This window comes from Alligator mississippiensis, chromosome 10 (genome assembly GCF_030867095.1).
Source record: "Alligator mississippiensis isolate rAllMis1 chromosome 10, rAllMis1, whole genome shotgun sequence".
Classification (NCBI taxonomy): domain Eukaryota; kingdom Metazoa; phylum Chordata; order Crocodylia; family Alligatoridae; genus Alligator; species Alligator mississippiensis.
In genome coordinates, this window is record NC_081833.1 from 72,028,001 (window position 1) to 72,172,179 (window position 144,179).

General features: G+C 43.2%; 2 protein-coding genes and 1 long non-coding RNA gene across 8 annotated transcripts; 1 reads left to right on the top strand and 2 right to left on the bottom strand.

The window, feature by feature from the left end:
• Positions 1-6,600: 6,600 nt before the first annotated feature.
• Positions 6,601-10,972, bottom strand: HSBP1 (heat shock factor binding protein 1). Its single transcript, XM_006268560.4, has 4 exons — positions 10,865-10,972; positions 9,654-9,720; positions 9,352-9,471; positions 6,601-8,020 (listed from the first exon to the last, which is right to left on the bottom strand). Exons 1-3 carry the CDS (start codon positions 10,907-10,909, stop codon positions 9,353-9,355), a joined length of 231 nt encoding a protein of 76 aa, XP_006268622.1. The 5' UTR covers positions 10,910-10,972; the 3' UTR covers positions 6,601-8,020; position 9,352.
• Positions 10,680-115,967, top strand: LOC106740243 (uncharacterized). Of its 4 annotated transcripts, none has more exons than XR_002090511.2 (8): positions 10,680-10,851; positions 14,051-14,130; positions 30,379-30,555; positions 76,519-76,597; positions 82,319-82,413; positions 83,122-83,200; positions 103,778-103,904; positions 112,774-115,967. It is a non-coding gene; the product is annotated as an uncharacterized LOC106740243 (long non-coding RNA). The 4 variants fall into 4 exon arrangements; XR_009455308.1 differs by lacking the exon at positions 103,778-103,904 and having other exon boundaries at positions 112,774-112,990; positions 114,185-115,967; XR_009455307.1 differs by lacking the exon at positions 103,778-103,904.
• KCNG4 (potassium voltage-gated channel modifier subfamily G member 4) lies at positions 60,953-83,125 on the bottom strand. 3 transcript variants are annotated; one of them, XM_019488230.2, is made up of 3 exons: positions 82,514-83,125; positions 80,903-81,699; positions 60,954-63,721 (listed from the first exon to the last, which is right to left on the bottom strand). In XM_019488230.2, exons 2-3 carry the CDS (start codon positions 81,647-81,649, stop codon positions 62,936-62,938), a joined length of 1,533 nt encoding a protein of 510 aa, XP_019343775.1. In that variant the 5' UTR covers positions 81,650-81,699; positions 82,514-83,125; the 3' UTR covers positions 60,954-62,935. The 3 variants fall into 3 exon arrangements, 2 of the variants coding, with proteins under 2 accessions (XP_059569886.1, XP_019343775.1); XR_009455306.1 differs by lacking the exon at positions 82,514-83,125 and adding an exon at positions 65,604-71,094 and having other exon boundaries at positions 63,636-63,721; positions 80,903-80,985; XM_059713903.1 differs by lacking the exon at positions 82,514-83,125 and having other exon boundaries at positions 60,953-63,721; positions 80,903-82,322.
• Positions 115,968-144,179: the final 28,212 nt, after the last annotated feature.

The window sequence follows — 144,179 nt, forward strand, 5'->3', positions numbered from 1 at the left end:
CAGATCAAGCTGCTGCTAGCCCAGCATCCTCTCTCTGATATTTGCTAGTAGTGGAGGGTTAGAGGAAAAATCTGGGAAGCAGAGCCTGTGTTGAGTGACCCATCCTGCCTTACTCACCTACCAGTAGTCCTCAGTTTTGGGACGCTCTGAGCCTGAGGCTCCATCCCTTTTGTAATGCTGCATAGACCCTGATAAATGTATGGAAGACAGATCTGTTGAATCCTTTTTTGAATCCACTTGTACTAGTGGCCTCCTGTGCCGAGGAGTTTTACACAACACATGATTAACACGTGAAAAAGTACTTTTTTCTGTTTCACTTAAAACCCGCTGTTTGATCTTGTATTACGAGACAAAGGGAATCACTTGTTCCACAAAATTTGTGATTTTATAAACCTCTGTCACTCCCCTCCTCAGTCATCTCTCTTCCAAGATGAGGACTCCTAGCCTTTTCAGTCTTGGTCTGTTCATTTTTTAGTTCTGCCATATCCTTTTTGAGATCCAGAACTGCGCATGGTATTCAAGATATGGACACATTATGGATTTACACAATAGCATAATAATGGTTTCCATTCCTGTTTAGTTTCCATTCCTTTCCTAACGATTCCTAACACTCTGTTTGCCTTTTTGACCACAGCTGCACACTGAGTTAGTTGATGTTTCTAGAGACCGATCTCCACTGACTCCAAGATCTTTTCCCCCCCGAGTGGTAACAGTTAATTCAGAGCCCATTACTATATATGTATCATTAGGGTTATTTCTTCCCATTTGCATTATTTTGGACTTACCAATGTTGAATTTGACCCACCATGTTATTGCCCACCTACTCCGGTTTGTGAGACCTTTCTGTAACTCTTTACCATCAGCTTTGGACCGAACCATGCAGAATGATTTTCTGTCATCTGTAGACTTTACCACAATGCTCTTTCCTCCCTTTTCCATGTGCAACATACTTGGCGGAGGCAACTTACTTTGGCAGCACTTATTTTTAAAACTGAAAGCTCAAACATTTATGAAAACTGAAGCTTAAATTTGCACCTGGGTAAATTGTGCTGTGAGCTATTCAGGGAAGAGCCAAGAACACCTCTGAATGTTAACATTGATAATGAAAACCCCATTGAGCAAAACACTGGAAAAATAATACAAAAAGTCAAATGACGGCAAATGTCTGATTGTGGGTGTCCCGTCAGGGGGAGGAGACTAACTTTGCCCGTTGTCTATTATTCCAGACTGCATTTTTAAAGAGGATCTTTACTGCGTGAGAGACAAAAACGAGACAGATCCTATCAGTGTTCAGGCAGCTTTTGTCTCATGCACATAACCAGCGATCTAGAAATAGCTGTGTTCACCTCAAGTCTTAAATATGACCTTAGTTAAAAAGCTCATGCAAGGGTAAAAGAACAGGAGGTATGAAACAGGAGCTAGGAGGACCTGTGAAGCAGTGGAAGTTTTAAAGTCGCATGCATGGTCCCCCTGAAGCCTGCATTACCTCTTACACCAGGAAAGGAGGAAGTACAATGCTATCCATCTATTCTTGTTTGGGGTAGCATAGTAGGCTTGGAGTCGGGAAGTTGGGTTCTGATCCTGACACCTGTGCCGTGCTCGGCAAGGCTTTTCATCTCCTTGTTTCTCTGCTTCCCCTCCCACTCTTAAACCTTCTTGCTTGTTTAGACCGAGAGCTCTTCTGAGCGAGTCTTGTGCCACACCATGTTTCTGCACGACTTATATTGGTGGGACTGTGATCCCGGCTGAGGTTTCCACCCACTGTTGTAATAATAGATAGCTGATGGTGAAGGGTTATGGAAAGATCTCACAAAACCTAGTGAGTGGGCAATAAAATGGCAGGCAAAACTTGATGTTGACAAGTACAGAATGCAGATGGGAAGAAATAACCCTAAATGCACATGTATAGCTCTGCTCTGCTGCAATAAATTAGTCTCTTGATGCTACTAATGGCAGTGTCTCGTCAGTGCTCTATTTTGAATAGACGGTGTGTCAGAGGCATGATGGTTATGTCTCCACATGTGGGTTTTCCAAGCTGGGCTTTCCCTGGTTGGACATGGGCCAGTATTTTTATGTCTGGTAGTCTGGGCTTGGTTCAGGTTGTTCTGCACTATCTGTTACTCTTTCCTTTTTCAAAGGACACAAAACCAGTCTACCAATGTGTGAATTAAAACACTGGCTTTCCAGGTGCTAATTGTTGTGCCGTGCCATTTTTAATTCCCTGGGAGACTGGTGATATTGCTATGCTTAAGACTCTGGGGTTGTAGAGGAGTTTAACGCTGTGATTTCCTCCAGCCTGATGCTGATACAACGTGAGAAGATCGCTTCAGTGTGCTTAAAGTGAGATGCACATTAAAAATGACAGAGATTTATTAGCGCCAGAATCTGTCCCATGGAAAACTTGTGTATTTGCAGAAGTTGGGGAGAGGGAGATGAGCTGGACAGAAGTGATTTTAGTCAGAACAAGAAGCTGGAAATGTAATATTTTGCATGAAACAGCTGTTTGGGAAGGAAGTGCCATTTAAAAGACTTGCAAGCAGAATCTTTTGAATCCTTTTGGCCAAAGAACCAGGCAATGCTGGGGCTGGGCCTTGCCTGACAACCAGTCAGGCTATCTACACGTGTACCACCCCACTCCTGCTCCACCATGGTGACCTCTCAGTTTGCTACAGCCTTAGCAGTCACCGAACAAGCCAGCTGCCTGTGGAGCCTGGCAGCCCCAGCTGTCTGCCTGGCAAGCTGCCATGGAGCCGGAGTGTCTGGGGAGGTGGGAAGGCGAGCTGGCAGGAAGCAGGGCAGGTTTCAATCCAAATTCAGCCTGGTCCTAATTCACAGTCCCAGGGAAAGCTTTAAGACCAGGGCAATAACATTTTCTGATGGGGAATTTGGTCCGCTGAAGAATCCCTAACCAGTTCTAAAGCGGCATCCAGCCTTGCTACCGACAAAGGGCACGGTAGTGCATTCGGTTACACAGGAGCCACGTGTTGCAGCTGGGGCCTTGCAGACTAGAGAGCACCTGACCCTAAACAAGCATGGTGGGAGCTGCTCTCAGGTATAATTTGCTACCCAATTAGGGTACGGAGAAGGTGGGCACACCTACACTTGAGATTAATTTTGAATGAATGAACTGACACACATAGCAGAAAGTATTACTCCTGGGTGCTGTGTCTTCACGTGTGCCCGAGACTGCAGCACGTTGAGCTGGGGCGGAGCAGCCCCAGCTGGCAGGGGGTCTGGAGGGTCAGCCTGCCAGCCTGGACTGCTCTGACCTGGTTTCCTGTGGCCCAATAGGGCTGCACATGTAGAGGTTGAGACTTTACTGTAGAGCGAATTAGGCAGCTTCACAGCAAATGTCTCGTGTAGATGCATCTGCGTGCAAGTGGGGGACGGGAAGCCAACTGCACGCTGTGCCTGAGAGGCAGGGAAGGGGCACTGAACCGAACCATGGGAAAAGCAGACTTTCATAAGAAGCTTGCTACTGACACTCCGGGAGACGCTGGGCACCTTTTTGTTTCTGTGTCCTAGCACAGGGGATTTCAGTTTCCTCTAGCAAAATGGCTTAATATACACAATACACATTACTCCATGTGCAGAAGTGAAAAGGAGAAAATACTTTGTCGAACCTGTTACATACTCCAAGTCAGGATGCCTGCGTAACTGTTTCTTCGGTTTCTGTTTCCATGCTTCGTTTTCCTAATCATCTGATTTCATTAACTCTCTACACCAGAGGAACAAATAATAACAAGAAAATGTCAAGTCCTATTAAAGTACAGCGGGGCTTATGCGATGTGCTTATCCCATTCATTTTCTTAATTGCAAACGCAGAACCAAACCAACCTGGTATAATTATTACATTTCAAAGCAGCATGTGGCCCATTCAAACCCTAATGTCTGAACTTTTACATTAAAAGGCAACCAATTAATCTGAACACAGATTTTAATGGAAAGTGTGTGTCCACTAGGAGGCAGTGTCTGCTAGGAAATTCGTTTCTTTTCAAGATGTGTAATGAGAACTTGGGATGCAGTTTAGTGCTATTTTGAGAACTGACTTGTTTGCAAATAATTTCATGGTGAAATATTAAAGTACTCATTTCAGACATTTTGTTCCTGAATTAAATGATTTCCAAATGAAGTATAACCAAAATGAAACCACAAGGGGAAGGATGCAGACTCGAGGCTGGGTTAAGTCCCTACTTTGTCCCAGAATTCTGCGTGCCATTTAGTAAGTCACTTCACTGCTCTGGGTCAGCTCTCATATGTAAGAAAGGGACTTGTATCTCCATGTCTTGGTGAAGAAGAACCTGGAGCTACCTGGAAAATAACCATTTTGCAAAAGATTCCACAATATTCCTAGTTATTATCTCTACTCCCAGAGTACTGGTGGTGAAGGTACTCATCTGAAACCTGGTTCAAGAAAGACATAGCACTATTTCCCCCATCCAGAGTCAGTCTGACTCTATATCCATACTGAGGATATACAATCTGTATATCCTCATGTGGGCTTTAAGAGCCAGTTCACCTTACCAGAACATTCACTGAGCCAAACTGTGATTTATTTGGCAAAAGCTTTCTAAAGCAGACTCTGTATCTCCTGTATTGTACTGAGAAACAAGAGAGTGGCCTATGAATCAATTAGCTAGATAAAGCTGGTCTTCCAGTCAAACAGGAAGTGAAATCAGTGATCTGCACCCTCCACCTCCAACCACTTGCAATCATGGGTAAAGAGGAAGTGTGTGTGTGAGAGTCACTGGGTTATATATTTGTGTGTATATTTATATCTATCTATCGATATAGAAATATACACACACTCATACATATAGATAATCTACACACACACACATATGAGGGGCAATGGTTTCAAATGAGAGAGGGGGGTTAAAAACCACTGTTTCCACTTTTAAAGTTTGCTTGCAATCCTTTCATATATTCTTGCAGCCCACAGGTTGAGAAATGCTGATTTAAAGGAATTGCAAATCATATAAACTAATCAGAATGCAACACATACCACAATTTATTGGTGTACCCAGGTGCATTGCACTACTGTTGTACTGTGCAGAATCTTCCCTGTACTTTGTATCAGTCATAAATTGGTCTAGTGAAAAAAAGGTCATTTGCTTGGTGTGCTTCACATGTCTCCACCTTTGTCTGCTGCTCTTCTTTTTAGCATGACCATCCTATTCCAAATTCCTTCATTTTTGAAAGACTGCAACTAGGAAAGCACAGGGTATATACTATGGGCATACACGGAAACCAGGCATGGCCTGTGGTAAAGCAGAGCTTCACTTGTGAAAGAAAGACACGGGATGTAAGTGTACCAAGAGAAAAAATCAAACTAGATTGTGGCAACTGGAGGCATTGTCATAAAATAGTAAGTAGGTACACAAATGAGAGAGAGTTGACAATATACTTCCATTCATGCTGGATTCAGACTATAATTTCAAAATGTAGCCCCAGGGCTAGAAACAGCACTGTCTTCAAGACAGTAGGCAACCATCGACCCTCTGGATCATGGTGTACATGTAAGAGGTCTAATCAGATGCCTGATGAATCTGTTCGTGGCTGACAAAACCAACCAGAGTGTGACATAGCCTGTTACAAGTTTCATGGATGCATATGTTGTCTGAGTTGGAGCAATTTTACAGCATGCTGCTTCCTTCTTTCTCACTTTGCTTCCATCTTTGGGATCAAAGCCACTTCATGTTGAGCAGCACCCAATACTAAATGTTCCCTCCAGGTCTAACAGGATTCTGCGCACTCCTCCCACTTTTGTACCTTGGTGTTGAACAACTTCATATAAATTTTTGCACAATGTGGTACCACCATAGAGGGCAACCCTGCTTTTTAGAGCCATCTCAAATCTTGCTGTACAAAATATTCTTGGGGATACAGTCTTCTTATTCTCCTGACATGGCTGATCCATTGCAACTTCCTCCTCTTAATAGGGGTTTCTAAATGCATCAGTCCCGTATGCTCCAATACCTCCATGTTTGATACTCTGTCTTCAAGATAAATGTTATAAGAAACATAAATGATGAATTGCCTGAACTTCTCTAATGAGTAATATTAATCCAGTTAATGCTCACAGTGAATCCTAATTTGTTTTCCCCTTTAAAGTGTAATAGTCTTGGTAACTTATATTTGTGACTAGACCTGTTGAAAAGTACTGCCTTTAGTCAGTTCATACACAGTCAAAACCATGACAGCTAAAAGGGTGGGGGGGAGAGAGGAGAGAATAACGTAACTTAATTATACCACATAAAAGGTTACCCTGTATATTGTAAAATGTTGCAGTGTATAGGTGTAGTAAAACTTCATTTCAGCACTCTAATTCTTTAGCCAAAAGCAGTATGTGCAATTGTTTTGAGAACTAGAAAACAACGCACAGAGAGTCTCCATATTGTAATGTTCAGTGGATAGCTAAATCCTGTTCAATCATTATGGATGCACAGTCAGATAACTTATATTATATCAACTGCAGGTGAAGTGTTACACCAAGGCCTTTCAATGATGTATTCAACTGCTGAAGTTCAAGTTTTTGGATAGACTAGTAAAATGCATGCACTACTGTCCATGCTTTAAACATAATTTCACTATTATATGTTACCATTTAACAGTTTATTAGGTATTTTAATGACAGTACAACAAATCTAAGGCTGGTGGTACAGCATACATCTCCTACAAATCACAACTTTCCCTATTACTATGAGCTTATAGTACAGTTTTTCCTGCTTTGAAAAATCACATCTTGTGTTGCCTTCATAATTCCACTCTAGTTCTCAGACCCTCTGATGCATTTTCAGTGTTATGCCAAAGTTATGCTCAAACAAACTGCATTGGCACTTTAACAGCCACACCAATCTTCCAAACACTGGTCATTTTTTTCCGTTCCAGTGAAACGGATGCAAAGACTATTCAGAAAATATTTATGAAAACAAAAACTCTAATTTAACCTGTTAAATTTTAACTGCTAGATACAAATTGGACAAGATTAAAAGGAGTAATAAAAGTTTAATATGAGATTAATAATTGTTTTGGTTTCTGGATCAGGGTATTATGAAGAGTCCTAGAGTTTTGTTGCTCACACAATAACCAGGACTTTACAACTCTCTGATAACTGGATTCCTTCCTTCCTTTGCATACAAGGATATTCTGGTGTTTCTTAAATCAGCAGAGTTTCATTCAGAGAACCAGTGATCTAACCTCAAAGACCTGGCACTTTTCTCAGATAGTGGCTTATCATTATGTTCATAACACTACTGTTCAGATATAACACTGTTAATGGACCTGCGCTATCAGAGTTTCAGTGTAGTATCTTACAATACTCTTAGGAAACCTTAACCAAGAATTAATAGCACCTCAGCTTTTTAATTCTACAACCTATTTGAATGGCAGTCATTGCTCAATTTTGCAGGCATGTTTTAGAGAATTAAAATACTGACTCAATAGGTAAAGTAATACGAGAGTATGAGCAAGCTGCGATTCTTTTTCTGGAGTCTCAAGTTTCCAGAAGCATCATCTTGGATATATTAAAAACATTAATAAACAATCTTGTACTGGTTCAGTAATTTATGCTATCTAAATAGTACTACAACTAAATCTATATTTCAATCTTGTGCTTCATTCCACAAAGTTACATATGACAAGTTAATTTTTCAATTTCAATAGAAATCACTAGATCTTTCGCCATCAAAATGAAGTGTTTATAAAAGGTATAGTCAACAGAGAAAAATAAATGACTTCACAAAAATCCACTCACATTCAGTAGTTTTAGTTCAGATCCATCAGATTTGTGTTTTAATAACACAGTTGATCCTTTATAACAAGAATTCAAAAAGTGAAACTACAGTACACAAATCAAAATATAAACTAACCTAAGCCTAGGTATACAATATACATTAGGAATGCAAGCTCTATAACCATATAAAAATGCTTTTAGACACAGTAGTTGCAAAAAGCTGTTCTGTAATCCCATGGGCTTGTAAAAAATGTATCCCAGCATTCATCCTAATTTATTGGCAACCTGTTGAGGAAGATAAAAGATTATTGCAAATAAGAATTTGATTAGACAAGTACAGTCAACAGAAATATTGCACAAAGCTAGTAGAACACAAAGAAGGTAAGCTGGCAGCCAGTCTCCACCCCCCCCCCCCCCCATTTAAATGAAGAGAGATTGGCAAGTGTGAAACTTCCACGTTTATGCAATTGCAAGGTCCCAGTAGGAATTTAAGCATGATTGAATATGAAGAATAAAGCTAAACTTTGGTGCAATTAAGATCATACTAATCTAAACTGCAAGACCTTAATTTTACTAACAAGAATGCCAAGAATATAAAGTTAAACACCTGAATAGAAGTTTGCAGGATCAAAACCCTCATCCGCCCACATATTTCACTGTCATATTTGGAGAAGATGAACATGTAAGAATTCAAAGTAAAATCTTCCCTTCCAGCAGACAAGACAGTACAATGTGGATTGGGAGTGTGGGCTGAGGGCTGATGATACAGTGAAAAAGATATTTTGTTCTGTCCCCAATTTTAAGGTTCTTCTAAAACTGCTTAAAACCAGTTTCCTTAAAACCACTGCTCTATGGGGAACACTGGGACTTTCCTATATTCAAGGCCAACAACAATTATAAAAAAATAAAAAAAATAAAATCACCTTGTGTCAATTTTTCACTGAACTAAGTGAAATCTCACAAGCAAAACTGACCTCACTAATCCAGCATAGGCACACCCTGTGTATAGGACTTGCATCACTTCACTATGATCTGCAAACTTGGACTAGTCCAAAGATTTTTCTTAATGGAGTCTCATGCCAGAACCCATACCTTATAAAGCTGATGAAAGTATGCTTATAAAGCTGACGAAGCAGCTGGTTGTTGCCCAGTTTCTATTTTTGGGCAACAAACAGTGACACTGCTAGGAAGACTGGCAGAAATGAGTCAGTGAAATTAAATGCAACAACAGCGCAACTCCAATTAGTCAGAATAAACATTAATTGTACAAGTGATGTCAGGCTGCGTGAGCAGAGGCTGTGCACACCAGTCTGCACTCTTCCTACGTCGTATTTTTCTCAGTTTCCAGTTTTTAATACTCCATGCCTCTAGTCATTGAAGCAGCCGTCCTGCCTGAACAAGTTGGTAGGAGCTTCCTAAAGATCACAAACAAATATCCTAGCATTCACTGCACAAGATACAAATTCCTGTTACAGCATTTCATAATTGCTCTATTTGAATTTCAGTCTGCCTCACAAATGAGCATGAAAAATTGGCCCCTTTAAAGTCAATGCCAGTTCTGCTGTTTACATCATTAGGGAGAAGAGTTCACTTGGGAAGCGAATCAAGTCACTCACTTTAGCTCTTATTAGGAGCAGGCGTCTTGTTCTCTCCTTCTAGTTCTTCCACTCCTGCCTGCGTCATGAGGTCGGCTATGTTTTTCTCCAGGTCATCAATGCGACAGCTCATGTCATCAAGTTAACTCAAGTTAAAGAAAATGAACTGTACATGATTTACACTCTTATTTCCTTGCATATAACTTCACTCGGGACGGCTAACGGTAACAACCCGAGCTGCAAAGATAAGCGTTTGATGGACATAAAAGTTTGCAAATATCTTTGACGCGCACCCAGAGAGGCACGAGTACGAAAAAGGATATTTCTTCCAATGATCTGGTCAGACATGGTCTGAAATTTGTCTTGCATCTGTTGAAGCAATGTCTGTACCTAAAACACAGGGAAAGGCTTAAGTTTAAAGCATCGCTTTCAAACTTTTCATCCGAATATCCCCTCTTTCTACTTCTTTAGCCTAGTGCAGTAACTCTGAACCAGGTGCCTTGATATCCTTCCAAGGGTGCTGCCAGCATGTCGCCTGACGTTACCACAGTTACGTGAGCCAACATTTGACGAAACCAGAGTTTTCACGTAGGGATCCACAGCGTTAAAACGTTCGGCCCCGTCACGTCCTGCAGAGCGCTCTGTCACAGGAGCCCAGGCGCGCACTGGTTACTCGGCAGAGGCGCGCCGGGCCGGGGCTATTTGACCCCGGCGGACATGCGCTGGGCCGGGGCACCCAACGATCTCGCGAGGTGTCCCCTCCAGCCTCAAATGTCCGAGAACCTGAAACTTGCTATTATCCACCCATAGTCAAAAACCGCGTGAAAAGTTAAAAGCAAGCAATTCCCAGGGGGTGCCTCGAGCCTAAAAAGGCTGAGAACGGCTGGCCGGGCAGCTCCGCAACCCTGCTTGAAGCCGTGGGGCAGCCCCATCCTCCCCACCGCTACGCCAACAGGGGGACGTCGAGACACAAGAGCATGAGGGAGCTCGAGCTCTATGACGGCGGCGCTCAGCCGCAAGTCCAGCCGGCGGGGACAAGCATCCAGCTTGCGGGGATACCGCCGGGTTGGAAAATGCAGGCTGTGCAGCCGCATCCAGCCCTGTCCAGATGTCGCTGGGCTTTTGGGGGGCCCAGCTTCCTGTGACGCGACACTGGGAACACTCGAACTCAGTGCCCAGCTCCTCCCCTGTGCTGTGGTACCTGCCTCCCCACCTCCCTGCCAGTAGGGGGCAGCAGCAGGCACTCTGTGCCCTAACAGCCCGCACTGCGCATGTGCACCGCTGCCCCTGACGTCACCCCCCAGGCCCTTGCACCTTGGCAGCCCGCAATGCGCACGCGCACCCCTGCTCCTGACGTCACCCCTCCAGGCCCTTGTGCCCTGGCAGCCCGCATTGCGCATGCGCACCGCTGCTCCTGATGCCATCCCCCAGACCACGCCCCCAACGGCCGCCCGGCCCCGCCCCTAACGGTCGTCCCTTTGGCTCTTGCTCCAGAGGCGACGCCCACGGCCGCGGCCCCAGGTAAGTGCCTCACCACGGCGGTCAGGTCCTGCACGGTCTTGGGGTCGGTCTCAGCCATGGCGTCGGTTCCGTCAATGCGCGCCGCGTCCCGCTCCCGTCTCCAAGGCGCGGGCACTTCCGGGCCGCGCCCAAATCTCGCGAGAGGAGAGCCCTCCCTTGCCCGTCCTGGCCCGGCGCGAGGGGCATTGTGGGGAATGTAGTCCTCGCTGTTCAGAGAGTACAAAAGACAGTGATGCCTACCGTATTGTCTAGTAGAAACACGCATATTTCCTCCCTGCCAATCAGCCCTCCTTCCAAAAACATAAGAATTAAATGTGGGGGTGGCCTATGAAGCCAGCAAGGGGTTTGTTTGTTTGTTTGTTTGTTTTTAATGTTTACCCATCTGAGCAGCAGCAGCCCTGGAATTGCTCTTCAGGCAGCTGATGGAGTCATGGCACTGTTGAGTTCACACCCATAGTTCGCCACTGCGTGGGTCTGCGCTCCACGTACTCCCGTGTTCCCTTACTTCTGACCTCTGTATTTTAAATTCCCTAAAACAGGCCTGCAAAATTGAGCAACGACTGCCATTTGAATAGGTTGTAGAAATCTCGCCTTTTTAAGGGTCCGGAAGTACCACGAATGAAGCTCAGGTATCTGGGGTGCAGACGTATTCATCTAGAGAAAACCGTAATCTGAACTCGTGGTAGAGGTGGGATATCTTTTATTAGACCAAGTAGATATTTGCCACAACAAAAAATGTCTTTAATTGCAAGCTTGCAATCGAAAGCTTGCAATTAAAGTTGGGTTTTTTTGGTTGCAAAACTCTAATTGGTCTAATAAAAGACGTGAGCTCTACCATGAGTTCTGGTTACTAATGAAGCTCAGCTTTCTTAGGGGGATCATGCCATCTATTTCACAGGGAGCGCATCTACACAAGATGCGAGGGCGACCTAGTGTTGGCGGGCACGAAACCCTGACTCTGATGCTATTTTGCAGCAGCAACAAGCAACAAGTAGTTCATTGGTACTGCTCAGTAGGGTCGGAAACAACCCATGCGCTGCCGGGACTACAAAATAATGGTGGTTACTGCGCAGCCGCCAAATGACCGTGCAGTAACTGTGCAGTTGGACCCACTGTCTGGCTCTTTTAAAGCTCAGAGATCCACCCATGGAGACCTGGCTTTATCTAGGGCTTTAGTTATGCAGGAAAGGGAGGCTGAGTGGGTTGAAGATTAGCCTCTGTGCACCCATAACCCTGGGCAGTTTGTGTGTGTTTTTTTTTCTTCAGGATGCCTTTCAAAAATAGGGTGTAAGCTATATTGGGGGTTTTATATACAGGAAAATGGGGTGGTTCTGAAGCCAGAGGTGCTGTTGCAGCTGGAAGCAGGATCTGAAATGCAAAGGCATCCATAGTGTTTCTGTTCAGACAATAAGCCCTGTTTTGGGTAGTAGGAGGCAGAGTATTAATTATAACTAGTGAGGAGTGGCAAAATCTCATAGGAAGAAGTGAAGATGTTAAATCTTTATTAATTTATTTTTGCAAAGCATTAAGCTTAGCCATAATCCTGCTGCTTGTTGTGCTGTTTCAAACAAAAGCTGTGCCCATAGGGAGATGTCATAGTTTCTTTCATGCATTTAAGAAAGACTTTCACGAATTGGAGAGAGCATAAATATTTTCCAGACTCCAAACGGTTTGAGCTGAAGTAATCCTCCACCTTTTTTGTTTTGTTTTGGTTTTTTTTTTGGGGGGGGGGTTATTTAATTTTGGAGGTGACCACAAATGAGCAGTTAAGCCTGATTTGCAAGCATTTACAGGTAGTCTGGATTCTGAGGAGGGCTAGCTGTAGGGACAGCGGCGTTATGGATTTGCAGTGGAAGTCAGAAATGTTATGTAAGGGACTGATGACTAACTGAAAGCATATTTGGGGATTTATGGCAGATTGTGTGTAGGAAAGAAACTAGGAGAAAATGTGAGCAGTTTGAGCAGATGCAATTCGTGCCAGACACATCTTCATTCCGTGATCTTTGGGCATAAGGATAGGTGCTGCCAAGCTGCATGGGATAAGATTTCACAAAGGAAGAAGATGCAGGAGAAGCTTTCCTTGGCACAGGCCCGCTGGCCGCAGATACCTTAGCTCATTGATAGTTTTCTTTTGTAAAACAGCCAGCATTTTTGTGGCTTGGTGATTGTGAAGAGAGATTCTAGTTAACTGTGGCCAGCAAATGTGTGGTGAGCCTGCAAGTGCAGGACGTTTCTCATTATCTTCACGTGATCTTCAAAAGGCACCTTCCAGGCAACTGCAGGCTGCTGTGCTGTATTAATAGCATCTTTCCGACTTAAGCCATCATGAAATGAAGACAGGGGGATTTCCATTAGGGAGGTGACCATCACAACAGTGTTAAAGTAATACAAGATTCATTATCTATGAGTGGGTTGTTTCCGAAATTAATTACAGTTTCTTGGTCTGAGGAATGGAGAAAAAATAATTTTTTTTAAATTTTTTTTTATTTAAAGGACGTGTTTACCAAACTGGGGTTGTGATTGTCATTTGAATTGCATAGTCTATCGCTAACACTCCTTATCCATCCCTTTCTACCAAGGTCTCTAAGCATCTGTGTAGATGCGCTGCATATAACTATTTCTCCGTCTGCCAGCTCTTTCTTCTGTGCAGACATGATTTTGTCCTTCTGCTGTATGTCCTTGTGGCAAAGCTTGGTTGCTGTTTGTTTCCTATCGATCTCTTTAATGCTGTTTAGGCAATTGCTTACTTAATTGACTCCGATTACTGCTCAGCCTAATGCCTTTTGTTTTTACCTGTATGTGTCCCAAGTGATGCCAAACCGAAAGACAATAAGATTGGTTTGTGTGCAGGCACACCAGTGAATCCAGAGACTGTCCAAGGGTTTGGGGTGTGAATTTGAGAGCATGCACCAACTGCAGATGCTTCCTCAGCCTGATGATAGGCATTTAAACCCAGGAGCTTGCTACGGAGAATTTTTCCAACTATTTGAGTTGGTCTAATAAAAGATATGAGTTACCCAAAGCACCTTGTTTGCCTGTACCAACTGTTTCTTGCCTGAACCTCTTAAAGGCAGAGTTCTCTACAGCTCTTTCCCCAGACAAACACAATACTAACAATAAAGCAACATTAACATAATACAGAATGGCAAATACTTTATAACCAATCTATGAACTCAATTTGTTAATATTGTTCCGTTAGCTTCTCCGCTGTTGAGCCTCACAATGTCTCATGGATTGATGAGTCCACCCCGAGTCATCAGCAGCACTTGCCAGGCTGTGGTAAGTCCGTTCATCCCAATTATGCCAGGTCTTGAGGTTCAGCTCTCTCACCTACTATTGTTGCCCTGTGGTCAACTCAGCAGGGAGTTGGAAAAGGCATTTGTGGTCCTTCACAGTACATTTCCATGTGTCTGAAATGACGGGCTCACCCTGCAGGTCTGCTTGTTGTCATTTCGGAGGCAGCCTTCCCAGGGCAGAGCATCTGAGGATGCAGTAACTTTGCAAGCAGAGATGGCCATTCTTTAAATGGCAGCAGCTCCTGGGACACCAAATCATCACACCTTTTTGGTTTGCCTCCTGTCTCTAATACTTCTGCAATTCCCCACTGATTCTGACCTCCATTTCTAACAGCCCAGGCCTGCTTGCTTCCAGTTCTCTGTTGAACAAATGTCAACTAGTAACAACTCGATCTTCGTCTGCAGGGTTCTGTAATTTAACAGTGATTAATTTAACTGCAGCCTTTTTCAATAAGTGCTTCATTATCTTGACAGCGTTTTCCACCAGCCTGTTGGATTCCAGATAATGGGTCCGTGTTTACATGTTAAGCTGCACTCCGTCGCAAATGGCTTAAACTCCAGTGCAAGCCGTTGTCAGACATTCGCGTCAGACAAACCATGACTAGCAAAAATGGATTTGATATGCCCAATCAGCAGTTCAGCTGCAGTAGTTCCAGTCAGGCCATCTCAGAGAAATGAGAATAATCAGCTAGGACAAGCATAGATTTTTTTTTTTTTGCAGCCATTGTAAATAAATCTATGTCTGCTTTACTCAAGACAGCTGATTTTTGTTCCTATGTGATGCTTGGCTTGGCTTGTACGTTTTGGCATATGTGAAAAGCTTTACCAGCTTCCTCCATTGTCCCGGCTCATTCAAGGCTGGCATAAAATGTCTCCAGACCTCCTAGACTTTTTTTTTCCAGTTGGAAGTCAGACCAGATAATGATTCCAAATAGCCTTAAGGTTTTTAAGTCAGTACAGGTATCTTGCAGAGTGGGCACGTCCACATGTTCATTAATGCACTGTAATTATGGCACATTAAGTTTAGTACCTGTAATAACAGGTATTAATAATAGTTTAGTACCTGTAATAACAAGTACTAACTTAATGCACCATAATCGGTGCTACTGCACATTAGCACAAATGACTGCTTTTTTGTGATGCTCAATGCTCATTGGACTAATTTACTACGCATTAGCATGTTTTTTGTCAGCCACACTGTTACTCAGTAGAATTAGTCCAATGGGCATTAAGCATCTCATGTGGACACGCCTGGTGATTCTCAAACTTTTTAGACCCAAGACACCCCTCATTAGACTCAAGGCTCACCTCCATGGCTTTTGGAATTTAGTGGCACCCCATTTAGAAAACAAATGTATTTTTTGCAGCATTTACCTCCTTGCAGTGGGGCTGCTGGAACAGCCAGGCAGGGAGAGCCTGAGCCTGCCTTATCTGCATCTTTCCTCATGCTTAGAGCCTGCCTCTATCTGCTCATCTCTGCAATTCCTGTGGCACCCTTCAGAGGATCTTGCCGTACCCCAGGGTGCCCCATCACCCTGGTTGAGAATCACTCATCTAGAAAGTACTCTTTCATTCACATGATGCTTAGAGTTCTTAATATGGTGAGGTGGCCTTTATCCTTACCACTTACTTATGTGTTGTATCTAACCAGCGGCAAACTTTTAAAATGAACTTATTTTCTTTCACTGTATTCATTATTTTTCCCTTTGTAAGACAGGACGGAGGCAAAATGGAGTGTGAGAGGAGAGTTGGAGTTAATGATCCTTTCATGATCATGTCCACAGATGATCAGAACGAAGGGCCAGCAGCTGGTTGCATTCTCTCTGCCTTGTTCATGGCAAAGTGTTTAGACACCTGAAGCCCTTCAGAACCAGGGTCAGCAACTTATGGGCCAGAGCCTCTCTACCCTGCCCACAAACCCAGGGCTTTTGCCAGCAGGAGGCTTCAGCAGTGTTTTGGGCTTTGCTTGCACCACAGCTGCACAGTGTCAGCAGCCAGGTTGGAAGGGCTGGCCCACCTCGGAATGAGCTGTGTAATTTTGGCCTACCACTCCTGATGCACTGCCAACCCCTGCTTTAGAGTGTGCAAAGGAACTCTTGAGTTTCTTAACATCAAGGGACCTTACAAAGCCTGCCTGAAAAATAGCTAATAACATCCCTTTAAAATACAGTGCAGAATGACCAGACTATATGACTATATATGTCAGAGTCATGGTCAGATGATGCACTGAAGCGGACCTACTTGCAGTTTTCCAAAGTGCTTCAAGTGACCCTTGCTATTACAGAAGCAGTTTTTGCCCGTGGGCTAATCTCAGATGTGGATTTGGCAGGAAGAATTGCAACAGGGTGCTTCTTACATATGTAAGAGTGGCAGGACAGCGCATGTACTGTGCAGCAGCGTTTTGGTTAACCGAGCCTCCGTCATCCAAGATATCTTGTTACGTGAAATAAGAGCGTGTCACCTAATGTATGTTAATTATAGTGAATATATCCCCAGTTATCTGAAACCTAGAATATCAGATTTTATCCAGTGTCCTTTGTAGCATTCAGAACATCCCAACACATGAATATTAACCATCATCTGTGACAGTTGCCATCATCTTATTGTGTACAGTTTTGAAAGTTTAAGATACCGTTTCATATTTAAGATCACAAATACCATTTTTTTCCCCCTAGGTTCTCTGTTATTGAAACCCACAAATTCAATTGAAACCTGGAAAATGAAATTTTAATAAGTCAATTACAACTGGGATAGCTAACGGCTGAAATGATTGGGAACATATGAAAGTGGAACAAACAGAACACATCCATAAGGCTGACAGGGGAAACATTCCTAGGAGGTTTTCAAATATACATGAGATTGGGACATGTTAAACAAGGAACTGTAATTAGAAAACAACCGTCAAGGGGAAAATGAACTCCAGGGTTTCATGAATCATGTGAATAATGTTTAACTGAAACCATGTTAAACATTATAGGAAAAGGAAAATTAAGACTTGAATAAATTGGAAATGGATTTGTACCAGAATAGGAACAATTGGTAGTGGTTAATTGGTTATGTTTTCAAAAACTAAAGCTGAGCTCCAGCGACTGCATGTCAAACAGAAAGTTAAGTGAAATCCAGCTTTCTCCCTTGGTAACTCTTGCCCTGTCACATGTCCAGTATTAGATGCCTGTGTTTTCACTTGAATTTATCAAGGCTTTTAGCACTTACAAAGCCCACACTAACCCAGTGAGAGCACAACACAGGCAAGGGGTAGGCTATGGCTTTTACAAATCCAACGTAAACCTCGACTGGGGGAATCGTCTCATACCAGATCCCAAGGACCTCATTCTTTTCGGGCCGTGTGAAATGGGGGCTGGGGGAAAATGGCTGAGGCTGCGCTCCTGGTGGTAAAGAAACTTCTCCGTCACTCGTAGGAGCTGGGTCAGCAGGGGTAGGAAGGTATCAGGATAAGATGAATCCTGGAGACACGAGTAACACCAGCACATTCAGTGTTTTTCCCTTGGACATCCCTTCTTGCTGTTGACTGATTGCATCTTCTACTTCTTCATTTACTTAGAGCATTAGGTTTAGTCTGAATACTAGGTCTGCGGGCACTGATGTTGAGCCATTCTTCTTACTGACAGGGAAAGGATTTTTGCAAAGATGTGAGCCTTGCTTTTTAGAATTCATGGTACGGTAGGAAGGAGTTCTGCTGTTGGGCGTCACCAAGAAAGCTATGCTGATCACAAACCTTTGGTTGAGTTGGGAGAAAAAGAAGAAGGCCACTGCAGCCTTTAGCTCTGCTCTTCCTAAATCTATAATATTTTCTACCTATATGCCCACACTTATTCTACTGTACAGTAATTTTGTCAGCTGCGCAATAGGTATAGTGACCACCTGATGACACTATTAGTAACAGCTTTGTTGTTAAAGCAGTTGCCACAGCCCCGGACGTGTAGAAGTCTGTGACCCTGGGTAATCAGCATACTTTTAAACAGTCTACAAAAGGATATAGAATAGGAATTTTCTTCAATTTTATTTTTTTAAAATGGTTTTAAAAGTTTGAAAACAAGAAAAACAAATTTCTAACGAAGTGTTTTGTATCACCTGAAACTTTTCTTCTTTTAAATTTACTCCCCCCTGCCTCCCTCCACCCCCCCCCCCCCGCAAGATGGAAAGGCTTTTGATTTTTTTTTAAAAGATTATTTTCCAGACCTGCTGCAGATTCATAAATCAGTTATACACACAGCTCTGAGTGTGAAAAATTCTTGGCATTTTAGATTTCAGTGGGGCTTTTGTGGCACTTTATGCTTTGTGGGGCTGTGTCCTGACACTCATCACATCTGAGATAAGTACTGAGTACATGTTTAGACTGTACAGAAGTGAAAATGTTTTGCAGTATTTTTGAAATCTTTGAACAAGATTTGCATTATTTAAGCTGTTCTTACAAAGGGCACTTCAGTGAATGGCTAATGTGATGAAGTAACATGGCAGTGAGATAGATGACTTCTTTTATGTAATAAAATCATGCAAGTACCGTATCAATATAAACAATAGGAATTACTCAGTGTAGTCCAGGTCCTACAACTTGACCTGAAGGCAGTACTCTGCAGTAGATGAGATGCTATATCCTTCTCCTTATTCATTATTCAACGCACAGGCTGCTTTAAATTGCCATCCATCTTCTGGTATGGTAAATGCTTGGGAGGTATTGATCAAACACTGAAGGGTTGACCGGCATAAAACGTACTTGCTAGCGATCTGTTAAACGCAGTAATTTCTTCTCAGGGTTCATTAAGAGAAATGCCTGAACAATCAGGAAAAAAAAAGTCTTGTTTGCAGTTGTTTAAAACTCTTTTAAAAGTAAATATTTGACACTGTAACTCACATCAGGACAGGACTGCAAAGAAAAAGAAAAGGAGCAATTTTTTTCTCTCCGTGCAAAAGAAAATTCATGAAAAATGGTAGGAGGATAGTTCTTTTTGTGAACCCCTAGGAGTCAGGAAAAGCAAGAGGCTTATATTGTGGAGCTAGTTACACTGTTATGTAGAGAGAACAATCCTAACCCTGTGCTGAACAATAGGTTTGGTCCCCTGCATCTGCATGGATGAGGGCCACAGCCAACCTAATAGCCAAAAGACTTCTCCACATTGTGGCGTGTACTCTTTTGTCAGCTTCTGCACCATGCAAAGGGCCCAAAGAGGACGATTTTTGACTGTAAATAGCCAAGACTTCCCCTTACAAGGAGGAACTTCCCTGGCATAGCGCTGCTTGAACTGGCTAGTGCCTGGCTCCCTTGCAGTTAAGGAGGAAGGACAGAGAAAGGAAGCGGGGCCTTCCACTTTGCTGCACCACTGGTGTCAATTAAACAAGTGTTGCCAGGTATATGATAATTATTTGCACAATAATTTCAACTTGGATGATGTATGATCAATAACAGTAAAAGTGTTCAAAATGTGCCATAATTTTGGAGGCAGCTCACTGATGCAACATATGCAGAACCCAAGTCACTCTCAGAGAGTCTTAACCAACTTTTGTGTTTGCTATCAGTACTTTCTCATGCTTGCCTCGAAATAAAGACACACTTCAACTTTGATCTCACTCGCTCTCTGGCAACTCATAGTGGGCAATATCAAGTAAATAAGAAGAAAACGTATTTGCAGATTTATCTGCATAATTTTTCTGTGTACAGTAATTTTTCAGCAAGTACAATAGTTTTGAGCTTCCAATGCGATAATTTCTGATTTAAGACCTGGCAACACTGGTTAGAACAGCCCAGACCTCTCCGGCTTGTTCCAGAAGTAAGTGGCCCTCGCCAGCGCTCCACTGCTTCTCTAGAATTTGCACGCATAAGAGACTCAAGCAGAGAGGTAGCAAAGCACTGCTGATTGCCTTCGTTTGCTTCCCCCAGAAACAGATGTGCTCAGGAATGGTGACATAACCTTCTCCATGCCAGGCTCAGCAAACCAATGGCTCAGTTGATATCCATGAGAATCGTGAGTACTCAGTCCCGCACGGAGTGAGATCTATATCACAGGAGCTCTGTTCATGGCTCACGAAGAATGCCTCAGACTAAAACGTTTTGGTCTTTATGGATCCCACCTGCATTTGACATTTTATTGACAGAAATGTGGAGACCTACGTTATGGAACAGAGGCTACGATCCCTATTAATTATTATAAGCCTTCCAGAGGGCATCTCATTAAAGCTCCAAGAAAAAGCAGTCACCCCATAGTCACATGTTGTCGTTTTGTGGTGCTAATTAAATGGAGATGATTGGGTTTCAGCTCATCTAATTAATAGGGAGTTTGAGATGAACGCTCCTGTAGCAAAGGGAGTTTTACAGATCAGAGGGAGAAAGGAGGATTCGCTTCCTCTGTAGCCTCTGTGATGTCAGCGAGATGGTGAGAACCTCGGATCAGGCTCTTTAAAGCCGGTCAGCAACTGCATTGGGTCTCCTTGAGAATAATCTTCTTCCATATAGTGTGGACTGCTACATATGCCAACACAGTAAATGAGAACCTGCAGGATGGACCTTGCTTTTCAATGGCCTCATTCACACCAGTGCTGAGCACTCTCAGGTCATACAGTTGCTGCTGTGCGTTGCAAGGGGTGCAGCAAAGAGTGCAGTGTTCGCCCTTTAGCAAAACTGGGCTAATTGCTCTCATCCTGGTGACACAATCACATTTGGACTGGAAGAAATGAACAGATTGTCCTGGGAGTGAACATATCCCATAGTTTGTTTTTTTTAATCACAACAAGATGCGGCTACTTGTGGAAAACGCAACATGGGATCAAAATTTCCAGTTTGCTCAGTACTTTCCTAACGAGCTCCTACATTAAGGAGACATGAGGGAATGTTGTGAAGCCAGGAGGGTAGGGACCAAGCCCACATCAAAGGAGCAAAATCTGACCAACACATTGATTGTTTTTCAGTTGTATTTCATGAATCTTAGATTTGCCAAAAGCCACAAGCAAACGTCAGTGGAATAAGTTGAGACACTGCAACTGAACTTTGAAAAGCTAACTCCCCAGAGTGACCTAGAGCTAGGTTTCTAAAGATGCGCAAATGTAGGATTCCCCAAAGTACGCAGGAGCCCAGCTCCCATTGAAACACGTAGGAGTTGGTGCTTCTATACATCCCACTAGCTGCCCATCTGCATTTTAGGTGCCTAAACAGCTATAGTATAGGACCAGCCCTCAAAGATTTTTTGCTTGAAATCAAGGGAGTGAGATGCTTAAGTACCTTGAAGGATCTTGGCCATAGAATCTGATATTCAGTGGGAATTATAAGCAGTTATAACCTGCTTAGGTGCTTTGGGAAATCCCGTTAGGTATCTACATCTGGTTTACATCTTGAAGTGCCAGCAGAACCTTTGAAAATTGGGCCCTCCTTGCCTAAATCACTTTTGAACATGGGAATTTTGCTCTGAGTGTACAGTATTCCTTGCTTGCATCTCTGAGCTAATTAGATGATGACAGCTGGGATAAATGCATATCTAAGTGTATAGAAGTACGTGCTGGGGTGCTCCTGTTGTTAAGCAGCAGCAGGTGCATCTGGTTTACTTGAGGTTATTAATTGCAAGTATATTAACAGGAAAAGTCAGGCTTTACTGTTTTTTTGCAGTGTGTGCATTTTGAACCTAATTAGTTGAGTCAGGGAGTCATCTGAACAGTTCAAGACAGGGAGCAACACAATAAAGTTACTTGATGGTTTAACAGGTAAACTGATAAGCCCATGTCTTCACAGTTTTATCTCATTAATTAAGGCAGCCTTCCTCTCAGCCTAAAAGATTGTCAGTTAAGAGTTTGATCCTGCTAAGCACCTTTGACTTCCACTGGGAATCATATGCCCCTGGCAGCTTGAGGAATCTCTTAGCATATTTCAGGATTGAGCTGTCTGTGTTTTAAAGTTCTGCGCTCGTGTTATATAATATAGGGGGGAAAGAAAAGACTGAATCTACCAGCATTTCCTGGGAGGACTCTGTGGGCGCATCTACACCTCGTAACAATGCACTACGGCAGTGTAGCACCACAGGCATCTACACGTGACCAGCAGCTACTTCACCGTAGCGATGTGCTCCCCCATTATCGCACGGTGCTATGGCCATGTGCCATGTGTATTGCGCAGTACGGGTTGTTACCGCACCGTGATTTAGTACTTCCTTTTGGTGTAGTAACAACGTCACCATACTGACACGTGTAGATGCACCCACTAGATTATAAAGTCTGCCCAATGCTAATTAAATATTGAGAAATTTCTGGTTTACATCCCAAAGGTACACCAGCTGATGCACTCGAGATGAGATTCCAGCTAGAAAAAGGAGAAGATAATATTTAATCCCAGTCTGAAAATAAAGGGAGGACCAGGCTACTATTGCAGCCTTTTTTAATGATACAGGTTATGTTGGCTTTGGCGTGTGCCAGTTAAAAATGACTTTTAGGTGTTTTGCTAAAAAGCACATCCTAAGCTAGACTCCAATGGGCTTCAAGGTGATTTCTATTTAATGCGTAGTGCAGGGGTGGGCAAAATGCGGCCCGCGGGCCAGATGCGGCCCACCAGGTCATTCTATCTGGCCCGCAGGGCCCCTAAAAAATTTAGAAAATTAATATTTATCTGCCCCTAGCTGCCTGTCATGCAGGTCTCAATGGCTTGCCAAAACTCAGTAAGTAGCCCTCTGCCCAAAATAATTGCCTACCTCTGTAGTGCCATGTATGAGATCTGAATGATGACCCACAGCTTTTCAGAGCAGCCTTTTTCTTGCTACACTTTATTGTGAAAATCATTGCTAAAGGTTTTTAGCATAGATGAGGCTCAGAACATGCCTCCAGCATGCAGTGCTTTAAATCATTACTAGCTGCCAGTGGTTGGTGCTAACAACATTTTTGTGGTGGAGCTAAACTGATAGGAGTTTGGGGGTTTAAGCAGAGAAGAGACATGTTGGCCAATCATCTCCTCCAGCCAGTCATTAATCCCTAAGAATAGCCTTGTACCAAGGTCATTACTGCTTAATTTAAATATTTCTGACTGCTCATTTTTTATTGTTGGCTTTCTCATTCTCCACCTTACTTCCGCTATCTCTTACAGCTATATATATAGATATAGATATCTATCTATCTATCTAGATAGATAGATCGCTGTCCAGAAAACTGTGCTGCTTCTGCCTTGACCAAATATGAGCTCTGCCATTTCATTTTCAAGCCATTGTTCAATCCTGCAATTGGAAATATAAAAATGGCAAGGTCATTTCAGCTGATATACCGTGGCCTTTCATATAAAAATTACCAGTAATGTGAAAAAAGCATTCCTCACTCATTCTCTGCACATATCAGATGTACTTGTGCTGAATATTTAAGTTGATGTTAGGGTTAAAAAAAAAACTACCCTAGTGGTTTAAATTCCCTGGAGTCGAATGAATTTTCCTTGATGATCTCCTAGAAGGTTCATTGGTATTTCCATTGCTCCTAACAGACAAAGCTGGATGTATTTAATTATAAGAAATACTTTCTCTGTGTATGGAGGAGAATATCTAATTACTTTCAGTTCCTGCTCTGCCATGATTCTTTGTCTGCCATTATTAAATTAAAAGAACTTTTACAAATAAATTAGGAATGGTGGAATACAACTTTGCATCCCAGGTCAAGATTAAAGGGAAAAAAACCCCCACTTCTTGTATTTTGCTACGTATCCTCCACTAAACTCTTTAAAACCGGGATAGAAGCATTCTTTTTAAGTCAAGACAGATGGGAGCTAGAAAATAAATGAATGAGTGTGGAATCCAGGAAGAGAAAGCAGAGAGGGCAATGGGAATGGCAATATTTCTGTGTCTAGGGCTAATTATAAAAGCTTTGCAGAAAATCTGGAAATGTGGTATTAGATATAAATGCTTAGAACTGGTCTATCCTTGCTCCTAATAAAGTCCTTTGTAAAGTTTCAGTTTCCTTAATATCAGCAGAGTTAATTCGATGCTAAATTCCCTTGTAAAATCCCACCTCCAGAATCGGTTGGCATTTAATTAATACAGCATTTGTTGCTTTTTCAGTCATGATAAGAACGAATGGCTCTTATCTGCAATACTCCAGTCAAATATGGGTTGGCACATATAGCCTGCCTAATTCTTTGTGCAGATTACTTCTTCATTTCCTGTTCCAAATGGTTGAGGTGTTGGTTTTCATCCCACCGGTGTCTGCATTTCATAGTAAATGATCTCTCTGTTTAAAATAAGATGTGCAACTCTGTCCTCTTTGTTTTACAGTGCTGAGCTGTGTAGTCTTCATTCTGTACTGTTCTCTACACTTCTGTATCCTAGCAAAACGTATTGTAAGAGTCTGTGGAGTATTATGTATCTTAGGAGAAGGGCTACTGAGAAGTAACCACAACAAAATAATTCCTCCTTATTCATTGTCCATTTGCTAACTAGAGAGATTAGCATGTCAGCGTATTGCATAAACAATAAATAACATTCTACATCACAAGATCGGGACAGCTGGTTCTCCAGATTTTGCACAGAATTAGTTTACAACCTGCGTGCTTGGCCTCCCACATTTCTGTGATAAATTATTTGTTCTTTATTTCCCTGGCCAAAAGACTGGATGCTTATGCCATATCAAGAGAAATTCATACAATATGTGTGATGCACAGAAGCTCATGAGAGTCTTTAAAGAACCACAGAAAATAGTGGCTTTGATAATGGACCCTTCTTTTCTCTGTTTGCGACTTGTTTCCCCAGGAGAGGAATTAAATGAAGTGAGGGAACAGATCCTTTTATTCAAGTAATACTGTACCTTTGCATTTCAGGACAGGTGGGATTAGTTGAAGACGAAGATGAGCAGAGCTCATTGTACACAGAATACAAAGAGGAGAAAACAGTTGCTCATTATAGGCTTGATCCAAAGTCCATCCAGTCTTTCTATAGACTTCAGTGACCTTTAGATTAGCAAATAGGAGTCTAGTTTAGCAAAATATTAGGCATGTGCTTAAACCCACTGCTCTTCAGCAAAGCACTTAAGTGTATTCTTATCTTAAGTACATGCATGTGGCTGAAAGTTTGGCTTTGCCAAATGGGAATGATCTACTGAATTGGGCCTGCCAGTATCCCTTTTTTCTTATGGATCAGATTCCATCATGATTGCAGAGTTGCCAACTCTCCTGAGTTTTTTGAGACGCTCTAGACCAGGGGTGGGCAAAATACAGCCCAGATGCTGGATCCGGCCCTCCAGGCCATTCTATCTGGCCTGTGGGGCCCCTAAATTTTTTAAAAAAATAATATGTATTTGCTCCTGGATGCCTTTTGAAGATGACAGAAACCAGGGGCAATAGGACCCAGGGGAAGCTGTCAGCAGGACCCAGTAGCAAGGCCTCTCCAGCCCTGCCTCCCCAACCAGAAGCCCCTGCCTAGGAGAGGCTTCTGGCCTGGGACCATGCGGCTGTTCCTACTTCCCTGCGCCAGAGGGGTAAATGCGGCCCTTGACAGCTTGCCAAAACTTGGTAAGTGGCCCTCCGCCAAAAAAAATTGCCCGCCTCTGCTCTAGACCCCACTTGCAAATTCCAGTCCTGCCTGGGGGAATCGTCTCTCTGATTGGCTGTGTCCCACTCCTACAGTAGAGCAGCCAATCAGGACTCATAGGGAACCAGTTCAGAACAGCTCTTCTTCCTTTTTCCCCTTCTGTCCTGACTCATGCCTCTTGAAACCTTGCAGTTGACTGCTTTGCAGCTGATATTATTCATTACCTAGTTGGCAGCTTAAGCAGATAAAATGACTTTACATTTTCACCATACAGATTATAGGATGGGTGCAATGGAGATCTTCACTCTGGCTATAGGCACTCCATAAAACCCTTTAGCCAGGCAGCTTTAAATTGAAGCCACTTAATCAAATACCCATGTCCACCCCAGCCTCCTTCAAAAATTTCAGTTTCTTCAAGTTGTAAATGTGGCATTGAAAACATGTGCTGTATGCACAGCTTTTATTCTGCTCCACAGCGAACACTCTGGTACTAATAAGAAACTCAGTTTACGCATTGTTCATCTTGGAATTAAATATGTGTAAAAAAAAAAAAAAGAAAAGACAGCTTGGATTTTACTCCTTCTGTGAGGATAGTTTGAACAATCTTATATAGAGTAAACAGAGCAATCACGTATCACAGAGAAGTAAGTGAAAACAGGGCCCTGCATCCTGAACATTAGTGCTTGTCACTAAAGATGCTTTCAAAAAAAACCTCTGAGTAAATTATAGGAAGCAGATAGCATACAACTCTTTTTTCATAAGCTTGGTTGGCCAGGCAAAGCAGAAGGGATGGCTAATAAAATTGTGTGTGCATGGGGGAGTACATCAGGATATTATTTTTCAGAAAGACTTGATATTTTGCCAGTGGAACAGTAAGCATAATAATTACTCAGAAGATGTTGATAGTCCCTTCTCCCGCACTTCAACCTACTCCATGGAATCACATGGCTTTTCCTAAAGTAAGGGCTGTGAGGGGCTGGCCAGGCTGATGCCAGCAGTGATTGGATATATAAGATATTTTGGTCTTTAACAACAGATATCAGAGTGACGGGGTAAGGTGAGTGTGGGTGTGTTTTCATTTTCCTGAAGGCAGTTTTCAAAAGTTTGAAAGAGTCTAGGATAACCTGACCATCTCAACTATGCTTCTCTTTCCAAGACTCACACAGATTGCTACAGTTAGTCCCAGCCATGAGTCATCACATGTTAAACAATTTTTCCTAATTTATAATTTGTACTTGGCTGACTTTAATGTAGTGCAGGCAGGTATTAAAGAAGTAATAGTTGGAAACTAAAGAGCTCCTTAGTGCCTAATACTTCCTTCCTGTTAAAGTACTAATACACTCTTATCAGGTAACCCCTCAATTTCCTCTTGTTAAACTAATCAGATATTCACTCTCAGGCAGGGGTGGGCAAAATATGCCCCGAGGACCGAATCCAGCCTGCAAGGCTATTCTATTTGGCCTGCGGGGCCTCTAAAACATTTAGAAAATTAATATTGATCTGTCCTTGGTTCTTGTAAAAAAATGACAGGACCCAGGGGCAGTAGGACCCAGGGGAAGCCCAACAGCAGGGCTTCCCCCCCCCCGTGCTGCCTAGTGTGCGAGCTCTGGGCGGGCAGCAGCAGCAAACACTGCCCGGTACAGCAAGCCGGGGGGCTGCAGCTGCTGCCGCTGTGTACAACCCCGATGGGTGAGCCCAGAGCCGGTGCAGGGCCCAGGCTGGCAGTGGGGGTGGGTTACAAGCTGGTGCTGTGTGTGGCGGGGAGGAAAAGCAGCCCCATGCCCACCCTGTGGCTGGCGTCCCACGCTGCAGCCACTCACAGCCTGCCTGGGTCTGCCAGTGCCTGCTCAGGACAGCCCCTTGCGGGCTGCAAGTGGCCGCAGCAGGGAGCACCAGCCACGGGGCGGGCAAGGGACCACTTTTCTTTGCACTCAGCACCAGCTCATTACCTGCCAGTGAGTGTGGGGTTGGGGCTGCAATGCCGCCCCCCGCCTGTACCTTGGGGCTGGGGGGCACTGAGAGTGAGCAGGAGTGTGGGGCCCACACTGGGGCCCAGGGCCAGCACCAGATGGGCCCAGAGCAGGGTGGTAGGGGTATGGGGTTCTGGCCGGCAAGGGCTCTATGGAGCCAGGCCAGCTCCCCCCTCTCCCTGCTGGTACAGTGCAGCCCAGCTTCACAGACCCCTACCAGCCTGCACTGGCCCTGGGACATTGGTCCCAAGATGGTGAGCAGAGGGCGGGGTACCTGCCAAGGGATGGGGCTACCCATGTGGCCCTCGACAGCTTGCTAAAACTAGGTAAGCGGCCCTCCGCCCAAAGTAATTGCCCGCCTCTGCTGTAAGGTATTGTGCCTCCAGTCATTACTGTGGTGCTTTTCTACATCTGTTCCAAGTTTTTCTGAAATCCTTTTTAAAAATATGGACTCCAGAACTACGCACAGTACTCCAACATTAGTCTTACCAGGGCATTACGTAAAAGTAAAATCACTCCTTTCCGCTACTTTCCGTTCGGATGCTTCTATATCCCCGGATTACAGTAGCTCTTTCAGCTGCCACATTGCTCTGAAAGTTTGCCATCTTTGGTGTTCATTTCACTCTATAAACATGCCACCACGCTTTCATTCATGCACTGCAATGTTTCAGATGCAACTAACTCACATGACACTTCCTCCAAGTCTTTCCTCACAGTGTGCTAACATTTCTGGTGGTGTAAATCAGGTACCTTCCCTGGATCAATGCTGCTAGAGTGACCTACACCAGCTATCCCAGTGGTTGCATCTACATGTTCACTTTACTGCTGAGTAGACTAATTAGCTCTGCAGTAAAGCATCACAGTCTACACATTTACTGTGCCCTAATACCAGCACATTACTTAATTCTGCCATAAATAGTACTGTTGGGGACAGTACAATCTTATGGCGGGGTCATTACATGCAGTTAAACACACACGTAGACAAGGACTGCAAGTTTAAATTGCTCCCAGTCATCCCAGCCAGCCAAGAGCCAGACTCCTGTCAGACCTTCATGCCCCTACCAGCCCTTCTGCTGCCCAGTGTTGCCACCCAGAGCCTGGGGCTGATCCCCCATGGTCCCTGCCAGGCTGGGCTGCTGCAGCCTGGCTCAAGGTGCTGCTGTCCTGGGCGCATGTGTAGACTGCACCCAGAAGTAGTTGACTCTGTGAAACTGCTCTGAAGTTTATTGCTTCACTTTAATTTCACGTGTAGATGCACTCAGTATGTCTTTAGATCTCCATTCCACTTCAGCTAAACAGTCCCTATGGAGAGCTGAGTTATTCACTCTGGGCCCTGCATTTTGCTGCCTTCACAACACAGGACTGTGCATTTTTTAAAGGGCTATTTCTTTTTATTGTTCTGTGATAAAGAACTAGTATTCATGGATTTTTGGTCCATTTTTTCCATTACATCCCTAATATCAGCAGCTAATATTGATGGGAACTAGTTCTTTGTGCTGCCACAAACTACAGTAGGACACATAGAGTATATGATAAATGAGAGCTATATCTGTCTGTGCAGGGGAGAAAATATCTGTTCTCGTGTCTCAGGAACACTGCCTATCTTTAGGCAGGATTGATGGTGCATAATTATTTTCAATCTTTTAATGTAGCAGTTCTGAGATGCAAACCTCTTTTTAGGCCAGTGAGAGCCTGACATTTAAATATGATTATTTACTTGTATTGAACAGTGTCTAACAATATCTGCTATCAAAATAGGCAGGGTTGTGCAACATGAGCATTACAGTCAGGTACCTGAACACCTGCAATGTGCAGAAAGAGCTTATATCTATGTTGGGTGGAAGTCAGTCGAGGTCATCCCAGGTCATGGCTGACATACATGACCAGCACTGACCTCCTTGGTGTGGCAGGAAGTCATCCAAGGAGCAAGCAATAAAGCTTATATATATAGACCAATACAACTGGAAGAAATTGCATTGTATCATTACTACTAACAGATTGTATTTGTATGCATTTTTATTATTACCATGTGGCAGGAATGAAGTTAAGGTTATATAATTTATATGTACTTTAGCTTTCTTATTTCTCACCCTTGTGGTTGTGTTTATTTGTTTGTTTTGCATCTTAATGTACACTAGAGCTGGCAAATGCCATTTAAAAATATAATATGCCAAGTATTTGTCAGGCAATGTTTGTTCAATATATTATTACAGAAGATTGTTTCCATTATTCAACCAGCCATCATGTAAACTTCATTTAAAACTTGTGATTATTCCCCTGTACTCTTCATAATCAAATGCAGTAGAAATTTGATTATACTGACTTGGAATTATTAATATACCCTGAATAATTTAGTTATCACCACTGTTCAGATCTGTGCTACTAGTATGTAGGGAGCACAAATGGTGATAGATATAGAACACCTGTAATTGCTATTGCAAATTACTAAATTGAACCTATCAGAAAAAAATGGTTAGGACCTTGGCTTGTTAATTAATTTCCGAACACCACTCATATTGCCGGTAGCACAGGAATATATGACAGATAAGGAATAGGGTCTGTACAGAGGAGGTACGCCTACCGGGTGCACACTTAGGAACATTGTGCTAAAAATGTTTTAAAAATTATGGTGGTAGCAAGAGTCGTATGATTTATCTATTGCATTTTGCGAATGCAACTTTTTGGCTTCAAGTGGCAAGGGACTTGCACAGAGATTCTGTCCCAGCAGATCTACGCGTTGGTGCTGAGTTAGACTTGCTTGTTTTGCAGGTTGTAATGCAAGGTGAAGAGTGTTCTCTGCAAGTGGCTCCTTTCATTTAGAAGATGGACCGTGAGAGCCAAGGTTTGACCCCTACTGCCACAGCCGGCACAGCTGAGTCAGTGCCAGAGAGGAAGTGAGCTGCACCAGGAAACGTTCCCTGGGACTTGGAGGAAGCAGGGACCAAAGTGAGACTCTGTTAAATTCCTCTTCTTCCCCTGGGGTAATGTCTCTGTGTGCTGCCCTGACCCTGGGCTGTTAATAAAATGCTAAATATTACTAAATCACACAATGCTCAAAATCCCAATCTGTGTTTTGAGATGCAGATGGGTTAGAAATGGATCTTAAATATCAGGAAAGGACTTGCTCACATGGGCAAGAGTTTAGTTGTTATTATCCCCTTTGATTTGTAAGTTGTCCTCGATTGCATTTATTGGCATTTGGGGTTCATGGAGAGGTAATCACCACCGTGTTTCTGCAGTATTTCATTTAATGGACGTGGTGTCCGGCTACATATCACTGATGAGCCAATAACTGATGATGAAACTACTGGGAAGCTTTCTGAAAGGTTTATTTGCCCATGAAAGGTGCCAGCTCCTTGCCCGTGTCAAGAGAAGCTTTTGCAAGGACTCACCTCTCACAAAGGGACACTTTCTTTTCAACACTCTCCTTGTTCTGGGAGGAAGAACTAGCTGCTTCCGCCTGTCCCCCAGATCAGCCAACTCCCAAGCTCTGTCTGGTTAACTCCTGTGACACTTGGCAGGGAGAGCAGGGATGTAGTAGCCATAGCCCTTCTTGCTACGTTCCCTTCTCTGCCTCCATCCCTCCCGCTTCTTCAAAGACTGGAATATTGCACGACTGGTCTTCACTCTCCTGGCCTGAAGCCACAGCCAGCATTTCTGCCCCCGTCTCTCCTCTCATGACTGAGTAAGAGCTGGGGACATTCCAGCCCCTGGTAGTTGCCAATCAAGACACATCAGAAATATTCTGTTGTTGCCATGAGTAAAACTGAATCAAGGTGGTGTCACTCAGGGCCCAGGCATGCTTGTGCCTGCCGCAGAAAGCCTTCCCCTTTGCACAGTGCTCCCTTAGACTACTTCCAAGGCCTTTTCACGCTGTTCAGATGCGCTCATTAATTGCTTGCTACTGGGAGGACGGAAGATCACAAAGCCCAAGTTAATTCCACTTTCAAACATGGATAAGAGCATCCAGTGTTGTGGGGATGGCATACGAGCAGTGTCCCGATCTCCCTATAGCATGCTTGCCTGCCAAAGGAGAGAATCAATCAGCATGTTGCCACCAGTATTGATATAGTATGACAGAGCTTGACTAGAAAAATGAAGAGGAAATTAAGTTTAACACAGCGATAATGTAATGATCAATGCTGCATGCTACAGTTTAAAAACGCCCTTTGTATGCACTTGAAAGGAAGACATTTAATCAGTGCTGGGTGCAGGTATTGACATATATAAGCTTCAATTGGAATGCCGAAGGCAAAGCCAAGGCACTCGCATTCAGCAATTAACCTCCATGCATTACCAGCAAGCAGGCAAAGAAAAGATTAGAAAGTGCCAAGGTAAAAATTAACCCTGTGATTTCTGAGCTGCACCGTGGTAGATGATCTGGGGTCTCAGCTCATGCAGTTGGTCCATAATACTTAGTCGCCAGTGCAGTCAATCACATGAATCATCCTAGAAAAGTCAGTGGGACTGCTCACATGCTTAAAGCTAAATGTCCTTTCAGTGCTTTATGGTCTTAACCTTTTTAGACTCAAGGCAGCCATTATTAGACTCAAGAAAATTGAGTGTGTCTCAGAAAATGCCAGCTCTTCATTTTTAATTGTTTTTTTTGACTACAGAAAAATAATAGAAATTTTTTTTTCTGTTGCAAAGAACTCAGAAAGCCTACCGCAGGTCAGAACGTTTCTATGGATTTCTATTTGAAACCTCTGGGTTTATCTTGTGAATTGTGTTTGCACACCTAGCAGTGCTGACATTATGTGGCACCCCATGGCATCCTTGAAAGGCTCTCAAGGCACCCCATGGTGCTGCAGCACCCTGGTCGAGAATCACTGTCTGAGACTATCATGGCTTTTGGCCTTGAGACTTTTCCCTTATATGTAGCTTTTAAGAAGTCAGAAATATCATCAAAAAATAGTCATGAAATCACTAGGGACTGATATAATTTGAGGACGCCTTACAGATAGGATTGTGTGGCTGACATCCTGATAGTACTTTAAAATAACGGATTAGTTTACAATACCATAATTTAAATCTCCACAATGACCAGAGCACCACCTCATCCTGCTTGTAGCAGGGTTCCCACAAAAATCTGGTGAACTTTTTACTAACTTCTTTTCATTATATCCAGGAGTATTTCATAGCTGTGTAATACAATACAAGATTTTGATCTCTTACCTCCTACAGAAATTCTTCTCTCCTATAGCGAACTCTTATCTCTTAGGATTTACAGCTAGTGGTTCCCATGTCTTTCACTTTTTTATTTCATAGGTGAGAGAGTTCATTTTCTCCTGTGTCTGCCTGAACCCACTCCCCTCCTTTGTTTAACCCCCAGAATCTAAATTCATTAGAATTTTATCTATTTTTTATAACAAATTTTATTTCCAACTGTAGAAGGAATTTAAAGATTTGGCCACTACATGTCAGGGGGATTGGAAATGCTTGCATACCAATTTAACAAGGGAAAAACAAACCCTGTGTTATTTATCCTCCAATCACAACTGAAAGCAGTGCAATTTGAATTTTATATGCAATGCATGGAACAGTATCAGTCTACCAAGCAAATAATGTTTGAAAAGAAAATCAGATGAATTTCTAAAATTTACACTACTCCATGAGCAGAAAAGTAAGTGGCATTCATCACACAAGTTATTTGCTGTGAATTACTTGTTTGCTTCTAATCCTGATGGTATTTGTCAACTTCTAGGAAGATTTCAGCAGCAAAGCATACAAAATAACATACCTCAGGAAATCTGTCATCTCAAGGAGTTTTATTAGTTAAACATAGCCTATTCGTGCAGTTTCTCAACATTTCCCTCACATCCTTTAATAAGAATGACAAATTATATTGCCACTTTGGCTGTTTTGAGAGACATTGTGATATCTGCTTTGCAGACACGTTGCATTTTAATGGATATAGCATTAAAACTAAAAGCAGATTGCATTTCCCCCTTGCCGTAAAGCTCTATGTTTGTCTGGAAAGCCGCTCTACCCAAAAGTGGTCACAACTTATTCACTAATTCATTCTTTAAGACCATCATTCACCTGTCCCTTACCACTCCAAATTGTTGTCCGAAGTGTTGTTATTTTGTTTTTATGCATTGCAATCAGGCAGTCGTCATAGCAGTAGTTAACATTTATATAGAGGTTTTCATCCAGAGATCTCATAGTGCTTTGTATCTTAAATATCATTATCCCATATTGCCAATGGAGAAGGAGAGACAGAGAGAGAGACATGCACAAAGTGACTTGCTAAAGATGAAACAGAAAGTCACTTGCAAAACCAGAAACAGAACCCAGGTATCCTGATTCCCAATCCAGTGCCCTGTCCGCTGGGAACATGCTGCATTGGAGGACTGGGCATTGCTGGGAAGAAAGGGAAAATAGAAATGAATGAAGTGCTCAGTTCCAGCTCAATCCATTTTTAACTTTGTTCAGCATGGTTGTATTCATTCACAAGTTCTTTTAAATGTCCCCACATCCCTCCGTTATTTAGGTATCAGGGGGTGCCTCTACACAAGACACTACATCCATAGTGATGAGCTACGGTGACATAGCGTCAGCTCCGCTGTCATTTAGGACTCGGTACCGCGAGTCCTAAATGACAGCAAGTACTAAATGACTGTAACAGTAACAACTGCGCAGTTGGGCGCATGAGTAGATGCACCCAGGTTATGATAAACGAGAACATAAGGTCTGTCATTTTTTAAGTCAGACCATAGGTCCGACTTGCCCAGTATCCTGTGCCACGCAGCAGCAGAGACGGATGCTGGAAGGGAGAGTGATCAGGGCATGACCAGGGCTTTTCCTGTGGCTCTCCCACTTGCAGCCTCCAGCACATAAGATTTAGGAAGTTCTGGTTCAGCAGCTATTGATACACACCAGGTGTGGCCCGTTATGGGACCTACAGTACCACAGGGCCGGTGAGGCTGGTGATCCAAAATCAGGTGTTTCGGCAGTGGGTGAAGGTTGAGAGCAGACAGGTGGCAGGGCCTGGGGCAAATGTAAGAGAAGCCACCAGCAAGCATCACCCCTTTGCTTCAGGCTCAGGGAAAGGAATAACAATGTCCTGACTGGTATAGTTCCCTTTGACCGTGCTCTTCAAGGATTTGCTGTCTCCGGCTCAATGGATTTGGGGGCTGATCTACTTTCTTACACTTACTGATGGTCCCCTTGAACAAAGCAGAGATGTGTTGGGTGTGGGCCGTGTGAAAGGACTTCCTTGATAGCTGCTTGTTCTGCACCACATTGCTCTTCTTCTCTTAAGTGTCCTGGATTAAATTCTACTCTTCTTACACGATTGCTACCCCCACTGTCTTCAGTGAGATTAATAACGAACCTGAAGGCAAACCTCAGGCACTTGTTCTGTATGTATTTCACTGTGATGTTCTTCACACCATCGTTGCTGCTATGGGATCAGTCATTTCTGGATGGGAGCTTTGAAGTGCACAGAAAAGAATAGTTTTGAGGACAGTGATCATTTTAAACATGGAAAGTGATTGTTGTTTGAGTTCAAACTCCCTTGAACAGCTGTGGGAACATTTCAAGCATGTTATGGGGATTTAGGCATTCAGAGTAAAAGTCAGCCTTGTTCAGAGGTCCAGCACCAGGATATTTTTTTCCATTCCTCTCTCTCAGGTTCTGTTTTCACCCCACTGGGAGTAAGTCACTGCCTCACAGCACAGGACTGAAGAGTGCTTTAGGACTGATAACCCACAAAATGACTATTGATAATACTTGGAGGGCTTTTCCACTTTTGCCGTACACTTATGCATGCATACACTGCATCAGGGCAGTACAGATGTATCTAAAGACAGGTCTTTATTTTGTAAAGAAAGTTTCTCTTACAGCTGTATTCAACAGTCATATTCACTGCTCTTGACCATGACTGAATGACATTCTCTTCAGTTTCCCCCCCTACCTGATAACTAATAGAAGTCCTGCAGAGCGGCTCTCTCAATCTCGAGGCTCTAAAATTAGCAAGGGATAATGAAGCTACAGCAGGAGACATATCTTAATACAAACTAAGTCATCAGAGAATTAGTCCAGTGTCTACAGTAGGAGGCTGTATGAGGAGACCTCTTTAAGCATCTTTTAAATTCTTTTATCATATCTATCTGGGAAAACTTGTGCTTCTGAATTTCATGGCTGAGGCCTATGGATTACATTTAAAAATGGCATGTCCCAGAGAATACCCTGGCTAACGTCAGACCCTCTTCTGCTGGGAGCCACAGCTTCAATGAGATCAGATAGAGGAAATGAAGTACACGTGTTTCTGCTACTACAAAGGCCGTCAGAAAGGCAGAGTATGAATATCCCAAGAGCAAAATCAAGAAAAAAGCCTAGGCAGTCCATGCTAACACTCAGTGATACATACTGGGAGATGGCAGCAGTAGTTGAGCTAGTTCGAGCTTTGAGGTCCTTTCCATATACTGCTCTGTGATAATGTGCCAGTGGTAAAATGAACATGTCTCTGATCACGCCTGGCTTGATTAAAATAAGTTCGGCTGCATGAATACATATAGGACTTGCCAGGTTCTTCTCTGAGGGACTCGCTCTGCCTGCCAGAAGAACAGGCAGCAGAGCTATTACCATTCAAACGGCAATAAGATGTGTGATTTAGGTTTTTCAGGTCTCTGCCTTTTATGCTCTAATAATAGAAATCATTAGGAATCCATTGAAACGTTCCATTTATTACAGTAAATTTAGGTGGCTGGTGACATTAAGTGCTGTTATGGGTCCCGGCCATGATTACCACCAAGCAGAGTCCTGTTCTGGCTGAATGAATATGCATTAATTCAAGTGGTTGAAGTATTTATCTGTCAGGGATGCAGAATAAGGCCCAGGCAGCTGCTGCAGGAGAGACCCTCTCAGCTCAAGCCTCCTGTGCCATTATTTGAATTAAAGGTATCATTGTCTAGAAAAGTCTATGTTATGGGGGCGGAGAGGGGGATGGGGGGAGTCTGGGAACAAGCTGGTAATAGCTTTGATGAGCTTCCAAAACCTTTAGGATTGTGTTAGGATTGCCAGAATCTGGAGAGAGGCTCATCCCAAGCCCTTCAGCGTTGTCCCAGTATTAATACGGATCCCTCCCATATTCTTCCTGGGATGAGGTAGAGCCATCTAGGCACAGGTGGGGGGCACACATTATGGTAGTCTCATGTTCCTTGGTCCCATGTGGGTCTTATTCCTATTTATTTCCTGGAATAAAGCTGCTATCGGCATAAGTAAGGCAGGCATGATTTCCCTGTATCAGTTGCCAACGTGCTCAAGGCTTCGATGTCTGATAGAGACTGGGCCTTTTGCCTTCGTGACAGCCGTTGGTGACAGAAGTGTTGACATTACAACCTGCAAGGACACACTGGGGGCTTGATTGGCAGTAATGCCCAGACTGCTCAGTGGAGAAACAAAAGGCGTGGGAGCTAAGGGGCTTATGTCACTTTTTGCAAGCCAAGGGCTGCTCTAAAGTCACTCTCCCTCCCGGGGTTGTTCCCACAGCACCATCATATTGGTGCCTCCCCCCACACCCTGCCTAACTTCTATAACTGGGGATGCAGGGAGGATGGGATGAAGTCATTACGTCAGCTTTATGTCCAGCAGGAAATCCCTCTATACCTGGTGGCCTGGTTCTGGTTTTAAAGTGCTCGCTCCCAAGACACTATGTCCCTGGACTCTGAATGAGTGTGGACTCATAGGTGGTGTTCATCACTTGGAAGGACACAGCTGCTACACTGTGAAAGAGGTGGTATAGGATGTGCAAAGTGAATAGAGTAAGGTGTTTCTCAATGTGAGTACAGGAATTGACCTGAGCACTGGTAGGATGGATTATAAAAGGTAGTTTTATAACTGGCATTTATTTCACCCATCTCACTGGATGCACATTGGCTCGAATTGTTCACTTTGCTCCGCTCATACAGGCATGTTCTTGTTGTATCCTTCCCAACCAAAGGAATGTAGCTGGCTGAAAGTCATATTTTTAACATCATCTTTAAAGAGCAGGAAAGAGTCATGGATTCGAGCACTGAAGTAAATGGTTGTGAAGCAGATAAACCATGGGTGTGCATTACCACTCATGGCTGGCTGCACGAAGTGATTTGCAATGGTTCCTTTCGTACATGTGTTTTTAGGAGACATCAACAATGTCATTCAAATCAGGCCTGCCATTAATGTTTAATAACTACATATGCAGAAGAGCAAGAGAAAAATCATTGGAGTATTCTTCGGGGCAAAACAACACAGGCACAACTTATGACTCCTTTTAAAGAGTGTCTGTCAAACTGGCTGCAATTTATGCCCTGCTGAGATATAGTGTATTTTCTAAGGAATGCATTAATTATCTTACATTCCACCACCATTTATTATCCTTCCTCAGATTCTAAGGCTATCAAAAATAAAATAGAAACCTCCCATCTCGAGACAATTGAAGCAAAGGGAGAAAGAATTGTCTGGATTTTCAAACAGAATTGATTCAGTGCTGTTTGTCTTGCTGACATTTTGTGCATTTAAAACTTATTGCTATTGATGCAGCTATCCACACAATCAGTCTTGATCTTCCATTGGTATTAGTGTTATCCTTGTTTCTAGGAAAGCAGGATGTTGAAGGTGTAACTCTGAACTTGCACATGTCCAGTTGTGGGGCATGCAGTTTGACAAAGAGCAATAGGATGTGTAAAAATTCTGACTTCAGGAAACTTGAACTGGTATGCAATTTGTCCCTTTAATGTAAAAAACTCATTCATAACCTCCTCTGTACCTCATCTCTAATTCTTTATTTCTGATATCAGTAATTTTCCACAATGAAAGTGAAGAGGTCATATGGGAACAAAAGCAGATTTTGTTCTTCAAAATGAAGGGTATTTACAGATTCACAGAAGTTTAGGGCTGGAAGGGACCCCTTGAGATCATGGGGTCCAGTCCTCCTGCTCTGGACAGGAAAGACTGGGGGGGGGTCAAATAACCCCAGCACGGTGTGTGTCCAGTCTCCTTTTGAAGGTCTCCAGGGTAGGTGCCTGCACCGCCCCCACTGGGAGTCTATTCCAGAGTCCGGTCACATGAACCTTGAAGACGTTTTTCCTTATATCCAGTCTGAAACCTTCTAGGGGTTTATGACCCTTGCTCCTGGTTTTCTCCTGGAACGCTTTGGTGAATTGTTGTTGGCCTAGCCCTTGATGCTGTCCCCTGATATGTGCCAGCTGCCACCAAATCCCCACAAAGTCTTCTCTTTTCTAGGCTGAGGAGTCCCATATCTGTCAGCCTTTCCTCGTATGGCTTGCTCTTCAGGCCTCTAATCATATGAGTGGCTCTTCTCTGGACTCTCTCAAGCTTCTCCACATCCTTCTCGAAGTGCGGCGCCCAGAACTGGATGCAGGACTCCAGATGTGGCCTCACCAAGGCCAAGTAGAGAGGGAGAATAACTTCACTAGTTTTGCTTGAGATGCATCGGTTGATGCATGCCAGCATATTGTTTGCTCTGAGATTGCTGTTTGAGAGAGATGTTCAGTGATGAAAACTCTTGTGAAGGTCTGGGAGGATAATTTTGCCTTTAGGGTCCTTTCTTTGGTGAATTAGCACTGAAAGCCTTCCAAGAAGAATTGTATCATCAATAGAAATTTGAATCTGGGGCTGGATACATCATGCTTTCCCTTCCAGGAACTTTTCTTCATCTCTGCCTGGACAAAATCTTCCAAATGCTGAGGAAAATAGGCAACTGCAACCATCAAGTGCCTTATTTCATTTTCTTATCTGAATTATGTATTTTTTCCTATGCCTTTTCTGACTCGGTGAGGCACTACTCTGACCTGGTACCCCAAATCGGGGTCCTTTGGTTCCTTATCTACATGCCACTGAAGGAGAACAGTTAGTTTTCCCTCTGAGAATACGGCACAGTGAACCTGATTTTAAAAATGTGCATGCCTTAAATGTGCCAAAACTGAAGAGTAGTTTGTTCAACACAGCCAAAAGAGAGAGAAAATTTTACATGGTGATAAATTATAACTTTTTGGGTCTTGCTGGGGGGAGTAGAAGAACTATGCATCAGATTTAGAGTTTAGCCTTGACAAGCTCAGAGATTTCCTCCCTCGACCCCTGGGTTTGAACCGATGGATTGTCTCTGCATCTAGCTCTGATACTCTCTAGAGTATCTTTGTCCTGTCTCTCCTTTCTCCAATTCTGCATGCTTCCCTTACAGCTGCCTCCCTGCCCTCATGGGTCATGTGAATAGGTTTCTCTTCACATTTAGTTGCTTCCAGAGCAGTTTCCAAAGCCCTAATTTACACTAAGATGCACTACTTTACATCACCGTTTTTTCCATTGGGACCCAGCGCAGAATGCCATGCTGTTCAGTGGGAGTGAGGGAGGAGAGCCTGGCATCTCTCATGCCCTCCAGTGAAAGCCATCCATTCAACCTTCTCTCTCACGCTCTGTGCCAGTCACCTTTCTGAACTATAATTGTTTTAATTACTTCCAAGTGCTGTCTTGGGTTGTCTGCTGGCCCTTCTGAGTCCTCTGTACACAGCTTGAATTGTGGGTTACTCTGGAGCTTAATAGTTCTCTCCTCCACTGTCCCCACTGGCCTGTACAAGCAAACTATACCACCAGCTAACAACCAAATGATCATGTGCTATAACACCACTAGTTTCTCTGTCATATAGTTTAAATTACATCCATCACCGTGCCATGTGCAATTCAAGCATGTCTCAGTACTCTCCTTGACTCCCACTTCCTTTAGACAGGCCAGAAAATCAGGCTAAATCACGACATAAATTCACCTTGTAGGGTCCTCATGCACAAATTGTACAGATTGCACTTCCATTACATAAAGCGAAGCCATTTATATCCATGGACAGCAGAAGACATGCCTGAGTGCACACTGCTTGGCTTGATATATATGATGCCTTGGAAAGAACTGCCTTCGGACGATGCATCGCCTGGCCCTGTAGCATGACCCAGGGTGGCGCGCCTCTCACTCATCTTCCCCTCTGAAGAACATCACTTTTAAACCCCGAAAGACTTGTTTGCCTGGGTAAGAAATGACACCGGTTTGTTCTAATGAAACAGAGGGAGGCATCATGAGGATACTGAAGCAGCTGCCAAGAAGTGAAGGTGAGGCTTGGCTGTCATTAGCATTAATCATTTTAAACCAAGCAGAATCATATTTTTTAAGGAAACAAGTTGTTTGCCCCTGATCACTGTTATTTTCTAATCAAATTGTGAAGCCACCTGAACATTTTTCTTGGAGACATTAGGGAAGCACCTTGGTGCTGCAAATTCCCTTGTTGCTGAAGTCCATATCCTGCAGTGTTTACACCAAGTCAAACTGCAATTGCGTGAGAAGCAGCGGTAAATAACGGTAGGCTCTCTCATACCTATTTAACAGGTGGGATTACTGAGGCACAGAACAGCCTAATATTTGTCTGAAGTCACAAAGACTGAGCCAGAAACAGAACTGTCGCTTTTTAACCCCCAAGGCTGTACTGCAGCCATTGCACCTTGTAAATCTGTTTTAGTACAATGCCAGTCACACCCACCTGATTACACTAGGATTTTACATGGCCTTTGAACTTGTCTCTTCTGAAAAACCTCTTCTTGTGCTCCAGTTTATGAATCTGCAGTCTCCTTTTTTGTGTAGCTTGGGGTTCAGCTCGTTCCCCATCATCACTCTTTTTGGTTCAAGCCAGGTGTTCCCAATGGGCAAATGCCCCACAGCCTTAGGATTTGAATGACAGCTAAATTTTCAGAAGTGCTCAGCACCCAACATTTTCCATGGTTTTAGGTGCTCTGGAAAATCTAGCAAGTGAGATGGATTGTCATATGTTCTGAATAATTTCAAATGAAGTCAGTACCAAGTGCCACTGAAAATCACACCATTGCTCTCATCAGGTGCATTTACACAGGCATTTAATGTGAAGCAATAAACTCCAGAGTGGTTTAAGCTGGAGTAAATAACTCCTGGGCACAGCACGGGCACAACTCGTGGACAGGACAGCAGCTATTTGATTCATAGATTCATAGATTCATAGATGTTAGGGCCGGAAGGGACCTCAATAGATCATCGAGTCCGACCCCCTGCACAGGCAGGAAAGAGTGCTGGGTCTAGATGACCCCAGCTAGATACTCATCTAACCTCCTCTTGAAGACCCCCAGGGTAGGGGAGAGCACCACCTCCCTTGGGAGCCCGTTCCAGACCCTGGCCACTCGAACTGTGAAGAAGTTCTTCCTAATGTCCAATCTAAATCTGCTCTCTGCTAGCTTGTGACCATTATTTCTTGTAACCCCCGGGGGCGCCTTGGTGAATAAAACCTCACCAATTCCCTTCTGTGCCCCCGTGATGAACTTATAGGCAGCCACAAGGTCGCCTCTCAACCTTCTCTTGCGGAGGCTGAAAAGTTGAGTTGGGGTGGAGCAGTTTACACCAGGGCTGAGGGCACGGGGGGGAGCAGGGGTCAGTCCCGAGCTCTGTAGTGGCATCAGGCAGTGGAGGGGCTGGCTGGGACACAAAGAGCTCCTATAGATATGTGGAGGGCCTGCTCTGACATGCTGGAAATCCATGTCTCTAATTAAAGCACCTGGTGCCATGTCCCAAAACACATGTAAAAATTCCCAAAGGTGCTAAAAGTGCAGAACCCTGTGGCTAGGCACCAGGCAGGAGTCGGGCTCCCTGCTGGCTGGGCTGACCAGGCACAATTTATGCCCACGGTCAGCATCTACATGCATGTTTAATCACAGTAAATTACCCTGGCGTGAGTAGTACAGCCTCTAACAGTACTGTCTTACTGCAGTGTTAATTAGTTCACTGCAGCCTAGTAGTGTTGCACATGTAGACAGTCATGCTTTACTCTGCGGCTAATTAATCTATTCTGCAGTTAAGTGCACCTGTAGACGGCCACCTTGTTCATAAATGATGCTTTGTAAAAAAAGCATTGAGATCTACAGACAAAAAGTAACATTCATGCTAACAGGTTATTTCATGTGAATCATGGGAACATAGGACTAGAATGGACCCCAGGAGGTAACTAACCTAACTCTTTGCTCAAGGTAGAATGTCATATTACCGCTGTTACTCCAAGACTTTGTGACAAAGAGCATTCTGAACAGATGAACATTTGTCTTTATTACATACTCCAACAACAAAACGGGCCAGATTATTTCCAGGATGTTTGGAGCTGCTAAGAACTCTGCCAGTCAAAGAGCAACCAGTAGCTATTTGTCTGTTTAAAGCGCTGATAAATAAGGACCATCAGGCTGTACTCAAAGAAAGCTAGGTTGAATAATTCACTGAGTTGGTTTTCTAACATGGAAGTTATGGTTGTTTGTGAGACTATAAATGGTCCCAATCTTTTCAGGCTGTAATTTTTGCAGGAGGGTAAAGAAGATATAGTGCCTTTTTAAGCAGTGACATTAAATCAGAGCTGGGTCCAGTTGGAATGCCAAGTCCTTTTATAACCCAACGGGGCTTTGATATTTGGATTTTCTTTTCATTTTATAATTCATTCTGTAATTCAGTTTATATTAATTCATCCCGCATCCCAACTGAGACAGATGAAGGGTCAGACATACCACAGAGGTTTTAAAGATTTAAGGCCACAAGGAAAATCCACAATCTAAATAATTGATTATATGTCTGCATATTCCTTGCAGGTTTTTTTTCCTTCATGCATACCAAGAGGCTGAAATATATGAACAATGTACATACTAAAATGGTCCATGCCTCAGGTGCCTGCCTTCAAGAGATTGATCTCTGTTTTCAAAATATAAATTAAGGAGTAGAAAGTGACTTTTAATGTTTAGTTTAGATATAGGGGAAAATAATATAAAAGCCCCAACTTTCCTATACTGCTTTCATTTCTAGCCATTTCAGCAAAACTTTAATATTTGTTGGCATCACTTTAGCACTTGACATATATAAATATTATGAACAAAACATTCTGCAACATAATTTAAAAGCTGTGACATTTATCTTTGAAGTTTGCAACTGCTTTAGACAAGTGAATTGTGAGGCAGAGTTAATGAAAAACCATGTGTCAGTTCCAGACACGAATCATGAATGATCTGCTTATGTCAGCCCAAATGACTGTTCATTGGGATTTTAAATAACCAAGGAGGCATTTGGGATTACACAAAGGTTGTGGACTCAAAAGCAGCTGCTGAGGTTTGAGACTTTACATCTCGTATTACTGTTGGTTTATTGATTTCAGAGTGGTACTCTGGGGGCACGGCTGGGCCTGCTGGAAAGGAGCAAGTGCTCTTGTTTTATCTTTATCCTTCCTTAGCTCTTCAGTTCATGCACAGAGAGAGCATCTTTAAGGCTAATTTTAGGAATTATTAGCCAGATCCTCAGATGGTATCCTCAGTTCCACTGACTTTAGTGAAGTTGTGTTAGTTTATGCTAATGGATGATACAACATGTATTCCCTTATGTCTGGACACCCTCCAGTTTGGCCTTCTAGCTTGCACCTTCAAATAAAAATGCAGACATAATTGCGGGGTCGGTGGGAAGGTGGCAGTTTGTGTGAACTTCAGTCAGGATTCCTGACTATCTGACTTTGAGACATCCTAGGTGTGGTGGGGCTGTAAAGTGCATTAAGTAAGTACTTTCAGGTTTAAAATCAGAACAAAATTGAAAATCATGCACTGCAGAACTGATTTTTAAATACTGATTTTAGAGGAGCTCATGCATATTAATGGCTGCCTTCTGAACTGAATAATTGTCAGCAGGGCTTTCCCCAGGCTAAAGAAATCCCTGCCTTTTTTATTTACACTGGTAGGAATCTAAATCTCCCGAGGAGATTTAGTAATGTCTTTCTGGACACCTAGTAATTAGAGTTAGTAATGTCCTGCTGGAAGTCTTCATTATGACTTGTTCCAGTGGGACTGTTTCAGCTTAGCGGCAGTGTGCACTCCCCGATTTGGAAGCATTCGTTCCTTACCCTTTGCCAGTGCCAGCTGCTGTGTGACAAGTGCCATTGCAATAATGTCCATCAATGTCACTGAAGGGAAACATTTGCCAGGTATGGCTGCCAACCTGACCATCCTTCTGTGGATCAAAGGTGGCCAGTCCCTGCTCCTCCCTCTTTGAATGGAGCATTAAGAAGCCACAGAGGGGTTGTGTACAGATAACTACCAGTGAAGAAGTTTACTATTAAATATGGTAGTAGTAATAACAGCTAAGAGGAGTAACTCCATCAGTCCTAATAATACCATGAGCTTTGAATTCCCAGTTTTTCTCCTTCTACCTCATTGATGCAATATTGATGGATCCTTGGTCCAGTATTAAAGGACTCAGAGGGATGGGCTTATGGGAAAAGAATCAGACCCTGGGTGAATATGTGTTAAAAGTAATCAGGTTAATTATTGGTTGACAACATGTGTTCACTTCCATCCTTTAGCCTATTGTGTCCAAAGGTCACAGCAGCCCACATCATAACTGAAGGTACAACTTGTGCATTGTTTATACAATGTCACATAGTGCGTAGAGGGGCTTGGTGACCTGACCCAAAGCCCACTGAAATCAGTGCAAGTATTTCCACCGACACATTGAGTTGGGGCTGCAGTTTCATATTTATTTTGTGAGGCCTGAGGTAAGGCTAAGGGATTGTACAGACATTCAGTTTCTCTTGGTGAGTATTGCTGCTCTCCCAGGAGAAAACGCGAGTGTACAGACGTTCAGGCATTTTTCTCCCAGTGTAAAAATGGCTGCTCTGGAAACAACCAGGGTTAAATCACTTCCAGGAGAATTTCTCCTGGGAAAGCAAATGTCTGTACATGCTGGCAACACAGGCTGGCCATGGGCAGTCTGGGTTAGCCACTTAGGGCTGCCCTATGCACTGCTGCCATCTGTTGCCAGGTAGATTAATAGAGCCTTGCGAGCATATTGAGACGTGTGCCCAGAGCTCCCCCACTGCAAGCTGTCTACTCTTCAAGGCCCCAGCATTCAAATGTCTGTATACATGGATCTGGGTAGGTTTTTCTACCATGGGAACAAACTTGAGAGAATTCTTCCAGATAATTTGAATGTGTGTACACAGCCTAAAACAGACTGAGAACTCTAGATCTTAAAAGTAAAACACAGAGGAGGGGGGAAGACAAAAAGATGCTGCGGTTGCATTTAGTTTTAAGGTTCTCCAACCGTCCACATAAAGGTATGTTAGATGCTAGATGGTCAGAAAACTTGCATTGATGATAGATCCTTCCACCAGTCAGGCCAAAGAAATAAGGTAAACATGCACACAATATTGCTAGACGCGCTAGAAATTGGTCTCCTATGGCACTCTCCTCTTGTAAACGCAGCAAGCGAATCCAAGTAGTTTGCTCAGGGCAGATTCAGGGAATTGCAATTCTTTGGAAGCTGAACTGAGAGAAATGCAAAGTCAGAAGAATAGAAAAGCTCTTAATGTAATGTTAGAAGAAGCCCAGTACAGTCTAAAGATTTGGACAGGGATTTCAGGAGACACTTGGTGTGGAAACCAATCTTTATCTACACTGGCAGGCTAAAACAAGAGGATGTAGCCAGGTATGTCCATTTAAGTTGGGAGGTATCATAGAGTTATGAACCTTTTGCAACACCAAGCCAGATTCTCTGTGAGATAAACTGATGTTGCTCTGCTGAATTAGGTAGAGCTGTACTGATTTACATCAGCTGAAGAGCTACACGTTTGTGTGCATCGAGATTGGTACAGTATGTAAAAAGAGAATTCAAACCAGGATGCCAAATTCTGCTCCAGCCTAACTAAAGAGAAGAGCACTGTGCAAATCTAAGGCCCCCAGCCTGAAATACCCACTGCATGAATAGGCAGCCATGCCTATGTGAGGTCCCTGCTGCAGTCAGTGTTGCTCTACACTGAGCCTGCCAGGGCAGAATCTGGCCGGCAATATTAAGAGTTCAGGCAGGAGAGTTGCCTGTGCTGGCTCTAAAATTGTTAGAAATAGAGTGGCCCCCACAGAAATGCCTGTGAGCCTCTAAAGAAAAGCACGGAGTGATGCATAGATAGCGAGGTAACTAATTTTAGCAGCTGTATCTGTTTAATTGAGACGCTTACCAGAGCATGACTGCAGGACTGAATAGGAGCCTGGAGGAAAGTGGGTGATCGCTCAGCTATGAATTGCAAATGTTTCAAAGCTTAATTCTCATTTGGGTAAGTTCTGCCTGGTACCACAAGGGCTTTGTGCTGCTGCCATACCACACAGACCTTCCAGCACTGGGGACCAAGTTTTCTACTGGTGCAAGAGAATATATCCTGCAGTCAGGGCCTGGGAGGTCCAGTGAATTATTACTGAAAGGAAATATATAAGGGACTATAAAATATCTTACATTTTCAGGACAGTACATCATAACTTAAAATGCAAAGATAAACATTTCCAAAGCTGTTCAGGAGCTCTGGACACCCATGTTCAAAGGACAAATTTAGACATAATTTTTGTGAGCGTCTAAAATACTCGAGTCTGCAAGTCCCACTGTCAGTCAACTGGAGTTGGATACCTATGGACCTCCTTTGGCATGGCTGAAAAATCCACTTTGGAATCCAACCCCCTTAATTATCTTTGAAAACCTCAGCCCCATTTTTGTGCAGTGTACATGTATGCCATGCTTTGTCTCTCTTACTAAAAGATATCCTTCCTCCTGACATCTTAGCTTTCCTCTCTTTAGTACAACCCTGAGTGAACCGATGCTTCTAATACTGAACTTGCAGAGAGGCACAGATAACAGAGTGAAAGACAGATCTGATTTAGAATTACATTAGGTGGCTGTCTCTGAATTCATCATCTTTCTTATATAAAAAATTAACATTCTCTAATTATTGCAGTAAATGTACATTTATCTAAATCACTTTTCTCTGTAATAAGGTGACATTGCTGTCCAGCTGAGAACTGAATATAACCTCTATCAATGAGTGTGTCTTTGTTATATATATATCAGTGTATGTCTTCAGTGAAATATATATTCATATGCACATATGGTACATGAAATGCTGCATATTGCTTCCATGTTTAGTAGCAGGGTGTTGAAAGCAGAGATGTGAACATACATCTGAGTTAGGGGAAATTTATAGCTTGTCGTCAAAGCACAATAAAGTATAATGCAAGTCAGCATTGCTTATAACACAGAACTATCTGGTTTTCAGGTGGCCACCCAAAAATTGAACCTGCATTCATTTAAGTTAGCAGCATTAGCAGTTATACTGAAGTGACAGTTTCCTTTTGTTCAGCTATTGAACTGACCAAAATGTGTCTCGCTGACCTGATTTTTTTTTCTTTAGAAAGTAGATCCTAAAGCTGACAAGCCAGAGACAAGAGCTCAGAACACACAGGTTTTGTATTCCTTACCCAGTTTTTAAATAAAAGTGGAGTCTATGCCAAGACCTTTTTTTTTTTAAACCACTCTGAGCATGTATCTTATCAGCAATACTATTGCACCTCTTTAAACTTTGCAACAGTCTGCTGTCTGAGGCATGTCCAGTCGCATCTTCCATTTCCGCCCGGTGCACCAAAGTGGTGCCTGATTATACAAACACTCATAATTAATGGTGCTAGGCTGTCAAAAAGTGAACAAAGTAAACCAGCATGAGTCTAATGCTTCCTGATTCATGAACATCTATAATGCACAGTTGTTGAAAAGGACTGTTCTGTTGGGAGTAGCGAACAGACCATTTTGCGGTGAAGAAAAACGCTTCTTCGTATCAGGCCGCTTCCGAAATGCTGAAAATTGTAACTTCTTCTTGAATGAGCAGCAGAGAATTTCGTTCTGCTTTTGTGGAGCTTAGCTTGTGTTTCACCTTCCAGTCTTCTGATATACTGAGCCGATGACTGGTCTAATAACGACATGATATTAGTTAATCCTTGTGGACCATGTAGTGATAATTCAGTTTAAGAAATAATTCAAGATTTAATGAGGATCAGCCAAAAACCAATGTTAAACTTCCTTGTGGTTATAGCAATAAATTAAATGTGGGTATTTTCTCTCCTATTTTTTTTTTTTTTTTTTGTAATTGGCCCTCTTATCACATCGCTCAGCATTATTTCTGGCATCCAAAGACATGCCAGGTGATTTTTGATGGCTTGCATGTTGGATTCATACTGTAGTCTCTTTATGCAGAGGGATGCTAAGAGGAGGAGGAAAATCCTACCACTCACAAAGAATCCAGCAAAAGAAACAGGCTGGTCCTTCCAGGTGTTATTTCTATCTAAAGACAGATTCAGCTTCACATAAGCCAGCTTGCAAGCTGATAAAATCACTCTTCAGTGTTTTAACTGGTGATAAAGACTCTCCAAGTGAACTACTAAATTGGTCTCTAGTCTACATCAATAACACTTAAAAAGAAAGAAAGAAATAGGCCGAGTTCTGAATTCTTACTGAAAGCCAGCTGAAACATGAAAACCCCGTGTTTAACTTCGAAAGCGGCTTCATCTTGGATTATTTGAAATATTTACTGAGGGACATATATTTGAAGGGGTTTTCTTTCTCAGCACCTTCTCCTCTCCCCCCACCCCATTTTCCTGCTGTTTTGGGACATGGAAAGGATTAAAGATTCAGAGGAAGGACCAGGGAAGAAATCTGGCTCTGTTAATCAATCTCATTGGTAATGAGGGCCAGCTGGTGACCACAATAAATTAATAAGAGCAGAGTAGCTTTGCTTTGTGGGAAGCTCAGAGATTTAGGAGTAAGAGTTGTGGGTTAGGTGTGTTGTCAGTGTGGTTATTGTATAAGAAAGGAAAAGTTTCTTTTCAGGAGGGAGCTCAACCTGAAGAAGAGTTAGGGAGGGCTGTCCCTCTCTGCCTATAGATTCATAGATTATATAGGATTATAACTACTTGTTCCTGCATGAGGAGTGTAAGATCTTTGCAGATCTAGTCCTGCTGCAGCATGCAGGCAATGGGGATGCTAGTTTAGCTCCGTTTTGAAGCATGGTGACTACTCGTTCTGAGCTAAATGTGCCAAGTCACAGCTAGGATTGCTGCTGTAGCAGCGTATTCAACTCCAATGCAGCCCTGTGCTTAGAGAGCCCCCAGTGACTCCTTGGTTTAGTTTTAGTTTTTTTCCTAACATCTATAGCTTGCTTTATGCTCCTGCTGTGGTGGCAAAACAGGCTGAACGATGAGGGTGAATTTCCAAGTCCCCATCTCCTTGCCAACTCATCTTTTGCTGATGCTTTCATAATTTTCTGTTCCAAAGCAGTACAACTGCTTAAAAGAAGGGGCATCTTTTGGCATCCGCAGCATGGTGAATGATGCCTGTGCTTTAAGAAGGAAAGCAACAGTTTATTGATCTTAAATGTGTGCTATACATTACACAAATCCCTATTGCAATTTTATTGTAAGCTCATTCTCTTCCTTCCCTGCTGTTCTTTCTAAGACATAAAGAACACTATGGTCTGCAGGGATCAGATAAAAGGAAGTTTGAGTGGGGCGGTTATTTATGAGCAGGATCATGCAAAAGCATATAGGTAAGGCAAAGAACAAACAGGATTAAATGCCCGTTTCAAATACAATTTGAAAATCCTTGATGAGAAGATCTTTTAAAATCCACTTTCATCCTCCTGACTGTTTGCCTCTCGTCAGCCTTGAGTGATTGCTGGTCACAGCTGGTTACGGAGTGGGAATAGGCAGAGAGGGCCATGCTACAATGCTGAGTATTCTGGTTGTGCATCACCCTGTCTAACGTATAAATTCTTGAGATGAACAGTAATTTCATTCTGAATAACGAGGGGAAAGAAATGTATCTTCATCCGTATGCACCTTTGTAAATCCCACCTTCCCAAGACAGCTGCTAAGTCCAGAACAATATATAACATGTGCCTCTTCTAGCTGCAGGTTCAGTTGCTCCATTACCCCTTGCTGTGTAACATGCACATGACTTGGTGGCACTAAAGCTACAGCAGCAGGATCTCAGCCCAGGTACCACCACAGGGGCATAAGCAAAGATGATGGTAAAAGGGCCTCCCTGTGTGAATTTTAGATCCAGAGGCCTTGCTGTCAGGATAATGGGATACACTTCTGTGATGTTGAGAGAAACAGGAGGGAAGGACCAAGATTAGTAATAATCCTGGTGCTGATGTTGCCTTTATATAGGTCCTGACATGAAATGTTTCATGGGCAGCATATTCCATCACTGCCTAACACAAGGTTTCTTGTACCTGCAGGGTTTGGTATTGGTTGCTATCAGAGGCAGAAGGTCCAACGTCATGGGTCAGGCACTTTGTTAGCACAGATATAAAATGGCCTTGCCCCTCTGCTTGGTCCTTGACATATCAAAGGAACTGCATGTGGGTATTAGGAGCAAAGTTAAAATGCATCCTGAAATCTTGTCTAGGTCTCTCCTAACTACACAGTTGATTCAACAAAAGTTGACCCACAAAAAGCCTTGCTCATCCACAACAAGATGCATTTTTGATGAAGTTTTCATTGTTTCTTTAGGAGCAGTTATTGCATTCTCCTGTACCTAAAAGGGATATTCAAAATGTCTCACCCCACACTCACAGACAGCACTGGTGATCAGCAATCCAGTAAGAAAATGGAAGAAACCACTTAATATACAAGCACCCTTGAAAAAAAAAGAAACGTTTCCAAGCCTATTCTAAGCCCTTGATTATTCAACGGAGAATTGGTGGGGAAAAACAAATGCTTCCGCTGTCTTGTTCTGTGCGGGTCTGTCCGAGCCTTGCAGTACTGATTGCTCTTGCTCTCTGCATTAAACAAGAGAATTGCATAAATAAATATTGGCAGCCTTCAGAGCTGCTTCTTTATCCAGAGCCTAGCAAGCAAGCAGCTGTGATTATGCCAGCTTTTCCAAATGATCATGCCCTTGAGGAGCTTGTTCAACAGCTCCTTGTAGTTCTAATTACAATATATTCTCCCCTGAGTCAGGCAGGCTAGAATATAGTTGAAACACAGCGGATTTATAATAGAGATATGCTGGTACTAACATCCCCTTCTCGCCTCTATATACCGACATACCCCCTGCACCTAACCTCACCACTTTCTTTTTCTCTTGTGGGGAGCAGCACAAGACAATATTCAGTCTAGCTTCGGTATGCAGTTACTTTTATGCTCTTCCACCATCAACCTGACACAAGCTCATTCTTATACCCCACACGGAGCCCATCATACTGTTGTAGCTCTCCTGTGGGATCCTCCTATAAAGATTCTTCCCATTTTAAAACCAGGCTAACGTTTGGCTTTTAATGTATTGGTATTTCAGAGGATGGGGAGCTTATATTTTAAGAAGGTTCATTGCATGTCGGGAAAAGGTGCATTTGATGGCAGAGTGTAGGTGAGGCTGGGACGATATGGTGATCCGTAGTTGGCTTTCATGTATTTCTGGTGCTGTAGGACACTTGGGGGGGAAGGGCAGTGTCAAGGCCAAGCCATATTTGTGCATTACTCTTCTCATCATTGTGATGTGCCGATCACAGTCACATGAATAATCTGGTCTCTGCCTTTGTGACCGACTCAGTTTTACATCTCTGACTAATGCAGCAAGCTCAGTGAAGTGTGCAGGATGACAGTGATGGCAGAGAGGTTGCTGTAGCAAGCGGAAGAACACTTTGAGCCCTACCCTCAATTCGTGTAGTGTGGATTTACGCCATGATCTGGCTCCTATTCCCCCTCTCCTGAGGTAGCATGATGGTGCATGTGGCTAACTTTTCAGTTGATGCCTTTAAGAGCAGAGGTGGGCAAAAGCAGCCTGTGGGACGGATGTGGGCCGCCAGGCCATTCTATCCAGCCCGCGGGGCCCCTAAAAATTTAGAAAATAAATATTTATTTGCCCCTGACTACCTGTCATGTGGCCCTTGATGGCTTGCCAAAACTCAGTAAGTGGCCCTCTGCCTGAAATAATTGCCCACCCCTGTTTTAGAGGCACGTGCTGGATCAGTGCTGTTTTAGTGAAGTAGAGAAAGTCTGAGAAGATCCGTGCCAGGTCTCTAGAATAATTCATAGATTCATAGATGTTAGGGTTGGAAGGGACCTCAATAGATCATCGAGTCCGACCCCCTGCATAGGCAGGAAAGAGTGCTGGGTCTAGACGACCCCAGCTAGATGCATATCCAACCTCCTCTTGAAGACCCCCAGGGTAGGGGGAAGACCCCCAGGGTAGGGGGGTCATGTGGCACGTGAGATGACCTGCTGACACTACTGGCTATCAAGGCCAGTTTAGAGTCAGTCACTGGTCAGCATAGGAGGACCTGGTGGCTTTGACCTTAGAGATCTCAGCTGTAGTCGGAGGGTTGTTATTAGGTGAGGAGGACTCCAAAGCACTCAGATGGAATAGCATGGTTTTAATGGAAAACAACAGCAGGGGAGAGAGGGAAGCCAAGCAAATTAAAAATACGCACCAGCACTTCCATCTTTTATCGTAGCTCTGGGGAGAGCCTGGAGCCAGGGAGGCTGATGGTTAATCTGTCAGGAAACGCTCACCATCCTGGTAAACTTCCATAACAGAAGTTTGAGGGGCTACTCTTTTATGCTATGTATAAAGCCACCACCTACTATGTTTATAGCCAGGAGATTCCCTTTTGAGATCTTTACGCCTTTCATCCCTAGGGGCTGGCTTAATGCTCACTTAGATCTCCATCCTTTATGTTCTACTTCAATATGACACCTTAGCTTTATTCCAGGTCATACGCTGAGCCACAGATTGAGCTTCTTTCTACAAAATGCCACCTGCAATTCCATTCTGTCCTTTCCGAATCATACCCTGCCTTTCCATGCCTCTGGCTTGTTGCTCTCTCTCTCTCTCTTCTTTCTTTCTTTCCTTTTTTTTTGCTATTACCTGCTTTCCTACAATAGATCACTTGTTTGAAGATCTTGTGACTGAGTTACCCATCTACCCTCTACATCAAGCAATTCTTGGCCTTATGTAAGTTTTTTTTTTCCTTTAATACAAGGTTTCTGAGACCTCTAAGTTCTTCTGCTTGTATAGCAGCAGCTACCTTAATTCTTACCATCAAAGAATGGGAAGCAACAGACTGCAGCAAAATTAAGCTTAGCAATTCACGGGAGCCATTCAGTCCCTTGTAGAATCAGGCCTTTAATTGTTGTTAGTGCAACAAAGTGATTAAAGACCAGAACACCTATTAGCCCATCCTGCTGATTCTATTCTGTTCTGCTGGGAGACCATTTAAAACTGATTTACCTTTTGCACCCCCCAGTATGACCTCAAATGAGCTGGTGCTGGAGACATATCTGCACTTTTTATATCATAGATAGTTATAATGCTGTGCAATGGGCTTTTGGTAACAATCCTATTCAGAAATGCAATTCAGAGTTCTGCGATCCATCAGAAAGGACATTTCAATCTCAGGTTCCTTCCCCGTATAAATCTGGTCAGCCTTCAGTGTCCTCTAGAAACCTTCTTATCATAAAATTGGCTGGGATTCTTTATATATATATATATATATATATATATATATATATATATATATATATATATATGCTGACATCTTATTGAGCTACTGGCATTATCTTTCTTAACTCTGGGAATGATCGTACTAAATTCTATTTAATTGCAGACATGATCTGAACTATGACCCTTTGTATCAGGTACAGAGCTTTCAAGAGAGATGCTCAAATTATATTTGTCAAAGCAAAGATTCAGTGAATTCAGGTGGGTTTTTTTCTTGTCCATGAGTCACTCAGGGATTGTTCCTGGATCACTATCCCTTCATTTTCTCTAATGCTGTTTCTTAGGCTCTTGTCTAGACATGCAAACTTAGGTCTCACCCTCTTTCCTTGATCCTACATACCTTCTGGAGGGTAAGGGGAAAGATTAAGCTTAGATAAGGTTTTTTTTCTCTATCTTTCCAGAGCTGCTTGAGTGATTTTATTTTTCTCAATCACAGTTTTATCTTGGATTTGTCTCATGTACTTCCCCTCCCTCCAGTGCTTGGCACAAAATCTCCATAATACATTTAATGCCTGTAATGTTACCTTCTCTCTTCCTGGAGTTTGGGTTTTCAATGGGCCCTGGGTGATATTTCATAAAACTTGCAAGTTACAGTCTCTTGAAGGTGGTGGAGCAGCTCCAAATTATTTGATCTGAAATTAAGCAGGTACCAGAGTTTCAAGACATCCAGGCAGTAATAAAACATCACTGGAATCAATACTTTTATCATGTAAAGCAGGGCTGTCCGACTTTGAAGACCCCATGCCATGTCATGCCAATGCTTTCCCCTGCTGCACCCCCCGTCACGGTGCATTCCCTCACTGCTGCACCACAGGCCACCAGACGGACAGCTCTGATTTCAAGGACGACAGGTCACAGGACACGAGGCTTTGTAATTGCTACCTGCTTTGGAAGTGTAGAAAAAATCCTGCAAGAAAAGTAATCTTCAGGTGAAGTTTGTGATAGCATATTTTCTCATTGGCCAGTTCTGCCTGGTGGTTAAACGAAACAAAAATTTGTGTAAGTTTTATGGGTATTCTTCTTTCTTCAATGGACTCATGCCCATAACTTTGTGATTTAAAAAAAAATTCTGCATCAACATAGCTTTTCTTATGGAAAATTGGTATTTCCTATAGCACCCCATGTCAGAGCAAGCAAAAACAAGAGTGGCCAGAGCAAAAAAAAAAGTATTTGGTGTAATTCTTGTCTTCTTTTTTTTTTTTTGTAGTGAAAAGGATGCAAATATTAAATCTGACTAAAGGACAGACTAGGAAGATAGCAATAACGTTATTTTGCTGTAACAAAACAAATTTGCTAACCCGAAAAACATGTACTAGCATCAAGATGCCACGAAACAGTGGTTGCCAATCTTCTGTAGCTTCACAAACAAGGCAAGGAATACGCTAAGAGAAACACCGTATTTCAATCTTCGTGTGTTTGTGCAGTATGTCAGAAGGTCCTGTGAGCAACAGTTACATTCTGTTTTGCCCTGGTGTAAGTGATGGCATAAAGTGCAAGACAGTGGGGAATCTGATTTCCTATTGACTTGTCTACTAAAAATACAGATCTATAACCAAATTTGCCAGTTTATGCATGTACCTTTAAGGAAAAGACACATTTCTTACTTGTTCTTATAGATAAAATCACAACCTGATGAAAGATAATAAGGAATTCTCTTAGAAAGTTGCAAGACAATATAATCTTTGGTTCTTGGCTGATGTCCAGCAGTAACTGGCACCTGGGTGAACACTAGGGCTACTGAGCAAGACATTTTTAGAAGATATTATTTCCTTCTTATATACTACACGGAGTTCTGTACTGAGACATTTAAATCCTAAAGTCTGTTTTTTTCTTTCTTCAGTTACCTTTTCATTTAAGTGTTAAGATTTCAAGTACAATTAGATGTTGTGTCTGCATGATTACATTTTACTACTGTGTTCTGGTGCTTATTAGTGGTCATATAACAGATTATAACTTTGAGAAAAAAATGCCCCAAGGAACTGTTCCAACCATTTCTTTCCTGCGGGCATTTTGGTTATGAAACAAAGGATGAAATTCCAGAAAAATAAAAACTGCTTGAACTTTTATTCTTTCCTCAAGCTGAACCCCCAACGTGCTAGATTTATAGTTCAGCTAAGATGACCTCCCTTAAGCTCCTTTCACTTGATGATGATAATGTCCCAAACGCAAGTTACTACACTAATAAGTCTCTTGGCCACTGGTGCAAATCTAAATAGACATTTCATTCATATAAAATGAATCCCCAGAATGCATTGTGCCTTGCTAGGTGTTGGATTTCCTTGTAAACCAGCACGAGGATGGGTAGAGAGCCGATGTCAATGGTTGAGCTAGTCAGCTTTACAACTGTAGGCAGAAAAAGTCACTGGGAAGCAAATGGTTAATGGGTATAGAGATGTGGGGGATCACGGAGAAGGAAGGGAACAAGAACAATTTCAGATTCAGTGGGCAGGAATCCTGACATTTCAGGGCTGTGTAAGCCTGTTTGAATCTTTGCTTACCCCGATGAAGATAATTTTTTATAGTTATTCAATCACTGGGGTCATTGGAATAAACATTTTCTAGGATGTGCCTAAATCTTATTCCTTCTTATCACATAAGACTAATGTGCCCATAGATCTTTGACAGCACCCATTTAGAAGTTATATTTTCATAGTGACTGTACTGACAAAGAAACCCAAGCAAACTTGGGAAGAGACTTACCAGCCTGATGGTTTCTAAAGAATCATCTCAATGATAGAGGATATCCTAGATGGTCATACAACACATAGCCTGCTTTTTTTCCCCCCAGAACTTACAGAACATGTTGCATATATACAGCTGGTTGAATGTTGCAAGCAGCCAAATTCTTGCTGGCTTAGGTTTGAGCATATGGGTGCACTGTAAAAATCATTATTTATGCAAAATGGGTTTTTTGCAGAAACATTTGGAAAAGCGTCCTTCTTCCCAAGGGCATCTGCAAGCAATAAAGTCTGTCTACAAATCTCTCTTTGTTATTTGTTCTTCTTCATTTGTTCTCCTGATTACAGTTTCACTCGCTCAGAAAAAAATTAGGAGATCAATACTACCGCTGCTGATAACGAACAGAATGTTCTTAAAATGAACAGCACCCATAAGCAGAAAATTGTTTGTCAAAACTAATCAGTATATTCTTATGAATAATGAAACTGCAGCAATCAAGTTACTTGAATGCCAACTTCCCAAAGGGAATCCTGTTACCTAATTTCTGTGCCTGGCAAACTGAGAAAACCCACTTGAATGCCACAAAAAAAGAGGTCATAAGAAATCCCAGAGTGTACGTTAAAAATATTCTACATCATGCTATTTGTCTTATTTGGCCTTTTGCATCCATAGCAAATATAATGCGCTTTTTAGATCATGCAATAATTTCCCAAGCAAATTCAAGGAAGCTCCATCACTTGGTTGATTTAAATTGGAAAGTATATATTGAGTTCATGGGCAGAAGAATTCATGTACAATCAGAAACATTGCATTAGATTACCTGGCCTTTCACCATCTTTTGTTCTGACTTGGGTTAAAAAATGACCATTTGTAAAAGATTTCATTTTGTGTTTACTTTTAATAGGCGATTGAAAGAAATGACCAGTTTGAAATAAAAAATATTCCTCAGTAGATTCATAGATGCTAGGGTCGGAAGAGACCTGAAAGGATCATCCAATCCGACCCCCTGCCAGTGGCAGGAAAATGTGCTGGGGTCATGTGACCCCAGTCAGGTGCTTGTCCAGTCTCCACTTGAAGACCCCCAGGGTATGGGAGAGCACCACCTCCCTTGGAGCCCATTCCAGATTCTGGCAACCCTTACTGTGAACAAGTTCTTTCTCATATCCAACCTAAATCTGCTCTCCGTCAATTTGTGGCCGTTGTTTCCTGTTATTCCAAGGGGTGCTCTGGTGAACACAGCAGCTCCTATACCCCGCTCCCCTCCCCCCCGGTGAATTTGTATACTGCCACAAGATCCCCCCTCAGCCTTCTCTTGCGGAGGCTGAAAAGGTCCAGGTTCCTCAGTCTCTCCTCATAAGGCTTACCCTGCAGGCCTGTAACTATATGAGTGGCCTCCTCTGGACCCTGTGAAGAAGGTTGTCCACATCCTTCTTGAATTGCGGCACCCAGAATTGGACTCGGTACTCTAGCTGCGGCCTGACCAGTGCCGCATAGAGGGGGAGCATCACCTCCCTGGACCTGTTCGTGATGCACCTACTAATGCATGACAAAGTCTGGTTAGCTCTGCTAATTAGTTTATCACATTGGCAACTCACGTGCATCTTGGAGTCGACTAGGACTCCGAGATCTCTTTCTGCTGCTGTGCTGCCGAGAAGGTCCTCCCTCACCCTATAGGTGTGCTGGTGATTCCCTCTCCCTAGGTGCAGCACCTTGCATTTGTCCTTGTTGAAGTGCATCCTATTATTCTCTTCCCACTTCTCTAACCTGTCCAGGTCCACCTGGATTTGGTTTCTTCCCATCAGTGTGTTTGCTTCACCCCATAGTTCAGTGTCATCTGTGAATTTAGACAGAGTGCTTTCCACACCCTCATCCAGGTCGCTGATGAAGACATTGAACAGCACCGGCCCAAGAACCGAGCCTTGGGGACCCCACTGCCCACATCTTTCGAGGTCGATACCAACCCGTCCACCACCACTCTCTGGGTACGACCTTTAAGCCAATTTACCAACCACATAACTGTGTAATCGTCTATGGCACAACCGCTCAATTTGTTTATAAGAATAGGATGGGATACTGTGTCGAAGGCCTTCTTAAAGTCCAAGTAGGTGACATCTACCTCGACTCCTGCACTTAAGCTTTTAGTGACCGGGTCATCGAAAGAAACAAGGTTAGATTAGGAATCAGTCGAGCATGTTGAGTAGATTGTATTCAACAGAAATGTTTTGATTCGGTTTTCATAATCACCGCATAAAAATGAATTGTTTGTACTTCTGGAATTTGGTTAAGATTTAAATAACAGCACTGAGTGACCCAAGGTTATAAATTGCTTAGATTTAAGCCACGCATAAAATATGCAGTACCTCTAGAAGTAAATGGCAATGGAATTCATCAGTCTCATAATTCCACTGATTGATTTATCTGAGTTAAATGGTAAACCCCATGTCCTTCATGATACATGAATGCTAGTGGGTTTGTATTTGTCTCTACTGTTTTCGCTTTATATGTTACCCTTTATATGCCAGCTTTCCCCAAAAAGTCACCAGGCAGATTCAAGAGAACATAGCCTCATAAAAACCAGTGAAATAAGATATATACTTACAGAACAAGCTGCCCGAGCAAACCCCCAATGTGACCTGGCTTGCTAAATGCTTGCCTGAATAAGAAGGTCTTGCAGTGCTTCTGGAAGATGTCCAGGCTTGGGCTGTGGCAGGCCGCAAGAGGAGAGAGTCCAAGAGCAGGGGAATTACTACTGAGAATGATTTCTCACGTTTTTGCCACATGATTATTTATTTATTTATTTATTTGGATTTGATGTCCACTGGAACCATAACAGTATTGATCAGTTTTGATCAACGGCTTTCATCCCTAAACCCTGCAGAGTGCAAAGCAGGCAGGTTCTATGACCCGAGCTCTGGTGCATCTCAGTTCGGATGTCTTCAGCAACTTCCCTTTGCCGTTCATCAGTTCCTCTGGCTAAAAAAAGGGGAGGCAGGAACTATTTTAGTCTGAGTATATAGTCGCTAATTGGTTTGCAGGGTACAGCATTAACCAACCTTTGCAAACATGGGACAGTGATTGGGAGCTGGTTGGAGAGCTTTGCACTCTGTGACTGTTGCCACCATCTGCAGGCATGTGAAGGATAGTGATAAGACCTATGCTTTAAGAAGTGTCTAGATGTAGGCTAGGATTGTTCATGCCTTGAAAATAAACAGCATTTCCTAAAGCTCCTTATTGTTTTTTCTTGTGTTCAGATTTGGGGGAAAAAACAGATTTTTGAGATGAGAAGCTGGATACCAGGTACCTTAACTGCTCTTTTAATTAAGTCTGCTTATGAAATGATATGTACTTGGCAGCAACAATATCCGCTAATTACAACTGCCTGTACTGAATTCATTACTAGATTGAATTACACAGGAACTAAATGTTCCTCTCAACATATTTTTTCCCTTTTTAATAACATAGTGAATCATGAATGACAATCTCCACGAAAACCCGGGGAGCCCAGACTGGGCTATATGTTGATGTCTATTAGAGATGGAAACACATAACTCTGGCACCTGAGTAACCCCTACATAATCCCTCACAATATTTTAAGCACCTACTTACACAGTATGGACTTTGGTGGGATTTACATATATACTGAAGTGCTTTGCTGGATCATCAAAGTTTTTAGATTGCTTGAGACTGATTAAAGTCACTTGCCCATCAGATGTTAAGCTGATGCTACATTCAGTATTAATTAAAAGGTTGTGCACTTTTCTAATTCTGTATGCTCAAAATCATAAGATTATAAAAAATGAGGGTTGGAAGGGACCTCAGGAGGTCACATCTAGTCCAACTCCCTGCTCAAAGCAGAAACAGCGCCAACTAGATCATAAAATTGTACTGCAATTGGGGGGGGGGAGGTTGTTAGTTTTCCATATAACCATGTTGAAATAATTCTTAAAGTAATAAAGTATTGATTGAGAAGGAAAATCAATGGGGTTGCCTAATTTCATGAATTTTCCAGAGGGTCATGTTTTAATGAAAATGTGTATTTCCAAGGTATACCATATCCAAAGACTTGCTGTTAGAGGGGCACGCTTAACTGCAGAAAGAAATCCAATGACGGAGGCATAAAATAAGCAGAATGTGTGGGTGGACTCGGTGGGTGTGTATTTGCATGCGGGTGTGCGTACATACATACAATCATACATACATGCATACATACAGACTTATATACATACAAAGGTGTTTCAAAAAGTAACGTTAATTTAGAAATGAAACTATTTTGTGTGCAGTGAGTGGAAAACTACACAGCAGTGGGTATCACTGATGGCAGTATTGTGGAATACACCCATCATTTATGGGTAGGTAGAAAAGTTGTGGTCTAGTAAATGATCATGGGACACAAAATGGTTTTATTTTGAAATATATATATATATATATGCATGCATTTTATATATCTAAAAGTGTGTGTGTGTGTGTGTGTATGGTTCAGCTATATCATTCTTGCCCTGAATGTGTTGGAGCATCAGCCCTATAATTTGCTAAGTTTCCTCTATTTGGGTTACCAGACCACAGCATGATGTGACCTTCTATGAGTTAATAACTCTGCTTTGCTGTATATAAGCAGTGAGTCAAACAAAGCATAGCACACAGACCTAGATTCTCAACCACCACCACAGAGTGAGCCACCCAATATGTATGAATAGCTACTGTACTTCCATAACTTCTCATTTTCATATCCATACATGCAATTCAGGTGATTCCCCATACAACTCGCAGTACAATTGCTCGAAGGTGTGCATGTATACTGGGCTCTTCACTTCGCAGCAGTGAAAATGGGACTTTGCAGCTGTGCACACAATATAGCCCTTTCTGAATCTGGATGACAATATTCTCTTGCAGGGCTTCAATAAGATTTGAAAAATGCCATAATTAAGACCATTAATCAGATAGGAAAGTTTTTACTTAGGCCCTGATCCAGAAGAAACTTTAAATACTTGCCCAAGTTAACCAGGTGAGAATCCTATAGATTTCAATGAAGTTACTTACACACGTGCCTAACCTGAAGTATGTAAGTACCTCATTAAAGCTATAGCCCTTGTTTATAGGTGCTGCCCATGAACTGTAGATTTAGTCCTAATTAACTTAATTCACAGTATCTCAGAAAGCAGAGATGGGTAAGACCATCTAGGATATCCCATGAGACCTAGTACATTGTTCCATCTAGATGTATGTCCCCCAAAATGAGAATGAAATGAGTTATTCTCCATGAGTTCCTCTGGGAAACCATCCTAATAGGCCAAGAAATAATTCTTCACAATATATAACATATGTACCCTTTGAATATTTATTGGCTGATTCCACATCTGCTGTCTGCAATATATATTCGTTTTCATTTTGACCTTTTTTCACATGTCGTGATACCATCCCAATCCAATACACAGGAAAGCACTGATTCCTTTTTGGGTTTTTTTAGTCACTATGCCTTTTTTATTCTTTCATCATTAGCTCAAGTATATGAAAGAAAATAATCTGAAAACTTATAACTTCATCTATCTCATCTGAAATGTTTACAGAGGACAGGCTGAAATTTGCATTTCAAGCAAACTCTCTTACAAGCACTATATAAGTCATTGACAGTAGCAGTGCAATCCTTTATTTATAGATTTGAGCATCTGACTGCAGAACGAGCTGTAAAAGCTTTCATATACAGTACTTCACTTAAGCTTGTTAGTGCTTTAGATATAGAATGTGCATCGGTATCACGGATTCTTCTATATGCCTGGTCATAAGCACGTTATAAATGGCAATGGTGCGTAGCCCTAAAAGAATCCATTCTGGTAATTGGCTCTAGGTGTTAATTGCAAAGAACATTGGAAACTCAAAGGCAAGTGAAACAACAGGTGTTATTTATGTCAGCAAAAGCTGTTCTGCTTGTTACTCATTCAGTGTTGGGAATTCAGCGGGTTATATAACTAGTATAGGCAAAGTTGGACTTCCTTATTAGCTTTATCAATTAAAAGTGAGCAGTAATGAAGAGTAGATATTTTTTGTTTGAATAACCCCTGACCTTTGACATCCTTAAGGCTCACTATCTCCACAGTGGTGCATTGCAAGACTCCACTTGGCTTGATCAATCTGTTCTGCCCACATCGGTGAAAAGAAATTGCGTTAGAAACGGCAAGTCACCCATGTTGTTGCTCTGCTTGGCTTTGCACATTACACCGATCAATTATGGTTGCCCTCGCAGAGGTTTTGCAGCCAGGTTTAGTTTCTTGTGTAACTGTACTTGATTGGGGAGGCCGGCTCCTCCAAAATCAAGCTGTCTGTCTCGTTGAAGGTGTCACTTCCAGCAGAGTGATTGGGGTTTTTTATTCGGTTGAGCTGAGACTGTAGTCTTTCATGCTCTTTCCTCAGCTCTGAATAGGAATGGGAGAATGTGTGGAATATGGAAGTCGCTGGGAAAGACATTATTAGTATCCCACTGAGGATGCTACTGAGAGCCACCATCTGACCTGGGACACTTCTTGGTACCATGTCTCCGTATCCCACTGTGGTCATGGAGATGATGGCCCACCAGTATGAGGCTGGAATGCTTGTGAATTCCAGGACCTTGCCAGATTCGTTCTCAGCGAGATAGACCAGAGGGGAAAACAGCGTGACTGCTACACACAAAAAGAGCAAAAGCAGGCCAAATTCCCGGGTGCATCTTCGAACGGTGAGCCCCAAAGTCTGCAGGCCCAAGGAGTGCCTGGCAAGGCGCATCACATACAAGATCCTCAAGGCACGTAAGACTCGTAGCACCAGTCCGACCTTTTCCAAATAGGAGTTGCTGCTCGATCTCTCGGTCTCCTCCCCCGGGTCATCGTCCAGCACAATAAGAGAAACATAATAAGGTGAAATAGCCAAGAAGTCAATGATATTTAGGGGCCCTTTGAAAAACTGACACTTGCTCTTCGCCTGGATGAATCGTAGGCAGAACTCCAGCGAGAACCAAGCCACACAGATGGTCTCAATGACAAAGATGTAATAGCACTTCTGAGAACATTCGCCCTAGCACAAAACAAAGAGAAGGTCAAAGAAAATGAACAGGCTGCGAGTTGACATCAGAAAACATTAGGAAGCAGAAATGTGCATCTCCTGGAGGGTATTGGTATCAGAAAAGAACAGACCCCACCAAACAGCTAATTCTAGGGCTCCTGACAGGTTTCTTTCATTGACATGAGAATGCTATTTGAATGAGTGGGGTTACTGATATAACCCCACATTCAAATTTATTTCAGCTTTTGTTATTAATTTTAGCCTACACGGATGACATTCATCCCAGTGCAGACATCCAGCCCAAGGCCTCTGGGCCACGTAAGTCCCACTTGACCCCTTAAAATAGAAATGAATGAGTCCAGGTACAATAGATCACATCTCCAGCTGGTGCAAACTGATCTAGTTCTCTTGATTTCAGGGTTAGGGTTGGGGTTAGTGTCTATGCAAATTAAAGAAAATTTGCTATGTCAAAGCTAGTTGAAACTAAGCTGTGTAATAATCGAAATACCTCTTTTTTTTTCTTTTCCTTTTTCTCTCTCTCTGGCCTTGTATACTCGATATGCCCCTCAATATGTCTGTCTGTCCCATAGATGCGTACAGTACTGCCCAAAGGAGTGCGTTATATTGGATACTTGCTGACTTGGCTGGGTGTAATTGCTCAGAGTCAGCGATGGTGTTACGTAGCATTTGGTTTTTCCAAGCTGTAGTTTTTTCTTTTGTTGCAGCCTCTGCTCTGCCTGCCTCTGGTCACTCCAGTGATGTGTCATGTGAATTATTCATTATTTTCAAGCATGATTTAAATATTTTGCTAACTGGGCTGAATCACTAGTACATCAGCTCCTTCACTGAGCTTCGCACATTTGTGTACCAAATGGGGACTGTTACCAGTTAGTCTGTAAGACCTTCGAGCAGCCTGATCACTCCGAGAGTCCGTATTTTTCAGTAAGACCCTTCAGCTTTTTTGATTCCCTGCTACTTGGAAACTACAGAAAAAGGAAAGTACTTTTTTTGCCAGGAATTTTAGCCATAAAGCAGCATGCTCTAAGCTGCCTCATGATTGATATCTGAAAATTTCAGGTATACCTTCAGAACTGCTCCTTTTTTTTCCCCCCTTCCTCCACCTTTTGTTGCGTATTTAGGCTTTTTTTCCCACTAGGAAGAACCTGAATAAGAACTATTTCCTCTCTTTGCAAGCTGATCATCTTTCCAAATGCACTATTATGTTGTTTTGAAAGAGAATAACCCAATATTTAGATAGACTAGAAAATCTCACCCTGCTTTTTATTCCTATTACATACGTATACAGGAATACTGATACCTTATCAGCACATTTCCCATCTGTTTCTAATGTGCTTACAATGAACGTTTCAAAAATAGCATCTGTATTTTCTAATCTACAGCCCTTTCTGGCTGAGGGGAAAAAAAAGAGTAATATCACAATCTCTGTCCCTGTAATTAAAGCTATGTTACTGTCCTACTGATGTTCTCTCTTATTCTTTAGGTACTTAGCCAATTTAATGAGTGCATCTACCAAAAATGTATAAAAATTGACCTGCACACCACACAATACACTAACAGAAAACAAAAGATATATACAAGGCATTCATTAGAAACAAACAGTAAAATTCTGGCCTTAATGAAGTTGGGGGAACACTATACTTGAGTTCATACAGGAAATTAATGGAAAAAGCATTTTAATCAGAGAATCCATTTTTACAGGATTGTGTTACATGGGTATTTTTATATATGATGCGATATATATGTTGTTTATTCATCTCTACCCTCCATCCATCTTGTGATCAGGAAATAACAGAGCTATTTTAGGGCTCTTGGTTAGACCAGCATCCAAGTTCAGAAGCAGCAAATAGTGGGAAAAAGAAAAGAACTTAAGTACCACGGGCAATTTCAGCTCCTTGCATTGACATCCTCGAGGGTGTTTCATATTCTGCTTATGCTTCTTGCCAAGAGAGCACCGAGAATGACACGTCCCAGCGGTCCTGCACTATATAGTGATAAAACACGGACGGATCTGAATCTCCTGTAGTGCAAGGTAGGCGAAATGCCCGTTACCGAGCGCAGTGGCAATAACGATACATCCCCGGTTTCCCCGGTGTAATGCATAGAACCGTGGCAACGATCTGATAAACAAGGTTTTAATAATAAACAAGGATTTTAAAAAGTTATAACCCTCCAGGCATAAGCAAGCATTTTGCTAATAAGGGCAAGGAAAATACCTTTCCTATGACTATATATAGGTTACTTCAGGGTTTCTTGCATTGCCTTCTTAGGCATCTGGTCCTGAACTTGCCAAGCTGTTCAAGACCCATGGCTAAGTTAGTCCAGACACCCCTCCCCAACAAATACTTATGTGTAACTTCAAATTTCCCTCCATGAAATTATAATTCTTTGCAGAGTTTCTTGATGTTAAAGAACCAGTGAGTTCCCTTGTGGCATTCAGGCAATTTCTGTGCTGCACGTTTTACAATGAAGCAAGAGCACATTCCTCAAACCCCAGCACCAAAAGCCCCAGACGTCGTTCTTGCCTAAGAGGAAAAAGGGCTGAGGTGGTGGTTAATTATGTGGGAAAGATTAGCCAAGAAGTGGAGAAAGGTCTCTGGCAAGTGGGACCCGCTGTTCTGAGCAGCCTGAGAAAAAGCACTGACCCCATTTCAGGACTGAGAACAACTTCTCTCCTACCGGCAGTTCTGCCCACTGGTTTCTGTTTGTTCGGCAATTAGCAGCTGGCAGTTTCCCATGCTAACGAAGTCTGTTTTGGGGGAGGAAAACTGCTGCAGGATGCTGTACGGGAAGGGGCAGACAGGTAAGGTATGAAGTTAATCGCCCCAAGCTAAATCTTGCCCTTGACTCAGGTCTTACTCAAAGTACTCATTTGTATTTGGAACCATGGACCTCTTCCGGTCTGTAATAGCTTTTAAATTTAGTCTGACCTCTTATCAGTCATGCTACTGGTTTTCAGTAAGTACAGACATGAGGTGGATTTGAGCTGGGCAGTAATCTGGAAGTGAAAGGTCTAAGATCCCAGCAGAGTTAGCTTCTCTCGAAGGTATTACGACAGATTGGACTCTGACTCATTAAAACTGCCTCGTTTACCTGACCAAGATCCCTCTTATCCAACTCAGCATGCCCTGTACCAGATTTTTCTCTTTTGAAAAATCAGTGCAATCTATGTGATAACTGCAAACCATCTTGGGTAGGACTTTAAAAAAAATGTATGAGAGTTAGCCTAACTCCATTTTGGTCTAGGGTACAATTCTAGGCTGAAACAGGAACCAATTTAGGCTGATGCTGAGCACTTACAAATACTCTACACTGAATACTTTACTCAGCATAAAAAGTTACTCCTAGGTGACAAAGAAAGGGTCATTTCCTGGTTGCCAGGATTTATGGATCTTCCCTCCGGTTTGTTGCTGAAGTCCTAGGAAGCACAATATGTCCTGGCTGCTATTTTGCTATCATATATGGGGAAAAAATGGATTCAGTGCTGAAGGGAAACACTAGCTTGTTAATAATAAGGTATACCAAGCATGAGAGATGAAGTATCCGCAGGTAAGCTCCCGAATATATGAATCCTCTCAAGGAATTAAGCTACCCACTTCAAACTTCCACTTTTTTCCCCCAAAGACACTACTTGTTATGCTGCGGGTAAGAAATACGGAGAAATTATGACTGAGACTCCACTCCCTTTACGGATCCTAAGAGAGTTAGAATAGCCTGAAGCCTCAGAGCCGGCAGGGTAGAGGATGGCTGCACTGTTAGCACGTAGAAGTCCCGACGGTCCTGGGACTGTGTGCGCAGGACTGGAAACACAGGGGCACAGCAGAGATCTGGCCACAGCACACGGTACTGGGGAAATGCATGTAATTCAGTGGCTGGCCCATCTACCAGCCTCCAGGTCCGTGCGAAGAAGATGCATAGCTGCAAGTATGAGAGGGTACAGCGGTGACACACAAAAGTTGCCTTAACATCCCCCTCCCCCCTATTGAACCCACCCTATGTGAAATAAGAGTATATGTACCTTTTTATGAACATGATATACTATAAGAACCACAGGTTTTACTTATTATGCGTCAGTATATATTATCAGATGTACTGGTTACTATGGAAATGGTTTAATTCAGTCCATGCATACCTGTAATATATAATAAAGATCGGACATAGAAGAACATGTATAGTCCTTACAGGAATGTGCATGATGGGAGTTTGTGGGGAAGAAGGCCAAAGGTGGAGCCAGGAAAGAGTGCATCAGTGGTATTTAATTGCATTTAAAACAAAATAAGCTTTCACTCCTTGCAAATGCCTTTCTGTACCAATTACTTACAAGGATCCCTTGAGACTGCTGAACTCTAATTAATTATCTGTACCGTGTTGTGGAAACTGTCTTGTTTTGGTTATGGGTGACAAGATTTCCTGCAAATCTTGCCCTAGGAGTAATCAATGTTTCACTACACTGGGAAAAATGAGATGTACAGAGATTTAAATGAGTTACCCAAGGGCACATCAAGAGTCTGTGTGACACATCCAAGAGCTATGGATTCCCACCTTTTGTTCAAGACATTGGACCACACTATCCATGACATTTTGTTTTGGGGTAAGGAAAATACCCACATGCACAAAAATACACACATTTTACCCATTAATAAAAGAGGGAAAACATTGCTCTGATGTTAGCTCATTCATATTACCAGGAATGTGAGCCTACTTAAAACCTATAAAGGCAGAAATGAAGCTCATCATCATGTTTGATAGGATCCATACTCCTTGAATAAGTCCAACTCTGGAATGACCGTTGTGGTTATGGGTTCATTTGGAGAATATTTCATTTTTCAGCCCTTATACCCCAGCTTCTATATTGTTTCCTTGGTCTCAGGTGCTTAGAAATCCTGATCATCTCTAGAAGTCTTATGATGGTGTCTTTGCCTCAGTTTGATATTTTTACTCAGACTGTAAGTGGTTAAAAGAGTCACCAAGATTGCTGCACGTTGCACAGTTCCCTTCAATTGTCACATCGCAGCCTGGAAAACAGGAAACCTCATCGCTAGAAAATATATCTATTAGTGGTGGGATGTTCTGCCTTATTCATGCTCACTCCTTACAAAAGCTTCCACAGGTGCAGTCGGGCTGGTGTGTGCAGGATGTGTGCTATACAATAACTTTGCAGCTCCAGTAAGCTGTTTCTACTGCAGTCAGTCTCTCAGCAACGCTCGCCTGTTCAAATTGCACCAATCCAGCTACTCTGAGACTATGCCAGGTCAGTCTCGCGGATCTCAGCTCAGCAAAGGACCTGCCACCAGAGGTAGACTCCTAGCTCCTTCTAATTACCAGTAGTTTCTGTGCTTAATGAACTGTGGCTTGAGTATTGCTTGCAAGATAAAATAAGATGAACTTCCTGGCCTCATGCCCTCTTGGCTCACAGTGACACATCAGTTAGTAGTTAATGACATCCATGGTCATAAACAAGGCCAGATCTAAGAATTATGCTGTGATATCCCATTTAACACAGGCATAAATCTTACCAAATGGAAATAATATATTTTTTTTGCACACATAGATAATTGTCACCCTGGCTATGAAGACATAGCAGAATTTCCTTTGGGGAAATTAATAAGTAGCCCATCGACTTGATCTGCAGATAAAACATGGCTTGGTATGTTTGCTAGACCAGGAGAAAATGTAGTTCTACAGCAATCCTGTATAGATGAATGGAGGAAGAAAGGCAGAGAGCTATCATCATACCTTCAAGATCAGGTTTATACCTGTTCCTGTAGTGAGCATCTTACAGTCTGTTTGGCTGCATTGGGAGGCACTCACTGGTGTGGTGAAAACTTGCTTTCTAAGACCCACTGGGTGGTCTACACATGCTTTAACGAGAGCCTAAACTTAATGTGCATTTGCCTAATGCACATTAAGGCGATTTTGGCGTGTCTACACGTTCACACGCTAAGGCGCAATAATGCAGTGTGTGGAGCGACTCAGGAGTCAAGTTAGTCCCAAGTCAGTTCACACACACAGTGTTAATGCGCAATAGTGCATCTACATGTGCATTAAGGCGCTTTAGCTATTTGTGCGTAAATTTGATACCTGCTTTTGTAGGTATCAAATTTAGGTGCGAATAGCCTAAAATTGACATTTTTAAGGTGCATTAAGAGTGCACACGTATAGACTCCGCCCTTAATGCGCCTTAAAATGGCTAATGTGCCTTAAATTGGCATGTGTAGATGTGCCTATTGTGAACCATTACCTTCTCATTAACCAATTAACCCTCCACTGCTTAAAATTTGTCCCTAGTAGAATGTATTAACGTATAGCCTCTACCTCACTATAAAGTGCTGGATTTTTTTTTTTTATAAAATGCTGAAGCAAAGGCAGAATAAGAAAATTCTTTGGCAGATCGCAAACGCCATATGATCTTCTTAAAATATATAATCTGGGGATTCTGAACATTTAAACCTGAATCTGTCTAGACTATTAGCAGTTGAAGGTTGTGTCATACATTGTATGAAGGACATTTTCCCTAGATTTGAACTAAGGTCTCAGATTTGACCTATTGTCTCCATTCCATCCTGATTTACACCTTCTGAATAGTGTCCATTTCCACCTGCCTTTTGTAACGATGACTGGCTCGAATAGAAGTCCGTAGGAGTATGTAGGATGCCTGGGACAACTTAATTATCAAGATAAAAGGCACTCGTATACTAAGGAGTTATGTGCCTTAGAAATTCCACAGATAGATCAATTATATTGAATTCTGGCATTTTTTCTGCAGAGACCTATTATCCTCCTATGTACTCTACACTTTGGGCAGGTGTATTTAATTATTTGTATATATAAATGACCTCCACCTAAAAGAAAGAGTAACGAAGGCATGCGGATGGGGACTTACTCTTATTTTGAAGAAAAGCCAATTTTCCCACACTCAAAGTGACTGACTTTATTTGGAGGTTCAGTGTCGGCAACCTGTGTGATTATAGAAATGTTTTTCTGTGGCATATGAATTGGATCTCAAATACATTGCATTCTCAAATGCAAAACCGGGCTGTTTTTGGATGTATAAGAACAGCAGAGTTTTCTATATCATCTTGGCAAAATCTAACCCTGTGGAGGGTCGGGTTCTACTGTGCTGTACTTACAAGAAAGGCTAACAACATTACTGATTTAGCATACATCGGGCACTTTGGTCACAACAGCCACGTGAGTACATCAGTGTTGTTTCCATTTTACAGATGGGGAAAGTAACTTGATCATTACTGCAGAGTGAGTCCATGGCTGATCGAGCCCTGAACCCAAACCTCCTGGCAACCACACCCTCGGTGTTAGATGTCTGATCAGCTGCCCTCAATTAGATCCTTGCTTGGTTCCATAGTCAGCTGAAAAACAGAAGAGACAGGATTCCTGAGTCTGTCCTGCACACTCCTACTCACATCACACAAGCTTTGAATTAACACAGTGCAAATTATGGGAGAACTTTGCATTTGATTCCTCCTAGTAGCCTGAATTCAAATTCATCTCAACATGCCTGGGGGCCTCCTTGCATGGAGGTCTGGGCCTGGCTTTGCAGCTTGCGCTGTTGTAGATGGGTCGCAAGAACATGGTTGCTGCAAGTGAACAGGACAGCATAGCTATGCGGGTGATCCAAGGTCACAACTCAAGCATCTGCGCAACTTCTCCTGGTGCATGCCAGATTTTGCTTGGCAGATTCAAAGGCAGCCAGTTACTGCCCAAATCCTTCCCTCAGCTCTAAGCACAGTTGTATGGATTGAGGCCAGCGTCCACTGAAATACCAACAGATGGGAACAGACTGCATTGTTGCTGTAGGCTATTAAGGAAGAACAGAACCTGCCTTCTGCCTGCTTGCACAGCCTGATCGCTATCCAGCAGTGTATGTGGTGGCTTATCCTAGCGTGATTGCTCTTGTTTTCATTTGCACAGCCCTTTAGTCGACTCCTGGAAACTAGGCAGCCCTGCACATGTTGACGTGAAACCCCTCTTAGGAATTTCCACTTCATTTCTGCAGGTAACTTGACTTCTAGGCAAGACTGCATCATGCTGCATCCCCTCTGCAGTGATGAGGCTCGACTCAGGCTGTAACTTGACAGCAGAGAATTGCCTTGGTGGAGTGGCACTCCCCAAGGGGGTTGAGCGAGAGGCATCTTGTCCAGCTGCCCTAATTGAATGAAAGAGTTGTGCTGAGTTTGGGGAGGAGGTGAGTAAGGGGCTGTGGCTTGCTCTGCTAGCTCTCCACAAACATGAGGAACAGCGGCAGGTCATAAACGGCTCCCTGAAGGCTCCTCTGACCTCATTTTGGGACACTAAGCAGGGCTTGGGATCTTTTAACTGAAATCTTTTAACTGGAAAATTTGGTGAGTGAGTGCACAAGTCTGCCCCAAGAGGAAATGCGATCCCTCTGCCGCAGGTAGTGCTGAATCACTACTGTGCCTGCATTGCTGCTTTACCTGAATAATTAAATCATGCTCCATCGAATCAAATGACACTCGAGAAGAACGTGAAAACTCCCTATTATGGATCACTCAGACACTTGGATTTATGGTTACAGAGCTGATGCAATAAAATGAAAAGGTTTACAGCCTGCAGAGAGAGCCGGTGTCCTGATTTGCTGAAGGACTAGCTGTTAAAGCAGCATTGTGTGTGTACTTGCATCACACAATGATTTGCCACCTCAGTCTGGGGGAGGAAAAAACCCCTGAACTTATATAAACCATTGTTAAAACTACTGCCGCTGAGGAACATAAATGAATGCCGGGTTTGCATTAGCAGGGGCTTTAGCGAATAAATAAAGAGATTACAGTTTCTAAATCTGCATGCAATATGCTGGCCTTTTTATTGGGAAAGCAAGTTTTAAAGATAAAAAAGGTAATTTTATCATCTTGGGGCCTGATTCTGTAAACGCTTTTAGCCAGAGCCCTTACTAATGTGGGCAACAACAGCATGAATTTGAATAAGTGGTGCCGCTTTACACCAGCTCTGGATCTGGGCTGGGAGCTGCGATAAAATAACTGTCCCTTCTGAAGGAGGAAGATAAACTTAGTGGAAGCCTCTTTGTTACTGTGAGAAACCTTATAATCATATGAATAGGGCATTTGACTGGGATTCAAGAAATGCCTAGGCTATTCTAAGCTTTGCTACTGAACTTTGATGTGTCCTTGGGCAGGTTATTTTTCCCCACTGTCTCCTTCTACCTCTTCTATATTTTAAATGTTTCTACATTTTGCCCTTCTCTGGACAGGGACTGCCTCTTTTTATATGTCTGTGTAGTACACAATATGGAGTGTGTCCAGATGAGCGTGCATGTGCATTTCCCTGGGGACAAATAGCAGTGGCATTTAGTTGTGCAGCTGCTACTTGTCCCTGGGGAATACCCCAAGGCAAATTGCCCCAGGTAGGGTATAGAGGAGGCTAGGGGTAGCACCTGTGGCTGTAGCAGCAGTGATCCATGCATGCGGAGCCTGGCCGGCAGCCGGAGTGCAGCTTTAGCTGGCCAGCTCCAGTTTTGGGTGGCGGATGCTGCAGCCATGTGCACCACCCTGCTTTTTTTTTTTTTTTTTTAACCATTTTTTTAAGATCCTGGGATTTCCCAGTATTTAATTTTGGCTCCGCGCTGCAAATATCCAGCATGGAGAACTTTTTAATTGTGCCACATGTGCTTTGCAGCACCTCAGAAGCCTTTGAGGTGATGCAAAGCGCATGTGCATGCTCATCTGGATGCACCCATCCATGTGCCACTGCTATTTGTCAGCTATGTGCTGCTGCAATTTGTCCCCAGGGAAACGTAAGTGTGCATTTGTCTGGACGTGCCTATGATTAAGAAACAAGGATGAGTCTTCTGGGTACTATTGCAGTACAAAATAATAGTAGTAGAAGAGGAAACTGAAAATCTGTGCATAGTTTATGGTACTTCCTAGCCTTCCTCTAGACTGGGTAATTTATCTTTTGTGTGCTTGAGCTAGGTTAAAATATCTTTAGTGGTGAAAATCCAGAATCATATCTCACCAGTCTAAAAATGAACCGAAGACCCACCAAAGCTATATATTGGGCTGGAAAAGGGATTCACAAGTATAAGATGAAGAGGGACAGAGGGAGTTCATTATAGAAGAACAGATGACAGGTGTCATCTATTCATTACAGTGAAGATGGGCAGAGTAAGTACTGACCGAGTGTGCCAACATGTCCATCATCCCAAAGGAGTTAGACATTACACAGTTGTTTCTGAACTTCCTGGCTAAGTACAAACAGTCAAAAAGCCCGAGGCTGAATCAGTTCAGTCTTTGCACTTTAGTCAAAACTATAGAGAAACAACTGGACAGACATTCACTTTTGATTCAGGAAATGCAGCCACATACCTGTAGTGGCTTAGGCCAGAAGCTGGGGGGGGCACTAGACCACAGCTCTCTGTCACATAGCCAGCATGGGTTGTGTGTTCACTTTATCTTTCTGCTCCCCTCAAGGTCTCTGCAATTTGCAGTCCAAACTCACAGTAACCAGACTCTGCAGGGTTGCTCATCACTTCCTCTTCCTGTTTCCAGGTGCCTCTGGGATTTGTAGTCCACAGTTGCAGCCAGCAATACGTTTTTAGCAGGGCAGGGCAGCTCTGTACTCAAGGGATGGCAAGTTGAGCCCCTTTCCCTGGCCCCAGACCTCAGCTGGGGTTTGCCTGGGTGGAGGCAGCCCCTGCCCCCTCCCCCCGCAACCCTTCTCTGCTGAAGCAGACAGCACAGCCCAGCACAGCCCAGAGCTGGAAAGCATGCTGGGGGACTGTGATTTAACTTTTGAACCAGGAATGGGTCTGGGACAGAAGGTCCAAAAACCGATTTGACCCAAATCAGTTAAGTCTGACACTACATTCAGTCAGGTTGATCTTAAATCGGTTTCACCCATTTTGAAACTGGTTTATGTGCACCGAACGTCTGTTCTGTTACAGGTTTAAACCAGTTTCCAAGGACTTAAACCGGTTTATGTGCAACTTCTGACCCTAGCCCTGAGACTAACTCAGGTGATTAAAGTGAATATCTCTGACAACCTCAAAGGGAGGGGAGGAGGGAAGGGTTTGTCCCTTGGTAACGCACATGTGTCAGAGCAGAACGCATGGGACAGACCACGGACCTGGAATGGATCAGATACCCACCCCAGCTGTGTGTCCCTCCACAATAGAGAGTAGGAAGCCAGGACCTAAATGCTGTTGGAAAACTTCCCGAGCCAGACTTACGTAAAGCAGCCAATAGTGCCCAATTTTTTCCTCCTGAACACTGGTCTGACACATTTGTAGCCTGCTTTTCAAAGCCACTGAAAAACTAGCACCATCCACATAGTCACCATCATGAAGCATTCAACTTTTCAGAATAAAATCATTCTCCCTGCAGGCTTCTGGGAACTGAACACTTCTGAAAACTGGCCATTTCTTTTGGGTGCTTAAAAGGGAGCAGAACACTTCTAAAAACCTGTACCCGGATGGCCAACACTATCAGGCTTCCATTCACACTGAGTGTCTGCTCTCCTTTGGTGTGCAGGAGAAGAGTGGAGTTAATGTAACAGAAGCCTCCGGTGAAGTTAGGAACAAGACTTGGATGAAAATTTACATTTTCAGATGCTGGGATTAGTTATCCATGAGAGCAATTACTAATAATCTGAAGGCTGATTAATTAGGGTGTCATCAGTTAGAAAGACCAGCTCTAGAGGAATGACTACTTGCCCTTCCTGTAGCGTTAGGCAAACTTCAGAACAAAGTCATGCTCCAGACACCTTCACAGCCTTTGTTTTCCTTTGCTCTATCTTCTTTCTTGAGTATTTTTACTGCATTATTTTACATAGATTATATGAATTCAAGCAATTCTGATCTGTGATGTGAATAAGTTATTTGCATGCTATTATGTCATGTTTTATGGGTGTTTCAGTAAAACACATATTCATGTTTTAATACACTATATATAATATTTTTACTCTAGACTACAATGGGTATGGTACTTCAGACCTCTGTTATAGATGACAGTGCTAAGGATTTAGGAGAATCTGTGACCACAATAATCCCTCTGATAAGAATTTGCAGAATGATATATACTGAACATCTAAACAATACTGTTGTATATAGTATTTGTGTCCCATATAGTATATACAGTGGGCACATCTACACGAGATGCCACGTTGGTGTAGCATTGGTGGGCATGAACCATGATGGCAACACTACTGTGCAGTAGCAAAAAGCTACTGCACAGTAGCTCGTTCCTACTGCACAGTAGGGTTGGAAACAACCCCCAGGCACCACCGGGACTGCACAGTAACTTTAACTACTGCACAGTCATTTAGTACTTGCTAAAGCTAAAGTGCTTGTTAAACACGTGCATTTAGTGCTTGCTGAAGCTAAAGTGCTTGCTAAGGCAAGTACAAAATGAATGCACAGTAGCAACTGCACTGTCAGGTGCATGTGTATATGCTCCCAGTATGTAGTATATAGACTGTCCCATACATTTAATAAGTATTATAATGACTTAAAAAACTTCTTAAACACGCAAGTCTGTATGCCCATTTAAAAATTTGTACATATTTGTAAAAAGAAGTGTAGAGATTTTCAGTTCAATGTAAGATGAAAGATGCTGAGCCAAACAGATGTGATTTTTCCCATTGTAGGTGTCAGGAGTTATTTAGGGATTGGTCCTCTTGTCTAGTCCAACCTCCTGCTCAAGACAGGATTATCCCGCACTAAACTGTTCTCGTTTGCCTTCCCAATAAGGCCAATAACAGGTCTTTTCACCTGCTCAAAACATTTTCTTTTTCTTCTGCAGTTTCCTTAAGACTCCAAGTTAACTTTGAGTCCCACTGAAACGTCTTACAGCCCTGACAGCAAGCCCACCAAAATCACAAGTAAGTGCTGCCAAAAGCAAGGGATTTTAAATCCCTGGGTTTTTATAAAATGAGAGATTCTGAGTTCTTATTATTTGCTTTTTGGGAACTCTCAGGAAAACCAGGGTTTTTGTCTGGGAGACTGATTCTCAGTCACTGTAAATTATCATACTTCTATGAGAACCAATGGCTCAGAGACAGTTTGCGTCAGTTCATGATCTGCCTCTAATTGGATCATGTCTTTTTTTTAGCTGTCTTGAGGGAGACCCACACCTTGATCTGTGCACCCAAATTGCTTAACTTTTAGGGGCTATTACATTTTGCAAGTGCATAAATGACAATCCCACCTACAAATACATACTTGTTTGTGTACCCAAGATATGGGTGCCTTTTCCATGACAGAACACCCATGATCTGGCTATCGCTTTTACACGAGCTAGGGACAGAAATTACATATAAGCCAGGATAAGTGATTGGAAACTGGTTCAAATCTGTAACACAACAGGGGTTCAATGCACATCAGCCACTTTCAAAGTAGCTGAAATGGGTGTAAGATAATCCTGGATTCATGTAGTATCAGACTTAACTGATATACGTTAAATTGATTTGTTGAATTTCTGTCCTGGATCCCCTCCAGATAACGTTAATTCACAGTCTCTCAGCGTCTCAGGGTGCTTTGCACTTCCCTGTACCCCCCTCCCTCTCCTCTCCTCCCCTTGTAGAGTGGGTGGGCTAGCCTCAGCCCAAGCTGTCTGCTCCAGCAGAGTAGGGAGGCTTGCTCTAGCACCCCCCAGCTTCTGGCCTGGGCCACTGCAGGGATGTGGCTGCCTTTCCAGAATCAAAAGTGAATGTCTGTTCACTTGCTTGTCAGTTCAGTCTATGCAGCTTAGAATAACTTGCGAAGACTGAATCTATTCAGCCCCTGACTTTTTGACTGTTTGCACTTAGCCAAATTGTCTAATCTGTCATGAAACTGGTTTATACTCTTCTTCTGACTGTAAGTTTAAGATCAATGTTGACACCCACCACCTTGGTGGACACCCCATGGACTGATCCAGAGACCCCGCGCGGTATAAGTCTCACTCAAACAATAGAGAGGCACAGTTCTATCGTCTGTAGCTATAATTATTCTCTGCAGTCTTGGACCAAATGCATACCCCTTCTCCCCCCCAGCTTTATTTTACTTTCAGCTGTAGTTGTACCTTTAAGACCTCTCCTCTCCGGTCTGTGCCCAGGCCTGTAGAGATGCCTGCCTGCCTTCCTCCTCTCTTGCTGCTATGGTAACCGGGTTTCCCTGATGCTGATGCTCCTGATTCATTTTCTGCCATAGCTTTCACTTCCCCTCCTGCCTGCTCTTCTGCCTGCCAGAGCAAGCTGGGCTTCTTTGCTACAGCCACAAAGGCAAATGACTCTATTGCCTGCAGGGGTGGGACAGCTGATCCTTCAGACTGAAGCGGATTCAATTTGTACAGGTTTCCCTCCTCCTCTTGCTTTCATCCTCCTCTTGGAGCTGGTATCCGGCCAGCTCTGATACCCAGACTGAGCTGGGATGGTGAGAGAATGGAGCCTAGAGAGGTGCATGTGTCCACCGAGGTAAAGCTTTTTTTTTTTTAATTGGTATCTTGAATGTGATAGCCCCTGCTTTCTTCATTAGTGGCCCTGGAGAGTTAGTCCTTTTCTCAGGAAAACTGCGCAGAAGCGGGACCCAAGGAATCTCCCAAAGCTCTCCGACTGCAGGAGTTCAGAGTTCGAATGCTGCCACCCCAGAAACCTGCCTTGTGCTCGAGCAGGCATTGGAGAGAAACAGAGCACGTGACCTTTGTGTTCAGCCCCAAAAGCCAACATTTCAGATACCGATTGCTTGTCGAGCAGCAACCCCAGGCCTAGACTCTGTTGCAGAGACAGTTGGGGGAAGAATGATGAATAGAAGAATGAGGGAGTTTACAAGTTGTAGGCTGCAGCCTTTTTTTAAACTGAAATCCGTACTAGGAGTTACTTGCCTTGCTCTAGCTGCAATACCGCTCTTAGGTGCCTGGAAAGGGGAATTTAGGTTTGGTGGCTCCCAATTTTAATCAGACACATCGACAAGCTTAGCATTCACATCTGGGAAATGCTTCCTAGTTCATGTGGTCTACCCCTCTGCAAGCCACACTCCTGAAAGCAAACTCTCTTGTGCTCTGCTAAGCCTGGTGTGAAATGACTTGAACAATAGGATTTTTGCCACTTAGTTTTGCATCTGGAAAGCTGTTCCAGCGGATTAGAGACTTTTGTATTACATAACATTTCCTGATATCAAGACTAATTTTATCCTTTGCCCAGTTTCTTTCCAGTCCCCCGCCCCCCAGCACGTACCCTCAGCAGATTGCCTCTGAACTGCTGCAGCATTTCACATCATCATCCTTGGTTAAACTTTTAACTAGCTTCAAGTAATTTTGCAAATAAAAATCTCTATTGATTCACAAAATCTCCATACTCTTCAATACCGTTCTATGGGATAGAACATTTTGATGGCAATACAATTACTGCAAAGCCAGTTGGCAGCTATAACCCTGTGCTCAAAGTGTGCGCCTTTTGGAGAGGGATTTAATGTTAAAAAAAGAGAGAGCGAGCATTAATCAGATCTAGCTGAGATGTACTACCCCCACTGTGTGTTTAATCTTTCCTTATAAAATCCATTAGAAAATAGTTCTCTTAATGTCTTGAGCTTTAGATGAAATACAGCCAGGCAGTTTTAGAAACAAACTGAGAAGGGAGCAGTATTTCCTAGAGAACTTTTCATACTCTTTTTGCTTATAACTATAAGACGGATGCTCTGTATTTATAACTCCTCCTTAGAAGCAGTGAAGTATCTTAACAGTTTTTACTTGAAAACAGATTATCTTGTGGGTTAGCTACTAGAGATCCCAGCATATCACTGAAGGGCTACAATCTTTCTATGCAAATAGAAATCCAGGAGGCTAAACCGAATGGGGAATGCTGGCTTTAAATTCCAGCCTCTTGTGCAATCCTTCATTTTATTGAAAGACATCAAATGTTATGGCATATCTTCAGTGGGATCGTGTTCTGCGCCTCTCTGAATTACTACTCAGGCAATAAAGCACGCAGAAATTTCAGTGTTGCATGCATCACATCGGGCAGTAAATGTGCAAACAGTCTCGTTAGGCAATTGAGAGTAAAGCGATGAGAATCTTATCATCTAATGAGCAAAATGATTAGGGTTGGTTTAACTGTGTAGCCTTTTCAGTATTTTCAAAGGTGTATAGTTATTTAAAAGAAAGAGCTAGAGAGTGCAGGTTAGGGAAGGATCCAGTGTTCATTTGGTCAGTTTGGATGGTATTATACCTAAAACTTCATTAAAGTACTAACTCCCTTTTTCTTATTAGAATGACAGGTATTTAAAAATACTGGAAGTAGCCGGATCCCAGGGAATAGTGTTTTAAGGAAAGATCCTGTGTGTAATATAAGTTTCATTTATTTGCCCTGAATTTCTAGCAGGAGATCTGTGTGGAGAAGGCTTGTCTGTGTTTAGGGAGTTACATTTTCAGCCCCCACTTCAGCAGTGCCCCTGCGAATTTTCTGTGCATACAAATACAGGGCGCAAAACTTGTGCACTTGCTTTTGGAGGCAAGCTTTGCAGTTCTGCTTCCATCACAATAGATTGCAGATATCTCGCTTTATTTTAATATCTTTATGCAAAAATTGCAGTAACCTCCCCCTTTCTTTTGTTCTGTGAAAATGACTTTAAGGACTATTTCAGTCTCCTAAATTCAAACCACACTAGAGTCCATCTAGTTATCAAACCAGAATACAATGTGATCTTTTTAGCAAAGGAAGTTGGCAGGAAAAATAACTTCTTTTGCTGACATAATCATTCAAAGAATTACTGATAACCAGAGGGCTCTTTGGTTACAGACAGCTGAGGATGAAACTGCTGTGACCGAGTGTGCGATCCTCAGTGCTAGCACCAAACACAGTAACTCTTGCTCACCCCTCTTTACTAAGTGGGGAAAAGAAATGCTGTAAGGTAATGCATCCCCATGTATTTCATTTTCAGAGACTTTTCTGTATCCCTGGCTAGTAATCAATAGCAAACTTAGTTTCAATTATTTGTGCTTGACTAGCTTTGAAAGAGATAAAAGTCAGTTTAAGTAATTGCTTCCATTCTGTAAAACAGACAGCATTAGATACCTTTTCCCTGAGGATCCTCGGTGAGGATGCTGTATCTTTCTTGCCATGCATGTCTAACAATGACAGGTTTGCTTCTCGTAACGCTAGAGCAAGGCTGTAATCCTAGTTAAAAAAAAAAAAAAAAAAAGACCGACTTACCCTGTCTTCTTCAGCTCTTAAGTCTGGCATTGTGCTAACACAAAGGCTTATGGCTGTGGTGGCCACGAAGAGAATGGAGAGACAAGCAAAGACTTTGCCTGGGAGTCCGGATTGAGGATTTTCTACCATGTCCCTAAGTCTGTTCATGAACTCTTCGCATTTGGTCTTCTCATCCAAGACACATGCGGTATCCTGGCTTGTTTGCATGTCCTCCTTGCGCATCTCTGCCAGCTCCTGCAGTTTCTGAAACAGCTTTCGGAAGCAGCAGTTCTCCAGGTTGGACTCTTCAATCCCCCAGTACCTCAGCTCCTCCTGGAATGACAAAGCACACATGTCTCGCAAGAGCATCAGCTTCCCCGCTGCCAGGAAGCTGACAATCATCCCGAAAGCGCTGGGGTTCCTATCGAAGAAGAACTCTTGGGTGTCTTCATCGTAATCGTCGCAGAGCTGAATAATTTCCTCGTAACTGCTGCAAAACTTTAGCTTGCTCAGCCGGGTCAGTGGGAATTCATCCAACGTGCTCCAAGGGAACAGGTACTTGATGCCTCCAACATTGATCACGATTTCCCTCTTCAGATCGACTTTACAGAGCTGATCCGAGTGGTAAATCCTCCTGGCTCTTTGGTAATGGACCCCTTTGACAGACGGGGTCTCAACAGAGACAGGAAAGAAACGGTTCAGGGAACTACAAGAAGTGTAGCTAATGTTGCTGTAGTCTTGATCGCTGCCTCCCGAGAGAATAGGCATCTCTGAGAGTTCTCACTGGGACGTCCCGAATGGCATCAGACTGGGGTTAGCTGTCACCCGAAAGACGGAGGAGGAAGGAAGAAAAAATAGTAAAGGTTATAACAGTAGAAAAGGCATCACAGATGACTTCCCTACAACACAAAGTGTGTGTGCGTGGAAAAGTCATCTCTGTGCCTCTTCCTGAAATCTGCAGCCTGTGAATGCAGTTTGCTTTCCAGTCTCATTGGTTGTCTGGCAACACACACTTACACACACACACGCACACGCACACACAGAGAGAAAAAAACAACAAGCCTCATTCATAATTATTGCTCAGCGATGGCTGACTGAAAGATGGGGTGTGAGCAGAGCAGGCTATTGGTTTTAGAGCACATCTTGGTCATTAGCCTACCTTTTGAATTTGCTAGCACTTGCAGGCTGCTTGCTTCTGTGGCTTCTCTGAAATACACATCAGCTACAAAAAGCTGTGTAATCCTTATTAAAGTTTTGGGGGCCAGTTATCAGTCAGCAGCTGGATGCTCAGTTCTGAATTGCTTTAACTTCGAAGCTCTCAAAGTGAAATGCCTCCTTCCTCTCTACACTCTTTCCTGACAATACTTCTTCAGGGTGCTGCAAAGAGTAACCAAGTCAAGTGCTAAAAAAATTGCGTGTTCTTATTAACCCACCCAGATACCACTGCACATTACTGAGAGGACATTGGAGGCCAAAGCGACCCAGAGAACCACGTCTTCTCCCAGGCAGTGGCCTGATCAGCAGACTTCTTGGTAAAGAACAGATCCTTCTCTTTGCCCATCAACTGTGCTGATGCTTCGTGGCTCCTCTCCATCACAAAAATCCCAAAGCAACTTCCCCAAAGTTACTCACCACCTTGATGCTGGCTGCTCCCAGGCGCCTGGCTTCCCCGCCAGTGGAGAATGCATGCTGCAAACTGATCGACTCTCCTCTGAGTTACTAACCAGCAGAGAGACCTGGGGATATTTACTGTATTGATCACATGAAAAATTAGTAGTGCACTCTGCAAACCTCAGGCTCCTCTCTCTCTCTTTCTTTCCTTCCCTCTTGAAGAGAGGCAGAGTGGTCCTGTGTATCCTTTGCAAAACAGGGACCTTCCCTTGCTATCAGAGGCTCAGGAGGCAGCTCCTGTCCTGGGCTCCTGGGGCGTCATGGTGAACTGAATGGAGAGAGCTGGTGGAGGCTGCCCTCTGCCTCTCTTCTGCTTCCCTTGGGGACTGTCAGTGAAGTCCTGAAAGAGGAGGGGAGCGGAGGGGGAAGGGCTTAGAACTAATCTCCAGCATCCATCCATCCATCCGGCAGGCAGCAGTCAGATGCAGCAACTCAGTAGCAGCCTCCAGGGAAAGGATAGTCCCGTCCAATCGGGTTTAATAATAAATACATTGTGGCGAAGCTCATTAGCAAAATGCTCCCTGTCCCCATTAATGCTTTTAATCATCACATCCTTGTTTTCCTTGCAGAGACCAGACGATTTTTCTCAGGACAGCGCGGGCCATCTTCAGCAGACAGGACTCGCTCCTAAATCCTGTTGGCGAAGCGGTATGTTCAGGAGCCCCAGAAGCTGCTGGGGAGATGGGTTCTGCCACCAGCCAAATTTCTGGGAGAGGGCTTTCTTCTGCCAGAGGGAGGGTCTCTGAGCCTCCTGCCTGGAGGGTTTTTTCCCATATAACTACTGAAATGTATCCTCCTGGCTTTTGGGATTCTGGGACCTTCTCTGCTCTGCCTCACACAGGCAGGAGCTTTGGAAAAAGTATCCTCTCCCTCTCCATATGTGGCCCAGGAGGGATTGGCCATGCCTGGTGGTTGGCGTGCTGGGATCTTTGGGCTGGCTGCTTGCAGGGCATCCATCAGCATGGAGATCACAGATTCAAGCAGTGTCCTGAGCAGCTGACGGGCAGGTCCCAAAGGGTGGAAGCCCATGCTCATGTTGTTGCCTACATCAGACCTTGTGGGGGGGTCTCTTTGTACCTAGATGGGCTGGAGCTGCAGAACTCAGATCCGGACCTAAAATACTCAGATCCCATTGCAAGAATTAGGACCATTTGCAACAGGGCTCACTGAGTAGATTTCATTGGAACCAGGGCTTTATTCCAATTATCTCTCTGAGACACATAGCCAGTATACTGTGCACTGCTTCCACACCCAGGGCTAGATCCTGTCCCACCTACCATGGGTGTAGGTGGTACTTAGGCATGTAAGCATCTAAGTGCGATCCTACACAAGACCCTTTTGAACAGTGGTAAGAAAGGTACCTTCAGTCCTTCATGCACCAGTATGTGAGTCCCTGCTGCTTTTTTTGTGATCTGATCTTACAGCAAAGATGAAGGCATGTGACAAAGGAAGCCATGGTAAGTCCTTTACAGGCAGAGCAGAACAGGGTTATACTCAGGCACTTAAACACCTAGGTGCCAGTTATATGCCTACCTGAACCATGCTGTAAGGAGGAATAACCAACTGTTGAACTGCAACACCTATGGATCTGGGTGGTGCAGCTATGTATTAGCAGGTAGCATTAGCAGCAACACTATGGTACGATTCAGGACAGGAAGCCTTCTAGTGTAAACTGGAAATTAGATGCCTCTCCCTTGGTCCATAATGGTACCCAGAAGATTCACTACTTATCAAGCTCTAACACACAGGTGCTAATTATGCCATCTCCTGAGAAGCTCAAATAGATGCCTTCAGGCAACTGAGTCTTGAGAGTATAGCTCAAAATCACTTGAAATCCCATCCCTTTAATACAGGTAGCCTTTTACACTTCCGATCGGTTGTTCCCATGGACTTTTATGCAAAGAAGCAGCAAACCTGTTCTCATTAACTGTGAATAAATTATTTTTTGAAGGGCAAAACAATTACTGTTTCTGCCTTACCCCTCAAAACCCTTGTCTTGGGGATTTCAAGGTAGCATTTCTGAGGCTAATCGAAACAAGGCCTGCAGCAATGAACACACAGTATCATCGAAAGAACAGCCCTGATTTCTTTCAGCTTTTTTAAAACTAAAAATGCATATTTTGGAGTTAAATATGTCACCCTGGAAATATGCATCTTATTTATTCTTTATTAGTCACCCCAGTTGAACCAGCACCCCACAACTCTAGATGACTCAGAAAAGTGTAATAAAAGTCCCTGTCCAGAAGAGGGCACAGTCTGCATAGACAAGATGGGGAGAGGGTGGACCTATTATCCCCAGTTCATAAAGTTAGGGCTTCATGATCCCCAGTTCATAAAGGAGACGTAGGGTGCATCTACACGAGACAGCTGCCTAATAACACTGTGCTCAGTAGCTTAATAACTGCTCAGTAGCTTAATAACACTGTGCAGCAGCATGCCAGACAAAAACTGTGCTAAAATGCTACCATGCAGTAGCATTAGGCTACTGAGCAGTTAGCATCTGCACAAGCCTGTGTGCCGGCACTACTGCATAGTGGCAACCGTCACTGCACATTGATTTAGTACTTGGTTATTCAAGTACTAAACTTAATGTGCAGTAACTATGGCACATTAATAAACCTGTGACAGAACTCAGGATTGACCCCGTATCCGAGAGTCCCAGGCTGCTGCCTAAACTGGAAAACCTGGCTTCTGCTCTCTTCATGCTGTTTCTCCCAGGTTTTCTCCCCCGACGCTGCTTCTGCATTAATCACTGCGTCCTCTCCATCAAATGCATCAGTCTTGGAGGCTCCCTCCGTACCGCATACCATGGTGCAGTGGAGAGCAATTCCAGATAGCTCGGGTACCAGAAGCAGAGAATAGCCACAGGAGCATAGAGCTCCAGGCAAGCTTTTTTAATATTTTCAGCAAGGTAAATCAACCAGTACTGAGTTCCTGTGACTTAGCTGCTTCTGGTATCTGAGCTAGCTTGGATGTTTCTAACACCACATTACGCTATGCAGTGTAGCCATATCTATAGTCTCATTCTAAGCTCTCCACTCCCTGGTTACTTAGCCTGAAAAACACATAGCAGCTAGCTCCATACACCTTGCCTTGCACATCCCTGCATAACGGGGAACCCTTGCCCTGTTACTGGAAAGTGGTGTGGCCCATTTAAGGGAAGAGTTTTTGTAGCACAGACACAGGCAACCAGCAAAGCAGGGGTTAAGGAAAAACCCTGAGGTCAAGGCAGCTGCCAGAGGAGGTCCATGACCAGAAAGGGGCAGGCTTTAGTAGTATATAAACCAGAACAGGGGGTTAGACCTGGGAGGCTGCAGGATGAGGAAGACTTTCTGTGAGAAGGCTGCTACTGATGACCTCCTGGCAGGGATCCTGGGGAATGCAACGAGGGACTGCAACCAGAGGGCTCTGAAGAAGTGTGGTAGGCAGCCAATGCATCAGGCATTTGTGCTGTGGCCAAAAGGTGTTTGGGTTTTGCCCCAGAGGATCAGGGGGGACTAGCAAAGAGGTGGTTTGGAGGTGCTGGTAGAGCCAGAGGCAAGCACAGCTAGGGAAAAGAAAGAAAGGAGCAGCCAGGGAAAGCTCAGGATGAGTAGATGTCCCAGGGGAGGCTCAGTAGAAAAAAGGAAGAGTCGGGGTATGCTCTGAGAGAGAAAAGAGTCAGGGAAGGCTCAGAGGAAGAGAGTCAGAGAAGACTCCAGGAGCGAGGAAGAGCCTGAAGAAGGCTCATCACCTGGGCAGGGGTGGGAGAAAAGAAGATGAGGGTCCAATGAAGGAAAAGGGGGCAATGAGAAATATGGCCTGAGTCCCAAAGTCCAGTAAAATAGAGACTTAAAGACACAACAACTGGGAAAAGGCAAGGAGCTATGAACAGACTGAATGGTGCAGGGGGCTGAAGGCTCACTGATGGATGATGTGTAGCATGTGTGAGGCATGGGTGTGTCTGGGGGGTGGCTGGAGGTCATGGCTTAAGCCCATAAGGCAAGCAGGATTGGGAGAGGTGACCACTAGAGAAGAGAGCACCTTAGACTCATCAGTCTTCGAGGGCAGCTTCCCTTTCATTCAGTTTCTATCAAGACATAGCAGGCAAGAACGCAAGGTGAGACCTCGAGAGACAGGGAAGAGGAAGAGCCTGGCAGGGATGAGGTGGCCTTTCGGGGACATCACAATGGTCCTAAGTTGCCTAACCTGTTACACCCCCATACCCTTGCCTCACTCGGGTTGAGATTGTGTCCCACTGACCCATTTCTTCTCCTTATAACTGCTCTAATCCATCTTGCTTCCTGCTAGGTACCCCTCCAAACATGTCCTCTCCTGTTGCCTTCTTGCCACCTCCAGTCTAGTCGCATTGCTTTTATTTGTCAACCACCAGCCCTGCCCCTGCTTCCCTTTCCTTTCTTCTGGGATGTCTTTGCTATTCAGTGGGACAATGAATCTCAAACTGAGTGAGGCAAATGTAGGGGGGTGTAACAGGTAACTTGCTCTCTCCCTGCCTCCTGCGTTTCCTTTCTCCCAGCCATTCTGCAGCCAGTTGTGAGAGCAGCTTGACTCTGTCAGGAAGAAAGCGAGAAGAAATGTCTGTGAAGCTGGAGGTGTCTATCTAATGGGAAAACAAGTCAAGGGAACTCTCAAAGCCCAACGGGATGCCTCATGCAATAGTGATTGGTGCAATGCAGGATGGTGAAGTCCACTTAACGTCAAGCAATAATGACAGGCTAGAAGGTGCTATTTGCTTGTTTGGCCAAGTTGGGGAGCAATAGGAAGTAAGGGTTCCCACACCCTCACTTGGCCTACAACGGACCTGCTGCCCATATACACCCACCTGGTGGATGCAGGAGAGAGCCTCGTTCCCTAGTTGCATGCCAGATTGGGGAGTTAGCTGCCTTTATTGAAGGTTGGAGTACTCCAGTTCCCAAAGTTAAGTGTGGAGCAAGGGAGGAGAGCTATGAATGTGCATCACAGTTCCTACCTGGGTCTCACCCTGGGGTCAAGCAGCTATATAGCCTTCCTTTCTCAGGACCTAGCTCAAAATGCTCCATCTAGCACCACATGACTCTCTGTAAAATCCCAGTCCCATGGAAGAACTCTGATTTCAAAAGGGGCAGGAGCAGATCCAACAAATCAGAAATGGCCATTTAAATACCCAACACAGAGCCACAGGGATGGTAGGATCCACTCAGCATGGTTATGTGGGGGACTCTTCAGTGTCCAAAGAACAGGAACATAGAAGAGTTTGCCACTAGAAATTTTTCAGGCGTGATGGGACACATCCATCTGCAGGCAGAGTCATCTCTTGGGGAGGCAATTTGGGGTGACCTCCCCGGGCCCCATGCTTTGGGGGACCCACAGAGCCAGGTGCAGCAGCCTCAGCCCCTCCTTGCCCTGCTCTGCGCCACTACTTCCCTGCACCGCTGGCTTCACATCTGGCTGCTCACTACCCCTCTCCACACCCCCGCTCCGTGCTGAAGATGGTGTGCCACCCAGGGCACGCAGGGCAGTGCTACAGCACTGGATTTGCCCCAGACCCCCCTAGCGTCAGATCTGGCTGCAGGTTTCCTAAATCTACAGACCCCAACCGTGAATTGTCAATAATGCTAGGACTATAAAGGTTGAATTCTGCAGAATATGAAGCCTCTCAATATCATGGACTCGACACAGCTCACACAATGGAGATTTCTTCGCTAGAAAGATTGAACAATCTCTTTTTTTTCCTGGTTCCTCTCCCTCCGGCTGTGCCAGGCAGCAACTGCCAAGCTGTACTGCAGTCTCCCAAGGCCAGCAGGCTCAGGAGGGCTGGCAGTCCACGGTGGTTCTTGCTTCTTGAGCAAGTAAAATCATATTCCTCAATGGGTTGCTTATAGATGGCTGGTGTATTGCCTCATGCCAAGTTCCTAATCTTCCAAGGACCACTGCTGTCTGCTTTGTTGTAGAAGTTCAGTCTGACTAGCGGGCCTTCTCTCCCGCAGCCGCGTCCTGGCACAAGAGAGAAGAAAAGGGCATTTAGGAGTTAATAGGCTGGTCTTATACCAATTTTCTGGCTGCATTGCATTCTTAGAGCAGCGTGAAGCAGCTGGAGCCGGAGCCAGGTCCTGACTTTGTGTTCATGGAGATCATTAGCGCCGATCGTATTTGTTTATAGCAGGCACCTCACGCAAACCACGGATCATAGATTCTGAAAACTTGCATGCTTTGGGGTCTTCCAGCCATTTTGGAAACAGTAGCCATGGAAGTTAATAAAGGCACTATTGTCAATGTCTCCCCTATGGCTTTTTCTGTAGTAATCTTTAAATATAATACGAGGATAATTGCTTTCCCTGGCATCTATAACAGCGGAGGCATTTCACGCTTCTGAAGTCAGAGAGAAAATAAAAGTGTAAATCGAATTAATTATTTAGAGAACATGAATGTGCTGAAAGAATGCAAGATGCAAAGAACCCCTTCTCTTACAAAACCCCACCAATATCTTTATTCATCAACTTAAGAAAGATCAGTGGGTGGATCTCACTGGGCATAACTCAATGGAGTGATACTTATTTATATCAGCTGAGCCTCTGGCTCTTTCTGTGCGAGGAAGGATTCATCTCTAAAGTTCTGCCGGCATTCTGGCCTTTATGTTGCCAGTGCCACATGAATTCCTAGAATAAATAAAACGATTTTCAATGTTATTTGCAAAATAATTCAGACCTGAGGTTGAAAGAAGCCTTTAACATTGGAGAATTAGTTGAAATGCTTTCATTGTTTTCACAGTTGATTAGCACTTCTGGAATTAATTGGCTTTGGATAACCTTGCTACGTGAAAATTCAAAATGCTTTTAGTTTCCTATATGAATCTTTTGGATGTAAGAGGAGAGCTCTGTCTTCTTTCTACATTTAATTATAATGTAAGAAATCACCAGGTAAACTTTTACACCAGTGTTTCATTCAAAGTACCAGTATTAGCCTCATGCTACTTATCTTCCCATAATTTGCTCTTATGGAGCAACAGAAATACCCTTTCTTGCCAAACGCTTGTTTTGTATGGATAATTAAATTGATAGTAATAGGCCACATTTACCACTGTATTATTCCAGTTCTACCTTGTCACGGGGCGTATTCATTTTAGCAGAGTTGTGCCAGTGTTGACCTTGAATTACCCTGTGATGAAACAGTCAACGCCTGCTGCTGACTTGTTAAACATTGCAGTTACAGAAGCTCTCGTGGCCCACAACTTGATGATGCTTAGCACTATCCAAGCGCAGAACAGAAGCATGGGCCATTACTCCTTTGGTGAAGCCAATTACCCTTGGCTCTACTTTAGTCTTATGCAAAATCAGCAAACGTTTTTTTCTCTTTGAGGTTGTACCACCTCCGCAGGATGATTTACTCTGTTCTATGAGGCTAATCCTTGATGCATCAGAGAAAGATGGGTTGGGGGAATGGGGGTGGAGAACAGACCTAGATCTGGATAACTGCATCAAGAGGGAAATAATCCTTCTTGACCTCTGTAGGCAAACTACAGAACCTAAACATGAGATCTCATTAGTCATTGTTTCATTGTGAAGCTGCAAGTAAAATGGGTATCTTGAGAGCAAATTTCCTGTTCTCTCCGTGGCCAATGAAGGAAGAGTGCAAACAGGGAGATCCATGTATTCCAAGGCCAGAAAGTACCACTACAGCCACAGCCATCTGAGGCCATAAAATTTGTCTTAAATGCTGGATTAAAGCACGCTAAATTAGCACCCAGAGCTAACCCATAGGCCTGGTGGGAAAGCAAAGTGAGATTGTTTGAAATAAGTGCTCTCTTGGAAATCCAGACTTTAATTTTCCCTCTTGTTTTACCCATAGAATTTGGACTGTGCACTTAGCCATTCCTGTCAATGGAGAAAGTGTTTCCAAGCTGTGAAAAATGTGTAGCCTGGTAAAAATCGGAAATGATATAAACATATTTTTTCAAAGTGCCTTTGATCCTGAAGCTTCCCAATGTGCTTATTAAGCATGTTGTACTTATGCCAGATGCTAAAGAAGCCACTTCAGCAATCTGGCTCTAGTTTGAGGACAATAACAGATGAATGCCCAACCCCACTGTATGGTAGTGTGGTGAGGAAACCATGTAGCCTCTACGCTTCCAGAGAATGCCGGCATAGATACTTGACCACCAACGTTTAGACTGTTTTGGCTATTTTAAAGTAGCTCTGGGGTGAGCCACGGCAACTATAGCAGTACAGAGAAGCAGCAGCTGGTTGCTTCTAACAGGCACTACCTGAAGAGGACTGGTTGCCTTTCAGAAATTACAAGGTTTGGTGGGAGGAGGAGGTCTGGAGAAGATCAGAGGTTGGACAGATATGCGCACCCTTCAAGAAATTGCAAGGTTTGGGGGAGGAGGAGGTCTGGAGAAGATCAGAGGTTGGACAGATATGTGCACCCTTCAAGAAATTGCAAGGTTTGGGAGAGGAAGAGGTCTGGAGAAGATCAGAGGTTGGACAGATATGTGCACCCTTCAAGAAATTGCAAGGTTTGGGGGAGGAGGAGGTCTGGAGAAGATCAGAGGTTGGACAGGTGTATGCACCCTGTAAGAAATTACAAGGTTTGGGGGAGGAGGAGGTCTGGAGAAGATAAGAGGTTGGACGGACACGTGCACAGAGAACAATACTGCCCATTTGAAAATAACACAAAGTGAAGATAACACAAACTGGCCGTGTTTAAGAAGAACCCAGCCAGGCTGTGTCCAGTCCTACCTGAATGGGCACTGTTACTGGGTTGTTGGGGAAAAATGCATATTCATATGGCCAGGTATACTTTTAATGGGCCGCTGATCTGACAACTGCCATGGAATTATAAACCATAATAAAAGTGGTGTTGGGAGAAGAGAGGGTCATGTAGCTAAGCCCTTGGCCTGGAATCTGGCTTCAATACCTACCCCTGACAAAGCTTTCTATGGCACCTCAGGTGATTCACTTACTTTCTCTGTGCCTCAACTTACCCACCTGTAAATGAGTAAATCACACTGCCTAGTATCATAAGAAATTTATTCCTGATGGCACACTGATAAGATTCAACACTAATGGCAAGCACATATTTAAAGGACAGGATGCACAAAAATACTTTCCATCTTCAGTAACTATGTTGGATGAAACTTTTTATATAGGTGGCTAAGTTATTGCTAAGCCCAGTTATATGGTTCTCTGAAGAACGTAATAAGGCAATGCTGTGAGTTTGCAGGTAGAAAGCAGGAACAGTGTTAAAATTGTATTAGCAGCAGTGACGAACTACCAGATTAAAATGTGAATCCCTAAGCAGGAGAACTAGGCTTGAATATTGAATGTTGCCGATTTTCCCCCTCCCCGCTCCTCCCTTTCCTGAAAGGATTTATTTCTGGAATCATTTAAAAACTGCTGAAAGAAAGCCTGGGAATATTATTATAGTTGTTACTGGTGAAAATTGATTGCTTCATCTTGTTCCTCTTAATAGTGTACTATTAAAATGAATTACCATACAAATCCAGTTCTGCATTTATGATGCATTAAATGTCAAAAAAGAATTATTCTAATTATATTTCTTACCAAGGCATCAGATTATACAATACAATATAAGGCAACATGCATAAAAGGTATTGTTGTAACCACCCAGTTGTTTAATAACATTCCCAGACTCTTAGCTTCTGTTCTTCCTCACCGAGGGTGCGTCTACACGTGCGTATTAATGCGAAGCAATAAACTCCAACACTTACCATGCCAGAGTTTATCGCTCCCTGGTGCTGCTTTTATATGTGCGCTGGGACAGCAGCATGTTGAGCCAGGTTGGAGCAGCTCTGGCTGGCAGGGGCCCCAGGAGACCAGCCTGCTGACCCGGGGCCACGTCTGCCCGGCTTAATGTGCTGCAGAGGGGTTGGCTGGGGCACGAGGCTGCTCCAGTGCAGGGCTAGCCGGCAGGCAGCCCCCCACACTGAAGGACCCTTGTGTCCCAGCCAGCCCCATCAGTGTCTATACATGCAGTGCTCTGGAATAAAAAACTCCACAGCAGGGTAGTGTTTGTATTTACAAGTACTACCCTGCTGCAGATTTTATTAGTTTCCTGTGGCCTAATAAGGCCGCACATGTAGATGTTGAGACTTTACTGCAGAGCCAATTAATCTGCTCCAGGGTAAAGGTGTCTTGTAGACGTGCCCTGAGACCTTTTCCCATTGCAATCAGCGGATGCATCTACACAAGACGGTTACTGCACTGTTGCCTAATTAGCTCCACAGTAAAGCGTGACCATTGACATGAGTGGTGCTATTAGGCCAGAATAAACTCAATAACTCCACCATAGGATAGTACTGCCCAACACAAATACTATCGTATGGCAGAGTTATTTAATCCAGTGCAACACACGTGTAGATGGTGACTGCGGCTGGCTGGAGCATGAGGGTGTTACAGTGCAGGGCTACCTAATTACTAGCCCTACACTGTAGCACCCTTGTGCCCCAGCCAGCTCCTTTACAGCATGTTGAGCCAGGCTGGAGCAGCCCCAGGCTGGCAGGCTAGCCCCCCGGGACCGGTTGCCAGCCGGGGTTGCACCACCCTGGCTCAACACGTGTGGTCCTGGGTGTATGTGTAAATGCTGAGCCAGGGAGCAATGGACTCCAGCATTAACTTTTCTGGAGTTTATTATGTCAAATTAATGTAACATGTGACAACATGCCCAGTGAGCAGTTAGCCAATTCCAGCTTGCATATAAATACTCGAGGATGTGAGCTATATGTATCTAGCTGGAAGAAAATGACGGGTTCTGTTCGAAGTCCACTGTGCCTGATGGAAAGTTTCCCAGTCAATGGGCTTTGAATCAGATTATAGAGAGGATAGAGATGGGCTTTTCTTTGTGGCGATGGAGGACAGGACTAGGAGCAATGGTCTCAAGCTACAACAGGAAAAATTTAAGCTGAAGATTAGGAGGAACATGCTGACTATGACAGTGGTCAAGTGTTGGACCAGGATACCAAGAAAAGCCATGGAATCTCCATCCTTGGGCACTTTCAAAAGCAGGTTAGACGGACACTCGGATGGGATGATTTAGATAGGGATGAGCCTGTGCTTGCTGCTGACATACGGGAATAGGCCAGTAGGCAAGGCAATACATCTGGGCCATCTTTACTCTTCCGATTCTAGCTGCTCTGTCAGCTCAGGATTTTTGTAGCTGTAGTATTTTAGAGCAGCCTGAAGGGTCCTCTGCTTTCCATCACAGAACTAGCTCAAAATGCAGGAACCCAAATACCAAGGGAGTGCACGGGGCATCTTTGTCCCCCTGAACCCTGCACTGCAAGGGTCTCTTTGGCCTGTTATTTCCTGCAGACCGTTTACTCTGTTCTCAACCTGTAACTTTTAACTTCTGCTTTGTGAAGTCAAAGGAAATACCATCGACCAGCCACAAAATACCTAAGGGGAAGAGAATCAAAGCCTGTTTCATTTGTTTCCATTTTAGAGCTCTCAGCACAATTGACTCTGGAAAGGCCTGACTTCTAGGGAGGTGATAGGATACATGAGTCACTTTTATAACACAGCTATTGTCTTAAATGCTGCAAAGGTGCACTGATTAATCCTAAAACCAAGGGAAACATCCAGGAGGATATCAAGAGAGAGACAAATGGAACTAGAGAGAATAAAGTAGACGGAAGGCATTAATAAAATTATAGTGAAACTAGAAAAAAGCAAGCTATTACTACTTGGTGTAGAGGGATAATGTATAGGAAAAATAACTATACAATAGGAAAGGAGGCATGGGACATGGAAAGGAAGCATCTGAACACCTGTTGTGATGAATGAGCTTGTGATGTGATGTGGTAGCGTAAAACCAGCGTCACGTGCCCAATTGCCGCCTATCAAACAAACGAGAATATACCGGTGAGGCTCTAAACATAATGCCATGGGGTCGGTCAGTGTGGGATCAGCTCAAGTGTTGTGAGCCATTTTCTGGATTCGTAGAAAGATATTAGAAATGTGAAGTAACCCCAGCCCAGGGAAGCTTTTATCAAATTGGCTGAAGATTTGGAAGTGCTAGCTTATGAAAAGAGCAAAACATTTAAATAGAGGATTGTTTATAAATTATACAGGAATGGCTTATTGATATCCAAAGGTGTCCACATAAAGGAAAGAGTAATATTGCTGAGAGTGATCCCTCCAGGGATAATTAGAAATAACTGGATAAAATCAACTCTTTGACTATTCAGCCTGAACAAGAAAAATGTCCTTCCAAGAAAGGTCTGTTCTCTTTCCATGAAGCTTTTCACCTAGAGCCTGCATTTACAATGGGGATCTGCTGTGCCTTCAGGCACTGGTAGCCTGCCACCAACCCCGTGGTACTATGGCACACTCCAAGTGTGATCGAGGTAAACTGCAGGAGGATAAAGCTCATGGCAGGTGACCCAATTTATCATGGTTTTGTGCCAATGTCAGCAGTACTAACGCAAACCGTGGCACTGGACTATCAGCCAGTGGGCAGTAGGTGGAAGGTGTGGGCCACGTTTCTTCCTCCTCCCTGAGCAGCTGGACCCCAAGCCTTTATGGCAGGAAGATTTCCCCACTGAAGAAAGGTGGGTAGTTTCCATGGAATGGGAAATGATTTTGTCTCTACAGCTGTGCACAAGTTGACTATTATTCAGATTGGTTTCCTTCCTTTTTTTTTAAACCCACTAATATGAAGTCCAAGCTATAGGTATTCCTGCAGTGTTTCCATCTGTGACCCTTCCTGTAATTCATACTCATCAATACTTTATCCTCTGCGTTTTCATTACTGCCTTGGTAAATGCAAAGACATGAAGGGACGGGCGGCTTTCTTGGGATATTGCTATGCTTCAAAATGTATCCAACACTCTCTCTAATAATGTGATTTTCTTCACTCTCTCTCTGTTCTTCCCTGCCTGAGAAATCCCACTGAGAAGTTGAGCTATGGATAAATGCACATTGTTACTAGCAAGGAACAGAGGGAGACGGGCAACTTGATGGCAGGGTCTGGCTGGGATGCACCTGGAAACCAGAAGTCGGGATTTCTGTAGGTTATTTGATCATTTTACACAAAAGCAAGCCGTTAATGTAGGGTCACTCTGCATCTGCACACTTGGGCTGGAAAAAGTGGCAACAATCATATAAACAGCAGCAATTTTGAAGTCTTAGGTAAATTCACGTCAGTGCATAAGTTTTGTGCAGAACCTGTGCACAAGGATGGATTTCACCTCCAGAATATTCCCTTTGTACCTAGTGTGTTATAAGGAGCTAAAACCCAGAATAAATTAGCAGCATCGCTTTATGTAGAGGTGGACATCCTCTTCTACCACACCATATTTAATTTGGGGTAAGGAGAATAAATATGACGGACTAGTTGGAGAGGAATGATATGGAATTCATCAACCAGGAGGGTATCATAGGCCTTGCTACCAGCAAAATGATGTCATTTGCTTTGCTTGATTCCTTCCATTTTCCTGTTTTCCTCCAAATATGCACATTGACTTCTGTAGGAATGAAGTGTATTAGAATGGGGATACTTTGTGGGGCTGGGTTCCTCAGCCCCTGAGAAGATTGGAGGTTGGTAGACCTCATGAAAGTACATATTGCTGCAGCAAACAGTGACACCGAAGCATGGTAGTGCTCCAGCTGAGTGGAGAAACCGTAGCTTGCAAATTAAGTGGGTCACTCCAGCTGGCTAGGAAGGATCCAGACTTGACTATAATACAATGAGCTTTTTAGTCAGGTGGAAATAGTATTCCATTGCCTGTGTGCTCCAGCCTGGCTGCTCATACTCTGCACCGGCTTGTAAAAGCAATACAAATGTGTATTCCTTCATCCCGGCACTGGCAAGTGCATCCCCAGATAAATCAGTGCTGGAGGAGATGGGGAGCTATGCTTAGCAAAAGGCATCACTTAAAAGTGAAGCCATGGCTAAGTAAATGCGATGCTGTCTTACTCAGCGTGTCTGATCCCTGCGTGTGCTCCGAGTCAGCCCTGCTGATACTAGTGGCAAATCTGCTTTTCTACTGTTCATTTTTGATACCTGACTGTAGAGCCAGCCCTGCTCAGACGGTCAGGTAGATCCTTTTCACTTTTGTGCCTTGTCAACAGAATCGTTTGCTGAACTCCAGTCGCGTATACCTCTGTGACAAATGAAGGCAAGTGAAGGGCACCGGAGGGTGTAGCCTGGCTTGAAGTGTCTTTATAAATGATGATACCTGAGAGAGAAAGAACTGGGACTAGCTGACAAGCCTGGGAGAAGATTGTGAAATGTGTCACCATATTTTGCCCCTCTCCCCTCCCCTCCATCTTTTTCTTCTTGGGAGGAAATTTAATATTTTTTGTGAAACACCTCTCTGAAATGTGAAATGCCAACAACATTTCACTAGCCAGATCAATACAAAAAAAAAGGTTCAGTAGTCAGTTTTTGTCTTCAAGCTGGGCACGTTGAACCTGGAGTAACTTATCATTTGATGCCAATTCTGATACCAGCAACTTCCCCGTTCAGCCAGCTTTCCTCCAGAGCTCAGATCTGAAAAACAGGGAGTGTTGGGGATGTACTTCTGTATGGACTCTCCATGTGTCCTGCATTGCGTGCTCCTACATTTTAACCTAGAGCTGATGATGCTTTAATATTGACTATCAATTACTTGTATTGCAGTAGTATCTAGGAATCCGAGTTACGAATGTCTTTCTTACCGAGCGCTGTGTTGTACAGTTACAGAAGATAAAGCTGGTCCTTGTCTCAGGTGGTTTCAGCTTTCAGTGGAAATAGCCATGGATGTAGGTTTGATTGGACCTCAGTACTGTATTGTAACTACCACTTGCAAGGCGAAAGGATGCCTCTTTGTAGCTCTCCTTGACTGCAGGGTGAGAATCTGAAAACGCTTTACCATCATTCTCACTTAGGCTTTTCAAGTTAGCAGCAATTGGTCAAAGCTGGGGAAATATGGCTGTGAGCCCAATCCAATCCTGCTCCCAGTTCTTATCCATTATACTTGTGGAAGTGACTTCCCTGTTAACAGTCAATGGGCTTTGTCCACGTGAGCTTGGCTCGCAAGATTTGGCAGCAAATGCTGATGAAGTGCACATGCCAGGTTTCCTCAGGCCAAGGCCAAGATTGAACGTTAATAGGATCCATTATTAGAATACTTTGCATTCTGTTGTGGGCAGGGAAGCTGATGAAAAAGGCTTTAAATCTCCCAATATCCCCAATTTTAAATGAATGTAATGTCTCATTCAGGGTGCAGAGAGCAGAAGTGTCCTTGGACAATATTAGCACATCTCAGGCTGATGGGTCTTCTGAATTGTAATCCCATCCAGAATATATTTACTGTCAACTTAATAGGCTAATGGTTATACACTGGAATGTCCTCCCTCAGAAATAAACTCATATGACAATTCCCAGCTATTCCAAACCTTCTCTCTATTAGATTCATACCATGCATCATCTCTTCAAAGGCCTTTCTATACAATAAAAGCAGACGGCGGTTTTGCAATCGGTAGCTGTCCTCCTTAATAAAAGATTCAGTGCTTTTCAAAATACCTTGTTTTAGACAGCTTTCATTGCATTATATTTACAGGTTTAATAAAAAATTATGGATGACACCTATTATTTCAATGACGACTCGCATTCTATACACAGCATGCTTGGGAGTGAATTTGTTATTCATGAACATGACGTTCAAGTAACCCTTCTTGGAGGTAGAATTGTAAAGCGTAGGCATTGCATCCCTTTTCCTTGCACGGCACCGATCCCATTCATTTCAGTTTCACGTCTTGATACTAACTACAGAGTTTGGCCGACTCCCAGTCTCAACATAATGTCTGTCTTCTGCCTTGGTCCAGGACCTTCTGCACTGGCTGTGGGGAGGCCTGGACAACGAGGATCCCCTGTGGTCCAGGCTTCCAAGACCCCAGGTTGGTCTTCCTCATCAGGATATCACCATATACCATGAGGATGTAACACGGGATCAGGAAATGGCTAGCAACAGAGCGGTGTTTGAGCTGGGCTCAGCAGCCTTGAAAATGAATAGCAAATCTATTTACTTTGTAGTAATTATTATGTTGCTTGCTCTGTTTGGAGCCTCTACAGAAATATTATCTTAATCGGCTGATGAGAGCTTGGACTTCTGGGAAAAGACCAGCCAGGTGCCAAACACTTTTCTATTAACCTTTACATTAAGAAGAACAGGGCTACTCTTAAAAACCCACAAGACATTTCTTAACTATTACTATATCTGATCACCTGTTGCAGACAGCTTCTTACTTCCCCCACTAGCTGCCTTCTAATTCAGTCCATAATTAATTCGAAAGTGTTTTTATTGCTTTCTTTCATAGTATTCATTTCTAATAAATGAACTTGGAGAGGAAAAAGCTAAATTCACCTCGAGATGGATTAGCTCTGAGAGGGTGGTAGACTATTTCCATAGTAACATCTTCTTAAAACAACTGCCTACCATTCCAGTTATTAATCCTATTAGTGAGAGTTAGAATGAAGCCAGGCATCTGATGATCAGCCTGTAATTTCTTTGTCTGTAATAATATCCAAATCTGCTATTTTGCATGCAAACATGGTAATGCAGCAGCTACTTGAGTTAGATGCAAAGAAGTCTAATTTCAGTTCCTTGTTCTATAGGCCAATCCCACAATTTCTCTTACAGCCCCGTTGTACTAATGTAATTTCCACCCACTTACGGTCTCCATACTTCAGCAGAGATAAGTGCAGCCATTGAACCAGAATCCGGCTGCCTCAGGTTCCCATCTATGAACCGGGAATAATAATACTATTTTTCTCCTAATTGTTGACTGTCTTCTCTCTGTCTGCCCCAACCATGTATTGGTATAGTGTTCAAATACAGTGATACAATGGGCCTCCAAGCTCGGGTGGGCTTCTTTGCTTCTGCAAAGAAAAATTATGCTTAACATCAGGCTTTGCCATGTCCAATGCATAGGAGATTTGGTTCTTCAGATTTGTCCAAGATGAATAACCTGTGCCCATGTGAGTTGTCATATGATGGGCGTGCATCTGGAATCATTCAGAAACAAGGAACCTGTAGTGTTTTTAATAGCCTGCTAGGGCTACTTGCTTAAAGAACATACACTTAAAATGGAGATAAATCGTTTGACTTTTATTCCATTTGCACATGACTCCAATAGGAGTATATTGGTTTAAGTCAGGGAAATCAGGTCCTTATTTTTTACTTGCTATTTAATTTGTATGTGGTTTTAAGCTGAAGACACTATAGAAGATGTAAGCCATGATTTCATACTGTGCCTTTCTTGATTTCTTTGCACGCTACTCTCGGTCACTTATTGTTGGAAGTATTTCAAATGGAGCTGCCAAAAGTTTGGATTGCCATGACATTTCGTTTTTGCTGAGTCTTTTGTCTGATACTAAGCAGGATAGAAATGTAGATGCATGAGCCAATTTCTGTTTTGTTCTGACATCCTGGTCAACACAGCAAGGTCAGCTGTTGGCTTCCTAGACCGTGGCATCTGGTTTCTCAGGTATGGACACATAGAAAGTTGAAAGAGTGTGGGGACCTACAGTTGTGTACGTTCTTACCCAGGGTAAAAGCAAGCTAAGCAGCCGTGGCTGATCCCTCTTTTACGCTGATCTTTACCTACTATGTTACCACTCTTCATGATATGTATGTCTTCACTACAGTGTACCCCAGCTAGCCTAACCTGAGAGTAAGTATGTACACGGCAAAGATGCATTCAAGCCGTACCTATGCTGCTAATTCATTTACTGTGGTGCTTCACTGACTTGCACAAGGGAACATCTCATGGTTTCTCATGGTTCTCCAAGCTATCCTGCACTATTGAAACATTATGGAAGGATGTCTCTGTCCTTTCTAATCCCCTGTAAAGAAATAGTCTTAGCCCTCCAGCCCAATAATTCATTTCCATCTTGGCCCCTCTAGACTTCCATCCATGGCCTTCATTCCGGGTGGAAATGTATGAATCTAGCTCACATCTGTTGGAACTGTTGTCAGTACTGCAACTCGTATTTTAGCCATAATGTTGTATGGGGTACACCACCATCAGTCATATTTATTACCTCTGTAATTCTCATTTTATATTCTGTGAATTCGCCAGTCATCTTTGGACTAAATGGTGCTGCACTATGGAGGAATCAGCCCCACTCGTTTCCTAGCAACAAACAAATGACTAAATACTTTGTTCTCCTTTGGGTTTTGGAGCTATTCTGTCTATCCCCCTATTTGTGGAGCATACAAGCCAGTTGCTGTATTGGTGTTACTTACTGTTGGCTTCACTAAAGAGCAGTGTTTTGACCAAGGTCCTCCCCTGGGTCCAGGTTACTAAGAAACTATCTGTAAAAGTAGTCATTTTCTCATTAACAGGATTGCTTAGGGACGGGCGTCTCAGAAGTTTAGGACAAACGCACCCATCTCAGGAATATCATGTTTCTCTTGAAATGAGGCTATTTGGTGTGGTTGGCCTGGTAGACAATCAGATTGGCCTGTCTTGGTCTTGCTTTCCTCCTGCCTTGCTTTGTGTGAATTAACAATGATGAAACCTGAGGCTCAGACACCCTGCATGCTGCATCTATCTACCAGCTCATTAGGCAGCTTGTCTTGTCTATCTGGTCTATGGTTGCAGTTGCAAGACATAGGTGAAAAGGGCAAATAAGGAAACTTTTTCCAGGGATAAGAGTCCTCTTCATACCTCTACACCACTAAGGAATATACTTGTTATGGAAAGAATATGACAAACTGTTTATATTTAACTTGTGATAGACTACATTCAGCATGGGCGTTGCAGCATAAATGCTAACACTTCCTAACAGTTGCTTTTGTGCAGAACACTTTAATTTTATTCTGCTGTGTTAAGTTTCTCATTTGTATTCATGCTATAACACTAAAGGATCTCATCATCTTGTCTCTGACTGCTGGCATGTATATATCTCGCACAGTGACTGATACCCGGTTTTGAGAAACGTACAAGGCAAAATCACTTCTCCATGTCTCTGTGTTAATAGGGGAACCTTGGGGCTATTATTTGAATAGGAGCCATTAAAGCTCTCTACAGCATACCTAAGACACTGGTTCATAAAAGGCAGAAAGAAGTTTAGCTTTATGATTTGCTTTAAAAAGACTTAAGATCCTTCAGGAGGAAACTTTCTATTTAAATATTGTGTGAGATAGCTGTCATTGTTTTATTAGCTGGAGAAATCCCAGGCAGCCTATTTCCATAGCCTGTAGAGGATTCACACCCGTTGGTCTGGGGTGGACAATCATGAGCCTTGTACTGGCCATGAACTTGGGGGTGAACTAAACAGGGCTGGGCACAATATCACTTTTGTCCTTTCAACACGTGTTCACAGATAGGTCAGAGTTGCCCTAACACTGTCTTAAGTCTGTCCTTGGTCAGCCTAACAGAACAGCCAGCCACTCTAATTACGGAGGGCATGGCTTTCAATGCTCATATTAATTTCTCATTCAGGAATTATATTATGGAACAGGCAGATAAAGTGCTCATATGGGCACACAGATGCAGAGCACCCTGAGCTGGGTGATGCCGACAGATTGTACTCATGCAACGAGCTTTCCCTGAAGGGAGCTGGCAAGGGGGTGGACTCTCCCCTGCCTTCTGGGTCCTTCTCCCTCCCTCATACCCGATAATCAGGGCCAGAAATTATTTATAAATCACTTAGAAAATGTATGGAAGAAATTGGCTTTATGGACGGCCAAGATGATGCTTGACAGAAGGGAAGGACGGGTGGCGTCCAGAAGAAAGGCTGGGATAGTTGTTCTTCTACCTGACATTCTTCTATAACCTCATTACTATGATACCCAAGTACTTCACGATCACAATGTAAGCATCCCTCTGGGAGATAAGGATAGGGAATTGGAGGCCTACAGAGACGAGGAGGCAGATCTGAAAAAAGGACCTAAGTGTCCAAATTCTGATCCTGAAACTCCATGCTCAACTTCCAGGTAAACTTAGGAGCACCTTACATAAGTGCCTCAGCTGTAAAGCTACCTGATTGCCTAAAGTTTAGCTCCTGCACATCCCCAGAAACACCTTAGTCCTCACAGTACTGGTGAGTTGGTGCCTATTACATGCCTAAATTAGATCAGGACCTACCTCTTAGACCTGAAACAGATGGGTCCTGTACACCGGTACCTATTGCAGGAAGGCCACGCACAAAAGCAGTAGTTGGGACTGTCTTTGACACAACTGGAAGAGGAAGAGTCACCCCCTCTTCTCTTTATAAACTAGCTCAGTGGTTACAGCACTCTCTTGGGACATGGGAAATCCAGATGAATTCAAACCTCAGCCTGAGATTCAAACCCACATCTCCCAACTCCTCCCTGGAGGGTGCCCCAACGTATTGGGCTACAGGTTATTTGGGGTGGGAACTGGGAACTCTTCCTCTTGGAGGTTGTTACACTTTGCAGAAACGGGTTCAAGATTTATTGAACTAAGTGGAAAGAAAGAGAAAGAGGAAGACAGCATGAGTCGGTTGTGTAGTGGTTAGAGTATGAACGTGGGAGAAGGCACCCCTGGTTCCTAGTTCCTACTTCAAGGACTATTTAATGTAACATTTCTGTATTGCAATTGAATTGAAAGAGGTCAAACCAAGAAAATGTGTGTGTGTGTGTGGGGGGGGGGTTCCCTGCAAGAAAAAGAAAATCAGTGAAAGAAGAACATGCTTTTGTTTTTGTCAAAAAGGGTTGGTTTTTTTTCAAATATGAGTTTTGTTGAAAAAATCCAACTTGAAAACTAGAACTTATTTGAGCTTTGATAATATCTGCCCCAAAAACTCTGGCTTCTTGGTTGCTGGAAACTGAAATATTTTCAGTTTTTCATGTTTCTGGAGTTCTTCCCCACCATCAAAAATCTGAAAATTGTGGAAGAAAATAGAATTTTTTGCATATTTTCTGCTCTTTCCCCAAAATATTTTCCATTTCCAAAAAATGTTTCAGTGGTAAGTTTCTGATTGATTTTGTAATGTGGTTCTGTTCTGCAAATTGATTCAACACTTCCAGAGATGACTGAGTGGTCCAAGTTCAAGCCTTACATATAACTGCTCTAAAATCAATAAAGTCATGCCAGGCATGACTTTATGCTAGTATGTTTTAAGAATGGGCCTTAACTGACTGATTTCTTCCACACTGAGGGAGGATGTCATTTTTTGTCAACAGAAGTTGGTTCAGCTGTCGAGGACAAAAACACTTTGCAGGGGAAAAGAACAATATCACTTTTTAATCGTTGGTGTTAATCCGTTTTTTTGTAGGAAGTTGTGCTGAGAAGTGTTTTGTCGAGAAGTTCTGCCGAGAAACAAAGCTGGGCTGTGCACCTCTGCAGAGTTCCTACCAAAGTGCATTGATAGGTTCAGAGCGGAAAAGTGGCTGCTTGCCAAGGTTGGGTATAGCTGGGTATTTGAGATGCTTATCCTGTTAGCTCTTTCAAATATCAATCTACTGTTCTGCAAAAGCTGATTTCCTATCTGCTGCTTATGTGTCAGAACGGGGCGCATTCTGGCAGGAGAGGTTAAGCAACAGGAGAGAGAGAGGCCTGGGTAGTCTCTCACTCAGGTGCCTTGACCAATGCTTCTCCTCTCCCCCACTCTCCCCACATCACGGTAGGCAGAAGGGAACAGATAGGAAGAACGTGCCACAGTGGGGCTGTGCAGAGATAGAAAGGAGCAAAATATCTGTGTGGCCCCTAGATGGGCTGGGAAATGTGGGTGGAGCCAGAGGTGGTTTTGTGGGAGGAGCCAAGAGAAGAGGTGTTAAATGGCATGCTGCCCCACCGGAAGGATACCGATAGGTGGGTAGAGAGGTTACAGGGCTGCTTCAAGCTGCTTCAACTCGTCCTTGTTTCTTTCTTCTCAAGAGGACAAAGTCTTTGTTCCTGTGTCAGTAGTATTCTCTTCGGGGTTATTGGAGCTTTGCCTGTTTCAGGACGGAGTGCATTGTTGAAAATCTATAGGATTAGTAGAGATCACTTGAACAAAACAGGGGTTTTTATTTAGAAACAGGCTTTTACGGGGAGTGGGGGGGCGAAGGTTTTGTGAAACTGTCAATGTTCCTAAAGTTTTCTTGAAAAAAATGTTCACGCATTTCAGTAGTTACAAAGCTATTTTTACCCAAATCTATTTTTTAATCCATAAAGAGTTTCAATGATTAATTTCATAACAGTTTTTGCTCACATTTACAATAAAAATTGCTACCAGTTGGAATAAAATCTTTGGCAAAAAATGCCGAAACTTTGTAAATCAGACCCATATTAAGTAACAGGAAATGGAAGGAATTTGAAGTTATGCCATATATATGTGTGTGTGTGTGTGTGTGTGTGTGTGTATACTGTATATATTGATATAAATATGTGTGTGTATACTGTATATATATTTATGTATCTGTGTGTGTGTGTATCTATGTGTGTGTGTGTGTGTGCATGTATGTGTGTGTGTGTATATACTGTATATATATTGGTCTATCTATATGTGTGTGTGTCTGTGGGATGAAGTAGGTTGTTGCCTATGAAAGCTCATGCCCCTCTGAACAGTTAGTCTCTAAAACGTAACCCTGCCCTACCATCTCCCTGATTTCAGACTAACACAGCTAACCTGCCTCTCTTTTAAGTTAAAAGAATTGCCCAAATGTCGCTGCCTATGCATTCAAGTCTCAGGGTTAATGTTCTAAAATTGTGAAGGTACTTTTTTGAAAATATGACAAATATGACCCTACATCAATTCCTCCCCATAGCTTTATTGTTGCTATTCATGGAGCGTAACAAGACTTTTCTAAAAATGAGGTGAGCCAGTTTAAAAGCTGCAGATGCATTAGGACATGTAAAGACAGCAGATGAAAAGTATGGTGTACACACCAGGATTATGGAGAACTGAACCAGGGGACTAAATTAAGTACATCAAACCATTTTCAAAGGCCTACTGTTTGGAGTTAAGCACTTTCTAGTGTGACCTATATATTAATTTGGCATTGTCCACATGGCTGGAAATGAAAGAAGCACATTATTCCTTTTGAATGTAATGATTCTATAGCAGAAAGCCATCCTTACAAGGTTAAACTAAGTCCTTGTTTTTCTGGCCTATTCTGTTGGCTTATGTCTGTATTTTCCAAACAGACCACAATGACTTTCTTGCTCCAGTTTTAATGACATATCCTGAGGGGTTTTGTATGTTTGTTTTTTTGCATGTGTAAAAAAAATTGTTGCATTTGTGTCAAAATGTATTGTGGAGTTGCTTGTTATTCAGGTTCACATGTGTCTCCAGAAAGCTTGTAACATACAGAGTGGCTATTAAAAATATGAGAGCATATTTGCAGAGCAGAATGAAAAAGGATTCAAGGAGAATAGGCTATGGGGGATCTGTGAGCTAGAGCAAAACACTGGCAACTCCTTGAACAATATATTTGATATTAGACTTTGCTGACTTCCTCTAACTCTGCTTTGACTTGGTCTCCCACAATGTGCTCATGGTAAATTTGAGGAGCTGCAACATCAATAACCCAATTTTTCTGGTGGCTAGGAAACCGGCTCCGAGGCAGGACCCAGAGAGTAATGATAGCTAGATAGATAGCTAGATAGATAGCTAGATAGATAGTCAACATGGCGCTTCGTGACTAGTGGCCTCCCTCAGAGTTCAGTACTCAGACCAGTACTTTTTAACATATTAATTAATGATTTGGATTTGGGTGTTAACAGCAGACTGGCAAAGTTCACAGATGACACCAAATGATGCAGGACTGTGGCCATGCTGGAGAATAGGCTGAGGATACAGGCTGACCTGGACAGGCTCGCAAGGCAGATCAAAACCTGATGATGTTCAATACCGAGAAGTGTAAGGTGCCTCAGCTGGGGAGAAACAACCCACAAAATATTTACTAGCTCAACAGTGCTACGCTTACTAGCACCGCAACCGAAAGGACCTGGGGGGCTTGATAGACCATACAATGAACACGAGGCACTAATACAATGCCGTAGCCAGCAAAGAAAACAAAGCAATGGCATGTATCTACTGATGCATGTCAGACAAGACTAAGGATGTCATCCTCCTGCTTTACTCAGCCTTGGTGAGGATGTAGCTAAAGTACTGCATCCAGTTCTGCGCACTGCACTTCAGGAAGGATGTGGGGAGGCTTGAGAGGGTCTGGAGGAGGGCTACACGTGTGGTCCGAGGTATGGAGAGCAGACCATACAATGAGAGGCTGAGAGACATGGGTCTCTTCAGCCTGGAGAAGAGAAGACTCAGAGGGGACTTGGTGGCAGCTTTTAAGTATACAAGGGGCATATATCAGGGACTGGGAGAACATCTGTTCACCAGGGCTTCCCAGGGGAAGACTAGGACTAACGGGCATAAATTGCTAGAAGACCGCTTTAGATTAGACATAAGGAAAAACTTCTTTACAACTTGAGCATCCAGGGTCTGGTGGTACAATTGCCTACTCTGCATATCTTCAAAAACATCTGGACACTCATGTTGCTGGGGTCAGCTGTCCCCAAGTGTCTTTCCTGCCCGAGTACAGGGCGGCTGGACCTGGTGATCTTGAGAGGTCCCTTCCAGCCCCTAACATCTATGCATCTCTGCTCTCAGGAACTCACTTCTATTCCAGGGTGGGAGATAGATTCTGGAGTTCAAGCACTCCTTCTTGAAGGTGCCACTAATTATGAATATCATAGAAATCAGCTCTGACTGCTGAAATATAGGTGACCAAAGCATTTTGGCCCCCAACCTATGGATGAGCTAAGCCCAGACCATTTTTATGTCTCTACACAAATTCTAGAGCCATCCACACTCCAACCTGTAATGCATTGAGGCTCGTTGCCTTTCAAGGGCAGCTGCTGGTCTGGGGCACAGCAACAAGAAACACCGACCCCCTTCTGGGAACAGCTTCTTGTAAAGCACCTGCCAGTCTCTGCCTTATCTTTCCTCCATCACTGCTTTGCCAGTGTTTCTTGACTGGAAAATGCTAATTGATGTATCCATGGCCAGATGGGAACAGAAATGGATCATCTTACTCCTCTGCTAGCCTTTCTTCAGGTTCTTTATCATTATTACCAGGGAACTGTAGAAGAGCTGGGGACAAAAAACGTGAATGCAATGAAATGCAATTCACAGTAGTAGTACTCGTGGTAAAACCCAGACTAGACTGATAGGCTGTCTTCACATACCAATACTCATTGCTGCTGAAAAAGAAATCCCCATCTACAAAGCAGCTAGAAATGATAGGCTTCTGACTTCTTCCTCAGATAAAAAGAGGTTCAAAGGCTTGTCAGTACTGAGCTACAGAGGCAGGTCTTGTGTATCTGACAGCATCTGTGTGATGGGGGTGGGGGGAGAGGTAGATGAGAGAGAGGAAAGATTAGGCAGAGAGGAAAGGCATGAGGCAGTCAGGCAAAGAGAGATTGAAACACAAATTGATTGAATGACAAGTGATCTGGAAACAGGTACAGATGAGGAGACAGGGGAAGTGAAGGGAAGCAGAAGTTGTGGAACAAATGAGCAGGAAGCATCAAAGGAAAGAACAGGCAGAAGGAAGCAAAGGTACCAACAAAATGAATGAAGATAGAACAAGAGCGGGGTTGGAGGTGGGGGGGAGCAAGGAAAGTTAAATCTCAATTTGCAGTGGAGTACATCATGGTTGGCAAAGCAAGAGGTAAATGCTCTCTGTCTTGCTCGCCAGGGAGAATGTTTGACACAGGTGTTTGCCGCCTTTGCAAGGACGTCCGAGGAGTTATCCCGGGGGTGTATTGAGGCTGAGCTCAGCTGGAGTGAATGACTATCAGAGACTTCATTAGGGAAGCAAACTCAATGAGCATCTCTCTTTTTCAGGGATTGGACTGATCTCAGAAACAAGGTGTGATAGGAGCCCTTTAGTTGTTGGTTGTTTTTTTTTTGGGGGGGGGGGGTTGGTTTATTTGAACCTCGAAACAATGGGTGTTTTGATGTCTTCTTCATGCACACCTGATTCTCACAGAAAATACCCAAAGAAACTGAAAGACGAAACCAAACTCATCAGGCAGATGGTGAAGGCTGACAGTTTTTTTCCCTTTTACAGTTAATTAAGTTTGCAAGGAGAGGGAGACTAATGGGGGCTTTGCTGTCTTAAAAAAATAGCCTTAAGAAATTTGAAATTTCCTCATGCAGCAGCTATGCTCTCATGTTTTATCCTTATTATGTGACCGTGTAACTATTACATTAAAGAAGACTGATGCCAAAACTCTCTATTTTAGAGGGGAAAATGGTTTCCTGAGGAAGCATTACACACCCAAACACACACACACACACTTTTAATTGAAGACAATGGTCCACCTGAGTGGCTTCTATCAGCCCTGGCCACCATTAGCTCATTTGGCCAGTCTGGTGGGTTAAACTCATCAGATGCTTTATCTATTGTGTCACCACCCTCCCTATGCTGAAACAGTCCCGCTACATTCTTAAACACAAGGGGATACTTGGAGAGAGCTACTTGGTGGCACATGTATCATCCACGAATGCTCAGCCTAGTTTTGGAAGCTCTACTAATGCAATAGGAAGATTTTTAACTTTCTAGTTCTTATGAAATAGTTCATTGAAATGTCCTCTACTCCCTTCATCCCACCCTTCCTCCCACTTTAAGAAGAAGGGAAAAGCCACCTTACCATTCCTCACATGGAAGAATGGCAGTTTTATCCCTTCTGGAAGGTCCACCCTTTAGCCCAATCTGAATTCTGGTTGCTTCCAGCCTGCACAGGTATGTTGCTAATGTCCACCATCCCAACTCCTGAATACTTACAAAGTGGAGGCATATTTCATGCTAAAGGTAGACCTAGCTTCCTGGCTCTGAACCAACTGACCTCTGCAGATGAGAGGGTTCTTACCTGGCTCTAAATTTTATGACTGGCCCTTATATCTATAAAATGGACTGATCCTAAACTGTAACTCTGAGCACTAATGTACAATAAGAGAGGTCAGCTGACCTTTGTCATTGGATCATAGGAAAATCAGTCCACAAGAGACCTCATGAGGTCATTAAGTCCCGTGTTTCCCAACTTTTTCCAGCCCAAGGCACGCCTACATGAATAAAAATGTTCTGTGACACACCTGTTAAGGCATTCCCCATCCCCAGACTTATGAACTCATTGTGGCTCATTGCCATGACACAGCTGTTCAGAGCCTCACAAACTGCGCATCCCCCACAGCCAACACGTGCAGTAGATGAATTTCCTTCTGCTCGGCTGGTTCTCCCTCTCCTCCACAGCCAACACATGTGCGAGTCTTCTGTGAATATCTCATCACTGAGGCTTATTCATTAGCACTGGGTGGCTGGAGAACTTTCTTCTCTTTATTCTAAAATTCTCATGGCACACCAGGGAGCTCTTCATGGCACACTGGCGTGCCGTGGCACACCGGGTAAAAAGCACTGATCTAGCCCAGCTCCTTGCTCGTGTTGGCTTCATTCCTGACTAAACCATCCCAGTCATGGGTTGTATGAGCCCATCTCTGTTTCACATATAAAATCTTTGTAAGTATAACTATAGCCAGGAAGTGCATCGCTATGGTGACATAGCTGGTGATCATGTGTAGACACACATGATCATTATGTTGCCGTAGTGTGCCACACAGTAAAGTAGTATGCTGCTACGTCACCGGAGGGCAAGGTGTAGGTGTGCCCTGCTTGTTTTGCATTTTATACATGTGGAACTCCATTTTTTGCTAGACTGTAGAGGAATCTAAAGCAGCAGGATGGGAGGCATTTTAGTATTTAATGGCATTGATATTTAATGCCTTAAATATGCCAATGACCGTTTCATATTTGAAGGATGAAAAGAAACTCAGTTTTCTGACAGCCTGAGATGGACAGAAATACGAGTCCAGTGTCTGCAAGCTTGATAAGCAAGTTTGCCACAACATTTTAACTGTTATTAATATTATATGTCTCGATATGAATGTGTCAGCTTTTAAAAATAAGTATATAGGATTCAAAAATCCTGTTAAAGTCAATGAAAAGATACCCATTTTCCCCCAGGGGTTTCTGAATTAAACACATTCAGGTAGTTATTTTGCATTATTTCATTAGTATGAGATTGCACAAAAATTAGTATGATTGCACAGGGATGGTGGGTCGCCCTAAGTGACTCCAATGGTATCTTTGTTCAGCATCCCGTCCTCATCCATTGTATATACCTTTTTAACAGAAAACTGTATTTTGTACTTATTTCAGGAAGACTCTGTTTCTGATTTTTTTTTTTTTCCCCTGGCAAACTGAAGGCAAACTATTTTGAAGGGAAGAAAAAGAAGACATTTGAAAACTTCAGAGATGCTGTCTAAAATAGCCTATTTATAAAAATTCACAGCTCTATACTGATCTCTTGGCATCCTCCAGTGCTAAAAGCAAGTCAATTGTTGTGCATCCCACTGGAAAATTTGCTAATCTTCTTTTGTAAATTGTAGAAAACTCTAATTCTAGCCATGCAGGGTTGCTACAGCAGAGACTTCAAACAGGTCATTGTTCGAGGTCTGAATATTCTTCATACTGTACCACAGTCTGTGCTTATGTTAGTGGAGATTTCATGCTCTGGAGGACAGAAGAAAAGTTTTAGTGATAGGTTCACTTTCCTGGAAGGTGCTCAATGATTTATAATGCTGGAAGCCATCCTAGCAGCAACTGAATGTGGGAGGGGTAATATAGAATCATAGAAAAAGGTAAATTGGTTAAAGGAGCTTGAGAAAGCTTTATCAGATGACTTCTCATTTTGTTACATGGATCACCAGCACATTATAGCTGGGGCACAGTGGGGCCTCAGTCCAAATCTAGGCACTATAGCAATATGGCTAAACTAATCCAGAGTAACAATTTAGTGTCATTCACCTTTCCAGGGACATGATTTACATACTTTATTTCACAATGTTAATTTGCATTATTGTTGTTGTGGTTGTTACATTCATTTTTTCTGCTCTTCCAAAGAATAAAAAGCTGTCACAGAGGAAAAGAATACAGAATTACAGGCAATCTTTAGGCACTTAGGCTAAGTACAGACAGTCAAAAAGCCCAAGGCTGAATCGCTTCAATCTTTGCAGGTTAATCTAAGCTACTTAGATTGAACCAATAAGCAAGTGAACAAACATTCACTTTTGATTCCAGAAATGCAGCCACATGCCTGCAGTGTGGCTCAATTCAGGAGCTGGGGGGGCGCTAGAGCACACCTCCCTGCTCTGCTGCAGCAGACAGCTTGGGCCAAGGCTAGCCTGCCCACCCTAGTGGGGGGTGGGGAGTGTTGTGAGTGAGGTACAATGCATCCTGGGCTGCTGGAGTTCATTTGAATCTGGGACAGACATTCAATAAACCAATTTCACCTAAATCAGTTAAGTCTGATACTGCATCCATCCAGGTTTATCTTTAACTGGTTTTGGCCATTTTGAAAGCAGTTTATGTGCACTGAACTTCTGTCGTGTTACAGATCTGAACCAGTTTCTGATCACTTACATCGGTTTATGTGCAATTTCTGTCCCTAGCCTATGCGGTACTGTGAAATCTAGTGTACTAGTACACTCTTAAAATCATCTACAAAGCATGATTCACTAACAGAATACTTAACCTTAGCTTATTAAAACTAAAGTATGCTATAAGTACATGGAGTATATAGGGAGGGAGGGAGGCAAAAGATCAGCCTCTCTGCTCAGAGCAGGGACAAGGGGACAGTCAGCCTGCAGAAGGTTGCCACCCTTTGATGTGCAGTGTTCATACTATTTAATTCTTAAGCAACCTCCTATTTTTAAAAATCACATAAGAAACCTTACCTTGTTTCCAGTGAAGCCTATGGCAAAGTATTTATATGTCTATACATACTCGTGGGCATGGACTGATAGATTTTAAGGTCAAACAGGACATAGTAGGTCTTCTATTCTGACTTCCTTTATAACAGGATACATAGAATTGTATCCAGCTACTCTTATATTGAGCTCAGTGATTTGTGTTTGAATACAGCATGTCTCCTAGGAAGGCACAGCCTTAACACGAAGTGTTCAAGAAGAGGCAGAATCCACTTATGGCCTTCATAGTTTGTTCCAGTAGATAGCATTAAAAATCTGTCCTTGTTGCTTGGTATGTTTAATTATATATTCAAATAAAACCCAGAAAAAATAATGAAACTCTGTAAGATGAGGAAAGAGCTTGATGGAACTTGGTAAATTTTTGTCCTCAAATTATGGTAGATGCTAAATGTACACCATGATATGGTTCCACATTGAAACATTAAACACTTGCTTTTCTGCCTTTCTTTTTTTAGACTCTCTCAGTAAAATAACTGGGATATGGAGGAGCAAAATAAATAAATGTACAAGAACTTAGAAGCCAAAAAAATGCACCGTTCACGGATGACTCAAGGGGAGAAAACGCACATGTACAACGGCAGTTTTCATGACAATGGAACAGAGTACCAACTAGTTTAGACTTACAGAGGTCTGGAGGGGTTGCAGCTTTTTGTGCATAGAAATAAGTAATCGGTAAGTCTGACAACAATGCATTTCATTTATAGACTCTCTCATGGGTGCTGTGGTACCCAACAGTTTCCCATACTCAGCTTACTACAACTCCTGTACCAAAGAAGGTGGGGGAAGTTAATGCAGCACATTAAAAAAAAATGCCTGCATTGGTACAACTATATTCCCCACTGCCTGAAAAGTCTTTGCTTAGAGAATAAGGTTGTCTGGGATCCAGGAGAGAGAGCCATTCTGGAAGCCCACTGCTTTAAGGGAATGTGGAAACCACTCTATAGCCACACACAGTCATCCAATTTAGAGCCCTGTGGCTACATCATTTATTGTAGAGGACAGCAGCATTGTTAGGTCCTGGGGCAGGAATTGTCTCTTCACGTATGCCTTGGTAGCACTTAGCACAGCAGTCTCACCTGGGGCTTCTAGGCATGACAGCAATGCAAATAAAAATAATGAGGCCCCAGTCCTGCTGCGCTGATGCCCATGGACATTGTGCTATTGACTTGGAAATGGGTCAGCGCCCTGGTGAGAATTATAACCATTTTCTTATAAGGCAATTCTGACAACCCAATAATATGCCAAGCATGGAAAGTGCAGGCTTGCTTGCATAATGGAATATCACGGCAAGGCATATATACAATAATTATTTAACAAAAAATAGCAGCACAAAAATAGGCTGGATTGTAAATGAGCTACATAAAATTAACAGACCCAGGTCCTATTGAGAATGTATGCTCTGAATATTTCTAGCTATATTTACAGAAGAACTCTTGTTTCTTGTCCTCCAGGCTTTAAAGTTATTAATCCACTCATTATGCCAAATATATTTTGTATAAGAGATAACATAAACCTTCCTTCATTTAAATGGATTACTAGAATTAAATACTACATTTCAACAGAATTTAAAAGGAGCACCAAAGCAAGATAATACTTCCACCTATGTGGCGGGGAATCATTTATTAAATTCTGCCTATGAAATAGCTATAGATTCCAGCTTAAAATGTACAAATCATTAGGAGCTGACAGCAGCAGTCTTTAGAAATGATCCAACTGGGTTTAATGTGAAAATAATTTGTGTAGCTAGCTATTACTCTGTACATCAAGCACTCAGGTTTTAGTTCTGTTGGGTTATTAAAAACATCTCTAAACTAAGATGCCAGATTTACTGTAATAATATTAACAGCTCTCATTATTGTGTCACAGCACTGGACTATACAACGTATTTTCAAGGAAGGAGATAAGCCCCATAAAAGCATATTTGTGGCTTGCAGAGAAAATAATTCTCTCCAGGTGGTAGCATCACTTTCTTCCAATGATCCATATTATGAAAAGGTAACATTTGGAATATAACCTGGTTGTCTTGACAAATGGGATCCATTACTGAACGGTGTGAATTATGGGTGTGAATTAAATACAGAGAGTCCAGAAGGTAGCTGAAAGCCTATAAGAAACATGTTTCTATGGCCAAATCTGGTTGTCCTAGCTGGTTAAAAATAGCGGCAGGTTCTTTAGGGCATGCCTCCCAGAATCTATGCAGGCTATCCCAGCTTCCTTCCCCTTCATGAACAGGAAGGATTCAAGTAAAGTAGTGGTGTCACTGGTCTCATTACACTATACCCAATGCAAGGCCTTTGTATAAAAATTACCCATGCTAATGCTTCTGTCAGCAACAGAGCAGCTGAGTGTTGTCATAGATGTCCTCTAAAGAAGGAGAATTGCTTTAACAGTTCTGGAATACACTGCTGCACACTCAGGTGTAAGCTTGCCTTTCTGCAGACCAGGGCCGGACATAGGCATGGGCAAAATGGGCATCTGCCCAGGGCCCAAACAGAAAGGGGGCCCAAAAATGGTGAAAATAATGATTATTATTATCATTATTTCTGGTGAAGGGGGGCCCAATACTAAAAGTTTTCCCAGGCCTGCTAGGAATCTAGGTATAGTGCTGCTGCAGACACCCCCAAAATGCTCTGTGAAAAATCTGCTGCTGTTCAGAAGTGCTAAACCGTGGAGCCCGCCCGCCTCTCCCATGGCTGGGGGCTGAGCTGCCGGCTGGGACCAGGTAAGGAAGGGCAGAATGTATCCCAGTGTGTTTTTCAATTGTTACTGCTCTGGGCGGAAAACTGAGAGCAGACTTTTGCTCTCAGCTTAACTCTGATGGACCATTTCTTGCTTGGATGTTATTTGTTTTATAAGCACCTAGATCTAAAACTCTGCACTCTCCAGTTCGGGTGACTTCCTATATTCATGTATTGATTTATTCCCACCTCTAGCTCATTTGTTCCAGCTTCTATAGCAGCTCGTCCTCTTGCCATAGTAAATTTTAGATGTCTTGGAGTAAAATGTACCTACTCCTTGCCAAGTGCTGATAGAAAAGTCCTTTGCTATTCTATGTCCAAACATAGCCTCGCTTATCTAGGAGAGTGGCTTTCATCCTCTGCTGTCTGATGGGCTGTGACAATTTCCTTCGCATTTCAGGTGATGAACTGCAGTGCACGTGGTATCCAGAAATAGCCTGACTGCCTTCCAGCAAAATGTTATTGCCCTGATAAAACTAATAAAAATCCCAATAGTGGTCTCCCCACTGTAGATTCTACCTCACACTTAAGGTGAATGTACATCCGAGGTTGTAGGAACAGCCATCTGTTCAACCTACATCATGCCAGTATTGAAGGGTATTAAATTACTTGGACAATCTAATTTCAGTAATTTACAGAGCTGGTGGCCATCAATAAGAAATGTGCTGGAGTAAACATGAAAGAAAGAAGGTCAGCCATGTGATATCCTCCTTCGTAAGGTGTATGTGCTACAGTGCTCTTTGGTATCTTGTACCTCTTTTAGCCGGGTGATAAATATTTGAACCAATCACTTTATGTTGTTTTTTTCTGTGGAAAGCAAAATCAATCTTGAAGATGGGCTTTGTTCTGGATCCTACATCCAAGTTGGCCTGCTTCTTACATTTCAAACGAATAAAAATTTAAAGACTGCAGACCAAATCCTTCTTTTGGTGATGTTGGTGCAAAGGTAGAATGACTCCATTAAAGTCAGTTAAATTACTCTGGAATTGAGCTAGTGTACCCCGGAAGAGGTTTTGCCCTGTTTAAAGAATAAGTGGTATATTTAATTCAGTTTGCAATGGTATAACTTTGAAGGGGACAGTCTAAACCTAGACAGCATAAAGCCAGCCCAGGAAAGCTTACAGGCCCATCTCAAGTGGGCTGAGCATGGAGACAGGACATCTCAATCTGCCTCTGCTATTCACTTACTGCCAACCTCATGTCTCTTAGCTTCAGGTTTCTCATCTGTTCACAGCAATACAGATGGACTGTAGGGCTTAATTAGTTCATATTTGCACAATGACACATCACAGCTGCTGGGAAAACAGGACTCTTAGCAGGCTGTTGTGCTTGGATTGCACCTTTATGATCTAAGCTCCATGAATATGAATAGGCTGTGGCACTCTGGTTGGTCTCTTTGGCCCACTTCTAGGCACTTCCATGGAAATAGCACTCTATATTCCAGCCAACCTAAGCCTGGTGAACCATTGCTGAAATCCTGTAGACATCCAGGGTAATTGTACACGTGATGGCATGGCCATGTACATGTGACAAAAAATGACAAGAAATCACCATTAGACTAGAATAATGGCATCACCATGTACATGTGCACAATGTTTTTTTTGTGTCAGTTTTTTTGAGTGTGGCAACTTAGACCACCTCTGATGTATTTTAGTTTGGTCATGGCAAATTGTCCCATTATGGACAAAGAAAATCTGTCATATGTACATGTCCGGGAAGGCAGCACAGGGTGGCTGGGTGTGCTGGTAGCCAGAGAAAGCAGCAGGGATGGTACATGGGATGCTGGAAGCCTGGGCAGGATTGTCGAAGCTGAGGCTGTGGGTCCTTTACTAAATGGGGGATGCAGCCTAGTGACAGAGGATGCAGAAAAGGCTGAAGTGTTCAGTGCCTTTTTCATCTCAGTCTTCACAGGCAAGGTCAGCTCCCAGACTACTGCACCAGGCAGCACAGTTTGGGGAGCAGGTGGCCAGTGAACTGTGGCAAAACAGGTTAGGGACTATGTAGAAAAGCTGTACATGTACAAGGCCATGGGGTCAGACTGGTTGCAACCAAGTGTGCTGAAGGAATTGGCCAATGTGATTGCAGAGCCATTGGCCATCATCTTTGAAAACTCATGGTGATTGGGAGAGGTGCCAGACAACTGGAAAAGGGGAAATATAGTGCCTGTCTTTAAAAAAGGGAAGGAGGCGGATCCAGGGCACTACAGACCAGTGGGGGCCTCACCTGAGTTGCTGGAAAAATCATGGAGCAGATCCTCAAGGAATGCATCTCGAAGCACTTGGAGGAGAAGAAGGTGATTAGGAACAGTCAGCATGGATTCCCCAAGGGCAAGTCATGCCTGACCAACCTGACTACCTTCTGTGGTGAGATTACTGGCTCTGTGGATGTAGGAAGACCAGTAGATGTGGTATACCTTGACTTTAGCAATGCTTTTGATATGGTCTCCCACAATATTCTTGCAAGCAAGCTAAAGAAATATGGGTTGGATAAATGGACTGTACGGTGGATAGAAAACTGGCTGGATCATTGGGTTCAGAGGCTAGTAATCAATGGCTCAATGTCTAGTTGAGCCATTGTCACGCTGATATCATGTGGAATACTCCAGGGGTTGGTTTGGGGCCAGTTTTGTTCAATATTTTCATCACTGACCTGGAAGATGGGATAGAGAGCACTCTCAGCAAGTTTGGAGATAACACCAAGCTGGGGGAAGTAGAAGATATGCTGGAGGGTAGGGCCAGGATTCAGAAAGAATTCAACTAATTAGGCAATTGGATCAAAAGAAATCTCATGAGGTTCAGTAAGGAGAAGTGCAAAGTCCTGCACTTAGGATGAAACAATCCTATGCAGCAGTACAGCCTGGGGGCTGACTGGCTAAGAAGCAGATCTGCAGAAAGGGACTCGGGAGTTACAGTTGACAGTAAGCTGAATGTGAGCCAACAGTGTGCCCTTGTTGCGAAGAAGGTTAATGGCATACTGGGCTGCATTAGTAGGAGCATTGCCAGCAGATCGAGCGAAGTGATTATTCTTCTCTGTTCAACACAGGTGAGGCCACATCTGGAGTGCTGGGTCCAGTTTTGGGCCCCCCACTACAGAAAGGATGTGGACAAATTGGAGAGAGTCCAATGGAGGGCAACAAAAATGGTGAGGGGGTTGGGGCACATAACTGATGAGGCGAGGCTGAGGGAACTGGGCTTATTTAGTTTGCAGAAGGGAAGACTGAGGGGGATTTAATAGCAGCCTTCAAGTGCCTGAAAGGGGATTCAAAAGAGCATTGGAGATGTGTAGGGGATGTATGTGGGTGCATGTGCACCCCCAGAGATCAGCCGTGCACCCCCTCGAAGTGCCAGCTGCGAAACTGGAAGTGATGGCAGAAGTTCACTTCCAGCTAGGCGATTGGCCACTGGGGCACCCCTCTCCCCTCCCCCACCTCCCCATTTGGTGATTGGCCATGGGAGGGACCCTCCTCCTCCCCCCCCCCATTTAGCGATTAGTGGTTGGATCCTGCCCCCATCGGCAATCTGGTACCCACCCAGACTTGGGAGGCACCAGTTGCCTGTGCAAAAGAAGATGGAGCTAGACTCTTCTTGGTGGTGGCAGATGACAGAACAAGGAGCAATGGTCTCAAGTTGCAGCAAGGGAAGTTTAGATTAGATATTAGGAAAAGTTTCTCATGCCGAAGGCAGTAAAGCACTGGAACAGGCTCCCCAGAGAGGTGCTGGACTCTCCATCCTTGGAGGTTTTTAAGACCTGGCTAGACAAAGCCTTGGCCAGGATGATGTAGTTGGGGCTGGTCCTGCTTTGAGCAGAGGGATGGACTAGATGTGACCTCCTGAGATCCTTTCCAACCCTAATTTTCTATTATTCTACGACACATGATAGCAGAAGTAAACCTATATGAAGATTTTGAAAAGGGTTTCAAGACCAATCTCTCTTTACTTAGGATAGCACAATACATAAATCAAGGCCAAATAAATTTCTTACTCTGTCTCTGTTTCCTCACCTTCCATTTAGCTCTATAAAGTCTATAAAGTAGAGGATCCTCCTTCTTAGTAAATTCAATCAACTGTGGAGGGGAACAGGAGGAGAGCAAAGGGAGGAAATTACCAGGGCCTGTAGTGTGAGAGAACAAAAGTAGCTGTCTATATACAGGTATGTAAAAGCATGCAAAAGTTTAAAAAATGTAGCAGAAATTTAAAATTTATAGCACTGATCCTTCTTCCCACCTACTTACAATGATGGCAACTTCATTTTTGAGTGCCCCCAATATAATTTAATAAGTCTGTTCTCAGTTAGGCATCATTTAATGTGAGAATAGAAGAATTGGACCCTAAGTTTGTATAGCTTCTTCTTTAACAAAAACACGAGCAACCACACCTCCTTGTAGACTGCAGACCCACCATACAAATGTTATAGCAGCAGTGCATACAGTCATGCACACAAGTGACCATCATGGTCACATATTGCTATGCTCTTTCTTTTTTGTCACATTTTCCTGGTGAACACATCTGCCATGGAAATACGACAAAATTGCTACCCCTGGCACTACTTTGTAGCATCATGTTTGCAATGTCATAAAACATTTATGATTAACACTTGATTTTATATGGTCATTAAGTGAAAGGAACACACTGCCAGGGAAGAGAGCAAATACATATTTTAGTAGCATTGCAACTTGTCCCACCGTGGTTTGCCATTCTCAGCTCAAAGTTTTTAAAATGAGACTAAAACTCACCAAGCACTTTTATCTCCTTCCAGTTAGCAATTGTCATTTCTTTGGTTTTAATGTTTATGCAATGAAAGAATGGACATCAGTGTGTAGGGGGATATGGGAAATGGGCAGCCTTAAATTTCAGTGTCACCTGTGCAATGATTTCCTTCAGATAACCTTAATTTAACCAAATAGTTATGCACGTATTCAAGCCTCATTGGCTCCACATAATTTTAATCATGTGCTTTAAAAGAGCAGAGCCAACACTAGCTGATTAAAAAAAAAAAAGTCATGAGACAAGTCATCCATAATTAGAAGACTGACTTAGAAATCAAATAATTTTTAAAAATTGGGTAGACTTTTTGTTTGCTTTCTGACTACAGATCGTGTAGAGCAGGGGCGGGCAACTATTTTGGGCAGAGGGCCGCTTACTGAGTTTTGGCAAGCCATCAAGGGCCGCATGACAGGCAGCATGGGGCAGATTAATATTAATTTTCTAAATTTTTTAGGGGCCCTGCAGTCCACATAGAATGGCCTGGCGGGCCGCATCTGGCCCACCCTTGATGTAGAGTGCACTCAAGTCAGAGTCTCAGTCTTTTGTCCACACCCAGAAAGGCTTTTTAATAATAACCTGCTTCCAGAAATGGGAATTTCATGGACAAAGTCTCCAACTTTTAGAAATGGCCAAATCTCATCAGAGTTAAGTTCCATCTTGTTCAGAAATGTGTAAACTTTCATAGATGGCAGCCTGCTTCATCAGATGCTATAAATGGACTTGCAGAGAGCAGGCCTGGAAGACAGTGAAGGTTGGGAACACTGTTTTAAATGTGTGTTTTGTTGCATCAAAGCCTTGAAGCATGAAATCCATTGAATAATGCTAAGTTGCTGTAACCACGATGACCCTTCTTGGCAGGACAGCTGGAATTTTAAATCTCTTGGGCTAGAGCTATTTTGTTAGCAACACCACATTTTACCTTTTCAAAGAGATCTCCAGGGGAAGTACTTGGCCAGCTACACCGTTCATCATAAATTCTGGAAATTTAGGAAGTAGACCATTTTATTCCAGCATTGAAACATTTTTCTAAGTTTCCGGTCTGATTGAATGTTGACAGCAGAGTGCGTGAACTGTTGGAACATTAAATAACCTCTCAAGAGAAAAATGCTTGTGGGCTCTACTAAAATAATCAGATTTTAAATTCATGCCCAATCTTTTCTCTGAATTACCATAACTGCATTGCCTCGGGTTTAAAGATTAACGGCTACAAAGTAATGGGGGCAGACGGCTGGTACTGTGTGGGAAACGCTGGTCTCATTCATTATGGTGAAAATTTACAGAGGCTGCAATGCACTGGCTCATAACTTATTGAGAGCAGAATCTGATCCCTGCCAAACATGCCCGGGCTTCTGTTCTCCAAGGCGATGAGCTTTCTGGCCGTAATTTAGTAAAGCACGTAGACATATGCTTCACGTTGATGATGTGCGTAGATCTATGGACACAATCTGAGAGCATGTGCTGTAATGCTTTGCTGGATCCAGGCTATAAGGCTTGCAGTCCTGGGTCCTTAACAAGCCGTGCTCAATGCATCCAAGGGCCAATTATTGCATATTTCAGGCAGATATTTCAGTTCTTGCCTCTCTGATGGCAAATTGCCTGTTAATTGTGTTCAGTGCCTGCTTCTTGTCAAGATTAGCCAGCTATTTGCATTGCTACAAACACCTCATCAGCTGCCTCAAACCAGCTAGAAGACAGGGAAGGGGGGTTAAATCCTAGACAGATTCATACCCATCTGTCTGGCCTGTCTTCTGGAATAATTCATCTGTAATTTGCAGAAAGACAGCCTAAAACTTCCCTCAGTGCTCACACAAGCCAAACCCTCCATAGCAGCCAGTAGGAGCTTTGCCTTAGCAAGGACCGCAAGACTTGCCCCATTTCCAAAGGGTGACAAGAGCAAGGTATCAAAATGTCATTGAAACCAAGTGTGAGTTTTAAGTCTAGTTCCCTGGGGCCTTCTGTGTTATCCCAGACACTTTTTTGCTGTTTTCTAACTGTACCCTTAAGGACAATGTGTTTTGTTTCTTGTGGCTCTTCTGTCCCTCAAAGCCCACAGCCAGACTCCCTACATCTATCTTGCTGCTCATCCTCCACCTGATCACTCTGGGACACCGCCAGTAGTCCCTTATCTCTCGCACTCCCACTCCTGGCTGCAGCAGAAGAGATACAAGAACAGAGGGAAGGGCTGAGTTGTAAAGATAGAGAATGAAAGACTATGGAGTCCTACAAATAAAGAGGAAAGGAATAAATATCGTGAGATAAAGGAAACCAAGGATAAGGAAATACTGACATTGCAGAAGTCAGGTTTGGCCATTGGCTTCAGCAGAGTCTCATTTCACCCTGTAATAAGTCTATTCAGCCATATATGATCATCAGTGCAGTCAGCCATATAGGATCATCTATTAGCTTTAGTTTTAACTGTGTTTCCTAGAGAGTTTGTGGGGATGCAAAGCTGAATTCAGAGATACAAAATTATGCCAGTAGGCAAATAAAATGAGAAAGGCCTGATTCTCATGTACACAGTGCAAAGTGGCCTGAATATCACTGTCAGAGCCATGTAAAAGAAAAAGGATAGAACTGCCCTTGGAAACTGAAGGAGAAATGGTGTCTCCCCCACTCTCACCAGTGATCAGCTCTCAAAGTTTGCCAGTAAACTACAAAAGCCATTCACTCTGCAACCTGCCTTCAGGCTTCATAGTTCTGTATTTTTTGCCCAGGTTCACAAAGACTAAAGAGGAAGCAAGGAAGGCATTCAGCAAGTGCAGCCAAACAACTCTGTGCCATGCCTCCATCCAGAATTGCCGCTCGCTGATATGTTCGGCGTAAACTCGAGAACCTCCTGTTGCCCCCTAAGACAAAAATCTCACAGACACCTGGGGTTTTGTGTGTTGAACTTAATTGTTTCTTCCTTTTACAGACTTAGTTATTGCTTCCTTTTACATGCCAGCAACTCTATACGCCACTAGATTACCCAAGATATTTCGAGGAAGAAATATGTGTCTTATTGTACAGTGAGAACTACTGGAAACCCTAGAGCCTGTTGCTCAGTGTAGCTGAAATTTTGCTGAATGGAACTGGCATTATGGTCAGTGCATTACAGCTACTATACAAGAAGAGAGAGAGGAAACAAGAGAGAGAGAATAGATGTGCTGATTCACTTCCCTATATTATGTGTGTGTAAGATAGATGCACACAGATGTATAGGTGACTGTGTCCTGTGTTTAATTCATAGCGTGGAGAATTGTGAAAACAATTGAACCAGCATCTCCATATCCATTTTTTACAGCCTACTATACCCAGTGACTAGTTGAATCCAGAAGCATTCAATCAGCCCCAGACTATGAGACATCCAGTCCCACACTTGAGCTTCTTATCTTGACCCTGTCAGGATCTTTCCTGACCAATTAATTTACACAATTAGCAGCAAATTCTAATTCATTGCTGTAGTGGCGCGCTAAATGGGGGAGTGCACCGCTACGGTGACATAGCTGCCAATCACATGTAGACCCGCGTTATCACTATGTTGCCATAGTGCACTATACGGTGATGTAGCGTGTTGCTACGGTGATGTAGGACGATGTGTGGACATGGCCATAAACTCTGTAATCCTTCATGGCATCACAGCCACCAACACGGTTGCTATTGGGATGAATCCATTGATAAGACTGCCTTGGTCCCAGAGCATCAAACAATTTATTCTGACTTGCTCCATAATCCTAACAACCTCAGTAGTGAGTGGTATCCATCCATTGTGAACCCGAGTTCATTTAAAGATCAACTTCTTTGTTGACTTCTAAAGAGAGACGCCAAGAGAGTGATGCTTCATCACTGAGGTCAGATGGCGGCCAGCCATTGAAATGCTTCTAGCAACGTGGGGAAAGCCAAACCGGGCAGTGCCGCAACAGATGTTTACCACACTTTCTCTTCTGAAATCAGATTACAGCAACGTAGCAGTTCAGTCCGTTAGGGATTTCTCTACAGCGACAAAGGAAATTGCATGTGCTACTATGTTCAGACAGAACCGTAACAACAGGTGTTCTGGCGTCTGCTCTCAACACTTCCCGAGCCAGACCCGGAAAGCAAAGACTAACTGCAGGCCCATAATCTCCTGCTACGTTTCATAATTGTTTGTTCCAGCATTTGCTCAAGTGGCATAAAACGGAAAAAACAGTGGAAAATATTTGGTTTGACCTTTCAGAATTAACTATCTAACAAAGGAACCCACGATATAGGGACTAACAAAAAAATTAAATGGAAAGATGAGCCAAAGTGAAGACTCTTATTAGGAAGTGTGAACATTTACCAGTAGTGATCATTTTCTATGATTTTGGTATTTGATATATGTCCATATGGTCTGAAGATTTTGAATAGTTAAACACACTCATTATGAATACAATTTCTTTGAAGTAGGACCATGAAGTTTAGGGGGGGGAAAGCATTTCAAATTAATAGAAAATAATCCCAGGTTTGTGTTCTGCTTAATGCTTTGGAGTTAGGATTTATGAAATATAAGATCATTTTCCAGGTCTGCCAAAAATATTTGGTGTTGCCCTCAGCAAGTCACTCTGGTTCCCTTCTTGCAAAACAGGAATAAGAAGGAATGAGGCATATTGTGAGTAGTGCTGTGGGACTAATTGATTTTTGTATTTTTTAATTATTTTGGATTTTTGGTTGAGCGGAAGAAAAATTGAAAGAGAGCCATTTGTGCCTGACTCAAAGTAGAACTTATTCAGTTTTTCTGGTGAAACAAAAATCTGAAAAAAAAAACATTTCTGCATTTCTGAGTGAACAAAGCCCACTTTTCTGAGCCTGAGTGAAATGTGTGTTTTTTTTTCCTGCTATTTTTCCATTAAAATGATCTAAATTTTGATTTGAAACATTTTTGCTTTGTAAATATCAATGCAAAATATTTCAATTCCTTTCATTTTTCCCCAAAATAATTAAATGGATTTGTGACTTGCTTCCATCACCCTGAATCTGCGTTCTTGAGCGAGTAAAATCATTGACGGAAAAAATGTCTTCAGCTCTAATTGTTACTCTGAATTCGTAAGATGCGTGAGCCATTCAGAAATGTGGAGACATTACGTATACCTATTTAGTTGTAGTCCAGGCCAAATCAACTCAGATAAAAATAGGAGGTAATGTCACTATGTAGGCAGCACTGTGCTCTTGTACTTGTAATAGCATATTATGGTATTTTGGCATACTTGTATGGGGGATACTAGTCGAGCCTCTGCAGATAAGAGGAGATGGATCAAGATGATTTCTCTGCCATCTTCCACATAACCCTTTGCTGACAGCCACTTGCAGTCCAGGTGGTGAGTGCATGGAAAGCATTGGCTGTTCCAGTAAAGAGCAAATATTGCCTACTCTAATGCTGTGTGTCACATGCAGACATCAATTTAAATGCAATTTTAAGACTGGAAAAAAATACTTCTTGCAATGATTTAACCTAAATTTAATAGAATCTGTAGGAAATTAGCTGACACTATAGGGGAAGAGGCTGTTTGCCAGAACTGAATGTATTTAGAAATGGATGCATGCTGGAATATAGTGAGTGGGTTTAGAGTACAGCTTCAATGCCCCAAACTTTGACTCAGACTTGATCATGGAGGGTCAATAAAGAAGGTCCCTTTGGTTACGTAACAACCATCAGCGAGCATCTCGCTTAAACCTGGATTATGTAATGCAGGTGAAAATACAGTATTAGCCAATAGCATCACATCTGGAGTCAGGAGTCGGGAGCGGGGGAACATTCATTAAAAATAGATCTGTCCAAGAGTTAAGATGATTACCGGACGTGGTTCACAAGATTAGAGATGTGGGACATTTTGTCAGGCTGTTTTGTCCCTTGACTGCTCAAAAGGCCATCACTGCACTTCTCCAGGGCTCGGGCGGGGACTCGGGGCTCCAGAATTCACTGGAGAAAAGATATCGAGAGAGAGAAGGAGAGGGGAGAGCTGCAGGTGGGGAAAGGTGTGGTGAGGTGTCTTGCTCGCTCTCATCTGAATTTTGACGGCTTCTTCCCTCTTCTCCTTCGTGAAGCAATGTATAAAGTCAGAGCGGAGCGTATAATCAATCCTGCAGAGATTTACGTGTCTTGGGCAGTGCAGATGTAAATTATTAACACGACTTTCCTCCCTGCGAGCCTTTTCCGCTCTTATCTTTCCCCCATTCATTGAAGTGGCAGAAGCACCAGAATGATAGTGAGTTATCCTTTCCTTCCCCGGGCAGGGAGAGTGATGGGGGTCAGAGCCGTAGTTGAGTCGGAGACTTTTGGACAAATGGGTGGACTACTAGCACAGGATACATTTTATAGCTCAGGACTGGAAATCTCAGCCTGACCTCCCGTGACAGAGGAGGCTAGGTGAGCCTGCGGTTCCAGTGGGGAGCACTTTGTGGGGTTCACGGTGGGCAGGCTTTGCCACAAATAATACTTGCAAATAGTTCCCTAAGTAGGACGTCTAGACGCTCTTTTCCCCCCTGTGGGAGGTGGCACTCTGGCTGGTTCTCCACGACATAGTTTCTCAACCTGTGGTAACGTATAGCCCTGGGGGTACACAAGACACAGGCAGGGGGTACCCCAACACTCTCTCTTGCCCTCTTTTCCTCTGTCTCTCCCTGTTTTCCTCTCTCAAAACTATGGCAAAAAATTCCCCAGTAATAATTTGGCATGTCATGCTTTGTGCGGCACTGGGTTCAGCCCTCCTGGCTCTGGCCAACATCACCTCTAGCCCAGGTACATACTTGAGTTGTGCACCCCTGGTGTAAAAGGTGGAAACCCTACCCACACCAGATCAGACATCTGTCATATCACAGCCTTATATATGCAGCCCTTCTTCCAACATATAGCACACATTAGTCTATAAGTATAAAATCCCCTGGAAAATTGAGTGTTGGGGTACTTATTAAAATTTTCAGAAGTTAGGGGGTACTTGCTACTTAAAAGCTTGAGAAACACTGCTCCATGGCATAGTGTTTCGTCGTGTTGTGTGAAGGTTGTCCCCAGGTGAATACTAATGGTTTTGCTCCAAGTGGGGCTGGCTGAACCTCAGGAGAATGAGTGAGGCTCAGAGAGACCTGGGAACAGAGAAGGTCCCAGGAAGGACAGAGCAAAGTCCAAGCGAGGGACCTGCAATGGCACAATCAACACTGTTTTTGGACCAGTCTGCTGGGACATCGGCACTCAGACACTTCTCTTTAGGACACTGGCACTCAGCTCCTCTTCTTTAAAGAAAGAAACACTCCCTCCTACTCGCGAACCGGCCAAAAAGGAGGAGCTGTCCGAGATGGGGTGCTATGGATCCCTGGGGAAGAAACGCTAGGGCTAGCTCCAGGTGGGCCTCAGAAAAGAGGGACTGAATAAAGGTCTGAGGAAGAATTTTCCCCTTCCCCTTGGAAGGGGCAGTGTGATCCCACGTGACATCCCAGTGCAAGACCTGTCTGCATTACAGGTAGAATAGTGTTTGCAGCAGGTTGGGCGGATGAAATCCAGCTCACAGTTTAGTTTGCCTGGATTGAAGCTCCTCTGTCTTTAGGAGCACAGGACTGGTAGAGATTTCCTGCACTGAGTCCCATTCCTGGTGAGCATAGTCCTCCATGTAATACATGAGAGGGAGCACAAGAACGTTTGCTCTGGTCCTTGGTTTAGCGCTATCCCCCAAGCACCCAAGAACAAGCAACTCAGCACAGGAAGACAGCAGGAGAAAGCTCTTTGTTCATTATCCCTGAATACTTACAGGATCATTCTTTCTCTTAATTGTATTTGTATAGCTGCTGCTAATTGTAGGAGTTCCTCTATAGGGGGTGAACATCTACGTTCACTGCCAGTATTTGAGAGTCGTATTCATTCAGCCAACTTTCAGCCATCCAGCCAGGGAAAAGAAAACTCATGTGACTTTTAAGTGACTAATCATGCAGATTAAAAATAATCCTAATTTTAAAATAATCCCAGATGGTGCATACCCACTAATTTGCTTGGACAAGTAATATGAAAAACAATTAGGAATAGAAAATGCTTTGTTGTGGGGGGAAAAATCACAATCAGGCTGCAAAGGGGAAAAAGGGTTACATTCATCAAGGAAAAGCTTACAAAGAGTTTGCTCAGCCCTGTCTAATTCCAAGAGGGGACCGAGTAAGAAGTTGTCAAGCCATGTTAATGAAGTGCAAAATCAGTGCTCAGTCCCCTGAATACAGAGTGCCTTTTCCACGTGACCATTACTTTACCGGCACAGTCTGTGATCGATACGGGATCTGACCCATTATGCTAGAAATGCAGACTCTTGCAGTCACTCGATGCTTTTCCCACCAGTAGTTTTCTATTGGGTAGCTACAAAGATACTCTCTTAACTGTGCATGGGTATCACTCTGTTTACAGCTATCCAAACTACGGTTGCACATAATATAACTTAAGAAAACCTGCTTTTCTTACTGCCTTCATAATGCAAGCAAACCTATGGTTTGGAGACATTTGTTCAAGCTCATCTACTATAAGCAGAAGTGCTCCCTCAATAGGTTATGGTAGCGTGGCACACACAAACAGCCAGTATTTTTAGATTCCTCCCATCAGCAGAAGCAAGGGGATGAGATGGGCTCGATGTCTCATACAGTCACCTCCCACAAAAGAAAAGCCCACAAACCCAATTATCAAGGCCATTAAAAGACAGCAGTATCTCCTAAGTCGAATAGCTGTCTCCAGCATGTAACTGGGAGACAATCTAACCCAGAGTGCTGCCCTCATAAATAATAAGATACTGGGGATCTGTGGGAATTAAGTCCTTAGAAAGCAGTGATGTCGTGCACAGATTCAGGTCGCTCTTCATCCAGCCAGCTTGCATTTTGGAAACGTTTTGTCATTATATAATCCACGCTCAGCGTCAGCTTTGTGGCGTCAGGCTTTTCCCATTACTCTAATAACTCACATCCCTGGCCACATGCACAGTTTATCTGAAATATGTAAATGGATAATAGAAACCTAAATCAAGCCTGTAAAACCTGCATCTCATAAACTGCAATCGTTGCTCGCCAAGATATAATGAATAGAGGCTCGTTTAACCCAGGGAAGCTTACTTTTTATCTGCAGAAATATTAATACCTTCCTCATGATCAAACTCTGCTTAATGTCAGGGATTTTGTGGAGATTAAGAGAAGGAAAGAGTGGAGTTGGTTGGGGGCAAGTTTATATTCATCAGGACCTGATTCTGCCCTCAGAGGACTTGGGGATTTTTTCCGTCGATTAAATTATAGTCGTGTGTTGCTTGTCCTTGAAATTAGAAAACTGAAAGGGCAATGGGGAAGAGAGTTATGTTCTTATTGTAGCATTAAAAATTCTCAGGAGACGGGAGAGCTACATAATCACATTTCAGGCTCCTCCCTGTATTTCTGGACAGGTACATCCATTGCTTCCCTTATTGCTCTCAGGAGACGATTTTCAGTTTTTCCATTCCTGTTCTTAGGACAGAAACAGAAGAAAAGGCACGGGTAGCTTTTGCATTGGCTGATTTCCTGCAGTTGTATTTGCCAGAAGCATAATAGGAGTCAAGGCTACGGCAAGGAAGGTGAGGAAAGCTCTTTGCCCAGGGGACAGGGCATCACCTGGTCGAAGTAAGATGTGTTCAGAGATGCCTCCACTGAGAAGACCTAGAGACGAATTTGGGACTGGTGGACCTCTACAGTGAGGATAAGAGATGCTTGAAGGGACCTTGATTCCCTCCAGGCAAAGGGCTCAGACTGGATTTTAGAAAAGCCTTCAACTGGCAGCCCACTTTTCCCTGAGGAAGAACATCATTTTTGGCATAGAAAGTCAGTGATTAGGGGAAGAACTGGAGGGAGTGGGAGCAGGTAGCATGACTCCATCAGCAGGCTGTAAAGGAAGCTTGTCATGAAAGAGTTACTTGGGAGTCAAACTCTCGAGGGTCTGAAACTTTTGTCTGACTTTTTGGCTTACCCCAGAAAGGAAGGAGTTCGCTTGGAGTTAGCCAAAAAGTTGTTATATTCCAGTTCTACGATGGTCCTCATCACTAGTCTCTGAGCAACCGCATTAAATGATGCATGAAATGATTTGTCTAACATCTGCCATATGTGGCTCACTCCTTTTCTCATCCTCTTCCCTGGGGGAGAATTGTTCCTGCAGTGCCGTTTGCTGCCTTGGTGTGTTTGGAAAGCTAACCTATCAATCAATAAGTGGGGAAACTGAGACAGTTTCCTGAGTTAAAATGCTGTTTCATTGTGACAGGATCTTGTTTGAATAAATAAGAATCGTATTTCTTTAATGACGTGAAAAGAATCACCATGCCGCCTATTGGCTTTTTGCACCGTTGCACTCACAGTGCATAGCCCAAGCCGCTGCTCCATTAAGACATTCCCTTCCTTCTTTGGGCTATTTTATTTCTATCAAATTATTTTCTAAAGCTCCTTATGCCTTACTGCAAGATTACATTTTTGATCAGAGAAAATCTCTTTCAGAGCCCTCTATCTGTTTGCCAATTACCCAATCAATTTAAATTGAGCCTTTGTTCTCAGCTTACATTGGCACTTAGTGGGGTGTTTTTTCTTGTTCGATTGTTTTACAACCGGTTACGCTCAATGTTTCAGTACAGTTGTTCCATTTGCTCCCAATGGGTCCTTCTTCACAAGTTTATTTCAACTGATTTCAACTTCTTAGTACTGTCTCGGTGGGATCTGACTCTTAGAGGAAGGAGAATAATGTGAAAGAACAGAAAGAGTACTGGAGGGACTTAACATCCAATGTTTCAATCAAATAAATGGCTCAAGGACTAATTTCTTGCCCTGTGTTTTTGCAGTGCTTAGCACAATGGTATTCCTGCCCGTGACCAGATGGATTTTAGATACTATTGCAGCACAAATAATTAGAATAAAAATTGCTTTGTCACAGCAACCATGGAAAGGGGGCAGGAATCTCCAATGGCAAGGTCTTAATGAAATTAAATTTAGCTGTGCTACTAGGTAGTGCATTCAGCTACTTGGATGGAAGACATCTAAGGAAAAAATAAATGTAGCATAGTAAAGGAGGACTCTTCCTTCTCGATGATGTTTACAATAGAGAAATATGTACTGTCCAAATAACATTGATCTAGCTACACTAATCCAAATCCTTGATGAAGATGTACTTAATTCAGTACATTATAGCATTACAATGACTTCTCACTCAGTAATATCCCACAGACTAAGCATACCCTAAATCAAGTATAATCTAAAACACAAATGCCCAAGGCTGTGAATATTGAAGTTACTGTATTATTAGGGCATTTACACTAAGTCTTTTATCTGTAGACCTTTTCCTCACTGTCACTGGCAGTCTCTGAGAAATGTGCACAAAGCATGTCCTAATGCCTACTTTCTTCCTAGCAGATTTGTCAATGATGGTCATGTTACCCATTGTCTCTTGATAAGTCTGAAATTGGGATTGCCTGGGATCAGATATAGCACTTGTACAAACACTGTGTAATTCCTGTTTACGATACACCTGACTGAGCCATCAGATCTGATGAGAGCCAAGATAAGCTCTGGACATGGAGGTAATTGTTCATTATGGTTTTAAATGACAGAAACCAAGTTGGGAACTCCACGCTATCTGATCTGTACAGCGTATTGAAATAAATCCCTCTCAAGAGGGAGAGGGACAGTGGGAAGGACAGTAACGCTCAATAAAATGTTTCATAAGTGGAGACATCTCAGAGAAAAAGAGGGCCTACAAATATCTCCTTTCTCCATTTACTTTCAAACCTTCCAAAAGATAAAACTATCAAGAGCTTGGTCTGAAATGTCCACAAGTCAATAGGCATTGTGTTTTCCACTAATTTCAGTAGGCTTTTGGCTCAGGCTCTGTATGATTTGCGAGCAGGAAACATTAACATCCTCAATCAGTAAGGGTTTCTGGCATGCAACCATGTGTGCCAAAGGTCATGGCTGTACAGAAACAGTTCAGCACTAACTATAATCAGACCCTATTCAGCCTTACAGCCACGTAGTCATAAAGCTTTGCATTAGAAGTGAACCTCAGATCTTTCTGGAAGTGAAATTGTGTTTTCTATGAAAAAGCATTTCTGGACAATATACTGTAGGTAGAACATTTGCCCTGTTCAGATATCTAAGATCAGATGCCGGCCTTTGTATTTTATGAATATGCGAGTTTGCAGTAATTCTCTGGGCAGCCAAATCCAGACAATGAACTCATAATCCTTGTTACATTTGCTAGCTTCCCTTCCTTATTGTGCTGGAATCAGCATGCTTTCTCCTAAATGCTAATGAAAAGCAGGAAGCCTTTATACCCAGGAGCCAGTGGGAATGAAAATGAACGTTTGCAGCCGTCAACAACTGGTCTCTTGCTTTGGCTCTTAGGCTTCAGCATGATTTACTGTGTGGAGTTGCAGACTTGGGTTGGAGCCTTAGGGGGTGGGAAATGCCCATGAAAGTCCTTGCTCGTGGAAGCCCCGGTGGGAATTTGCAACGGTGTGCATCATACGGTTCTGTGTGTTTAGTTTTGCTTTTACCTCCTTTCCTACATGGGATGTGTTGGCCCCAACATGGGTGGGAACTGGCGGGGGGCAGAATTCAGAAAAGCCCGAACATTTATTTCACGTGTTTCCGAATGAAGCATTTAGATCTCTAGGCTGTCTCTAGTGGTTGCCTTCAAACTTAACCCTACTCCAGGGCAAAAACCATCATCACCTTATTGACTGACCAATGTCCTAAGTGAAAGGAGATGCTAACCTCTATTCAATCCCTCACTGATATGAGCCCTTACAAGAAAAATCTGGCAGTCTTGGTAAATAAAACTAGAACTGAAACCCAACGGCTGGTGCTCAGCCAGCCCCGGTCTTGGATGATCACATCAATGTCAAGGAGTTGTGAAGCTTATGCCACCCTCTCTTGTGCTGCTTTTGTTAGGTGCATGGAAATCTCAGGTTTCTAGTGCAACCACATCTGAGATTTTCAAGCATTAAGATCCCTTGGACACAACTGCATTTTACTCAGTGGAGGGCACGGCATAGGCAGGGAATAATATCTGTATACAACCGTTATTCTGAGCAAAGGAAAGAGGTGTTTACTCTTTGACTAATTTCCTCCTGATTTATTTCTCATCTAATGGCATCCTCTTGGAAGCCTGTGGTTAATTTGTAATCTTCCGTAAAGTGCCATATGGGAAGTCATTTCACTTTCAGCTCATCTGAAATGAAACGCTAAATCAGGTCTCTATTTCAACACATGACAGTTTTCATCAGATCCACTGCTTTCTTCCAGCTTTTCCTGCCCGAACTGCATTATCTGTGGTACGCGCTGGGTTTAATTCTGTTATTCCTCAAAAGAAAGAAAGAACGAAAAAAAAAAAATCCAATTTATTCATTATGGCTGTGAACTTTTAATCTAATTGCATTTCTCTTTCCCCCAAATTGGATAATTTTAAAAGGGCCTCATGATCCACCACTAATTACATCTAACGTGACAGAAATGTTGGATGAAGGCCACTGAAGTCTATGGCAAAACTCCTATTGATGGAGCCAAGATATTGCTTGTTTGGGATTTTCATGAGGGGCATTAGCAGTTGCATGATGGCAGCATCTGGGAACCCCCCGCCATGAATTTGGCTTCATGGCAGTGTCCAGGCAAGGAGACGGTTCTTGTTCTAGCACCTCACAGTCTACACGACAGGCAGGAACGGCCAGGTGGATGAAACAATACACGGGGAATATGGGGCAATAATAAGACTAGCAATATTTTTAGCATAAAATTGAACAGTTTAATTGAAAAATGTAGTCGCAGTAGAGTGAAAGGCTCATGTTTTATTTTCCATGGGGCTGTGGTCCAGACCCACGATCTGAGCCATTAGGTTCACAGAAAGTAGGGATGGAAATGACCTCAAGAGGTCATCTAGTCCAGCCCCCTCCTCCAAGCTTTAAGGTGTTTGCACATGACAAGTCAATGATGTGGCAGTCAGGTATTTTGCTTTAGGAAGGCTTTGGTCATGGAAAATGAACTGCTGCAGGTGCATGAGAACTACTTTCAACTTCGACTGGATGTTTGAGAACATCTCTGGGTGGTCTTGTCGCCTTGCCAAGCCTTTTCCAGTCACACAGGGCGTGAAAATGTGCAGCTCCTCAACTGCACGCAATTTCAGGGAAGTATATAAATATGCATATTTATATGCATACATAAGGTCAATATACAAATATGCACATTTATAAATATGCATGTGTTGCCCCACTGTGCTACCTACAATAGTGTCGGGGAGGGGATTGATTTTAATTTTCATCACTCTTTCCTTCCTCAGATGCTGCACAGTAAATAGATGAATTTCTCTCTTCCCTGTGGAGGTCTCTGATCTAATGTAGTTCAGGGAGAAAACAGCATGAGGGCAGTGTCTGCAAAACATTATTTATTTCTGCACTTCCCTATCGAACAGAGAGGGCCTAGAGTCAGACGTGAAAGTCACACTTTTCCAGGTTCCTTTAATTCCTCTCTCTGTTGAGCTGTTAAGATCTTTCTTTACAATCGAAGTGTTGCCATCACCCTCCCATCGCCCTTTCCTGATAGTACAACAAGCAGAATTATTAGTGGGGATTCAGATGGTCTTGTAGGCTGATAAGACGTGTTAAGTTGGGACCTTTGGCTCTACACGTACCCTTGAAATATGTCAAAAGAGATCTATCCCCATTCTTTATTCTTCGCTCCCAGCCACACTGATTGGGTAGTTTTTTTTATGTCATCTAGAAGGTGAAATTTGGTTCTCATCAGGAAGCAAAAGCGCTCATTAAGTCTCCACTGCAGCAGAAGGATGCAGTGGTTTACCTCTTAGGCCATAATCATTAAAGGGAAGGTTGTTGGAAACCCCCTGCAGCCTCCAGACTGCTGTCCAGGGGGTGTTCCCATGATTCTTGGGAGACTTGTGGTCGGACTTCTGCAGTGAAGAGGTTTTCATGAAACCTGATAAATATTTTGTTTGTCGCAAACCGTGTCTCAAGTGTTTTTCCTTCTACTCAGTATACAACATGCATTTTTCCCCATTATAATTTGGAGGTTGCTCAGCTCCTGTTTACATTACCAGCTCTGGGGGCTGGTACCTACGTAACCTGCAGCGTTTTGCTTGTTTTAAGTACAAACTTGGTCTCTAATTTCCTCCAATTTTTGTCTGGTCTTAATCATTATAAAGGAACAAGGGAAGCAGCCCAGCCTGACTGCTTCTGAGACACTTTGGCATGGCACACCGTAGGCCAAGCTGCACTTCTTTTTCAGCAGTGGTACAGCCAATCTCTAAGGAGTTTTTGCCACTGTCATGAAAACCTGTTCTGAGCAGACTTTCCTGACGGGAGGACAAAAGTGCCTGTGCTTGTGCTGTTGCTGCTGCTGTCCATTGCTGAAGGATGGGTAAAAAACAAAAGTATATTTTCAGGACAGACAAGGCCGCAAAGTAGCAGAGAGATCATCTTCAATTCTAAGTAGGGCATGCACCATATCGAGAGCATACGGTAACTTTGTACCATATGTAGCATCTTTTTTGTCATCGGGAGGATAGATTATTCTGCTAATTTTTCTTTCTTTCTGACGAAGGAGTTAGCAACAACTACAGCCTTGGAGCCCTAAACGTCTCCCACCTGCAAGAGGTATTTTGTTAGCCGGGTTTCAATTCTGTGGAATAATAACCAACCTCTTAATGGTCTACTATTCCTGGCCCCATGCAGCGTATTGAGGACCTATGCAAATCTGGAAGCTGAAAAGCCATAACGTAGAATGCAACTACATTTTAGTAGCAGTATACATTATAAAATGTGTCCTTGGTGCCTATGAAGGCTGCTAGATTGAGTATATTTGCCTGTGTGTTCAGTGCAAGCCATCACTTGCTTCTTGTTCCTACTTGCCAGGAATCAGACATGGCATGTTGTAGAAAACGATTGCTTCTCAGCGTGTTTCCTTTCCACTGTACTCCTGCATATGGTAAACTAACAGGAACACTGTTCTCTGCTCATTAATGCAATGCTTTGGTCTAAACATGAACCAGAGGGGGATTGGATTGATTGATTGATTGATTAGTATCACTAAATTTTTCACCATTTCTGAACCAAGAGTTCTAGATCTTTGCAATTTATATATATATATATATATAATTTGTATCCAAGGCCAAATTAGCCAAAACTAATTCCAAATCCAAGAGTCCAGAACCTATTACTGGCAAACATCCTCCATTTACACCTAGGGCTTCAGATGTTTCCAAAACCTTTGGCGGGGTTCCTACTTGCAGGTTCAGGTGCCTCTGAGTTTTGCTTGCCCTTAGCCTTATGGTCCTTGGAGCAAGCAAGGGAGGAGACTCCCATTTCCATAAACTGGGCTTAAAGCTGCTGTGCCTCGGCAGGTACTGAACCACACCAGAAGAGCAGTTCTTCTGCAAAGGAAAACTGCCTTCTTGGACACAGATACATGGTATTTCCCCTGCCAGGTTAAGAAGCCACGACGCTTGATCTGAGCCTTCAAGAAGCACTTTTTGCATGTCACCAGAGCTTTACATTCAGCTGAAGAAAGTATATCTAGGATGTTGCCTGGGAAGAATTACTGCTGTCTAGCAACAGGTCTGTTCAATTTGCAGTGAATAAGAGAGTCAATGGAAATGCTGTATCCCCATGCTGCCCAGGAATTCAAAAGTTTCCTTGCTATGGACAGATATCCCTGCTCATTTTCAACAAGACCGTTCTTGATTGCACAGTGGAACAGATTGGGAAGACTGTGGCAAAAACTTTTTAAAGGCCACAGCTCTTCAGACAGGTTCGACTTTCACTCCATGAACTTCAGGAGCTCTTTTGTGTAGTAGAGACTCTGCTGCAAGAGAGGGCAGGACCAAGGGGAGCAGACAAAGAGGGCGGCTGGACACCGCTTGGGTTGGAGAAGGGTTTCCCTGCAGAATCACACCCGACAGCAGTAGCTGATCAGAACGAAGGCAGCCCCCTTTATGGGGTGGCAGATCCCCAAAGAGGGTGATTTCTCTTTTAGCCACTGATAAGGGACAGCAGCACTAAATTAGGAGGCTGCTTGGAACCCTATTGCAAACCTTGCTGGAAGTACTTTCATTAGCGAATCTGCTCCCTGAATTAGCTAATCTCCTCCCTGTTATTTCTCCCTATTACAGCTCTAAGAAGTGAAGGTAAGGGCTATTATCCATCCCCCTCTTGCCAGTGCAGAAACAAAGGCACAATGCTAATCAAATACCAGTCTTCAGCTGCTGTAGGTCAGAGTGTTTCCATTAACTTCAGTGGAACAATGCCAGTTTACCCCACCTGAGGCCAGGTGCCCGCCTGCTCTTCCTCCGTCTTGTGCAGGAAGTCTTGATGGCTGCTTTCAGAATAAATCTGCAAGAACTCCACAGAGAATTTTGATGCAAGGAGTCTGACCTATGCATCCCCTCTGATCTCCGCCGAGTTTTGCGATGGGACGCAAATGCCACTTTTCCTTTACCATAAATGTTTTACACCCCGGTCCATGCATCTTAATTGAAAACGGAATGAAATCATCTTTTTGCCTAACTGAGCCTGACGCTCATTTGTTAGTTGGTCAGTGATCCGACACCTATTACGCACATGAAAGGACAGCCAGCATGCCATCAGCTCTTCAGATCTGAGCTATACGCTGCTTAAAATCTGCAGGGAATTCTTTGGCGATTTGGAAGGAAAAAACATTTTCAACCCCTCTAAATCCAATTACTTTTGATAACGTTACTGCATCAAACGAACCTTTGCTGCTGTGATCTTCCCAGGGATCATTTGAAAAGGCATGGCATGTATAGGTTGTCAGGGGACTTCTCAGGCAGGGTGAGGAAATAAAGACAGGAAGGGGAAAACTGATCAAAACAATTTCTCAGACCTGCGGTCCTAAATTGGTATCTATAGATTGGCAAACACCGGCGTGCAGTTGACACAGTCTGAATAAATCAAAGGAAATAAATATGGAAACTAAACTGAATAAAGAGAACTGGGCATTTGGGGACAAGTGGCTTTCCAAAACTAAATAAATAAATACATAAATGAAAGGAAGCAGTAGATAGATGACACTTAAATGTAATGTTGCTCCGTAAAACAGCTTCAAGTTAAATGAAAAAAATAAAGCAGCGCTCTACCATCTTTTCTTTTTCTTTATTTTAAGCCTGATCAAACGGGCATTTTATTTCCAACAAATGAGGAGGAAACTTCAAGGATGATACGACCATAAAACAACCAGCCAAATCAGGTTGCAGTAACGCAAATCTGGTCTGATGTCAATCCCAAGTAAAACAGACCCCTCTCAAGTCTGACTGTGTGAGAGCATTGGCTAAAATGCATGGTAGCGAGCTGGCTTTGTTAAGCTAGATACCCAGTTGGGCTTTAGATGTGTGCATAGGCAATGGGTATGGGTAACAATTTTTATTTAAGGGTGTCTGATAGATAGGAAGCGAGGGGCCAAGGAAGCTGGGGAGGAGACAGGGCCACCTGTATAGTTGTCCTTGCAAGATGTGTGTCTAAACCATCTGCTCAGCTGAGAAGCACGTTGCATTGCAGCTCTGTGATGTATTACTTTTTAATTTTTTTTCTATGTAGTTAAAAACAAAGCAGATTTTGATTAAGTCTCAGAGAAAACCTTCTAACTGATATTTGTAGGACAATGGAACAAGCTGCCCAGGGAAGTACTGGAATCTCCTTCTTTGGAGGTTTTCAAGAAGATTTTGATACACATCAAGTAGGCATCAGCTCCCTGTCCAGAACAGCACATCCTACATCTGTATAGGGAGTTGGGCTAAATGACCCTCAAGGTCCCTTCCGACCCTATGGTTCAGTAGTTCTTTCAAACTAGTCTTTTGGCACTAGAGAGGCTATGGCCACAATGATCACACCTGCAGCCTGATGGGTGTTTTCCACAAAGTTCAAGTGTGTTCTGGCAAGAGGCTCTCTTTTGACCCCTTATATAGTTTCTGATGCCTTTGAGACCTGAACTGCCCTAAAGTTGTTTGGATCTATTCTTACTGGAAATTCCTTGGACCTCTTCCACCCAAGCTGAGCTAATTCTTAAGCTCCGGTGTTCAGAGTTTGTACCCTCAGCCAAAATCTATAAGGCTAAGTATAGATAGTCAGAAAAACCTGAGACTGAATTGATTCAATCTTTGCAGGTTAGTCTAAGCTGTGTAGATTGAACAGATAAGCAAATGAACAGACGTTCACATTTGATTCCAGAAATGCAGCCACAGGCCTGCTGTGGCCCAGGCCAGAAGCCAGGGGGTGCTAGAGCATGGCTCCCTGCTCAGCTGGAGCCAGATAGCTTGGGCCAAAGCTGGCCTGCCCACCCACTGGCATGGGGAGTGGGGGGTTAGGTTGCTGGGGAGGTGCAAAGCATCCTAGGATGCTGGGGGACTGTGAGCTAACTTGAATCTGGACGGGATCACGGACAGAAGTTCAATAAACTGATTTAACCTAAGTTAGTTAAATCTGATACTACATCCAGGTTTATTTTAAACTGGTTTCAGCCATTTTGAAAGCGTTTTATAATGTGTACTGAAGTTCTGCTGTGTTACAGAATTGAACTTGTTGCTGATCACTTATACTGGTTTATGTATAATTTCTGTCCCTAGCCTGAAAGAAATAATGACATTCTTTCCTTTCGATGGAAAATCTGACAACTTAAACCTGGTACTGTGACAAGAGCAATCTTACAACCAGGCTGAAGAGTAAGATGATTTTGTGATGAGTCACTTCTAACTTACCAAATACAGCATTGTATTTAACGTTAAATATGACATTACTTATCAACTCTAAGGCTTTTGTCTCTAATGCCTAGACCAGTGTTTAACAGTGAACATAACATGAATTTAACAGTCAAATGCAGAGGGAATAGTGTTTTCCTTTGGCCAATATGGCAAATGAAAAATAATTACTGTGCTTCTGTTGATATTATTCTGCCTTGTTGATATTCTTTCTGGATTCCTTCCTAGAATCCAGGAAATCCTAGCATTTAAGGTTCTTATAAAGGGCATTTCCTTTAATGACAGATGCTGTCAGTCATTTAAATGTAAATGTATATGTACTGGAATGTACTGTTCACTGTCACTTTCTTCCTAATTATGTGTGTGTGTGTGTCTGTGTGTGTGTGTGCAGGCACATGCATACGCATGCACAGACACACACACACACACACACACTCTTCTTCCACTTTGGTGATGTAAGGCAAAAATCACTCAGACTAAGAAGCCTAGTGGAATAATACACAGTCCAATAAGAGTTCACTACAGGCTTGCTCCAATTTATGTCCAACTGCCATTGGCATCAAAATGTGTTCTGTAGTGTACAAGGAGGCATAAGTGCTACAGATGATTGTGGCATGTTTTATCCCATTTAAGAAGAACCTACCCTCTGATAGTCCAATCCTGAGGTGGTGCAATCAGTCTAACTCCATTGAAATCCATACCTTCAACTGGCACACATATAAGAAATATAAGGATGTCCAGTGACAGCAATGTCTCAAGCAACTACCTGTTACCCTTGCCAAAAGCTGAGAGCCTATTGCAGCTAAGAAAAATGCTCTTGGGGCAAGGCAAATGAAGGGAGTAGGAAAAGCTTTGTCCTGACATGAAGACTTCACCAGAACCACATTAACAATAGGAAAACAAGGGTTCAAAACTTCTTAGAGAGACAATAGATGTGTGTTAGAAGCTAAACATATCAGACAATATGACCAGTATTCCTTGTTGTTTCATCTTTGAATAAAAATATTAGTGAGGCCCTGGGGAGAAAGCAGGGCAAGAGCAGCTTTGCTGACTTAATTTTTTTAAGTGCTGAAAAAAGGGGAAAAAAGCATAACAAGAATAAGTACTCATTGAACAAGAAAAATCCACATTAAACATGTGCTTCACTCTTCCTTTGAAGATCAGAATAAAAGGGAAAAGAAAGAGGAGAAAGAGGACTCTTTTGGAAAACTGCATTAATCATTCTGAGAACCATGGTGCAAATTGGCAGCTACTCATAATGAGAGATTTACTTTGCACAGATCCTTTGGAAACAAAAGTGAGACCTTAGAGGAAGAAAAAAGTCAGCTGAAATAACATTTCCTGCAATATTTAAAAAGCCATTGTGTTGGGCTTTATGATAAGGGAGCTCGAGAAACAGGGGTGATGGCACTGCCAATCAGTGGATGCATCTACATGTGTTAATAGCATGCAGCAATAAACTCTGGCACTTATTGCGCCGGAGGTTATGCTCCCTGGTGCACCATTTGAACGTGTGCCCAGGACCGCAGCACACTGAGCTGCGTCAGAGCAGCCCCGGCTGGCAGGAGGCCCAGGGACCCAGCCTGCCAGCCCGGGGCTGCTCCAACCTGACTCAATGTGCTGCGGAAGGGCTGTCTTGCAGGGCTAGCACCCTTGTGCCCCAGCCAGCCAGGGTAGCATCTACACATGCAGTGCTGCGGGGTAAGTCCTGAAACTTGCTTCAGAATATGATTCAGTACCAGGCTGTGAAAAACATTCAGTACCAGGCTGTGCTACAATCCCTTGTATAGCCAGATGAATGTATGCCATGTCAAAGGGATATTCCTGTTTAAAGGGATGTTTTTGGTGATGTTAAAGTAGTTACAAGTAAATAGGTAAAATATATTGTTCCTTTCAAGTTAAAGCTACAAGAGAAGCAAAACAAAATTTCAATGAGATTTGCAACTGAGCTTAAAAGAGCAGTGGATGACATGACCTTTGAGGATAACACTAATAGCAGCATTAAAAATAAATGAAATGCAAGCCATTTTTCTGAATGCCTTTTATGTTAAAGTCATTAGAATGCTTTTTGGGTTATTATCGCCAACGAGATTAACATGGAGAGGACAAAAGAGTTCATCTATTTTTTGTAAATCATCTTTCACCTTACTTGATGTGAACAAAGTGATAGTGGAGTCTCAACCACAGTTTAAAATGGGGAACTGGTATGTTATAAAAATGCAATTATATCCAATAAGAAAGCCAATAAGTTCCCACCAGTTAGAAATCTTGGCATTCCAAGCTTCCACTGTCATGCTCAGACAAACAGATGACGATGGCCAGTCGTACTTACAGCAGAGCTAATTGTTCTTGCAGTTTTGTTGCATGAGCATTCTTGCACATATATTTGTTTCTGCCAAACCACAGTCAAAAAGAACCAATCCCACCCAGTTTCATCTGAACATGGAAAATTCCTGAGGAAAGCCTAACCCAACCCCAGATTGCTCCAAAGTATATCCAACATTACAAGCCTAGAGTGACTACAAATTCAGCCTAGGTTTGAGTTTATAACCAGAACCACTACTTCTGCTTTCATCATCAATGCTTCAGTGCTGTAACAGCTGTCTGATAGTAGCACCTCAGCACTGGATACTCAGCCAAACTAGTAGGGTGGACTGGGAAGTGGGTGGTTGGTCCAAGGGATGTGCTAGAACAGGATTTACTGTGGAAAGCACTACACTCAAGCTGGTTATCAGTCTAAGTCTGAGGTATCAAGGCAATACATGGTCAAAGCAGGCTGTTGGTCCTACTGGAAAGTCTAAGCCAGGGCCAGGAACCCTATGGCACTGGCAGGGCAGGATTGGAGCAATCCAGGCTAGGAACAGGCAGGCATTATAGCAAGAGCAGGAAGGTACCAGGCAAGGACTGAGGTAGGAGTGAGGTACAGGTTAGGCAAGATGCTGGCAGGATCTAGGCAGGAGCAATAGGGTTCCAAGAAGCCAGGAGGTACAGCCAGGCAGCCTGGTGTTCAGACAGCGAGCTAGTGTCTGCTTGGGTGTATGAGGCCTGAACAGCTGGATCCTCTTCCCAAAGGCCCTGGGGATAATTCAGCCAGGGCCCTGATTACCTCCAGCTAGGGCCTGGAGGTAGATCAGCCCTGGCAGGACCTAGACTCATTTCACAAACCATCCGACCTTCAGGAACATAAGAAACATGGATTGACTTAAGCTGCTGGAAGGGCAGAACTGTATGAAAGCTCAAGTTTATTGACATATGGTTTTACTGTTTAGCTTCAAGGGTGTGGAGCTGGCATGTGATATATTGCTTTAGCTTGTGATGAAAAACAAAAGTGAGTTTGACTTGGGCAGTGAGTGTATTTGCTATACAAGGCACCACTTGAGGAGAGATAGGGAGCTACTGTTAAGCTTGGAGCACGGAGTTCAGACTTAGGCCCGATACAGACCTTCAGTTTCTCCTGGGAGAGTCACTGCTCTCCCAGGAGAAATCACGAGTGTACAGATGTTCAGGATTTTGCTCCAAAAGCAAAACTGGCCACTTCACAATAAAAAATAACTTGGGAACAATCAAGGTTAAATCACTCCTGGGACAGTTTCTCCTGGGAAAGCAAAAGTCTGTACATATTCTCTTCTAAGAGACCACAGCACAGTCCTCCAGCACTCCAGGTGCTGCAAGCTCTGTTCTTCAGGGGCTCAGCATTCAACTCTCTGTTCAGTTGTCTCTGGGTAATTTTTTCTAGCAGAAAAATAAACCTAGGACTTTCTCCCAGATCATTTGAACATGTGTGCAAAGCCCTACATACACACTTCTCTCAATTTGCAGATGTTTGGCTTGGGAATTTGATTCAGCCAGTTACAGCATTGTAAAGCCAGTCATTGCACAGGTTGCATGAAGATATTAACTGTTCCAAGGTCAGAGCTTATTCACACTTGGATTGCAAGGCCAGCTGTGTACGAATGTCAAGAGGCTGTGACTTGACTTTCACTGCTGAGGTATAATCCCCTCTAAACAGAGCCCAATGATCCGAGTTAAAAACCTTGGTTAGACGGACATGTCGGCTCCCTTTGGCAGCACTGCACAGAATTGAGAGAAACATGAATTTTGCTTTTATCTTGTTCAGTTGTGAAGTTTTCATTTCAAAACGGCTCATTAAGATATCTTCCAACACTCTGCCTGCAATCAGATGACACCATTAGGTAACAAGCCTGCTTCGGTCTATTGTCTGTGCCTACTTTGCATACTCACAGAGCAACCGTTTTTAATATGGACTGTTATACCCAGGGGAACCCTACCATCTTTTACCTCCCCTGTGCAAGATGAAGTTTCGTTTCTCCCTGGGAGAACTTTTACAGTCTTTGAATTCTCCTTTGCCTGATGAAGGGCATTTGGGTCCGAAAGCTTGCAAAGCCAGAATTTGTTTTGCTACTGTTTAGTTGGTCTAATAAAAGATAGAATTCAGAGATGCACTTGACTGTGTTTAAATCATTGTGGTAGCACCATTAAAAGGAACGCGGTTGTAAATGAGAGCTGAATCAGCTCCATAGGGTGCTGTGGAAATGCAAATACAGTTCACGATCCATGCTCATTAGGCAGAAGTGTAACAGGGCAGTTCTGTGCCTTGGGCAGAGATGGCA

What these genes read in the sequence shown, in the direction of transcription:
- HSBP1 (XM_006268560.4), bottom strand. Translation starts at nt 10,909, where the DNA reads ATGGCTGAGACCGACCCCAAGACCGTGCAGGACCTGACCGCCGTG. An exon ending in TGCAGGACCTGACCGCCGTG is followed by an intron (nt 9,721 to 10,864) that starts GTGAGGCACTTA and finishes CCTGTGTTTTAG; the next exon opens with GTACAGACATTGCTTCAACA. An exon ending in TGACCAGATCATTGGAAGAA is followed by an intron (nt 9,472 to 9,653) that starts ATATCCTTTTTC and finishes ACTTGAGTTAAC; the next exon opens with TTGATGACATGAGCTGTCGC.
- KCNG4 (XM_059713903.1), bottom strand. Translation starts at nt 81,649, where the DNA reads ATGCCTATTCTCTCGGGAGGCAGCGATCAAGACTACAGCAACATTAGC. An exon ending in TAAGAGCTGAAGAAGACAGG is followed by an intron (nt 63,722 to 80,902) that starts GTAAGTCGGTCT and finishes GTTTTGTGCTAG; the next exon opens with GGCGAATGTTCTCAGAAGTG.